This window comes from Artemia franciscana, chromosome 7 (genome assembly GCF_032884065.1).
Source record: "Artemia franciscana chromosome 7, ASM3288406v1, whole genome shotgun sequence".
Classification (NCBI taxonomy): domain Eukaryota; kingdom Metazoa; phylum Arthropoda; class Branchiopoda; order Anostraca; family Artemiidae; genus Artemia; species Artemia franciscana.
This window is the reverse complement of record NC_088869.1, coordinates 1036126-1180304: the sequence shown is the minus strand read 5'-3', so window position 1 is coordinate 1180304 and position 144179 is coordinate 1036126. Positions and strand designations below refer to the sequence as shown.

Here is a 144179-nt window from a genome sequence, read left to right as displayed (position 1 = left end):
CGTCGCACCAGGGATTAATCAGATGATTAGACAGGTGGTGAAAGAGTGCAAATGTAAGATATGGAAGGGAGATTCCCTTCACACAAACCATTTAGCCTCCCACCAGAAGGGTAACCTGGCTATGGTAAATCACAATTCTCCTCCTCCTACTCCTAAATTAGGCTCGTCAGGGCTAAAATATATTTCTCCCGAAAACCTCTCCAACCCCAAAAAACATTTACCCTCCCGTCAGGAGGGGAATGGGGCTATGGTAGGCCGTAATCTTCCTCCTGCATCTATTCCAGACCTGTCAAGACCTAGGTACAATCCGCCCAAACAACCCTCTCGTGGGAATATCCAAACTCGTGAACAGATGAAGGGGCCCTTCCATCCACCCTCGAATTTCCTCCAGATGACGACGTCGCAGCCATCCGCCCTCAACCGTGCAGTTACCCCATTATCGAGTCGTCCAACAGGCACCAGGGATAGTCGCTATTCAATCCTGCCCGGGCCTCCCTCGGCAACCACCGTTGTCCCCCATTCTCTAACAGGGTCTATTCCTTACCATGATTCTCGCCAAAGGGTTCCATACTCTTATCCCTCATATTCGGGTATGCCAACAGCCCCCCATGCTCTCCAAAGTAACCTCCAAGCCCCGCCTAAGAAAAATGATCGTGGTAGAGGTCATTTACCCCGATACTAGTGTTAGGTATTCCATCTTCCTCGAGCTGCGTTTCTTCTTTACATTCACACGAGACACTAAAAGATAATTTCGTAAATTTCTTTGGCCATCAAGAGATCCTAGATTTGTTTTGGTCGAGGAGGGAATTGAACATCTAAATTTAATCCCAGAAATACAGGTGACTCAATATCAGATGCCCTTCTATAGTATTTATTCCTCGGCTAAGCAGAGACCCTAGTCCTATTGGTATGGTCATCAAGAAGCCTTTTCTTTATTGAAGAGAGGAAGAAACGGGAAGACCGCGACAGGAAGGCTCATAAATATTTTTCATTTTTTGGGTTATTCTTGTATAGCGTGGTTGAGCGGACAGTTGAATTATTAAGCCACATTGTAGTTTTGATCATTCAAGTTCTGGGGCGAAATATTTATTCTGTCCACATAGCTGGTAGGACCTTTTTCAACATTGCTAAATTAGGTGGCTCTCATAGTTTCTTTGGAAAATAGGTTTTCTGCAAAACCACGCTAGTAAAGACAATCCCTTATCTTCTCCCCCTTTTGTATCAGTTATCATAAAGACCAATAAACTAGATTAAAAAGTTATTTTTTTTTCTCCCAGTTTCTTAGGAAGTAACTAGAGTCCACTTGAAGCACGCTGTACTGCAGTTAAGAAATTTCTATTTTTAAGTGCAATGGTGCTCTCAAGTTTAAGCAGGATTTTAGGAATTTTAAAGGGGTTGAGGTCAGTTAGGGAATTTCTATTTTTAAGTGCGACGGTACTCTCGAGTTTAAGCAAGATTTTAGGAATTTTAATGGGGTTGAGGTCTATATATCTCGCCCCATACTCCCAACACTAGTGTAAAAGTGCAACGAAAGATTGAAGTAAAGGTAAATAATACGCCATTCGACTTTACAGTCCCTATCAGAGGTGTTGATCTCTGTTTCATGGCAATTAAGCATGGAAGTGCATCGGGGATTTGGGGCTAGCCACCCTGTGCTTTTGTATACCGTTCGAGTTAACCTTTCTCAGATTTCTTCAGGTTACCCTTTTAAAGATGGGTCGACTCTGGCTTGGCTAATAGAGTTACACCACTGACCTTGAAAATTCAGTAAGTAAAAATCCAACATGAAAATCTATAAGCACGCTTGGGATAGTTTTTTTTTTAAGATACCCTCTTCTTCCTTTATAAAATTCCCTAGCCGTCTCATTAGATAGATAGGTAGACCTCTTCAATAAAAAAATTAAACAAAAAAAAAAATCGATCATCGTACATGTAATGAGCAGGTAAATATTTGACAGGTAAGAATACATGACAGGTAAATATTTGCTGGACCAGTGTTGATAGTTACGGGAGTTTGCTTGGAAGAACCGTAGATGAGAAACTCAGTTTTTGAGGATTTGAGACCAGAGCCAACGGCATTTTGGAGAGCTTGGAGATCATTCAGAGTAAATACTGGCATCTAGGGTGTAGGACAGAAATATGATGGGAAAAAGGAATGTCTCATTTGCTTCCCTGTTCAACGTTCTTTGCAAATATGATAGTCACTGCTATTGTAATTGAACCCCATCCCATAATTAAGCATGACACTTTGTCGCTAAAAATGGACTGATTTCTTTTTCAAGTGTAATGATTTTCTTTTTCAATAAATAATGAAAACCAGAAATCAAAAATGTATTTTTTTCTGAAGGCATAAAACGAGTGACATTTTTTTAGCTGACTCAGACAGCATGAGAAGTAGTCAGGGGATTAAAGTATCATCTAACTGATAAATCGAATAGAATTCCAGTGTTACTATAATCACGAAGATGGTATCATCACAGGCAACTGAAAGACTAGCTATAAGGTTTGCAGGAACATCACCATACAGTTGAAGAAAACAGAAGGCACTTATTATAGAATAAAAAGAAAGTTCAAGTCAAATAATGACTTATTAACAGAACTGTTTGTTTCAAGTATAAGGTTGTTTTGAAAAGGTTTTTTCTAAGTTTGTCATACAACTTAGAAGGCGTTATCACAAAAGAAGAAAAGGACGCGTTGACTGAATAAAGCAATAGAACAAAATTTTTTAGAATCGATACATTAAAAAATAGTTTAAGTTTTCTAAGAATTCTAAGATTCCTTGATGTCTTCATTTTAGTTAGACCTAATAGGATGCCTGAAGGATATATATATATATATATATATATATATATATATATATATGTATATAGTATATATATATATATATATATATATATATATATATATATATATATATATATATATATATTATATATATATATATATATATATATATATATACAGTCTTCCTTTTCTCCTTCTGTCTCTCTTTTTTTTTGTGTGTTTGTGCTGTTGCATTGGTGATTTCTCTTTTCATGATATATATATATATATATATATATATATATATATATATATATATATATATATATATATATTATATATATATATATATATATATATATTTGAAATTACATCTAGAAGAACCAATTAGAAGAATTGCACAATTTCCTTAAAAAAAGGGCCAAAATACAGATGAATTAAAACTATGAGATAGACGGTTGGCTTAGTACTTAGACGCTATGTGTGTAGTCTAATAGCTTTAAAGGCTATGTGGTAGAATGGTGGCAAGTTTATCCCTAAAGATAGATGCAATTGTGCACTTATATATTTTTCTTTGGGAACTGGAACAATAATAGAAAATATATTTACTTTAGTGATTTGAATAAGTAGTGCCTAGAGGTATAGAAATTTTTAATATCTTTGGGGGGAAGGTGACAGCTCCTAGTCTTGCAAGGTTTGGTTCATTGAGCTTAAACTTTCTGATCAATGGAGAATTTCAATGCCAAGGTGGAAAAGAAGCAAATATTGAGCTAACCAGAAGAAAATGGACCAGACCTTCAGAGTCAGTTTTAGTGAACACCTTCCAAAATGGATCAATAAACAAGATGCGAGGGAGGACTACAACATTTAAATTAATGTCTAGCTAATAGTAGGCGTGTGAAATGTAACTTTGCTGCAATAATGGATACATAAGAAGCAGATATAAGCCGTGTGATATGGTCTATGACCATGGATCGGGTGCGGCGTAGCGAGGAGCCAATGGAAAGACTTAGATATACGAGGCGGTCAACGGCTCTAACAGTGATATCGCCAAGTGCTATAAAGGACGATGGCTCAACTTTCATCAACTTAAAAGCACTATTTCTGACTTATCAGGATTGAAACTAAGGCCAAATTTAAAGGTACTCCTGTTGAAGTGTGACAAATATCTCATTCATTCTTTGGAAGGTATGGCTGTGATTTAAAACGTCATCTGCCTGGCAAACTTGAGACATATTCAAAGTAAATAGGAATCGGAGATGTAGGGCACTGGTCTTGAGCATCCAACATACAGTTATTGAAAACATAGGAGAAAAAGCTGCTCCTTAACATGCACCTTTCAAGACAGGAATGGGTTTCCTATGTGGAACAGGGGATATATTTCTATTCAGAAGTAGCTTCAGGCAAATACATAATCGAGTTATGTATTCACCTGAAACTACTTCCGGATAAAATTTTGAATCACCGAGAAACTATGCTGATATTTGGCTGTTTTGAGGATTATTACTGGGTGGATAGCTAGACATTCTTCTGAGCATTCGACATAAATCACTGCATTGGCTATACCTATGAGAGCATCCGCACAACCTATTCCATGCTTGAACCCGAACTGGTTAGGGGGAGTGTAACATGTTTGATCTCGACCAGATCGGAAAAAGAAGCTCGAAGACGTTTGAAAAGGAAGTCACTAACATAATAAGTCAAAATGGTGACTATTCTGGGATCGGCTTTCCTTTTAGGGAATTGGGATAAGGTTTCCAATCCAAAAACAAGAGGGTAGAATTCGCTGTGTAAAAACCATCTATATTAAAAACACCAAGTATTGAACTAACGCCTCTCCACCAAATTTCGAATATAAATTACAGATGTGGTCTATGACAGTGGATGATTTAGGCTTTAAGTGTCTGATGACGTCTTCAATCGATGCTGCGCTAACAAGGAATTCTCCATTGGGACTAGTAGCGAGATCTTTATCCAACTCACTTTCATAAAATAATTCAAGGTGTTGATAAGGGGTAGCAGAAAGGACTCATAGCTGGCATACTATTCCTTATCAGGAATTTCAACCACAGAGAAACATAAGGGAGACCTGTCTTTGTTTGAGATAATTCTAAAAAGTGTATTTTTATCGTTTTTAGCACGTCAGAAACTGGCGTTTAATAGGTTTCTACGATGAAGAGTGAAAGCCTTAGAAAAATTTCTTTTGTAAACAGACGAACAAGAATCACGGCACCAGTCGATGAACGGTCGCAATCTTTGCAAAGATGGTCAAAATTTTGCTCCGGGGCACGAAGCTGCAAGATAAATTCATATGAGGGCATATAAGGGCATGAATCCCGATGCATGCCAACTCTTTGCTGTTGAGGCCAGGTCAGAATGATTGTAGGAATGTGATAATATGAAGACGATATTGATGAAAAGATGTAGTGTGAAAGGTCATGTAAAAGGCAACTGCTAATTTATCTTGCTCAAACTGCCATAAGTATAATTGACATGATTGGGAACCTCCAAATGCAGAATTTTGACTTAAACTAATTTCCTTATCGCCTCTTCAAAGTAGGTTCCTTGCCTCTTCAAATAACCTCCTGAGAATGCATGGAAGAGATTGCCCCTTTATTTTAAGCACATTATGATCACGTATAAGGGGAGTAAATTTTGTTTCTAAGTTGAATCACAGCTGTTCAGAGGAATTTGCTGCTATAGCATATGCGCTGGTCATCCATAAAAATCACTGTTGGGCGCACATGAAGGCGGGGCCAAAGAGAAGAGTTTATACCATGAATCTGACGTAAAGATTTGTTTTTTAAGTTGCAAATACTAATGTATAACAACCTGTGTCTGTCAACGCTTCTCCAGAATCATGTATTTCGTGTTCAACTTCTGTAAGGGGATTTGAATTATTTTTGCCAGACATTCTTTTTTGTCCTCTTTGCGTTTCACATGAGTTTAGAATAAGGTTTTGAGACATATTGAATTTTCGAATTAGTTTGTTTGATTAGAAACAAATTCTATCTGTAAAAAAAATGTCTAGGAAATGCTATTGAATGTGCCCTTAGGGACTCTTTTATGCATCTGGTAGCATATGCCTCAAACGTCTGCGGATGTTGCATGCTCCATTTGATCTTAGAATTTTCACCTAGATTGTGTTTTTTTGACCATTTCAAGCAGTAAGACAAAGTAAGTATGAAAATGTCCAACAGGTAAGACAAGTAAAGCGAGGTATAAAAGCTTCCACAGATGAATTGAAAGATATCAAAATAATTCAAAGGAAATACGACTGAGTACAAATGGAGACAATATGACGAAAATTCGTATAAAACTTACTGGTAATAACTGTTGATAAAACTGGTAATTAAACTTAACTGGTAAAACTGATGTGACTGTGTAGTTGAGAATGGGGGAGAGAAGCAAGTCAAGATGGTAGACTGTGGTTAACTCCCGCAAGATTTTTTTCCCAAATAAAGATGATACGTCTTTGAATTTCTATATTTGGGCCAGAAATTAAGGGTTTGAGGCTTTGTCCATCTTTTCTAAGCAAAATATCCTTGCAATAGGTTTGAATCCTGTTTTGCTTTGCTTAATCACAGATGTTTGAGGGAAAAGGCCAATGTTATAAACTACGGCCAATGTAAAGTAAATCACTGTACGTAAAGCCCGAGCGGAAGAAAAACCTCTTGAATTCCGACACAAACCCTTCTTTTACTAGATGACCTTGCTACACCTAGAGACTCCTCCTCTTGACTCCTCCTTTGAATTCAAAATTTTCATGAATTTCTAGGCACGTTTATTCAAACTATAAAGTTAAATTATTTTATTATTATTACATTATGGCCCCTGGTAGAACCTTAGATGCAAAAAGTTTCACACTTTGCTAAATTTTTTCAGTAGTAGGTTCTGCTTGTTACGGAGTTAGAGGCTCAAACTTGAATGAATCCTCTTGACTCCTCCTTTGAATTCAAAATTTTCATGAATTTCTAGGCACGTTTATTCAAACTATAAAGTTAAATTATTTTATTATTATTACATTATGGCCCCTGGAAGAACCTTAGATGCAAAAAGTTTCACACTTTGCTAAATTTTTTCAGTAGTAGATTCTGCTTGTTACGGAGTTAGATGCTCAAACTTGAATGAATCCTCTTGACTCCTCCTTTGAATTCAAAATTGTCATGAATTTCTAGGCACTTTTATTCAAACTACAAAGTAAAATTAGTTTATTATTATTACATTATGGCCCCTGGTAGAACCTTAGATGCAAAAAGTTTCACACTTTGCTAAATTTTTTCAGTAGTAGATTCTGCTTGTTACGGAGTTAGATGCTCAAACTTGAATGAATCCTCTTGACTCCTCCTTTGAATTCAAAATTCTCATGAATTTCTAGGCACGTTTATTCAAACTATAAAGTTGAATTATTTTATTATTATTACATTATGGCCCCTGGAAGAACCTTAGATGCAAAAAGTTTCACACTTTGCTAAATTTTTTCAGTAGTAGATTCTGCTTGTTACGGAGTTAGATGCTCAAACTTGAATGAATCCTCTTGACTCCTCCTTTGAATTCAAAATTGTCATGAATTTCTAGGCACTTTTATTCAAACTACAAAGTAAAATTAGTTTATTATTATTACATTATGGCCCCTGGTAGAACCTTAGATGCAAAAAGTTTCACACTTTGCTAAATTTTTTCAGTAGTAGATTCTGCTTGTTACGGAGTTAGATGCTCAAACTTGAATGAATCCTCTTGACTCCTCCTTTGAATTCAAAATTGTCATGAATTTCTAGGCACTTTTATTCAAACTATTAAGTAAAATTAGTTTATTATTATTACATTATGGCCCCTGGAAGGACCTTAGATGCAAAAAGTTTCACACTTTGCTAAATTTTTTCAGTAGTAGATTCTGCTTGTTACGGAGTTAGATGCTCAAACTTGAATGAATCCTCTTGACTCCTCCTTTGAATTCAAAATTTTCATGAATTTCTAGGCACGTTTATTCAAACTATAAAATTAAATTATTTTATTATTATTATCATTAGGGCCCCTGGAAGGACCTTAGATGCAAAAAGTTTCACACTTTGTTAAATTTTTTCAGTAGTAGGCTCTGCTTGTTACGGAGTTAGAGGCTCAAACTTGAATGAATCCTCTTGACTCCGCCTTTTGCTAAAAGACCTTGCTACATCTAAAGCAGGGACGTATGAATATAGCCTCCTCCTTTGAATTCAAAATTTTCATGAATTTCTAGGCACCTTTATTCAAACTATAAAGTAAAATTATTTTATTATTATTATTAGGGCCCCTGGAAGAACCTTAGATGTAGAAAGTTTCACATTTTGTTAATTTTGTTCCCTAGTAGGCTCTATTTGTTATGGAGTTAGAGGCTCAAACTTGAATGTAAAGATTTGCGTGATCCGAAGCTACTCGTGATACTACGGAAGATGTGAAATTGAAATTATGCAGCTTATTCTATGTAATATCTGTCAAAGGGTTAAATCGAATGCTTTAGTACGGATACCCATGTAGTACAGTTCTACCATAGATTACTAGGATTTTATGGTAAACAGAACAGGAGAATTTATTTTAAATTTGTAATATTTGGCATCACACTATAAAACTAGAAAACTATTTGAAGCTAATCCATGGAATATTAACTCCTAGGAGAATGCTAATGATTTTTATTTTCAAGCTTTTCTTTAATTTTAAGCTTTTTTGAATTTTACAACTTTTTTGGATTTTTTGCTTTTTTCAATTTTTCGAATTATATTATTTTGACTTTTTGATTTTATTGTTTGAATTTAATGTTCGACTTTTCAAAACGTCTAGTCATATAGACGTATATACACTTCCAGCTTATAAAACATAACCTTCAGCGTTTTCAGTCTCCCAAACAAGTAAAAATCCGATGAGGAAATTGGTCGCTGTGTTTTTATACTATGCCAATATTTCAATGCTGTAGGGATATTCTAAAGACGACAAGATTGTGTCTGACCGTGAATTCTCTCATTATTATGATTCACAATCCTAAATTTAATCTGCCGTAGTGACTTTTCATGGTTTTTGTCCTCGAAACATTTCTAATCCTCCACTTTTAGAACATAAAACACGTTTTTTCAGATCAACATGATAATAGGTGTCTTTTTTTCATCATTCCTTCATTTTTGAGAGCTGTTTTCCAAAGCCTTTTTGTTCTTTCTTAAAACCCGAAAGAGTACCGTGACCCCTTGGCTTAACTTATAGTTTTATCCCTTATGCTGTAGGGTTTCAATTTAGATATAGGATTCAATCTCCCCCAAAAAGGGAGATATTTTGATGGAAATCATGCAGTAAAATCTAGCATGCATGCGAAAGATTTAAACCCAACACAAAACGCGAAATGTCTCATTTTTCTCAATTTTTATTATAAAGTGAATGAATACCTAGATGGTTTACATATATATATATATATATATATATATATATATATATATATATATATATATATATATATATATATATATCACTAATTTAGGAAAACACTATATTATTCACTAATTTAGGAAAACAGTCTTCCTTTTCTCCTTCTATCTCTCTCTTTTTTTTTCTTTTTTTTTTTTTTTTTTTTTTTTTTTGTGTTTGTGCTGTTACATTGGTGATTTCTCTTTTCATGATATATATATATATGTATATATATATATATATATATATATATATATATATATATATATATATATTTCTTTATTTAAAAAAATTACTTAATATGCATCTAGAAAGCGACAAATGGCTAATAAGACCGTCTAAAACTATGGTGAATGTTGACTGGCAAAGAAAACGATTTAAAAATGGGCTACAATTCTTCTGCGATAATTAATTTACTCCAGTAAACTGGCATTGGTGATTGAGTCTTAGTTATCTAAACGCAATATTTGAATCATGAAGTGTAAAAATATAATTTGTATCCAGAATACTACTGAATATCAGAAGGCTCTGCCAAAAAAAAAGCTGATGCAATCTAGAAGGAAATACGTTGAAATCTGAAGTAGAACTTCTTGAAATTTCAGTGCACCCTTTGGTAGCTATATCTTTTGGGGCGTTATATATGACGAGGTTTTTAAAGAGATTTTTGGTTTTGAGTATTATATTTGATAAATTATCTACCATTCAAAAACAGGAATAAGGTGTTTGAATAAAAAAAAGGGCTGGTCGGTGGAGACTCTTCTTCTTAGGAGTTGAGGATATGGCACATATCTAGTGGGGTGCAAGAAGCTTTCTCATTTAAGACGTAATTTCTTGTGGCACATATCTGAAAGCTCATGGGGATCCTGGAGACAGCTTTAAAAAGGATAATTGTTCAGGTTTGCAAATATATTAATCAAGTGTTAAAAAAAAGTTATTTAAGTTTGTGATTTTTCTTTTTTTTGTGTTATTGTTTTCTGGGAAGATATGTTTTTTTTATGTTGTGATACTAATATATATACTATGGAGAACTGTGCTTTTTGACCTTATTCGGCTTACAATAAATGTATTTCTAATACGCAAGACTTTCGAAAATACTATTTATACCAAATAATGATAAATGGTAATAAGCTTACCTATGCTATGGATATCAGGAAGAGATTTGAATTTGAACCTCATGATAGGCACATCATCAACACGATGCATGCATTATGACCGGCACAGGTCCCTTTGAAATTATCGTTTAAACAAAATCAAGACTTGATATCCATAGCTTGGGTAAGCTTATTACCATCTACCATTACTATGTATAAAAGTCAGGTTGGCCTCAGAGAATATATTAGCATTTATATCGTTAATTAACTGATTTTAAAAAATAATAATAATAGTGAAATTCGCAGGTTGCTCTAAAGCCATAAAAGTAATATTTTGAATTTGTTGTTAAAAAACACTAGCCGTAAATATTTTTCAAAATCAGCATTGATCTGCTTTCCCAGTCTGGCTAATTCTTACTAGTGGCAAGGGTTAGTGGCAAATATTAGTCTGTTTTCTCAGTCCTAGATGCAAGGCCGATAAAAAAGTAAAAAAAAAAATGGTAAAGAATAGGGCATTAGACTTTACAGTTCTCACTGGGAGCGCTGATCTCCGTTTCTTGACCATTCAGCCAGGAAGTGCAATGGCGGGTTGGGGGTCAACCATCCTGTGCTTTCGCACACCCTTCCTGTTTACCTTCCCCAGAGTTCTCCAGGTACCCATTTAGAGCTGGGTCGACTATGCAAGGTCGATGCGGGTCGATGACTGGAAATCTGGTGATATTCACGACTAGCGGAAAGCTACTTCACCGATTTTCACAAGATGGCAAGAATTATCTTGCCAGCTCAATGAAGTAGCTTTCCACTAGTCGTGAATATCATCATATTTGCGATCATCGGCCCGCATTGACCTTGCATCTAGGGTTGAGAAAAGGGACTAACATTTGAGTATTTTCGTAGATGCCAGAAGATGATGGAGACGAAGATGATGGGGAATTGAGTATAAATTCCAGTGTCAGAGATGTATTCAAACAAATTTCTGGAGAGGACTCTGAAGTTGATTGGCAGGAGTTGCAACAAGCGTTAGATATTGTCATGAAGCAGGGTAGGCTGTTTATAAGAATAATTAGTTTGTAATATTCATTGGCAGTAGAGATTTGTGCGATATTCTTAGAAGTCTGCTATTAATAGTGACTAATATCATTGTTTCGAAATAATTATTTTCACTTATTTATTCTAGTCATTGTTTTTTCTTTAATCATTTTTTTGCTTATTGATGTTATAATCTCTGTAATCCTTTTTTCTCTGTTTTTTTTTTCTATTTAACATAAGATTGTTATTCTCATTCCCCTGAAAAATTATGGAAAATGTAATGGAGTCAAATCTTCCAACATAAATTAACGGTCAATATATACGGGACTCCAATAACTGACATGAGGACAAAGTGAACATACTCCTCAATTCCTTCTTTATATTCTCCTTAGATATACTAATGAATTTACTCGCAAACGTGAGCCCCCTTTCCTCATTGTCCCATATATAGCCTTAATAATGAGTCTCATGGTTCTTCTCAGCGCAGTCATATGTTATAGCTCCTGTATTAAACCCGTCATCTTTTTGGCCTGTAATTTATCTCCGTGTGTAATTGAGTGCGTAATTTATCAAAATATTATTTGAAATGATTTTAAGAAATGTATAATAATGGAAGGAAACATCATAATCTGATCAATAAAAACACCTTGCATATTATAAAGTAAGAATGTCATTGTTTTAGCTATTTTTAGTTTTTAGATTCTCCACGGGCTATATGTGAGACATCAGGGGTAAAGCTGTATTTGCGAGTGAATTGATTATTATATTTGAAAGTGGTATTAAAAAAACAATCGAGTATAGTATTCACCTTCTCCTTATGTCAGTTATGGATTCTCGTATATGTTGACCGAATTAACACTAGAGGGGGTACACTCTAGGATCCTACTTTTGTGCCCTTCAGTCCTTGAAAATCCATTTATGATTTTGAATCCAGCAAGGTTTGAACTATGTTTGACGAGGTGTATGATCCCTATACTTGCAAACATTTTCTAAATTTTATCTCTTAAAGTTACCAAGCTACAGACTGCTGATCACAAAAAAAAGTTTTTTCTCCGCACCGCAGTCATATTTTCCCAGGGATGGTTTGAACCCCACCTCTCTAGGGTTTCACCTTTTTTCATCCAATGGGATTACCAGCTTTTGATCCCCTGAAAACTTGTCTGACTCGTAAAAAGTGACAAAACACATTTAAACATGTTTTGAATGCGATTTGTAAAGTTTTATTTGTACCCCCTCTCAACTAACATACCCCTCCCCCGGTGGAACGAAAATCCTGGTTATGACCTTGCATTTGGCATTCTATAAATTAACACTATATAACTTATGATCTAACCATAAATATAGTACCATGAATAATCATTATCTATAAATTAATTATTATCTATTTATATTATCTACGAATTGACTGTGACCTAGTATGAATTAATTGTGGATGTGACACTGTGAATTAACACTTTTGATAGATTCTGATGTACTCTCCGTAATTTGAGGATGGAATTTTTTGGAACTTTCATAAATCTTTGAATTTTTATAAATTCAATCACCCATGAACCCATGCAAGCTTTGTCTTTTGAAAATTCTTCACTCCAATATTTTAGCTAATTTTTTTTACGGATTTTTTAATCCCTAAATAATAAAATATAATAAAGTAAAATTAAAGAATATAACAAAAGTACAAATTTCTTTATAAGTAAAATAAAAAAATACAGATTTTTTCTTTGTCTATTTTTTTACTATAATTTTTTTGTCTATATTTTTTGATATATTCTATTTTTTGATAGACACTTTTGATAGACTCGGATGTACTCTCCGTAATTTGAGGATGGAATTTTTCGGAATTTTCATAAATCTTTGAATTTTTATCAATTCAATCACCCACGAACCCGAGCAAGCTTCTTCTTATGAAAACTCTTTACTTCAATATTTTAGCTATTTTCAATAACAAATACAATTTTGCTCTCACTCACTTCCGTGAAGGGAGGAAGTGAGGACTAGTTATGGTCCTGTTAGGTCCTAATTTTTTTCTCATTTGCCCAAGTAAGAAACAATTTGCCGTGAAACGTGTCATTAATTTGGCATGTGCCCTATTTTGTTGAATAGTCTTAGAATATGATTCCTTCTATATGACCAATTGTTTGTTCTTTTTAATGTTATCTTTTCTTCTTCTTCTTGTTGTAGTATAAGAATTTGGGATTAATAGATTGAGAATATCAGGTCATTTTTCCATAAGAGCTGTAACCAGCTCCAGCTCTCCGTTTGCAAATAAAAAAAAAAAATAAAGAAAAAAAGTGCTTTAAAGTATAGTCGCCATAAGAAACTGGGCTTGTTTGCACATTGAAAATATCACCTCATTTCTTAAGCATTTGATTGTTTAGCTGCATTATTCAGTGTTAAGGTTGGTCTTTGCCATTGTTTATATTCATATCTAAGAACGAAAGCAAAATACAAAAAGCAAAACCAAAGAAGTATCAAGTATCAAGAAGCTCTTTTTTTATCTACTCTATATAGCTTTTAAGAAAAACTTCGTAGTTACTACAGGTTGTGCAATGCCACTAATTAGAATATAGTTAAATGGAACAGTAGCTTCTGTTCTCCGTTTGCACATTAAAAAAGAAAGAAAAAAGGGCTTTAAAGTATAGTCACCATAAGAAACTGGGCTTGATAGATTGAGAATATTAGGTCATTTTGTTATATCCCTTTCGTGTTTTGTTGAAATAACTTTCTTTTTTTCTGGATTTGTCCTGCTGGTCAACTTACAGGAGACAGTGGTAAGAAAGCTTTTGCATGTACAAGTAATACCTCACACATGAGGTGGAGGTTCATATCTTATTTCGATTCTGCTTACAACCATAATTCAAATCTTGGCTTTCTTTCTTTGACTGATAAGAAATTACAAAACGAAATTAAATCTTTTCGTTGCTTCAAAAACTGAGCATGAAGGTTTATTTATTGCTATAGCTTTTAGCTTCTTCTAAAGAGCTGAACTTACTTTATAATGAAGCATTGTGAATAAAAATCTTGTCCAAGTTCTAAGTTTAGTCGGCAAGTGTAAAAAGAAGATGATAATGCTGGAAGTAATTTCATATAATTCTTAAACCTATATAGTTATATAATTTATATAATTCGTAGATCATATAATTTCGTAAACTTGAGGAAAAAACTTTTTATAAGTGGAGTGCTTCTTCTTTGCAACATTTTTTGTTTTAATAACTATATTTATTTTTACAATCTTTAACCTTTTAAAATTAAGGCTGAAAGTAAATCCATCTTATTGAAAAGTAACGTGAATTCCATTTGTAAATTCAAATTTATGGAAAAGTCTATTGCAACTGCTGGACTTCCTACTTATTGGTGTTATTCATATAGAATCCAACCAGTTCCCCTTTAACCCGTTGGGACTGCTCAAAAGTAGAACAATAGAAAATTGGCCTTAATTCACTTAGGCTCTGTGGCACCGAAACCGCTTTTTATGGAGGAGGGGGAGGGGGTTCAAACCACCCAAGATTCAAAATTTGTAAAATACATGCGAAGAGCAAAATCCTCCTTGGGTGGGGAGAGGGGGTTAAAGTCAGATTTTCTTTAGTTTTTATCCCTAGATAGTTTTTATCTACTCCCCTTCTATGTAATGAAAAAGTAGCTGATTCTAGTCATAGCTGTGATATGGCAAATTTTATTGGTTGGCCAAAGATTACTTGAAAATGCAAATTTTTATTATTTTCATTTTTAAAAATACCTCTTTTCGGTTTTGTCATTGAAAGAACTTGAAAAAAAAAATTGTGCCTTACACTAGATTATGGTAAATAAATTCTAAAAAATACATTGAAGTAAAAAATCTAGCTCCCTCTTTCAGTAAACCTTGAAGAATACTATATGGCCTCTACCCTTTCCTTTATCATCTTCTTTCTAGATTCTTTGTCGCCTAACCGTTGGATTCTTACGTGGAGGTACAAACATTTCTAAGCTTAATTTTAATCTATGAAAAAGCTTGTCTTAATTGCCAAAATATTAATGATAAGGATACCCCAATCTTGGGGTAATAATGCGATATGGCAAATAGTGCTGAAGTGGAGCAGTACTCTCATTTTCCACTTCATCTTAGAATTGAAGCAACACCCGGTTACAGGCTCGGCATGGCTGTTCATTGGGAAGGAGAGGGAGGCGTGGTATCTCCGTATCCTCTTATTCGTGAATTAAGATAAGCAGATCAGTCTACACTTTGTGAATAGGTTTTTAAGTGTTTGCCTAATTTACTGCAAAATTACGACAAAATATCTTTATGCTGCTCAGTAAAGTTTAGAGAAAACGAAGTGACCATATTTAAAACTTTACATATTTATGTATGAAACGCTTTAAAAGTATCGATTAAATATTTTTCACTTTCTGCCTTCTTCATTATTTTCATTGTCTAATAGCCATTTCTCATGAGAGTTGTTTTTCATAGCTGTATAAGGGGGGGGGGGGTGTATTAGACCAACTGATTAGGAGTCTGTATTTGTTATGAGCACAAAAACTCATCTAGCTAAGATCTGACAGTGTCTAATATATCTGCCTAAAGCAGCTTGCTAATCTACCTTTGTAGCTTATCCCATCTGTTTAGAGGAGCACCAAATCAAATAATGAAAGTATGGTGACGAAACCTATCATTGATTGGAGTTGAACCCACTAGTTAGGGAAATATACGGCTATGATAGCTCAGGCCGAATTTAATGTAGCCAGCACTTCAATGTAATTTTGCCGTTCGTAATACTAATGAATTAGCGTAAACTTATTAGACAAAACCAGAGTTGTCACTGAAATTACCAATATATAATTCATAAAGAAAGAAAACGATCAATAATGGGGTTTTTAAAGGCCAAATGAAACTACTAAAGAAAACACAGAAAGTGAATATTTCAAGAGAACAACCGCCTCTCTTCTTCAGCGCGATCAAGGAAAAAAACAAAAACCCAAAAAACAAGTGCAGATAGTGCAAACAGAACCAATGAAAAAAACCGCCAAAAAATTAATTAAAATTCAACCAAAAATCAAAAGAATTAAAATCAAATACCTAACAAACAGTAAAGTGATTTATTCGCCAATATCCGCGATTTGAACAAAATCCAAACAAATATGAACTGCCAGTGACGGATACTAACGAACAACTGAGAAATAAAAGAAAAAATTCATTCACTCAAACAATCGAAGCAGCAAATGAATAAATTGGAGAACTAGGTCTCCTGATTTCTGATTTTAACCATTGCACTTCTTGCAGATACCCTTTGAGACCTAAGTGGTTGATGATGTAGTTGATTATGTGATATAATTCATTTAAGAATTATCTTTAGGATTGGAAGAAAATGCCAAAGTATTAGTAATATATATACTTAATTCATTTTTTGATGGTAATGTACACTGTATATACTTTTTCGAAGAAAGCCCAGGACTAAAATACCAAGATTTTGAGAAAAATCCTAAAGAGTGGCAACGTTGGACAGGACACGTTATCGGCAAATTGTAAGACAATTGTAAACAATGGATATGCAACACGCTTAAACACTTTCTATGCGTTTAAACGTAATTGTAACAATTGTAAACAATGGATATGCAACACGCTTAAACACTTTCTATGCGTTTAAACGTAATTGTAACAATTGTAAACAATGGATATGCAACACGCTTAAACACTTTCTATGCGTTTAAACGTAAGCACAAAACACTTTTAATTAAACACTTAGAAATTTGAATCTTTCGTCCTTTTCTTTCTTTTAGACTCTTTTACTTTACTAATCTTTCTAATGTCTTATGTTTTGTAGAGTTTGACAATCGAAGCAGCAAATGAATAAGTTGGAGAACTAGGTCTCCTGATTTCTGATTTTAACCATTGCACTTCTTGCAGATACCCTTTGAGACCTAAGGGGTTGATGATGTAGTTGATTATGATATATAATTCGTTTAAGAATTATCTTTAGGATTGGAAGAAAATGCCAAAATATTAGTAATATATATACTTAATTTATTTTTTGATGATAATGTACACTGTATATACTTTTTCGAAGAATTCAAGCCCAGGACTAAAATACCAAGATTTTGAGAAAAATCCTAAAGAGTGGCAACGTTGGACAAGACACGTTATCGACAAATTGTAAGACCATGGATATGCAACACGCTTAAACACTTTCTATGCGTTTAAACGTAAGCACAAAACACTTTTAATTAAACACTTAGAAATTTGAATCTTTTGTCCTTTTCTTTCTTTTAGACTCTTTTACTTTACTAATCTTTCTAATGTCTTATGTTTTGTAGAGTTTGACTTTGAAGGCTTTAGTAAGGATACTTGTCGCAGCATGATTGCCATGTTGGATGTGGATCACTCTGGCCGACTGGGTTACGAAGAGTTTAGGAAGCTTTGGTCGAATATTGTAACACTGAAGGTATATATTATAATATCTTTTTTTATTGCCAGTTTAAATACGAGCGGGTAATTTACTTAACTGCTATGACCTATTCACTCCCCCCCCCCCAAAAAAAAAAAATTGAAGTAAGGCTTATGGCATCTGTGCGAGTTTGATATTCTGAGTACATTAGAGAAGTTCTTAAACCACGTGGGCTATGGGCTAAAACTCAAAGTAAGGCTTATGGCCCTTGTCAGAGTTTTGGTATATTAAATACGTTCTGAGACCAAAAAGGGTATATAAATAGACCAAAAAGGGTTCATTTTCTAGGAAGAAGTGTAATTAATACCGTTTCTCTGTATGGTTAATCGATAGTTCCAAAACTAATGAGTACAGTGATTTTTGGAAATTACAGCTGTAGGAATTACATGTTGCAAATTACAGCAAATTACAGCTGTAGCTGTTTGCAACTTTTGCTGCAAATTGCAGCTATAGGCTTGCAGTAAAAATACATATTACGGTCATATTTTAGGATAAAGGGTTAAAGCTTCTTAAAAGGGGTTAAAGCCTCTTAAAGGTCATACTTAGGGTAAAGCTTCTCGTAAGAATTCTCCTTTCCTACAAAGAAAAGGCACTGTAAATTCATAATTTAAGCTTTATTTAGACCAGAGGCTCTCAAATTATGGGGGGCAATCCTCCGGGGCTCGTCAAGGACATATAGGGGGAGGGGTGTAAATTTAAAAAATCGACATTGTATTGGTAGGACAGAAAAAGATTTGGGAAATTCGCGTAATAATAATCGCGTCCTCTATAGTGTATACAATTCGGTATATTTATGCATCATATACATGAAGTGACAATTAACACGAGACATTATTTATAAAAGGATTGTTGTTTTATCGATAAATCACTATTAAATTTATTCTTATTATGACTTACTATTAATACTTTAGGGGACGCACGTCTAGGGTTAACCAAGGGGAGGGGGGCACGGTCTGAAAAGTTTAAGGTCCTCTGGTCTAGAGCATATGCTTAAGAGCAGTGCAGTAAGTCTACCAAGAATCAATTGAGGAATTTGGCTGTGTGCCGCAATTAAATAAACGATTTGGGGACTTCGTAATTTGCAAAGTCCGCAAAGTAATTTGCAACGATTTTTGATTTACGAATTACTTAGAAGTTATTTTTTTCAATTTCAAGATTCATTTCAATTTTTTTTTCCAGCTGGATTTGTAGCTTCTTTTTTAAGGAAATTTTAGTTTTGCTAATGGATCTGCCTAGAAGTTTATGCAGACCATATTAATACAGGTTACTGCATAAAGCTATTTTTATCTAATGCTCTGATAGCGATTTCATAACGCTTAATATATTTAATAGTGGTGTTAATTCACAGGAATAGAAAAGGGGGTAAAAATTTATTTTCAAAGTGCAGGGGGGAGGAGTCAGTTTTGTTTTTTGCATTTTTTCCAATGAGAATCTTTTTTTAAAAATCTTGCAATGAAGGGTGCAATGCTAAGATTAAAAAAAACAGATTTTTATGAATTTTTATTTTTAGATTTTTTATTTTTATGGATTATATATATGGGCAGCTTATTCGCAGAGGAAGTCCGGAGTAGCTTTTGCCAGATAAGTGCAACTGTATTTGTGACCTTAAAAAGTATGGGCTGTTTGGTGTTTTTTTGCTTTGTGCAGTTTCATTTTTGGTTGGAGGATGGGTGTGTCCCGCTGTATAGGCATAAGGCAGCTTTGTGCTGCTGTAAGTTGTTAGTAGTAATAGTAGTAGCATCATTTATGAAATCTATTTGTAATTTTTAGTTTATTTAAAAAAAATTTCAATATTTAGTGGTTGGTCTCTTCATACGGAAACATGTTAACAAAACAATTTTTAGTTCATAACATGCAGACAATTTTGAGTCAACTGATTTTCTTGGTCGCTTTCAATTTCATTCACATTTTGTTAACTTTTTCCTTTGTTTTATAAATACATTATTTCCCTTTGTTCTTTTTGTCTCGAGCATTTGTATTTTAAACATTGATGATCAAGCGTCTTCTTTATTTTCATGCCACCAACGTGGTGTTTCTATAGTGTTTGTTGATTTGAAAACTATAAATTGCGTTACCTTTGGGTGCACTGATGTAATTTCACGCAAAAATCTTCTTTTTTGTGTGAACCAACAGATTTTCTCTGTTATTGTATCAAGTTTATGCGTCACAGCTGTCCAATGTTCAATTAATATTTGACAAAATTAAATAAAGTTCATATCCTTTAAATCCTAGATCTTAATCTTTAGCGCCTGGAGAAATATTCTAAGGGAAATGAACATACAAGATAAGAATTATATTTTAAATTAAATATAGCTAACCTAGGCTTATATAATTTAGCCCCTTAAATATTGCTCTTGGCTTCTAGAACCTGATTTCGCCTATTCCCATGCATTTGCTGTTTAAATATATCATAATATTTTTTTTAAGATACGAATATTATGTTTCTCATGTAGTATATGTTGATTATGTAGTTTATGTAGTTATGTAGTGTATTCTTATGTATTTTTAAATATCTCATAATATGTCTTGTGCATCAACGGCTGCATTGAACCGTTTCTGTATGAACGTTTTTGGGACTTTCCTGTGTCTGCTATCCGTGCGTCGTTTTGTCTTAAAAAATTTGTATCAGTGGGAAACAAGGGTTACTGTATTAAACGTTACAAACGGCGATTTTAAACAAAATTGTTGAAAGTTTTAGATGTTCCTTTCATAACATGAAAACATAGATGGCGTTATACCATCGATGTTTAAATAGGAATGCACAATAATAGGACTATTTCAACGCAGCCATTGGACCGTTGTGACGCATCTACTTGCAGCAAAAAACGGAGGTCCAACGCAGCCGTTGGACCGTTGTGACGCATCTACTTGCAGCAAAAAACGGAGGTCCAACGCAGCCGTTGGACCGTTGTGACGCATATACTTGCAGCAGAAAACGGAGGTCCAACGCAGCCGTTGGACCGTTGTGACGCATCTACTTGCAGCAAAAAACGGAGATCCAACGCAGCCTTTGGACCGTTGTGACGCATCTACTTGCAGCAAAAAACGGAGGTCCAACGCAGCCTTTGAACCGTTGTGACGCATCTACTTGCAGCAAAAACGGAGGTCCAACGCAGCCGTTGGACCGTTGTGACGCATCTACTTGCAGCAAAAAACGGAGTTCCAACGCAGCCTTTGTACCGTTGTGACGCATCTACTTGCAGCAAAAACGGAGGTCCAACGCAGCCGTCGGACCGTTGTGACGCATCTACTTGCAGCAAAAAACGGAGGTCCAACGCAGCCTTTGGACCGTTGTGACGCATCTGCTTGCAGCAAAAACGGAGGTCCAACGCAGCCGTTGGACCGTTGTGACGCATCTACTTGCAGCAAAAAACGGAGGTCCAACGGAGCCGTTGGACCGTTGTGACGCATCTACTTGCAGTAAGAAACGGAGGTCCAACGCAGCTGTTGGACCGTTGTGACGCATATACTTGCAGCAAGAAACGGAGGTCCAACGCAGCCTTTGGACCGTTGTGACGCATCTACTTGCAGCAAAAACGGAGGTCCAACGCAGCCGTTGGACCGTTGTGACGCATCTACTTGCAGCAAAAAACGGAGGTCCAACGCAGCCGTTGGACCGTTGTGACGCATCTATTTGCAGTAAGAAACGGAGGTCCAACGCAGCTGTTGGACCGTTGTGACGCATATACTTGCAGCAAGAAACGGAGGTCCAACGCAGCCATTGGACCGTTATGACGCATCTACTTGTAGCAAAAAACGGAGGCCGAACGCAGCCGTTGGACCGTTGTGACGCATATACTTGCAGCAGAAAACGGAGGTCCAACCCAGCCGTTGGACCGTTGTGACGCATCTACTTGCAGCAAAAAACGGAGGTCCAACGCAGCCTTTGGACCGTTGTGACGCATCTACTTGCAGCAAAAACGGAGGTTCAACGCAGCCGTTGGACCGTTGTGACGCATCTACTTGCAGCAAAAAACGGAGGTCCAACGCAGCCGTTGGATCGTTGTGACGCATCTACTTGCAGTAAGAAACGGAGGTCCAACGCAGCTGTTGGACCGTTGTGACGCATATACTTGCAGCAAGAAACGGAGGTCCAACGCAGCCATTGGACCGTTATGACGCATCTACTTGTAGCAAAAAATGGAGGTCCAACGCAGCCGTTGGACCGTTGTGACGCATATACTTGCAGCAGAAAACGGAGGTCCAACGCAGCCGTTGGACCGTTGTGACGCATCTACTTGCAGCAAAAAACGGAGGTCCAACGCAGCCGTTGGACCGTTGTGACGCATCTATTTGCAGTAAGAAACGGAGGTCCAACGCAGCTGTTGGACCGTTGTGACGCATATACTTGCAGCAAGAAACGGAGGTCCAACGCAGCCATTGGACGTTATGACGCATCTACTTGTAGCAAAAAACGGAGGTCCAACGCAGCCGTTGGACCGTTGTGACGCATATACTTGCAGCAGAAAACGGAGGTCCAACGCAGCCGTTGGACCGTTGTGACGCATCTACTTGCAGCAAAAAACGGAGGTCCAACGCAGCCTTTGGACCGTTGTGACGCATCTACTTGCAGCAAAAACGGAGGTCCAACGCAGCCGTTGGACCGTTGTGACGCATCTACTTGCAGTAAGAAACGGAGGTCCAACGCAGCTCTTGGACTGTTGTGACGCATATACTTGCAGCAAGAAACGGAGGTCCAACGCAGCCATTGGACGTTATGACGCATCTACTTGTAGCAAAAAACGGAGGTCCAACGCAGCCGTTGGACCGTTGTGACGCATATACTTGCAGCAGAAAACGGAGGTCCAACGCAGCCGTTGGACCGTTGTGACGCATCTACTTGCAGCAAAAAACGGAGGTCCAACGCAGCCTTTGGACCGTTGTGACGCATCTACTTGCAGCAAAAACGGAGGTCCAACGCAGCCGTTGGACCGTTGTGACGCATCTACTTGCAGTAAGAAACGGAGGTCCAACGCAGCTGTTGGACCGTTGTGACGCATATACTTGCAGCAAGAAACGGAGGTCCAACGCAGCCATTGGACCGTTGTGACGCATATACTTGCAGCAAGAAACGGAGGTCCAACGCAGCCATTGGACCGTTGTGACGCATCTACTTGCAGCAAAAAATGGAGGTCCAACGCAGCCGTTGGACCGTTGTGACGCGTCTACTTGCAGCAGAAAACGGAGGTCCAACGCAGCCGTTGGACCGTTGTGACGCATCTACTTGCAGCAAAAAACGGAGGTCCAACGCAGCCGTTGGACCGTTGTGACGCATATACTTGCAGCAAAAAACGGAGGAAAATGGATGGATCGCGCAAAAACGGCCGTTTATTCGGGAAATCGCATCAGTGGGAATCCATTGTAAAAGAAACAGAATGTCTTGCGGTGACGCAGCGGCTTTCATCGCATTGGGTTTCCTCCGGTGACGCAGTGGGTAATACGAGACCCCGAGTTAGAACTCAGCTGTAATAACAAACGGAAGTGTCGACGCAAGGATTAATCAAGAAGTGTCGTTAATCCAATATATACATACACAGAAACAAGTAAAAATTATATATTTAGATAAGAAAAAATAGTCAAATTTAAATGAGGATGGTAGCGACCCAGAAAATTTGTTGACTTGCTACAACTTGTGTGCTTATTATGAAGTTAGAATTGTTTAACGTGTTTCATTAAGATGTGATCAACCACTAAATATTTAACAAATTTTTAAACTTTTTCTTTGGTTTCACAACAGACTATCATTTTAATATAAAATTAATTAAATGGCTACTTAATTTCTATATAAAATTAAACGTCGAACACCTAGTCACTTCACCTCTGAAAAGAGAGTAAATCTAAAGAAACCTTTTCATTAAAACACGCTAGAAAAACTATCGAAAAACTGTCGCTTTCCTATTAATAAATAACACTGTAAGTTGAACTTGTTGTAGCTGCTCAATTGCAGGAAAAGTCAAGAATAGTTTTCTTGACTTTTAAATTAGCCTTTAAAGCTAATACTGGGGAAATCCTCACTGTAGCAACCACAGAGTTCTAATCAAAACTAATTAAAGGGTAAATAAATGCTTGCGAGCATATAAACTCTAACATGGAATATTTTTTTGCATTTTTTTAAGTCGTACGTTATTTAAGATAATAATAACTAATTTTTATGTTTCATACATTTTTTTAACTTTGAAATTGGATCGACAAACCTCTTATTTTTAAATTAATGTGGGTGTTTGAGAAAATGTAACGAATCTGAAATCTTGATGATGAAATGAAATAAATAATGGTGAAATGAAATGTAAGACATGAAATAAAGATGATAAGGGAGAGCAGACCTTCAAACAGGGCCAACTTAGGATATTAGGTGTTATTTAATTGATGTTAAAGATTTTAATGATGTAAATTGACGGTTAATATATTTAATATAGCCCTAAGACATGTTCAGTGAAATAGAACACAAACTCTCACATGCGTGAATCCTTGCATCACTTCTGTTTTAAAGGTGTCACTTTCGTACAGTTTTCTATCGATAGAAGAGATCTAAAGGATAAAGATTAATATTCTTAAGAAGAAAAAGATAGGATTTAAATTACAAGGTACTGGCTACACAAGTTTCATCACAAAAACAAAATCATCTTATTTTTAGTGTCTCATTTGTGTTTCAGAGCATTTTCGGGGCACAACTTTCGGGATATTTTCAAAAACGTAGGGCGCCAGAAAATTTTGCCCCGTCTACTCTATTGAGCTTTCATGGGCATAGGTAGGGCTTTATGTTAGAGAAGGGGGTAAATTTATCTTCTTCTGACAGAACTTGGCCATGCATCAACTTTTGAATATATTTCTAGTGACTAATTGGTTTTCTTGGGGACTTACCCCTTTCAATCTGTGAAAATATGAAGTAAAGAATTCAAGTCAAAATTTGTTTTTAATTCAATTCCCTAGCAAGATCTGAAATTGATGTCCCTCAGTTCTTTTCTTTCAGTCAAGCTAAGTCCTTTTCGTTTCTTTCCAGTCTCTTTTTTCAATCAGTCAGGTCCCCCCCTAATTCGTTATGGAGGAAAAGAAGTCGAAGATGAATGATCTTATAACAAATTGCTGACAGATGCATCACTTGAGGGTATGAAATCTATTCTCCATTGACTTTGAAGTAATCAGTTGAGATCTTCTTTTGCCTCTTAATGAAACCCCCTTTAAATTTCAGGGTATTTTCAAAGAATACGATGCAGACGAATCTGGTACTCTGTCCACTATGGAGCTTCGCTCGGCTTTGGCTGCTGCTGGTTATAGAGTGAATTTTAAAATTTTGAACGCTCTTGTTCTTCGATATGGCAACAAGCAAGGATCCCTCTCTTTTGATGACTACCTAATGTGTGCTATCAAATTAAAAAATATGATTGGTAAGTAATAAATTTACGATCAGGGGTGCCAATTAACAAAAATAGGGGGGAGGGTAATTTTGTCCCCATTTTTAAATGAAGATACAAAGACGATATTTCAAAATTCAGGAGAAAGGGGGGCAATTGCTTCTCTATCCCCCTCCCTCCCCTTCCCTCAACAAGTGCCCCCGCCTATGGTATGCTAATTCCCAAATCTGTGGTGGGTGCACAAGTAAGTAAGCATTCAACTGGTTACTGACATTTTTGCTAAGGAGTAGCCTATAAGCATGGAGTATAGGGGTATGGGAAACTTATAAAAGGGGGTTCCTATGTTTCTCCTCATAAAAAAAGGACCAGAGCCATCTAGCTTTACTCATCAAAATCATACAGCCATCAGAAATTACGGGAATGGGGGAGGGAATAGCAAATTTTTTATGAAGATAAAAATCTAGATTTTCAAAGTCTAGAGAGGGAGGAGGGGTATTTTTAATGAAAACACAAAAAGTATTTTTCAAGATTTAGGAGGAAGGTGGCAATTGCCTCTCTAGCCCCGTGCCCCCACTAGTGGGCACCCCTGTCTGTGTTAAACAATAACAAAGATTATACTGCCTTTCCATTATACAAATAACAAAAGGCAATATAACGAGGAATTGTTTTAAGACAGTGAAATTTAGAAGAAACTAAATGAATATTTCAGCTTTATATCTAAAAGCCTTCTTCAGCTAAAAAATAAATATAAAGTTTAACTCTATAAAATACATTAGAATTAAGACTTTGAAACTGTCCCAACATCATGATTCAAAGCAAGTTCAACTACGACTGGCAATTCATTCAGATTAAAAAAGATCAGGATTTTATTTTAATATTTAATTTGCTGAAGAAGAATTTTAGACATAAAGCCGAAACAGTCATTTAGTTTTGTCTATCTTTTTCTTTGTCTTAAAATAATTCCTCGTTATATTAAAAAGAATTTCATGTTTGATTCAAAGAAATTCTAGGTTTGATTCAATGAAATTTTGACATTCTTTTATTTATTTATTTTTTTTATTTGCTCAGTCAAAAATCTAGGAGAGAGGGGCAAAAATAAGAAAGCATACAAGCTGGCCACTGACGTTTTTGTTAAGGGGTTGGGGTATGGGTATTTACGGGTAATATATGGGTATATATTAGCATTCAAGCTAATAATGGGGAGTACTTATGTAGGTCTTAGCAAAAAAAAACAAAAAACAAAGCCATCCAGCTTTACCCAGAAAATGCATGTAGTCACTTATTGAAAAAAAAAAACTTAAAAAAAAAACTTAAAAAAAATTGTTTTGGCATTCTGACCATGGTTTGCGGTGTGCAGGTCCTGATCTCCTGATTCAATGTCTTTGGCTGGGAGCGCAATGCGTTGCTGGAGGGAAATCATCTGACGCTTCCGATGTTTTCCTCCAGATTTCTCCAGGTAACCATATAGAGCTGGGTCGACTCTTAGTCACGCCATTGACCCCTGTTTCAATCCAAATACCCAACAACACCAGAACTAGAACCCCTGACTGGAGGTACAGTTTTGTCAAAATCCTGCGTGGGACTGGGGGACAAAGTTGGAGCAGATTTTCCCAAATCAGGTGAAAATGACAGTGAAAAATGAGAAATGTACCACATAGTACCGTAAAAGCAAAGTTATATTAAAGAAAATTGACCCATTTTTCTGGATGTTTGAATTAAGTAGGCTTATCTTAGTTTTGACAAGATTTTTTGAAAAAACTAAATTTTAGTTTGTGATGGAGACAAAATGGGGTCCGAGGGGGGAGTTGCCCCCGTGTACCTTGGGAAATTACGCCTCTGCCCCTGACTCCAAGATTTTCAAGTCTGGAGCTGTAACCACCCGACTAAAACAACTTATTGAAAGCTAAATGCAGATATTTGTTAAAACAATTTGATGAATCTATTATGTACATTTGCTTTGCATTGGGAAAGAGAAGCCAAGGGCTACAATTTTGTGAAAAGGATACTAGTAAAGTGCATTTGTTAAAATTATGCTAAAGAACATAGCTTAAACTGTTTGATAATACAGAGAGAAATCTAAATAAAAGAATATGTGTAATTTAAAAAAAAACGAGGTTTATCCAAAAACATTTTGATGTAGTCAATTTTTGAAACCTTAATGGAAAGACACAACGAAATTAAAGAAGACACAACGAAATTAAAGAAGACAAAACAAGAAAATGTAGAAAAAACGGGGAAAATCACAGAGAAATAAGCGGAAATAATAATAGCTATAAGACTAATAATAATAGTTATAAGCTCAACTATCGAAATAAGTATAAAAGAGTACAGATTAAAGTTAACCAGACAGTGAAAAAAGACAAAAACAAAAACTAAAGTAGAAGAAAAACTTCTACTTTAAAACTAAAGTTCTTAGCAACACTGAAAAGGCAACCGAAAAAAAATTATATTTAATGGCATTCCTAATTCTGAGTTGGGGCTTTGTTTCATATGATTCTTTTGTGTAAAAATAGGAGATTATGTTTCGAAACTCACATAGTCTTAAAACTGAACTATTTGAAAAACATCTTATTTTGCAGTGGATATTCCATTAATTTGCTGGAATCTATTATTGGTAAAAGATTCGAAAAGGTAGAAAAAGATACATCAGCACCACAATGTTCAACTGACAGCATCTCTTAGTGGGCATTAAAGACAATTTCACTGTTTCAATCTGACTGAACAACACAGAGAGAATTATAAAAAGTGACCTTATTGTTACTTTTAAAAATTGAAACGGAGAACAAAGTTTTTTAACTGTTTAAAAGGTTTTTTTTTAATCCCCTGCTCTTGTGGTTGTGGACCACCAGCAATTAGAGAGAGGTTGTTAGTGCGCAAATCTTTAATCGAAAAAGCCATGACATTAATGAAAAGTAGGCTGTCCCCGGGTAGAAGGCTGAGAGATTATAATAGAAATTTAAAGGAGCTTGCAACTTCTTGATACGGTGTTAAGACTGAATCTTAAAAGGGATGGTGTGCACGGGTTTTGGCCTCAGACGGCTTAGTATTGTAGTGAGTTGTTTGTAGCAGTAGTTCGATCAACATACCTTTTTTCATCTTTCTCCACTGAAGACGGTTAAGTGAAGGTGTCGACCAAAATTTTGGCATTTTTCTTTCTTGTTTTCAGTAGCTTTGACGTTGCCTTATTTTTCTTCATCCTCCAAGGTTTTCTTGTTTTTAGAAATTTATACAGTTGAACTAACATTTTCGATATTAAAAAATTTGAAAATTCTAATTTTCTTAAAACCAAATTCAATTCAAGTAAGATGTTAACTTTTCTATCTGTCCTGGAAAGCCCTTCACTTTCAGTGGCGATATTTGCTTTTAATTCCGGGTGCGTCCGTCTTAAAGTGTCTAAAATCCGTTTGTATGCATTCTCTTATAATATTATTATTTGCTTTTGACCCTATCTGGTCAGTTTCACCGTAAAGTGCAAGGGAAGACACAGCTTAGATAATCCAGGAATGATTAACATTTTATCACTCTTGTTGAATTTAATGTTGAATTTTGAATTTAATGGTGCAATTTTTTTTATAAAGACCACTCTCCTTTCTGGGGATTTTTCCTATTTTTAAAAAAACTACCAATTTTCTCAGGCTTCTAATTTTTCGTGGGTTATAGTCCAAATATAGTTTGAAAAATCTATCGGGGTTCTCACTCATACATCAATGCAGAATTTGTTTTGGAATGGGAGGTGGTTCCAAAACAAAGCAAGTGATAGTGTAGAAATATATAAGAAATTTCAAGGCAAAGAGTATAAAAAGAGATTTGTGGGGAAACAAATCAAAAGCGCATTATCAACTAAAATGCCAAATAAGCGGAAAATTTACAAGAAGTAGTTCAGAGCGCCAAAATTGTATATTTTGTTTGAAACTGAGGTTATATTTATGCTGATATTGTTTTCTTTTCGTATATAATATTTCTACTCAAGTTTCTCAAGTACTTTCATCCCAACAGAGAATTTGTGAACCTTGTTCTTTTCGGAATGTTATAGGACAGCTCTATGGCATCTGTCCTGGAAGGACTACTGCGGATCGGGGGTGAAACAAACGCAGGGAGCATCGAAACATTGACCTAGTTTGACATGACCCACTCTGGTTGTCCACTTGTTTGGTTATCCTGGTTGTCTTGACTAGTGTCCACTCTGAACTGGACTAATCAATGAGGAAAAACAACGAGACAAACCAACGACAAAAAACTGCAAAAAATAATACATCATATTACTGAAATAAAACACAACTATTCTTCCCTGGATTTCTTATTAAAGAAATAACGTTGACATGGCGCTCAAACCTACCGCCAACTCACGTTCATTCGAGACAATACTAACTTTATAATACCAATTATCAGGCTACAGTGGGCAGGTAATGTAGAAAGACAATGCCCAAACAATTACAAAATAATAAAAATAATAAATACAAGACACATCCTTCACGAAAATAAATTTTAATTTTTGAAGTATTGAATAAATAACGTTTGGAGCCGAGATCTAGTGCCAGTAAGTGACAAAGTTACATCTATAGATGCAACCTAGACCAAATCAAAGGAACCATATGCCGCACTGTAAATCTTGACCTGAAATCTTTTATAGATATAAAATTATTTAACTGGATATTTCGAACACATATACAGTTTCCATCATCAGCAGTAAAACTTGCTGATGATGAACACTGTATATGTGTTCGAAATATCCAGTTAAATAATTTTATATCTATTCACTGTCAGTAAAAAGGTTTCATCCCTATTTTGAACTGTTTTACTTTCGTCCTGCAATCTTGGTTCAGATCTTAGTGGAGCCTTATTATAACTTGTATTTTACTTATACTATCATGTAGGTATCCGCTGTAATTCCTTCTTTTCAAAATTAAATTAAATACAATGGCGTAGAGTTCTCCTTCTCTTCAAAATCAATTTAATTACTATGGGCTAGAGTTCGTTGTTTACCACAAACTAGCTACCACTGCACCCCAACTAAATATTTATCATTACCGCGGGCGACCCTAATTCAACCTCTATATAAAATATTTAAGTTACTATGGGATAGAGTTTGTTCTTTATTATAATTCAAGTGAAAAATATAACCCCCGAAACTTTTATCCCAATGCAAAATTTTCTAAGTAAAAAATTCATTCCTAGGAGACCCCCCCCCCTGAATAATATTGGTAAAATTCCCAGAAACAAACATTCGATTTGTACAATGGACAAATTTCATAGCTTGTGGACCTTCATCCGGGGATCTGGGAAAGAAGAGACGGGGGAGGGGGTCCTTTCATTCCCAGAGACATAATTATTGGATCTTTCAACAAAACTGAATAAAATAGCAATCTCGAAGTTTTGATTAGACGACTTCGGAATAAATTGGATGTGACAGGGGGCTGAGTTGGCCTCCATTTTCTTTGGCCACTTAAAAAGTACTCTAGGTTCGATGCAATCACCTCTAGGAGGAGCAAAGGAAGCCGGGTCACCTCTTTTGTAAGTTTGTTACCACGAACTTTTTCAAGATTCTTGATCTTTCTTTTGGAATAAAATGCAAAACACAATTTCTTAGAAAGTAGCTTGAAAGCTATACAGCCCATTTGATGCAATTTTCAATATTATTCCTTGGCTTTACGGGGATATTTATCCCTTTTTCGGAAATCAAGGAAAATTTCTTAAGGACTGTAACTTTGGATGAGAGACAATGAACCTAATAAATGTTTTATGTGTGGAATCAGCATAAAAAGTGGATTCATCTGATGTATTTATAATTATCGAAATTGGGCAAAAGCAGTTCAACACTATTTTTAAATTTGCTATTAAGCTTCCATGGTTTTTCAATGTTCTATTGTCTTTCCTTTGTTTTCCTCATAATTAGTTTTTACTCCCTGATTACCCACCTCACTTACTGGCACCCTTAAAGTAATTAATAACTTTAAACAAACGTTTCCTGTTCCTAATGTCTCTTTCAAGGCCGGGAGGGAAATGGGGTAAAGCCTCTTCCTCCCTAAATACTGCCTTGACCTCATTTCTTTGTTTCCTAAACCCCATTTCAAAGTGATGCTGAATAGGAGGCCATACAAAAAATATGTCGAAATCAGATAATAGCCGTAAGTCAATTTTCCAAGCAATCGTTCCAGAATTTTGCCAGTGTGAATGCACACTACTTTTGATAGGAAGACTTACAAGCCCTTTTCTTTTTTATACCCACCCAACTGAAAGAAACCACTTGGTACCAAAGGATAGGTTTTACTAGAATCAAGGAAAATGAATGAAAATCGTTCCCATCTCTCCCCCTTCTTTTATAGAATACACTAGCTGTTGGGGTGGCGCCTCAATTTTCGGTAAAATCGACAATCCCCTCAATAAAGATCTCAGTTTGACCTTCACTTCAATTTTTTTTTCGGTCTTGTTCAATAAAAACCCAAAAATTTATTGTGACCCAACATTTTTTGGGTTTTCAATGAGAACCTAAAAAATTATATGTTAATACAAACACATTAATTAAAATAATTTCCTTGCGACACGAAGGATTGAACCTGCCACCCATTGATCAGGATCCACAGATTTATCCCCTACGCCATCGCAAGGTACTATGAATAATATTTCTTTTATAACTTAATAAATTTGCTGTAATCAGTAATTTACTTTGTATAATCAGAGACATGAAATATAAGTTACAAATAGTTAAAGCAAAGAACGCATAGTAAAGCCTATAATGGCTTATTATTACTTGGATACTAAAAGTTTGTAATAAAACCTTAATTTCCTTAAAACAAGCATTATGTGTTTATAATTAACAAAAACAGATTACCTAAATTGACGTTCGAATTTGAGACCTTAGAATCACAAGACCTATGCTCTACTGACAGAGCCACCAATGTTTGTATATTATGAAAGAATAAGCGCTTTGAGACAATATCGAAAAAGAGTTACTTACATAAAGTACCGATATAGTTTATTAAAAAGGGGCCTATACTAGTTTCATTGGATATAGCTGAAAACATAGTAAAGTACAAACCATGGTACACATTAACTAAGGTTAAGATGATAAAATTATCTTTTAAATGGAAGTTGGCTGTCTAACTTTTTGAGGTTCGTCTATTTTTATACCAAATATGAAAAAGCCATAAGCTTTTTTCTGTTTGCATTTTTTACATAAAGGCTTGACATAGTTCATTCTTATTAGTTTAAAATAGATTCAAGCCAAGGGACAGTTAGTTTCCTATATAGGGATATTGGACAAGGCGTTTCTACTAGAATACCCTATTTTTAGATACATTGAAATGCCCCTGTGACAACGGGGATAGAACTTCAGTACTCGCTGTTAACGGGCGTGGCTTTCACCATTCCGCTGTCGCAGGGTATAGAATACCCTTTTTTGATCTTACTCTAGTTGTAAGAGTTGTGCCCTATTTTGTCTGTTACTATGGGTCGTGATCATCTTTTACTTGGTTGCAAGCTACCACTGCTACCCGGATTATTGTCATCCTTATGTAAATGATTTTTCTCATCGACAATGAGTTTGTTTTTCCTCGTTGTATAGAATAAACTAAAAATATCTGATTGAGGAGGTTTATGTTAAAGAACGAACTATACCCAATAGTATTAGATAAAGAATTGATTAAAAAATTATAAATAGGAATTATTTAAGTTTCATTGGTAACATGACTGCAGAGATAGCTGAAACCTGGTAAAGAAAAAACCATGGTACATATTGGACTTAGTTAACTGATTTATTCTCTGTAGTTTGTCTCTTGTGATAGTTAAGAGTGACATTAGGATATAAAACAAACAAATTATTACTTACTCTGCCTTCACATGGTTCCTTACAAGCAGGATTTACAATGTGCAGCTTTATCGACTACGATATTACAAGGTATTATAGGCAATATAAGTTTTGTAACTTTATTAATTTATTAATTTGATTTGTCAATTTAATTAATTTAAAATTAACTAATTTGGTTTACGTACATATTTTAACGAGGATGAAAGTGAATATGAACATAACTTTTATAACTTTTTTTGGCTATGTTCAGTGAAAACCTGAAAATTCATTTTGAAATTACGATCAAAAAGGTTGCTTGCGAAACACGGGACTAAACCTGCCATCTGTCGATTACGATGTGCAGCTTTTTCCATTACATTATCGCAAGGAATTATTGGCAATATTTCTTTCACAACTTTATTAATTTACTTTTATGAGTGAAATTTCAATGGCTTACGTACTGATGCCTTTTTTATCTGATGTCTTGAACTCTACGTGCTGACGATTTGTTCGGGGTGACATGTATTCAATATGAAACGGAGAATTGTACATGTCAAAGATACATACTTTGTGGTTTTCTTGGAGCAATTCAGTTGCAACATAGCAAAATATACACAGCAAGAACAAATAAGAAACCTTGAGAATAGTAAGCTTAGGCCTAAAAAAATAGAATACTGGGTGAAAAAATGCTCATGATATTCCTCTTGAATAGACGGTCATTTCACACTACATTTTATTCTGATATCAGACCGATATGAACAGTTACATAAACAATGCACTACTTGATTAAAAAAAAAATAATTAAACACTGGTCATATTTCTCCCAGTTGAGATTAGCGTCTTTTTTTTATCTTTACCCAGATATTTGCACCCTTTTGTTTAAGACGAGTCATTAACGTATCACCTCTTTCATGTAGCTCTTTCCCTTCATTTGGTCGACTGCTGCAAAGGTTGTTTAGCACTGGTGGTAGGTCTGTTGCAATACTACCCCGGATCTTTTAAGCTCCGAAACAGATTTAAAAATGCTTTGGATCTCAAGTTCACTACGTAATGAGATGAGGACAGGTCTTGCTTTGGGCCTTTTACACAAAGTAATCCCTCTTGCGCGTTTATCAGAAATATGGTAAAATTTTGTCATAGGAACACTATCAGCTGCTAGGCTTAGTGTTTAGTGTTTATCAGAAAGACGGTAACATTTTGTCATGGAAATACTATCAGCTGCTAGGCTTAGTGTTTACTGTTTATCAGAAAGACGGTAACATTTTGTCATGGAAATACTATCAGCTGCTAGGCTTAGTGTTTAGTGTTTATCAGAAAGACGGTAACATTTTGTCATGGAAATACTATCAGCTGCTAGGCTTAGTGTTTACTGTTTATCAGAAAGACGGTAACATTTTGTCATGGAAATACTATCAGCTGCTAGGCTTAGTGTTTAGTGTTTATCAGAAAGACGGTAACATTTTGTCATGGAAATACTATCAGCTGCTAGGCTTATTGTTTTTTCTAAAGATTTTCAACATTAGACTTGGCGTTTTGACCTGGACGTTCGGACGGTAAAGCATGAAAAATTACGTTTAATTGTGTCTCTTTAACTTCAAAGTCTAGTAACGTTTTTTCAAGCTCATCACAGGAAGCTGTTGGAAAAATCTAATCATTCTTAAGGGATGTAATTTTACTCCCGTGCGAGGAAGAGTGGGTTTTCAGTATAGCGTTCATATAGTCAAGTTTCTTTCAAAGTTCAGACCGAGACCGGAGGATTGAGTCTAGCTGTAAATTCAAACTTTCTGTAAAGGTATCAAAACTCAATTGTGTCACAGTCGCAACGTTTCTCACAATAAAAATTGCCCTGATCCGCCTTCATTAAATTAGAACTCCATTTGGTTCTTTTCTCTGTTAGTCAGTTAATAACAGCGCTTTTTATCGAAACTAATTTTTCTTTGCATTAGATGGCGCTAAAACGAAAAATTGTAGGTTTTCTGCTTTAACCATAGAAACTGGCTCCAAAAAAATCAGCTTCAAATTGCTACACAGTCTATTGAAAATGTTTAAGAATCTAGGTGTCTTTTATGTCACCCATGATTAATTTCTGGTACATTTAAAATCACTAAAGATTTTCGATATTTTTAAGTGTTCACAGTGAAAAAGATGATAGATAGATAGAGGCGAAAATCTTGAAATTCTTGATAATTTGTGGTTGGCTTGAAGCCCCCCCCCCCTCTATTCTGCGTGTGTGCCTAATCACAACGTATCCATAACTTAAATATTTTTGTTCAACTACCTTTAAATACTATCGTGTTATTTTGTATATTTACGTATATAGCTAAACATAAACTGTATTGTATTGTATCAGATTAACGATGCTTCTTGACTACTAAGGTCCCTGCGTCGGCCCTGCAGTGCATTCCTGCAGCGTGATTCGATCTCTGGGTCTCGTATTACCAAGCTAAGGTCAAATCCACTGCGCCACCACAGGACTAAACAAAACAGGAAGACATGATTTTGATAGATTTGAATTACTTCACTTCTTTTTGTATAGACAGTGGAAGAAACATGAATTGAAGTTATTGTTATGGTGTTCAGTTTTGGTGAATTGTTCAGTGTTTCAGCGTTGAGCAAATCACTATTTGTTTAACCCAAGCAAAGCGATTTTGATTGGTTTAAACCATCAACAATCCAGTTCCCTCATACTGACAGCAATCATAAATGAACTTGAAAAGCTCATTACAAACTTGATTCTCAATTTATTCTTGTCTTTATTTCAGAGTTGTATCAGCAAAAAGACCCGATGAACACTAGACGCGCAACGTTCACATTGGATGAATGGGTCGAGAAGACACTTTATTCGTAAAGGAAATATATTTGACCTTGTATTTTTTTCTAGTTCATTTGACTTTAACTCAGTGTTCTTAATCCCAGTGATTTTCTTTTAAACCCTATTCAAGTTTATTTTAATTTGTACTAATGTTTGTCTGGTCTGTCTTAGAAAAACGCCCTACTTAGAGATAACAACCCTTTTCAGTTTTTTCCAGTTTCTATTGTATTTTTTTATTTTATTTTTTTATTTAACCCAGTTATCTGACTGCCAGTTTTATTTTTCTTGTTTTTTTTCTTGACTGAGTGCATTCAAATGGGACTGCCATAGTTGAACTGCCATGCAAGTCTATCTGGTGGTCTTTCGTGTGAGTTTGTATCATGTAAGCCGTTTCATGTAAGTCCGTCAGGTGGCCCATGTAAGCTTTCAGGCGGCATATGTAATTCTGTCAGGTGGTCAATGTAAGTCTATAAGGTGACCCATGAAAGTCTATAATGTAGCCCATATAGTCGGTCATGTTGCCATGTAAATCCATAAGGTGGTTTTATGCCTCTTTCTCTGAGGATCTGATTTTTTATTTTTTCCCTGAGATTCAGAATTATCAATGGACCAAAAAACTTTATAAACCGGTTTATAAAACTGGCTTTAAAAAACTTGTTAAACTGGTATAAAACTGGTTTATGAAACTTTTTTATAAACCGGTTTATAAAACTGTCTAATTGAAACTATGGAATAATAATATTTACAATGTAAGACTTTCATCCGAAGCCATAGCTTTTTTTTCGAGCAAGATGCACTCACAGTCCCTCGCAGGTTTAAACTCACATCCTAAACTGTCAGTGGAATAGTAGGCCTTGTTTTTAAGAATCTAATGTAGTTCTCGTCAATAGATTGTCATTATAAAATTTATATATGAATTTGACTACAAAGGTCAGTAAATGCATTGTGAGACACGAAATGAGTTTAGATTTCAGGTTGATAAAAATACATAACTGGGGTTGTTTTTTGGCCACCAATGAGAAATAACGAGCAATTCATTTGAGCTATGTTTTCAAATCTTAAATACGACGTGTATTCTGCCCAGAAAGAATCTACGTATATATACTGCCTTTTATAATTTATTTAAGAATTAACGACGCTTCTTGACTACTAAGGTCCCTACGTCGGCCCTGCAGTGCATTCCTGCAGCGTGATTCGATCTCTAGGTCCCGTATTACCAAGCTAATGTCAAATACACTGCGCCACCACAGGACAACCTTTTATAATTTCACTTGATATCTGTCATCTTTAAAAGGATTGTTTTGAAGAATCGTTTTGATGTAGCTTAACGTAATTGTCATGACGCTAGTTTTACTTGAAAAGCATACGTTTTATTGAGCAATCATTTCTGACCGTTCCAGCCACTGTTGTCAGTTGCATGGTCTAAAGTTGCGCCGCCTAAAAGTGAAAATACGCCAGAAGCTCCACTTTCTAGTGAAAATGCGCAGAGTAAATGATTTTCCTCCTAAGAAAATGCGCCAATTCTAAAAATTCAATGCACAACCGCCTTAAAATAGTGCCGAAATGGCGCAAATGCGCCCCATCTGGCCAATCTAGTTTCAGCCTCACCGGAGACTGTTACTAGTTTTTAGTATTGCTGATTTTTTCTAAGTTATGTTAATTAATTTCTATGGAAAAAACATATCAGGAATAATGGGGATGAAATTAGAATGGACGTTTGTTGATGAAAATAGGCATTAAGTCTTCTTCGATAATTACCTAAGTTTCCCTTCTTTTCTTCCTCTTTTTTACATTCGATCTTGTTGTCTACTTTTTCCTTTTTCCAATAATGACACACCTCTGTTTTATTCAGTTGTAAAATGTTAATGAATGCACAAAGAAAGGGTGGTGTTTTACCAAATAATTTCTTAGTGAACACTGTTTCCCTGTTTATAAGGAGCTGTTCACTGTTTCGCTGTTTACCAAGGGCCATCTAAAAGTCTCTGTGAAAACTGGAGAAACTCATATACTTTATCTAAAAGAGGGCATTTTTAGTAGTAAAGAATTTTAAGTAGTAGGTTCTTGAAAACTCAACCCTCCTGCCCCGGAACTTATAGCTGTGATTTTCAATTTTATATTTCAGTCATACAGTGAATTCTGGTCCATTTAAATTAAATCATAGAGGATTAATTATAGTTTTTAAAAATATGCACGTCATTCTAGTATATTTAGCTGAAAGAGTACGCAAAACTTATAAGAGAGGAAAACACTAATGTTGAAGAGAATGACCACCAACGGCATCTAGTATTTGGCTTTTTTTTTACCGTAGGTGCCCGCATGATTGTTCTTTCTGGTATTTTAAAGTTGTAGGCCTACCAGCTTAAAGTCAACTCGCCTACTTAGCCTGCCAATATTTTTCCGAGAAAGTTCCGGTCTTCTTTGCGTAGACTATATGTGTAGACGCCGTCGGTGGCGCTAGTGGTTTTTTATCCCATTTTACAATATATAATCACCGAAAATCCATCACTTATAATAAGTTTCCTATTCGTTTTGATATAGCTTTAAAAAGATGTGCTATTTGACGGAAAGCTATCTATATCTATTATTCTACCTACCCAGACGGCTTTAGAAAGACAAGGCAGGGTAAAAAGATATATATATTTGTAAATATTACCGTAATAAAAGTAGTATTTATTTATTTGGTAAAAATAATGAATTATTATATGAAAACATCATAAAGTGACGGAGGGGGCATCTCATCGAAGTCATAGGTTGAATCCTTTGATTGGAGGCTCAATAGACGGATGGAGTAATTAAGCTAGGAAAAGGATTAGTGGCGGGGATAAGGACTGGGAGGTGAAAGTATAAGAATGGTGAATTTAAGGGACGATAAAATATAGGTGATGTAGTGCCTTGTATCTATATATCAGGTATAATATGTTCAACAATATATGCTGGCTGCCATAAAATGCGTAACGAATAAATGAAAATCTAAATCTCACAGAATTATGTACTTTTGTGTGTTTCTTCTTCTAGGGGGGGGGGGGGCATATGACGAATACTATGTTCGTCTCCCTTGAGCGAACAATGATATACAAAGCAATGATTCCATATAGATTCATGTATTTTGAAAATGAATAAAGAATGCCATCTAATGTTGTATCGCATAATCACAAGTCTGCCTATATTTGTTTAATAACAAAACAAAAGTACAATTTAGGGCATTGCTAGCATACTACGTACTGAAAATGTTAAAGATGTTTTAACCTGTTTTTTTATTCATCTGGATAACTCTATTCTGTCTGCAGCACTTGACTGTAGCGTTAGCGTTTAACGATGCAGCACTTGTAGCTTGATTTTTATTTGAAATATATTAAGGTGCTGAGGATCCATTTTCGATCTTTCTCCGAAATGCTATTTATTTTTTCTACAGATGTCATTACTTCTATTTTTTTTTTTTTTAGTGGTCTTATAATTTGTTGCACGGAATAAACTTATTTCTGTCTCTTCCGATGCTCTGGTACAAGGGATCACTGATGTCAATCTTTTCTAGAAAGTGAATTTTTATTTACGCAACAAATTCAGCCACAGATACTGATGTTCAGCGACAAATCTATACATGGAATAAAATCTATTTCTGTTAATTACAAAATTTAAATTAAAGATTTTTAGTCTAAAGCACTATCATTTATTAATTTATATGGAAAGCAGTAGTAATTTTATTACCAGTCACTTTTTTTCGCCAATCAATTTTGTTGCCAAGTTATCTTCGATTGTCTGTATTAACTTGTACCAAAAGCTGCGAAATTTTGTCGCCTAACAAACTTTTTTCGCTGATCGATGTTGCCACCATCTTAGTATTAAGTGCCTGCGCTAATTTATAGTAAATGCTTCCAAATTTTAACAGAACATTATGCTTTGGAAATTCTGGCAGCATGGAAATTTGGAAATTCTCTTGCTAGTTGCCATAGGGATTTTGAGAAATCTTGTGGGAGTCTTTGTAAGGACTAGTATCTGTGTTGGTAGCAATGTCTGCACTAAGATAGATTCGGATTAGGTTTGAACGTAATGTTACCTTTCTTGTTTTTACCCTCCAGCACCAGCACCTTCTCCAGGTGCTGGTGAAGTCCCTCTCCAGCACCATTTGTATGTTAAAAATTGCTCTTAAAAATTAGCAAATGATTCTCACAAAAATTAGAAATGCTCATATTAGCTGATTTTTGCTTGTAATCAGAGAATTGAATGTCTACTTTGATTATTTAGAATTACTATGCTTCTTTTTACAATTGTTATAAGACATTTCTTTACAATAAATTGTTTAAAATGTATAGAGAAAGAGTAGTGCTGGTTTCTGTTGATCAAGCCGTTCCCATGTTAACAATTAGAATTGCTTATTCAGAAATATATAATACGAACTGACGTAGTTATTCCTGTTAGCCCTTTCACTCTGCCTTTTGTTTCTAGCCCGTTGTCTATATTATTGTTAATATTTATTTATAGACTTTTAATCAAATTCTTTTCTCGAGCTGTCTCCACGTTAATAGTTAGAATAGCTTCTTCAGAAATGCATGTTACGAATTGACTTACTTATTTTTGTTAGCCCTCTCACTTTTTTTCAATATTTTGTCCAATTTTTTTTTTAGCCCTTTCTTCGGACCTCCGAATCGTTTGATTGTAGCTTCTCTTCTACTGAGGTCTGATTATTGTTAGCGTTTATTTGTGGAATTTGATAAAAAAAAATCTTTTACTTTTTCCCAACCTGTCTTCACATTTATGGTTAGAAAAGTTTCTTCAGAAATACATGTTACGATTTCACTTAATTACCCTGGTTGCCCTCTTTTACATCAATCTTTTTTTTATATCAATCTGCTCTTCATATTCAGCTTGTTATCTGTGCTTCCGAATTATTTAATCGTAGCTACTCTTTTTTTACCGAGGTCTGATTATTGTTAATGTTTATTTGTAGACTTTTAATCAAAATAAAGTCGTAAATAACCATATTTTCCATTTAAATTAAGTTTGTTAGGTAAAACAGCGTAAGGGAAGTTTTGCTTCTCGCCATTTAAATCTTCCAAATAAATAAATAAGTGCCAGAAGCTAGTTAGGAGTGTTGGTTCTAGGCCTGGGCAGGGGGGGGGGTGAGCAGCTCCCCCCATTTTCCCGACATTTGACATTAAATACATGTCATTTTATATGTAAAATACTTGATTGGTTCATAAAAATTTAGGGTGAGCCCCTCCCAGCGTATTCAGATTATGCTTGACTAAACAGGTAAGCACACCTACCCCTTTGAAGCACCCTTGAGGGCTATTTGACGCTACTTCTAGGCTATTTAGTAAAAAACAACCCAGAAGTAGCGTCAAATTACAATTACACTAGCGTCAAACATTTTAATTAAAATATTCATTCATAACATAAAAATAACATAAATAATAACAACATAAAAATAGCCTAGAAGTAGCGTCAAATCATAATTAAATTAGCATCAAATATTTTAATTGAAATATTCATTCAAGGTTAGGCACTGTCCAAATACCAGGGGTATGACGCTACTTCTAGGCCACGTTTGACGCTACTTCTAGGTTATTTGGTAAAAATAGCATAATACTGTTAAAATTAAGAAAACACACTCAAAGGATTACGGTCTTCAATTTGGTTTTCAACATCTAAAAATTAGTGCAACGCAAGCCAGGCAGAAATTTATATTATTGATTATTTTTACCAGCGCTTGTTTTACTATGTTGACTAATTTGCCACGCGAAAAATTTTAATTTTTATTAAAGAAAGCTTTACTGAGCAAAAATCTTCCCAAAATTGAGCATAAACACCAAAATTGACAAAAATATATTAGCCATATAATGAATGCTTAACAGCCTTTTATGAACGAACTTTACCAAGTACTTATAAGATAAATCGAAGCAGTTTCTATCCTCGAATAAAGGATGTTAAAAACCTGGCTGCTTTCCAAGGGGGGGGGGGCACCCACTTGGTAATCATAAGATTAATGCAAATTTAAATAAAAACTATACCGAATCACGCTCTACCCTGTCCCAGAGGTGGAAGGGTGGGAGGGGGGTGGGTCAAAACCCAATTAGATTAGTCACAATGTCGGCCACAGACTTTTTAAGACTGCCATTAGCCCGTAGATGTAATAGTAAATAATTAACCCGTATTTATTAGCTAGCAGTAACAGTTTTAGAAACTGGGGAGCAAGGCGTACATTAATTACTATTTGCAAACCTTATTGATTATGTTATTGTAAACAGAAGACTAGCAGGATCAATACAAGATACTAGGGTGTATAGGAGTGCCGTTATTGACGTTAAAAGTAAAGATCACCATCTAGTAGTGTCTAAGGTTAATTTAAAGCTGAAATTTCGGAAGGGTAACTCCCTCCCGGAAAGTTATGATGTTGGTAGACTTCAGGATGAAAATTTGAGAAAAAAAATTCCAGGAACAGTTGAGTACTAAACTTGAGAGTTTAAAATTTGACAATGTGGAAGATGGATGGAATAAAATCAGAAAAACAATTTGTGAAGTTGCTGATGGTGTCCTAGGGAAGAGTGCTAAGACGGCAACTAGGAATATTAGTGAAAAAGCTTTAGGTTTAATATAGAGTAGAAGGAGTTTGTATAAGAATTATCTGAGTGATAGGTCGTATGAAAACAAAAGGAATGTAAAGAAAGTGGAGAAAGCATTAAAATATGAACTAAGGAGATGTGAAGTGGAGGCGATGGATAAAATTGCTGAGGATCTGGAAGATGCGGCTAGGCGGCATAATAGTAAAATATTATACTGGCATGTTAATAAATTGAAAGAGAGTAGCCAATCCGGACTAGTCCCAGTTAAAGATAGAAATGGGGCCACAATTAGTGATAAGGAAAAAGTTAAAGAAAGATGGGTGGAACATTTTGAGAATGTGCTAAACCGAGATACAGTTGCAGGAAAAGATATAGATGAAAATGAAAAAGTTTGTAATACCTTGGATGTGAAGGAAGATTTGTTTAGTGAGGAAGAATTAGCGACAGTACTAATAGGATTAAAAAATAATAAGGCCCCAGGTGCTGATAGTATGATTAATGAGTTTCTTAAATATGGTGGCTCTGAGGTTAGGAATAAGCTACTGAAGATTATGAACATGATTTTTGAAAAAGGGGAAGTACCCAATGCTTTTAGGAAAACCTTAATTAAACCACTGTATAAGAAAGGTGACAAGAGTGAGTGTCGTAATTATCGAGGCATTAGTCTGATCTCTGTAGGTAGCAAATTACTGAGTAATATGATACTTTTTAGACTGAGACATGCTGTAGACAAAGTTTTAAGGGAAGAACAATGCGGTTTTAGAAAAGGTAGAGGATGTGTCGACCATGTTTTCACTCTTAGGTTAATAATTGAGTAGTCCCTTTGTTGTCAAACACCTTTGGTCCTCAGTTTTATCGATTATGAGCAAGCTTTCGATTCTGTTGATAGAACAGCGTTAACAAAGGTCTTGTCGTTATATTGTATACCTGAAAAATACGTTAAAGTGATTTGCGCTATGTACGAGAATAATACTGCTGCCGTTAAGGTAGGAAATGAGGTTAGCAACTGGTTTTGTATTAAATCAGGAGTTAATCAGGGTTGTGTTCTATCCCCCTTTATATGGATCATTTTGATGGACTTTGTCTTAAGGAGCACAGGAAAGGCAATTGGACACAAATGGGGAATCAAATGGAATCAAATGGGGAGAAAGAACGCTCCTAGACTTAGATTATGCTGATGATTTAAGCATATTAGATGAAAGTGTGAGCAAAATGAATGAATTTTGAGAGGTTTTACGAGTTCAGGGTGCTAAAATAGGCTTGAAAAATAATGTTAAGAAGACTAAGTCACTAAGGCTAGGAATAAGTGAAGATGAACAGGTGACACTAGGTAACGAAAAGATTGATCAGGTTGGGAGCTTCAGTTACCTTGGTAGTATTATTAGTAAAGATGGTGGGAGCAGTGAAGATGTTAAAAGCGGAATAGCCAAGGCCCAGTGTGTTTTCTCACAGTTAAAAAAAGTTTGGAAGAATAGAAAGATAAGTCTACAAACCAGGATTAGAATATTGGAAGCTACAGTGATGACAGTGGTCAAATATGGCTCTGAAGCATGGGCACTCCGAAAAGCAGATGAAAATTTACTAGATGTTTTCCAGAGAAATTGCCTACGGATTGTTCTGGGTACCCGGCTGACTGACCGTATTTCAAACAGTAAGATTGTACGAAAAGTGTGGTTCAATCCTGCTTTCTGGGGCTATAATGAAAGAAAGGTTGAGATGGCTAGGCCACGTTCTACGGATGAAGGATGACAGATTACCGAAGATTGTCCTTTTTGGCCAACCGTCTGGGGCTACACGGAAAGCAGGTCGTCCTTGTCTGGGTTGGGAGGATGTCATAAATAAAGATTTAAGGGAAATGGGAACTTCCTGGGACGGTGTAAAGAGGGAGGCTTTAAATAGATTAGGTTGGAGGAGGAGCGTGCGTAGCTGTGTTGGCCTCAGGCGGCTTGGTGCTGCAGTGAGTTATTAGTAGTAGTAGTAGTAGTAGTAGTTGTGTTACAAAAATTGTTCTTAAAGAATTGGGACAAAAAGTCGAACTTTAATGTAAATAGCGGGGAATTGAGGAAGGGGCATCCCCCCTGATATAAGGAATAATTTATTTGCTCTGAAAAAATAAGTTCAAGTTAGAACAAAATGGCCAGGTAAAAATAAGAAGAAAAAGAGAATCAAACACGTTTATATAGAGTACTAGCTGTTGGAGTGGCGCTTCGCGCCCCCCCCCCCCCAAGCCCCCCGCGCGCGTAAGTCGTTACGCGCCATATTAGTTACGCGCCATTGTAGTTGTGTCCATGTGTCCCACCTGTGAATATAGATAGATTTATATATGTGTTTGAAACTACGTAAAAATTGCGAATATACAACATTTTTGGCTTTCCCACTACTGGGAGCTTTCCGTTTCCAATTGCCAGCAATTGATCTGAAAATGTTTGACCAGAGTCATCGTTTTGCAATCGGACACGCATATTTGTAGTTAATTTTAATATTTTTACGTGTGCCCATAAATTAGAATTTTTCAGGCAAGCATTCATTTCGTCTGCAGGAGTTAAACTACGTAAAAATTGCAAATATACAACATTCTTGGCTTTTCCATTGTCTGTGCATATACAAAGCCGTATGTACTAATAATGACGTCATATGCAAACGCTCTTTTTACAAACAAACAAACATGGATACACACAACTCGTTTTTATATAGATAGATAGATAGATAGATACAATACAAATTAACTGCGTAAAACTTGCGAATATACAACATTCTTCGCTGTCCAATTGTCGCTGCATGTGTCCCGGTATCCCAGTCTGTAATTTCTCTTTGAGTGTCCCGGTCGTTATTTATATTCCCTCTGTCCCGGTCGTCATTTGTGTCCCGGTCTGTAATTTCTCTTTGAGTGTTTTTTCTTTTTAGTATTTTTTAGTTTTTTACATTTTTTCTTTTTTCAGTTTTCTTTTTCTTCTTTATTTTTCAGCTTCACTATGAAATACATATCGCCGAACCTTTGTTTTTTTAACTAAAATCTGGTAGGCATTGATGACCTTATCCAAGTCAAAATCCCAAACCCAATCATCATCGCTATCATTTTCAGTTTTGATATGTTTTGACTCTCGCTGTCCAGGTGGATCTTCATCTAACTGCACGGTTTTGCGTTCTTTAGCCTCAAGCCTGTTTCCTTGCTGTTCTTTTGATTCCTCGGCACGCTTTCTTTTCTGACTTTCTCTATCAGCAGCAAGTTTTTTGGCATAGACTCTTTGAGCATCTTCATCGGCTTTTGCCATTGTAAGTTCATCAGTCATTTTAAACTTAAACATTAATAGATTTCTACGTGAACATACATGTCTTTAATATCTTTAATGACGTCACCGTCATAGCAAAAATGACGACAACTAACTTCATGACGTCAGTCGACACAGAAACATGACGTCACCTGACAGACACACAGACAGACAACTTATTTTTATATATATATATAGATTCAAAATTGAATCAGAATTGAAAAGTTCTAAATGATACCCTTCCTCTTTTGAAACATAGGATCAAGCTAAAACAAAATAGCCAACAACAAAAAGGAAAAAGGACGTTGTCAAAATTATGAGGAAGACAAAGCCGAAGTTGAAAAACCAACACTATTTCTTGAAGTTCCTGGATAGACAATAAAATAATGTATTCTTCCAAAACCCACAATTAAAATAAAGACTTCATTGACTGAACCGGTTTTGAATTTGATTTCGAGCCAGATTCAGTCGGCAGGAATGCACGTTTCACCTTTATCGTGGAGGAGGGCGTCCCCACGCCCTTTTATCCCCAAATATATTCGGTAAAAATTTTAAGGTAGCTATTTTGTTAAAATAGTTCAAAGATCATATAACAAACCAGGCACGTACGCAGGAATTTTTTTCGGGGGGGGGGGCAAAACCTTCGAAACAGCAGATATAAAGAAGCACTTTTTTTTATTTAGTAGCTAAATAAATGCAAAAAGCACGTACATCAGAAAATACAGATTAACTTTAATCTGTAGTATTGTAGAGGATGGGGGGGGAAGACTGAAGCCTCAAAAGTACGTTTTAGGCTCAGGTTATGTTCATAGCGATTCAGAACCAGTGATTAATCTATTATATCCCACTGAAATGGACATTTTAGGGTCAGCATTGCAATATGGGTGCTGTGGGGGGTAGTTCTTCTATTGCGAAAAACGTCGATTTTAATGAAAAATGATAGTTTCCAAAATTGATCCATTGAAAGCTGTACTTTATCCTGAAAAGGGGGGATAAACACCCTAATATCAAGGATAATTCTATTTTGCTTTGGAAAGCAAACTCTCTTTACGAAAAAAAATAACAGTACAATCGCTAATTACTTCAAAGAGGGTAAAAAGTTAGACAGAAAATGAGCTAATAATTGGGCAATGACTTGACCGGATAATTGTATGCTGTAAAATCCAAAAAAAGGGCTTCACACCTGTATCTAGATTCTTAATAAATGTCCTACTTTTGCCAGAAATCCCAAGAAACCATGGGGAAATTAAACATTTCAAAAAAAATTTTTTTTTTTTTTTTTTTTTTTGGGGGGGGGGGGGTGGTCCCGAAGGCCCCCCCCTGCGTACGTGTCAGAACAAAACTCCAAGGTCGAAACAACCCCCCAAGGCCCGGGGGCAGTCGTTGTAAGTTATGCACTGGGGGCATATATGGTTCTTGTGGAAGGAATGCTCGTATAAACTTCAGAGAGGGCTCATTCGATTGAAAAATGAAAGTTAAAAGTAAACTAAAGAATGAAAAGGGATCCGAGGGCAACTAGCACTCCCAAGCCATTTTTCCCCAAACCCACCCGATAAAATTTTTAGACAGCCATTTTGTCAAAAATAGTTCAAAGTTTAAATAGCAAAAACCCCGGTGTCCGATGTCACAACCCCCAAGGGCTCTGGTTTAGGTATTGTAAGTTATGTCCTGGGGGCAAATATGGTTCTTATAGAAGGAAAGTTCGTAAAAACTGCAGAGAGGGCTCATTTGATTGGATATTAAAAGTTTTATTTTACTTTTTCATAGTCAAAAGAGCTCGGAGGGCAACTAGAGATCGGAAGCATAATATAACAGGTTCTTCCAAAACCCTCAATTAAAATAAAGACTTCGTCGATTCAGCCAGTTTAAATTTGGTTTTGAGCTAGATTCACTCAGGAGGAGCGCACATTTTATTTTTCATGTACGATTGGGCTTTCAAATAATTGATGATTTATGCGTACGCTTCTCCGAAGGTTATAGGCCTATACACCCAATTGACGCTCGATGCGTCATGACACTCTATGCCACGTTGCTTAGCGTTTTATTTGTGCTAATATCCAGAAATCAATCCATGATTCTAAGTTTTAGTAAGACGTTTTACTTAACCGATTCAAGAAAATAGGAGGAATTTTCTCGTTCAAAACTAATGTTGAACTTATTCAGAACTAATCGTTCAGAAGAATTTTATATAGGAATTCTGACGAATTCCTCCCGTGTAAAATTTCTCCTGAAAAAATCATCCCCTGGAAACTTCCCTCCCCATGGAAAATCCCACCAGCAGAAAATTAGCTCTACCCACCAGAAAATGAACGCATAACAAATACTATACATGAACAACTGGCAAATTTTGTAACTTAAAGACCTTTCCCCAGGGACTATGTGTGTGTGGGGGGAAGAGAGGCTCGTGGGGGAGGGGGTCATGAAATGTCTAAAGGCACAGTTATTTGGCCTTTCAACTATGCTGAACAAAATAACTATCTCAAAATTTAATAGGACGATTTTGAGAAAAAAGGGGCATGGGAGGGGACCTAGTTGCCGTCCAATTTCTTGGTCACTTAAAAGGGCCAATAGAACTTTTAATTTTCGTAGGAATGTGCCCACTCCAGACATTCTAGGACGACTTGGTCAATACAATCACCTCTGAAAAAACAAAACAAAAACGCATCCGTGATCTTTCTTCTGGCAGAAAACACAAAATTCCAGATATATATATATATATATATATATATATATATATATATATATATATATATATATATATATATATATATATATATATATATATATATATACATATATATATATATATATATATATATATATATATATATATATATATATATATATATATATATATTTCTTTTAACAAGCATATGTATATAAATAAAATGAAGGTCATAATACACAAGTCAAAGCTTATCAAATAGTTTTTATTTCACAAACGGCACACATAATGCATAAACCCAAATTATTTTGAAATAAACAGTTTTTCTTCGCAAAACTTCCACTTATTCTGTTCAATACCAGCCATATTTTTAATTTGAACCATTTACCTACATTTCAGCCATCAGATTTCACTATTCTCAATTTCCTGCCTTACTTAGATTACTAACAGTCATCTTTTTAGCTTCTGTTTAATTGGCGTTCATCCTCAGAGAATCTCGCCTTCTTTGTTAATCGTGTATCGGACACTTTACCCTTCTTAAGTATACCAGGAGGAGTGTCACTCCTTGGGGATCTAGATACATTCCTGGCTGAACAAGTTTCATTTCCAGATCCCATGCATGGGAATTGACATTCATTCTCTGATAGTCTTAAGTTTTTTGGAGATTGTACATGAAGAACTTCACTTTTGAGTATCATTCCTTGGGTATCTGGAGACATCATTTGATATTTCAAAGCATCAACGATTCTGAACTGCGTTTGACTATTATTATCTCTGCTTTCCAATTGTTTATTCTTCCAATAACTCATTCTTTTCCACTCTGTTACTTTAACCACTAGATCCCTAATAACATATCTAATATTGTCGTCTTTGTGGCTCAACAAACTTACCGCCTTATCGTACCACCATTCACTACTATATTCAACAAGTTTATCTCCATTAAATTTAAACAAGTAATCAAGTAATTTTGCTGCTTTGTATATATGGCGCGAGTTGCCTAAATCTCCTAGTCTGGTCTTGATTACATTCATAACTTGAAGCATTTTAAAATTGTCAAGTGTAAGTCTTGCCAATTCGGTCATCATTTCTGGTGCTGGATCATTCATATCGCTGCATGTAGCTTCCCTTGCTAATATCTCCACATAGCTATAACCTGCTAATATATTTTTCATGGTTCTTTTTATTAATTTTCTACCTTTGGGGACGCTTAGTAGATAACGAATTCTCTGAACAGACATTTCAAGAAACTGATTTTTAATAAAGTTGTTTTCACTTACGAACTAACTTCTGATATGGAAGTGATTTAAGACTTAGGTTCTTTTTATACTGATATATGATGTCAGATAGCATATGACGTCATACTGTTTTAATCTAATTAGTATGCCAAAGAAATATTCAGAATGGTATTCTTCTATGCTTTGCCATGACGCCATTTGCAGTACAATTGACAATTTATGACGAGTGTGAATCTACATAACATACTTTCGAAAGACACTAAGACCAGTGATGATAAATCCTGACGGAGCTAAATACGTTTTGTATTGCTTCCATCCCCTCATTGGTCCCTGACTCATTGTTACAACTACCGTTGGTACCATCACTTCATAGGCGAAGGTAAAATTCAAACTTAGGTTTCAATTTCATGCTTTGCTTTCGCACGAAAAATCATTTTTTGTTTTATATGTGATATTGATTAGGAATTTAAGTTTTAATACGATTCAAGTATAATTTAATGCTAATTACTTCAATATAAATTAACTTTTCCATTTAGTTAAGTTTAAATTTGATATTATTATAATTTAACGCAATCCAAGCTCTGCAATTTCAGCTTTGTGAGTCTGAGCTAACCCAAAATACGAGCTAACCCCTATCCAGTATAGAAATGACACGGACTTTCGTGAATCACATTAACCAAAATTTGATGGTTAAATGAAGAGTCTTATTTCTTGCTAAAAACTAGTTCGACAAAAAATTGCCAAAGACCTTTTGTTTGAAATCCAGAAAAACATAATTTTTTCGTTCAGAATGCAGAGCTGGTCGCGGAACTAATGCATTTCAAGACTGTCGTTACTCCTGTCAGTGTAATTAAACTGGGAATAGTGGACGTTTTTCACAGAAAAAAGATTATTCAGGAAATGTGCAAGTTATTCTTTATTCAAAGATATAACATAAATTAAAAAACGTAACAAAAATGTACTGTTTTTAGGACCGTACCGTAATGTCTTTTGCTAGTTCAAAGTTGTCATCAATATTCTCTCAAATTTTACCTTAATAGTATTGGTATCAAGTAGTTGTAGCATTGTATTATTAGTTAGTAACAGTAGCGCGAGCAGTATTAATAGCGGTAGTAGCATATACATCTTGCCTTTTGGTCAGTTGAGCATCTCTTTCATAATGCCCCTGAAGCTCCACCTTGACACCATAGGCCGTTTCAAAAATACTGCTGAATTGCGTTTTTAACCCCCTTTTCATCTTAATACTCAAAGCATTACAAGTTATTGCAATTAAAGTAGTAGTTGTGGTTAAGTAGCAGTAGTAGTATTAACAAAATTAGCAGTGGTAGCAGAGGCGCCATTTGGACCAAATCTTGGGGTGGGCATGAACTCCATCTTGCCCCCCCCCCCCCGACTCACTTCGTGTCGCGTAATCATCTAGGAAATGGGCATTTGACAGAACTCGAGAATTTTATTATGTATCTTACCTACTTTCAAAGTTTACAATGATTAATAGCAAATAGCGTAATTACTTCAAGGGTCGTCAAGTAATTACGCTCTTTGGTTAATAGGCGTGCAGTAATTTCAAATCAATTGGGCAGAATGGATTATGTTGGACATAATGGACGGCAAAGGGCCCTTTGTGGTGGAAGCTTGGGCCCCCTGGTTAATCTGGGGTAGCCACCCCTGACCCCCCCAAATGGCGCCTCTGAGTGGTAGTAGTTACATGCATATATCAACTTTTTGTCAATTGATCTTCTCTTTTCAGTGTTCTCTGAAAGTTCCAACTTAATACCATAATCTGTTCTTACGATACGCCCTTTTGACAATCAGCATGCATATAATGTGTTTTGATTAGGTTCAAATTCCCCCTCAATATTCTGTCAAATTTTCGCCTTCATACACGTAGCCTTAATTGTACTAGTATCATAGTAGTAGTAGGAATAGTGGTAAAAGTAAAAATATATTATTAGGAGTAGTAGTAACAGTAGTAGCAGCAGTATTAATAGCAGTAGTAGCAGGTACATTTTACCTTTTGGTCAACTGAACATCTCATTCAGGATGCCCCTGAAGTTTCCTCTTGATACAATACGCCGTTTCAAAAATATTGCTGATAGTCCAATCAACAATTTCAAATCAGATTAGCCCCATCTGAGGTTTACAACAATCCATTCCATAAAAACCTTACATGCCCCCAGGACATAACTTGCAACTCTACCCAAGGACTCTGGGGGGGGGGTGGCTCTGTCAACCCTTAAGGCATTGTTATATGCTCTTTGGACTATTTTGAACAAAATGGCTATCAATCAGATGCTTTTGGTGAAGTGAGGTAGCCTGGGACGGGTAGGCTAGAATGTTGCATAAGTATTATGACAAATTCCTCCAGTATAAAATTTCTCCTGAAAAATTCAAACCCTGGAAACTTCCCTCCCCATTGAAAATCTCACTAATAGAGAATCCCCCCCACCCGAAAATGTATGCATACTTCCAAGTAACAAATACTATAGGTAAACAATGGGTAAATTTTAAAGACCTTTAACTTAAAGACTGTGTATGTGAGTCTGTGGGGGGTCATGATATGTCTAAATACAGTTATTTGGCCTTTCAACTATGCTGAACAAAATAACTCTCACAATCTTGATCAGACGATTTTGAGAAAAAAGGGCAAGGGAGGGGACCTAGTTGCCTTCCAATTTATTGGTCACGAAAGAAGGACACTAGAACTTCTAATTTCCGTATGAATGAGCCCTATTTGATATTCTAGGACCACTCATTCGATACAATCACCTCTGTAAAAATACGCATCCGTGATCTTTCTTCTGGCGGAAAAGACAAAATTCTGTATATATAATATATATATATATTATATATATATATATATATATATATATATATATATATATATATATATATATATATATATATATATATATAAGAGGTTGAAATAAATACTTAAATTTTCCTTCGCAAAAATTTCCACTTATTCGGTTCAATACCATTCATTTTCTTAACTGGAAGCATTTACCTACATTTCAGCCTTCAGATTTTAGTCTTCTTTTTAGTCCCTTTTTAATTGGAGTTAATCCTTAGAGAATCTCGCCTTCTCTGTTTATCGTCTATCGGACACTTTACCCTTCTTAAGTATACCAGGAGGAGTGTCACTCCTTGGGGATCTAGATACATTCCTGGCTGAACAAGTTTCATTTTAAGATTCCATGCATGGAAATTGACATTCATCCTCTGATAGTCTTATGTTTTTTGGTGACTGTGCATGGGAAACTTCACTTTTGAGTATCATTCCTTGGGTATCAGGAGACAACTTTTGATATTTTATGGCATCAACGTTTCTGAACAGAGTTTGACTATCATTGTTTGTGCCTTCCTATTGTTTATTCTTCCAATAACTCATTCTTTTCCAGTCCTTTACTTTCAGGAATAGATCCCTAATAGTATATCTAATGTTGTCGTCTTTGTAGCTCAATAACAGTTTCTTATAGACCCTGTGATTTGAGCCAGCCATTATAAAGCAGGCAATTAGCTTAGCCCTTTGGTTAACTTAGGTGACGACCTGCCCCGGTCACCTTGTACCCTAACCGCTGTGCCAACCTGTTTATAATATTTAATAAGAGACTAATTATTTTTGATTTATGGGATAAATAAGGACTGAAAGAAAAATACATTAATTAGGCAAACAATGGACCAAGCGTAGGTGACAGGCTTTTACCTACATCAATGCTGCCACGGTGCAATTGCTCTTTTTTCTCTTTCTATATTCTTTTTCTCTTCTCTTTCGGTATTCTCTTTCTATATGGAAAGATTCAGGTTTCCGAACAATATTGTGATAATATTGTGTTTAATATCTTTATAGAAACCAATACTTTTGGAGGCAATGGGTCTTTGGGGCCAGAGCTACGACTCAGTTGTTTGCATCCTCCTGTTAAGTTAACAATGAATGGTCAATGATGAGGACAGTGTTGTAAACCACATTGGTTCGCCATGAAAAAGAATGAAGAATCAAAGAAAAGAAAAAAAAATTAGGGTTTTATAAGACCAACGAAAATATTGTGTGAACATTAAACTTTATCTGACCCGACTATCATGACTTAACCCCCAGAAACTCACACTAAAAAAAAGAAGAACTAAAACAGAATAAATTGAAAAAAAATTCAATAGGACACTAATATTTTAAATACGATTTTTGCTCCTAAACAAGCGGGCAATAGGAAAATGTTTATGAGGTGTATATTGCCCACTTTTTCAGGTTCAAAAACCGTACATCTAACGGATTTTCCTTATTCTCGACCCGGTTTCTGGCAAGTCAGTATGGATGAAGCCATGAAAATAACCTTGGTAGAGTGGTCTCGGAGTAAAAGTATTGAAATTTGAAAATAAGTATGATAACGATTTATTCGCAGTAAGTTCAGAGATATCTTAATTGTTTTAAGTTGAAGCCAAAGTTGCACCAACACCTAAAATTGCATATCACCATGACTAATACCATAGGGTGGCTTCACCAGCGACTGTCAACAACAAGACTGAGATTTTGCGAACCACCACCCACTGTCATGATGACATTAAACACAGCCTGAATGAACTAGAAGCAAAAAAAATGTCCCAACATGCCTGCTGATAAATCTTAATAATTCAAAAAGTATGTTAAATGGAATTGCAACGACCCTAGCTGAATATGTCCAGCACCAGGGTAACGAGAACAGAGAATTAAAACGTCTTGGCAGCATAATAACGTAGGATGAGCATTGTTACGGAGAAGTCATGCAGCACATAGCATTTACGGGTAGTAAGCAACGGGTAGTTGCCTTTCTTAGCAAAGATTCATAAACTACTCCCAGAAGCTGAAACTCAGGCAATCTAGGAGTGACTTACTCTCTATACTTGTATAAAGATGTGAATCTTTCAAAAGATTGCGAAAAAACAATTCTTCATCCACGAGAAAATTTGCTTACGCAGAGTACTTATGATGCACAAAAAAAGTCCCCATTATTCTTTCTTCTGTATTTGTATTACCAACAGGGTTATGACTACTCAGATAAGGGCAGGTAAGGAAAAACCACTAGTAATATCAGAACGAGGATACGGATGTACTAAGGACATATGATCCACACCTGACTCGCACACGATGCATGGTATTGCACTCGACCCGGCCTTCAAAGGATGAGTAGGTCGTAGTGGGTCGATCCTTGGAGAACAAGTTTTAGATCTACACTGAACAAGCTTCGGTCCAGGGTACTAGATCGTCCAAATGGAGGTTTACCATCACTACCCTGCGCACCTCTAGGTATAAGGGGACCAGATCTAAGTAAGAATATTTTCAGCTTAATTAAAAGAAGGTTTACGAAAAAGATTTAGTTTAAGAAGCCCAAGTCTACAAGTCGTATATGAAATAGTTAAATACGACGCTAAATATATTGTGGCTTCGTTTAATGTTAATATTTAAATACAACGTTCAATATATTAATAGTTAAATATGGCGTGGTCACGTTCACCGGATGGATAAGCCGCGACTGCCAAAAGTTATTTTCGAAAGAAATAGGGACCTCCTGCAACTTTAAAATCAAGCAGATGACCGATATCCACAGACAGCTAATCCATCCACGTGTAATGAAGATGGCCCCAACGTGACCCATGAGGAAGTCCAAGAATAAAGACAAAATCAAGTAAGTCATAGTAGAAGCCATAAAGTCTTAAAGCTAACATATTCAAACATTCTATTTTTGATGATGTGCATGTGTTTTAGAAATTTCTTATAAACCAAATAGGGAAGACAATCCGTTTCCGTGCATGCTTTCTTTTATATGCTGAAGGAAGCAGTGGCGCCAAGAGAATTTTTACAGGAATTCAGACAGTTTCCTTTTCTTTGGAACAACGCAATTGTTTCTTCCCTGTGCAGAGATAAGTGAATTAAACTGAGTTTCAGCATAAGATGGGACACTGGATTCTTTTTAGGTTTTAATAGTATTTTCAGTGTTTATTCACTTAACTTTGATCAATAAAATTAAAAACATGACACTTAAAGAAAAAAGAACACAGAATTATCGCGACAAAAAAAAAAAAAAATCTTCCAGACCCATTTACCATGTTTTTTCTAGAAATGCACACATAAAACGATGTTAGCCAAAAACAAAACTTTAAACAAATTCCATAAACATTTAAAGTCCCTGATTTTACTAAAATAAAGTCATTCAATATCCGACATTTGAAAATTTGGCAGGCAAAAATGTGCTATTTCCAGATATTTTTTTTTCACTTTTCTCTTATGACACATATGTGCTGGTGGGAAATTTAAAATAGCCCAGTTGACAATGGAAGAGCACCAGTTAAAGTAATCCTGTTAAAAACTTAAATTCACTTTTAATAAAGAATCAAATTGCAGTCAAAAACACATAGAGGGTTACTAAGCCTAGTCACTATTCTTGGGGGAGGATGAACATTCACTCCCCCTTCCCTCCCAGGATAAATATCACTGGTGAATTAGAAAAATCAACAAGTCTTTTAATTCGGTTGTGGGTTAGAGGGACCCAGCTGTTCTACCGGGTGGTGACCCTTTCTCTGGCTTAGGGGGACTATCCTGATCTGAGTTTAACTCCAATTCCTGTAACTTCTTCCATAACTCCTCTCGCTCTTTCTCTTTTTTCTTTTCCCTGAAACGAAAGATCGAAATTATAACAACATAGTCAGCTAAAAAAGGGAAAAGGCCATAGTTAAATTTCGAAAGAGGACAAAGTCAATTTTCCAAAACAAGCACTTGTGTCCTGGATACTACTACTACTACTACTAATAACTCACTGCAGCACCACGCCACCTGAGGCCAACACAGCTACGCACTCTCCTCCTTCAAACTAATCTACTCAACCTAATCTAATCCCATTTCCTTTAAATCTGTCTTTATGACATCCTCCCAACCCAGACGAGGACGACCTGCCTTCCGTGTAGCCCCAGACGGTTGGCCAAAAAGGACAATCTTTGGCAATCTGGAATCCTTCATCCTCAGAACATGGCCTAGCCATCTCAACCTTTCTTTCATTATAGCCCTAGAAAGCTGGATTGAACCACATTTTTTGTACAACATACTGTTTGAAATACGGTCAGTCAGCCGGATACCCAGAACAATCCGTAGGCAATTTCTCTGGAAAACATGCGTGTCGTTCCAAAACCCAGAATTAAAACAAGGGATTAGGCAAAAGTATAAAAATTGAAAAGCCATAACTAACACCCTTTCTTTTCTTTCCATGCTACATATGTTCTAGTTAAAACAGGCCAGTTAAAAAAGGACCCATATGTATTTATGTAGTGGAGTCAAAAATTGAATGAGAATTGATAAGCTATGCTTGAGTCCCTTTCTCCTTTTTCCCCTGAAACATAGAATGAAGTTAAAACAGAAAAGCCAACAAAAAAAGAACAAAGCAATTGTCAAAATTATGAAGAAGACAAAGTTAACTTTCAAAAACAAACACTTTATTTCCTGAGTTACCTGGATAAATTTTTAAATAATGCGTTCCTTCAAAACCCAGAATTAAAAATGACTTCGACTGAAATTTAAATTATCTACTAGACTAGATCAAAAATTTATCAGAATATAAAAACTATAATTGACACTTTCTCTATTTTCGTTTACATGAAAAAAAGAAAGAAAAAAGACATACATTTATGTAGAGGACAAAGTCAACTTTATATAAATTAGACAAATAAGATAAAAATTAAATAAAAACGAAGAGCTATCATTGAAACTCTTTCTTCTTTTTTAAACAATATTTCAATAATGATAAATGGTTTTATTAGACAATAAAAAAAAAACAATAAAAAAATACTGGATATTCTGAACATCTATATAGTGACCATCATGAGGAGATATACTGTTTTTCACTCTCTAATAAAACGATTTATCCCTATTTGAATTGTTCTGTATCGTCATGTAATGGCAGTGTAGTCTTCAAAAATGTCTATTTTTCCTCTTTTTTTTCCTCCGAAGCAAAAGTTTTGGTTACTTATTCCATATATGAGGGAGCGGGAACGTGCTCAAAAGTTTAACTAGAATCAGAAGCTTTCTTGAAAGTACTTTAAAATTCCACATATGAATACTTTAGCACTCAAAACCTATAATAAAATTCTTCAGTATGCGAGTGGGGTTACGCCCTCCTCCACTCTTCACGCTAATTTTTTTAGTACTTTTAAAAAAGTTTCTGATTCTAGCCCTTATGTTCTGATTCCTAATCAGAACAAGTTTCAGAAACCAAAGTTTAAAGAAGTTTGATTCCAAGTTTCTGATTCCAGCCCATGAAACACAGCCCTTGTGTTTCAGGAATGCGTCATGACACTCTATGCCGCGTTGCTTAGCGTTTTATTTGTACTTATATCTAGAAATCAATTCATGATTAAAGTTTTAGTAAGACGTTTTACTTAGCCGATTCAAGAAAATGGGAGGCATTTTCTCGTTCAGAATTAATGTTTGAATGACAAATGTTGCTTTTTTCTATTGTTTGCTCAAATCTTCAATACCTCACTTTTTACGCTTAACCTTTTAAGTACTTTCAAAAAAAGCTTCTTCTAATTGTTCTAACTAACCGAACATAGTGTTTCACGAGTCGTTCTTAAAGGATTAGGGCGAACGCCATATTTTAGCGTAAAAAGCAAGGTGTTGAGGAGGAGCAACCCCTCATATACGGAGCAATTTCTGTTCATTTTAAGTTTTGATCTTGCTCCTTAATTTAAGTTGAAAAAAAAACATTTATTTACTCCTGATCGTCTTTTAAACAATGCCAGAAAATCTGGCTACACTCCCACGGAAAAATTCCTCTTCCCCACGAATTTATTCTGTAGACAATTCAATCCCAGTGAAAATTTACCCCGGACAATTACCCTTAAAATCTCCACTCGTAAGATTGAGTCGGCAAGAAGAAAGCAAGACATAAAAAGAATTTAGCATAGGAATTCTGACAAATTCCTCCAGTTTATGCATATATATCCAGTGTGATATAGATTTAGAATTTAAGTTTTAATACGATTCAAGTATAATTTAATACTATTTACTTTAATGCAATTCAAGCTCTGTAATTTGAGCTTTGTGAGTCCGAGCTAACCCATATCCAGAATAAAAAATGACACGGACTTTCATGAATGATATTAACCAGAATTTGCTTGGAAGCTGGACATCAACATTTATCTCTAGATCTTTTTTTCTTCTTTCTTTTCTGAACGATTTTCGATCGTAAAAAAAAAAAAAAAAAAAAAAAAAAAAAAAAAAAAAAAAAAAAAAAAAAAAAAAAAACTTGATCTCACAATCGATTAGTAGCTAGGGAACAAGACCGTATCCAGTGGGGGTGGGGGTACCGAGTTTGAGCCCCCACCCCAAAAATTTTTCTCGCCCGTAAAAACGTAACAAAATGCAGAGAAACGAATTTTTGAAGCATTTTTCAAAGCTTTCTTTTAAAAACTTAAAAAAAAATTACAACAAATAACGCGTTGCAGCTAAAGGCAGAATAAAAATTTACACAAAAACAAGGGCTTTGACTGAAATTTAAATTACCTAGTGGCCAAGTTAAAATTATTCAGAAATTGAAAACTAATACCTAATAAATGATCATATACATTATCATGAATCAAGCAAAACCTGCAATGTGGTTGCACAATTTACAAATGCTTGAAAGTGCTTATAAGTCTTGGTTCGTGATGGGGACACCCGTGTATAAACCGTGAATAATACCCGTGTGCTATTTCTCTAAACTAGTGGTGGCCAGAGCCATCTAGAGATGGCAGACTATGGGTCATTCTAAGATTTCCTTCTGCAGAACTTGAAAGCCCAAATTTAGATGATCCCGCCATGTATTTCCTTCAACACCCTGCTCTCCAAAGTTTGAAAAAGTACTCACCAGGGTAGGAAACAAAAAAGAACTCATTTTTTCAAAATTAGTTGTATTTAAAAAGCCTTTAGCCTACTCTTATTTTAGTAAATTTTAATTGCATTAGCCTAGCTTATTCGTAAGATGATTATATAAGAAGGTGATTTCATTCAGTAAAAATTACTATTAAATTATTATAGAAACCCCTTAGCCGAAGTCATCCAGGGGGCGGGGTGGGGGGGGGAACTCCAACCTCCATAAGGACACACAGAAAATTTTTGTTAGGTTTTGCATGTGCATGGAGCCCATGCCAGGCAAAACCAGTAAAACCACTAGTCCTACTTTTTCTTTGAACTTCCTTGTCATATCACCACTAGGCTATAATTAAATAAAAAAAAAAACAAGGTTTTCACCTGAAAGTAAGAAGCAACATTGAAAATCAAAACGAACAGAAATTATTCAGTATGTGAAGGGGTTGCCCCCTTTCAATACCTTGCTCTTCAAGCTAAATTTTAGCACTTTTTAAAAAGCTTCCTAATCTAATTAAATGTCCCTTATGTGTCAGGAGATGTTCTTAAAAATTGGGACAAACAGTCAAAATTTAGCGTAAAAAGCAAAATATTGAGGATGGGGGCAACTCATTAATATACAGAATAATTTCTGTTTGTTTCGAGTTTTAATGTTGCTCCTTAATTTTCGATAAAAAAAAACTTTTTTTTTTTAAATTCTGTGTCGTTGTTCAAATAATGCAGGTAAATCTGCCTCTTAAAAATAGAGCCGAAATAATCTTCAGGTTTAAACAATTCCACTGTCTTAGGTAAATTCAATGTTTTTTTTTTTACTTGAAGTTTTTTGTTTTGTTTTTTTTAATAGGTATCGTATAAACATGCACCAAATTTCTGGGTCAAGTGATGGCCAAGGCCGTACAAAAGGGATGGGGGAAGAAGAGGGCTGAAATAGCTCTCCAGCGAGTGTTCGAGAAAAAAATTATCGTATGTTTTACTAAAGTAGCGAATCCACGCCAACCATAATTTGTTAAATGTATCTGGATTTGATGATTTTGAAGGAATCAACACAAACTTAGCAATTCTACTGGATGTTGGTGAAACGATTACACAGGCATTTGGGTCAGTGAGTGTATTGGGATTTCGCTTCAGGAATGTACCAGAACTATCCTCAAGATATATACCAAAATTCAGTTCAGAAAATGTAATAAAGTTTTTACTAAGGAATCTTTTGAACTTTGTTTTGAAAGCCTACCAAAACTTGGGAAAGAGAAACTGCTGATTTTTTTAAGAGGATCTTAGAAAAAGTTTTGCTTAATGAGTCTACAAGAGTGCAACAAAGGGAATATACTAAGTAACAACTTACTAGGAGCCTGATCAGGGAATCTACTCTAGTTTTACCAGTATATATATAATATATATATATATATATATATATATATATATATTGTTCTAAATTTGTTTTTTCATAGGTATGTATTTGGGGGTGATACCTAGCACGGGGATACCGTAGGGAATTTATGGCAGGCATGCCACTTGCCTGGGTAGGGAATTTAAAGTTCCGAAACCCTATAGGCACACACCCCATAGGTGTGTATATATATATATATCACGAAAAGAGAAATCACCAATGCAACAGCACAAACACAAAAAAAAAAGAAAAAAAAAAGAGAGAGACAGAAGGAGAAAAGGAAGACTGTTTTCCTAAATTGTCTGTAATATATATATATATGCATCAAGTACCTCGTAGAAACCAAGGTATCCGGGAGAAACATATTTAAAAACTCCTTAATGGTGATTAGAATGAAGCAATAAGAGGGTACAAACGGTTTAGCCTTAGCCGACCATGGTAAGTACATATGAATATTTTCTTTAAAGATGTCACTAAGAAAAACTTTCGGTAGAATCTCAAGGAATGCTGAAAGCCCCAGTGGTAACAAGTCCCTCCCACACATGAGACAAAAATACGAAAATATCAGTGCCTTAAACTTACCACACAACTTTTGTGGTGACCTTTTTTTAAAGCACAGCTAGATCTTTTTGGGGAAGCTCGTCAAATTCACGTAATTACACCAACACTGGGGGGAGGGGGGCTTCAGATCAGTCACTGAATTGATTAATTTTTTTCTGAAACGAGCCAATTAGATCCTTAAACCCAGAGGCAAGAGGAGAGGAGGCGATCATAGAAATGAGACCATAGAGGGTCCAATAAGATCCTTGGATCCAAAAGGGAGGGGGAGAGGAAGCTGAATAGGCAAACAAAGACAAACGCATGAAGATTTAACAAAATAAAGGTCAATAAAGCAAAATTTAAAGCTCAAACTTCGACTCCTTTCTGTGCTCATGTATGGACGCGAGACATGAGTATTGACTAACAATTTGAAAAACGAATACAAGGTGTCGAAAATAATAGACTTCGGCAGATTCTGGGTATCCACTAGTCTCAGAGGATTATGAACACCTTCATACATGAAAAAAAAAAAACAAAGCAAGCATAAATAGTCGAGAGAATACAAAGTAGTTGATGGCGGTATTGGAGCCATATGGTCCGTATGGGCGATGCCAGGCTCCCTCGTACTGTTTGGTGCTGGGTTCCTCCCAACATTAGAGGATGTGGACGGATAAAAATGTCACTTGGCCGACGCCTAGAGAGAAAGGCTACACTTGCAGGCACACTTTTGCTTCGCATGTGTCCGCAGGCTCTTCAGAGATCGTCGTGGAGGGGCACCGTTGTCGCCTTATGCGCCACCCGGCGTGGGAGGAATCAAGTTTATGGCTTTGAGAATCAAAAATAAATAAAAAAAAAACGTAAAAACTTACTTTTGTCTATCGGCTTTATAAGTAGCTGTCAATTCATCAAAGAGTTTGGCATTCATTTCCATAAAAGTTTTAAGGACATTATATACAAGTGCGACGATTGTCTGATTCCAATGCTCTTTGCTTATTCTGTACAGTGCAGGAAATAATATTGGCATTATTACAGCATTATTCTCTTCAATTAACGACATTATATACTCATTATTCCAGAAATATAATGCTCTTTCGGCAACCTAGAAAAGTAAAGGACTGACATTAAGCAAAATCCTTAGACCCAAAACTATCAAGGAAGGCCGTATTCAGGATTGTGTCGAGGGAGGAGGGGGTTGGGGGGTTACAAAAATTTCGTAAAACACAACAATAATTTTTTTTGGCTACCTTTTTTTCAAGACGGACAAAATTAGGAGGGGGATGAAATCAGTTAAACTCCCTCCCCCTCCCTTAGATCCAACCATGCAGTCAATAAATGCTTATTAAAGTCTCAAATAACAACGCTTTAAAGCGATAACACTAGATACACAAAAAAAAATGAAAAAAACAAATCTTGACCATTTACACTAAACGGCAACACCGCTTACATTGAACCAACATTTCTAAATATTTTTCACAGAATTCAATGAGGGGAGGGAGAGCTCGTTAAAAAAAATCACAGAGGGGCTTCACCTCCCATGAAGCTATTCACAACAAATCAGACACAGACATGCCTAAAAGGAAAGAAAAGCAAGAAGCTCATTACTTAACATGACAATATACGTTCAACATGGCCCACCGGCGTGTGTACATGTCCCGTGAGGTGCAAACTTTCCCCCAGTGATGGGTTAAATTGCATGGTTAGGGAACACAATCAGGGGAGGATCCGCTATAAGAGAACAACTGCAACAGGGTGTAAATTAACAATTCTTCAGGGCTTGGTCTGCTTTGGCGGGCATTTTCGGTCTGGAAAAACCTCTTCTTAGCTGAATTATCTACAACGGGTTGTCTCCACACAGCAGCATAATATTTGTAGGCATTAATATATACTGAGTCGGAGGTAATAGGCTTGGGACTGTCTATGCAGGATTTCAACTCTTGTTGATAGAAGAGCATTACCAAGTGCTGAAAACCATGTTATGACCAAGACGGACCCAGGATTGTAAAGTCCATTCATTCTGGAGGTCCCCGTCATGCACGGTATCGGGGACTATTGCTTATCCTGAATATGAAGATAAGAACTTGGGATTATACGACGTTAAAAAATAACAATCGTATCGACATTTTGACTGACGAATTCAGACCAATCGAACTGGGCTTATTAGGAGTTTCGGGAACTCATATCCCAGGGATAGTAAGCATGAAATTCGTTGATACAGAATTTATTTACTCAGACAGGAAGGATGGGGTACATGGACAGGAAGTAGTCTTTGACTTAAGGCTCCTGCCACATGGGGTGCGGCGTAGAGAGCTTCGCAACTTGACTTCTCCAGGCGGACCGGTCTGCTGCTAAATGAGACGCGCTGCTATGAGACAGCAATGTTGGCCATCACCAAGAATTTGTCGAGGCTGTCTTTCCACCTTGTCCGAGGTCTGCCCCTCGGGCGAGACCAGCCATGGGCTTTTGGGTCGAAGTCGTACACTATTCGGGCTGGCGTTGATGTCGGCATTCGTAGGAGGTGTCCGAACCATCTGAGAGACCTCTGCGCTATCTGGACGGAGAATGGCACCTGGGAGGTGAGAGTAAGCAACCTTGCGTTGCTTACAAAATCATCCCACCGGAATCCCTCGATCCGGCGAAGCTGTTTCGTCTGACAGACGTCTATCATTTTAAGGATGGTTGATTTGAGGGGCCAGGTTTCCGCCGCGTAGAGCAGGACGGAACTTACGGATGCGTTATAGATTCGCATTTTCGTACGCCTTGAGATGTGCGGCATTCTCCATAGACTGTTAAGTCTACCGACGATGGAAGAGGCTTTCGATATTCGGCTGCATACCTCTTCGTCTACGGAGCCATCATTGGACAGCACAGAGCCGAGGTAAGTGAAGTTTTTAACGACTTCAACAAGTGTTCCGCAGACAGTTATGGTATCAGGGTGCGAGACTGGACCTGGGGGTTCAATTGCCATAATCTTAGTTTTGAGCCAGTTGATTTTCAGCCCCACTTTTGCTGCCTCTTCCTTCAGGACTTCCAGAGCGTCGGTCAGCTGGTCGATTGAGTCGGCAACGAGAGCAAGATCGTCTGCGAAGTCCGCATCCGTCAGAATGCGATCTCCAAACTGCAGACCAAAGGGCAGGCGATTTGTAGTTCTTGTCATCACATAGTCTATCACACAATTGAACAATTCCGGGGCGGCGGCACACCCTTGGCGAACGCCAGTTTTGATATTGAATGTCGTGCTCCGTTTTCCGTTGACTTGGACGCAACTCTCGGTCTCTTCGTACAGCTTTTCAAAAAGCTTGCAGTATTTATCTGGTAGACCCGTCGATTTAAGTATTAGCCAAACAGAGTTGCGATCGACGGAGTCAAAAGCAGCTTTGAAGTCTACGAAGGCCACGTATGCGTTCCTCCTGAATTCTCTAGTTTTCTCAATTAACTGGCGCATAGTGAAGATTTGTTCGACAGTGGACCTCCCTGGCATAAATCCGGCCTGCTGAACTCTCCTTTTTCTTCGGAGGATACTCGTGCATCTGTCTAGCAGGGTCATGGCAAAGAGCTTTCCAGGGACTGAGAGAAGGGTTATACCTCTGTAATTAGAGCAGATGCTCTTGCTTCCCTTTCTCTTCCAAAGGGGCAGGATTATGCCAAGTCGCCAGTCCTTCGGGACCCATTCTGTGCGCCACACCACGGAAAACAACATTTGCAGCCAAAGTAACATCGCCGGTCCAGCATACTTCAGGAGCTCAGCGGATACTCCGCATACGCCTGCCGCTTTGTTATTCTTTAGACGTTTCAGAGCAGAGTGGATTTCTGCTGTCGTGAAGGTAATCTCTGGTTCGTTTGACGGCACTTCCTGAGTGCTGGCAGCTAGGCGTGCGAGTTCCTGGTCAGTCTGTGCTACAGCATCGGCATTGAGGAGACTTGAGAAGTGGTCTTTCCATCGACTGACCTGAGCGGCCTCGTCACTAAGTGGCTGGCCGTCCGCAGAGACAACAGATGCAACTGAGGGGGCTTTGTCGCTTGAGAGGTCACGGAGGTGCTTGTAGAGGCTCCCGACGTCCCCTTTCATGGCTGCGCCCTCCAGCTCGTTTGCCTTCCTTTCCACAAACAGTTTCTTGTCTCGCTGTATCAGCTTGTTGCGGACACCATTGAGGCGCCTGTAGGTCGGCATGTCGCCCAGAAGCCTTGCCTTGCGTCTCTGCTCAATGACGTCAAGCGTATCGAACTGAACCCACGCTTTCTTAGCACGCTTCGCCCTTCCAATATTTGCGGTCGCTGACTCCAGGACATTCTTCTTAAACGAGATCCATGCGTCCTCAGAACTTTCAGATGGCAGGAGTGCGTCGAAGCGGTTCGAGACATCAATGGCATACTTGGACCGTATCTCTTGATCGGAGAGACGAGAGACATCAATCTTGGTCGGTCTAGGTTGCGAGCGCTGGGCTTGGAGCCTCAGTCGCATATTAGCTACAACGAGGCGATGGTCAGTGTTACCAATCTCGGCTGACCTGTACGTCCTGCAGTTACTAATCGAGGATCTCCATCTCTGTGAGACAATGATATAGTCGATCATTTTTTTGGTACGGCCGTCGTTGCTGTACCATGTGTATTTGTGGATATCCTTCCTTGCGAACAGCGTGTTCGTAATGACAAGGTTATGCATGCTGCACAGTTGAAGGAGCCTTAGCCCATTGTCATTTAGAGGGTCCGGAATAACTGGTCCGATGACTTGCCGCCATAGGTCGTGGTTGTCGCTCACTGTTGCATTCATATCACCCAAAAGGATGACAATATCGTGGGGGGATATCATGGACAGTTCATTAGCCAGGGCAGAGTAGAAAGTTACTTTTGCTTCGTCGTCGGCTTCATTTGTCGGAGCATAGCAGACAAGGACTGTCATATTTCCTTGCTTATGACTCAGTCGAGCATTAGCTATTCTATCCGAGACGGGAGTAAATGACAGTAGACACTTTATGGACTTGTTATCAAGTACTAGTCCGACCCCATTTCTCCTAGTCGTTGTCTGTCCAGACCATAGAAGGTGGTATCCCTCACCTATGGGATCAGTCCCATTCCCGACTAGGTGGGTTTCTGTTATTCCAGCAATAGAGATGCGGAATCGCTTCAGTTCCATCGCCAGAAGCGTCTTTGCTCCGGGAAAGTTCAATGTCAATACATTCCAGGTGGCAATCCGGAGGCCACCATGGTCAAGGAGATTCAAACGCTGGTCATTTCTCAGTCCAGGGGCGAGCAAGGGTCGTGATGGGATAAAAGAAGATCGGTCATCCGAGGCAGTTGCTAAGCTATTCATTGCAATCGATTTCAGGTGGAGGGTTGCAGGCCCAACCGACCCTAGGCCTGGATTCTGATTAGAGCCAGGATTTACCTGGATACTGAGAATCCTGGGGTGGGCTCCACCCACCTCATGAGGTTGAGGCCACCCTGATCGGAGCGATTAGTTAGGGGAAACCCCATATCCAGAGGTACGTGGTCAACAGACATTGTCTGCATCATTCCGGACGAACTCCATCACCTCATGATGAATAAGGAGGCTGCCAAGTCTTGTTTAGACTAGGAAGGTATTAATAACAGAACATTAACCACTCATTTTATTACTAAAAAGTACAGGGTATCCGTTACAGTAGTACATGCCCCTGTAGAACCGACAGACGAGATGACTCAGATGAATTTTACTTTCAATTAAAGGAGAAAATAGGTAGGGTCTTAGGTGACAATATGGTGTTTTTGTTAGAAAATTTTAACGCCCAGGTCAGTAGGAATAGAGATAGACGGCATCCTAGTCTAGGTAAATTTAGTGTAGGAAAATAAAACAGCAATGGCTAAAAACTGCTACTATTTTTTAGATATAACAATCTAGTTATAGCTAATGCGGTGTTTGGTCATAAAATGGCGGATAACTTAATGTGGTATTTCACGTTATGGTAAGACAGCAAACCTTGTTGGTTAAGTTATTGTATACCTAAGACTGGGAGGATCAATACAAAATTCTAGGGTATAAATAACTGCTGTTATTGGTTTTAAAAGTAAAGATCACCATATAATAGCGTCTAGGGTTAATTTAAAGCTAAAATTTTGGAAGGGTAACTACCTCAAGGGAAGTCATGATGTTGGTAGGCTCCAGGATGAAAATTTGAGACACTTTCCAGGAAGAAAAGAATACTCAACTTGAGAGTTTAAAATTTGAAAATGTGGAAGATAGATGAAACAATTTTAGGAAAACAATTTTTAAAGTTGCTTATTTATTTAAAATAAGAATATGTTATTAAAATATGAACTAGTGAGGGATGAAGAGGAGGTCATGAGTAAAATTGCCGAGGATGTGGAAGATACAGCTAGACGGCTTAATAGTTAAATATTGTACTGGTAGGTTAATAAATTGAGAGGGAGTAGTCAATCCAGACTTGTCCCAGTTAAAGAAAGAAACGGTGCCGCAATTACTGATAAGGAAAGAGTTAAAGAGAGACGAGAAGAACATTTTGAGATGATGCTTAACCGAGATAGAGTTGCAGGAAAAGATATACAGGGAAAAGAAAAAGTTTGTGATACCTTGGATATGAAGAAAGATTTATTTTGTGAAGAAGAATTAGCGACAGTACTAAAAGGATTAAAAACTAATAACGTTCTGAGTGTTGATAGTGTGGTAAATGAGTTTCTTAAATATGGTGGCTCTGAGGTTAGAAATAAGCTACTGTAGATTATGATAGATGGATAGATAATTTTTATTTGCAACAATTAAATAAATAAATATGACAAACCAGTGCCCATGCCTGGTGGCATACTTTAGCACTGAAAATGTTACAATGTTACATACACTACGAAAATAAAAACTAGCATTGACTGTTACTTACATTAGCACTGACAAAATAAAAATAAATCAAGCCAAAGTAAATACAAGCCTACAGCATCAGCGTAAATATACAACAAAAAAAAAAAAAAAAAAAGAAAAAAAAAAGAAAAAAAAAAAAAAAAAAAAAAAAAAAATCCCCGCAACATATTAAACACAAAACACATAATCATTTGATATTTAATTAAATATTTGAAAACCTGTCATAACTTACATATAAATCCGTCATACCTTTACTCCTCGCACCCAATAATTTTGACAAATTTAAACTTTGCGATTATATTTTGCAACTTTTTAATAAATAGTAAATTCATTAATTCTGAAAAAAAAAATTCATCACTGCTTTGTTAATTTTTTTTTTATTATTTTAATAATTTTCAAAAATTATGTCATATAATTTTATTAAGTTATATTATTATATTAAAAAAATATGAATCATATGAATATGATTTTTGAAAAAGGGAAAGTATCGATTTTAGGAAAACCTTAATTAAACCACTGTATAAGAAAGGTGATAAGAGTGAGTGTGGTAATTATCGAGACATTAGTCTGGTCTATGTAGGTAGCAAACTATTTAGTAATGATACATTTTGAGACTGAGAGATATGTAGACAAAGTTATAAGAAAGGAACAGCGCAGTTTTAAAAAAAGATAGAGGGTGTGTCGACTAGATTTCTACTCTAAGGTTAATGAATAAGAAGTGCTTGAGTTGTCAAACACCTTTGGTCCTCATTTTTTTAAGATCATGAGAAAGCGTTCGATTACATATTACCCTTGTATGGTATACAAGGTAGATACATCGAGGTGATTAGTGCTATGTACGAGAATAACACTGCTTCGGTTAAGGTAGGAAATGAGGTTAGCAGCTGATTTCGTATTGAATCAAGAGTTAAGGATGGTTGGGTTTTATCCCCCTTTATATAGATCATGTTGATGGACTTTGTCTTAAGGAGCACAGGAAAGGGAATGGGAGACCAAGGAACCAAATAGAGGGGAAAACTCCACTGGACTTAATGATTCAAGCATCCCAGATGAAAGTGCGAGCAAAATGGATGAACTTTTAGAGGTTTTGCAAATTCAGGGTGCTAGAATAGGTTTAAATTAATGTTAAGAAGACTAAGTCACTAAGGCTAAGAATAAGCGAAGATGAAAAGGTGACGTTGGGTAAAGAAAAGACTGATCCGGTGGACAGTTTCACTTACCTTGGTAGTATGAATAGTAAAGACGGTGGGAGCAGTGAAGATATTCAAAGTAGAATAGCTAAGGCTCAGGGTGTTTTTCACAGTTAAAAAAAAGTTTGGAAGAATAGAAAAATAAGTTTGCAAAACAAGATTAGAATATAAGAAGTTACAGTGATGACAGCGATCAAATATGGCTCTAAAGCATGGGCACTCCAAAAAGCGGATGAAGACTTAATTAGGATGATGTCGTAAAGAAAGATTTAAAGGATATGGGGACTTCCTGGGAGGGTGCAGAGGCTTTGAACAGATTGGAATGGAGGAGGAGCTTTCGTGGCTGTGTTGGCCATAGGCGGCTTGGTGCTGCGGTGAGTTGTTAGTAATTAGTAGTAGTAGTTTTTTCTGAAGTCTATCAGTTCGAACTTTAATATATTCGAAATTTAAATATTTTTCTTTTCAAAGTCTTTCAGTTCGAACTCTAAAGATCTCAATATTTTAAAAAACCCTTTTCTTCAGTCTTTCATTTTTAACTCTATAAATCTCGATATTTTAAAAACTTGTCTTTCAGCGACTTTGTCGTGACGTGAAGTAGGGTTATAATTAAGTTTAAAATGTAATTTAGTATGGGTACTGATGGTATTTGCGGGGTGGCTCTTGATTTTAGTATATTGATGTTACAGATGCTATATTTGTCATTTATTTAAATAGTGAAATTGCATCATATGTCACATACAGGAAAAGCCCTCGACTTTTTCTTAGCGGGATATAGTAAAGGACGACTTCAAGATCAGTTATTCAAACATGACATCTTACACTATATATATCAGTTGTCGATTTTGTCTTTTCTGAATGAACTCCTTTTCCTTCTGTCACTTCTTCTTCTTCTTCTTTTCTTTTTTTGTTATTTGTTTCTCTTATCTCTTTTTCCGTTCAATCTTTTGTTTTCTTTTTCTTTCTATTTTTATCAGTGCTTGTTTTCGAATTTTATCTGCTTAACCGATTAATAGTTAATATAGGTAAGTTTTGTTTCGTTATTTTCCTACTTGACAGGCAATAGAGCCTTTTTGGGATCTCCGATTGTGTTATTGAGTTGTTTTGTTTTTGTTTGTTTGTTGTTTTTTTTTTTTTTTTTTTTTAATGATTGCATCTGTATCTATATTTCTGAATTCTTGTATGTTTCTGAATTTTTTTTTTGTTCACACTCCAAAATCCCAAGATGTTTAAATATTTTCCCTTCTGTCTTTCTGAAGTTTTTTAGCTCCTACTCTAAAAATATCGTGATTTTTAAATCTTTTCTATCTAGTCTTTTTAGTCTTTCAGTTCGTACTCTAAAAATATCAAATTTTTTAATTTTTCCTTTAGTCTTTCAGTTCAAACTCTAAAAATCTCGAAATCTACAAATATTTTATTTTTTTCAGTCTTTCTGAAGCCTTTCAGTTTGAACTCTAAATATCCCGATATTTCCAAAACTTTTCTTTTCAGTCATTCTGAAGTTTTTCAGTTGGTACTATAAAAATCTCAAGATTTTAAAATGTTTTTTCTTCTATCTTTCGGAAGTCTTTCAGTTCGAACTCTAAAAATCTAAAAATTTATAAATATTTTTTCTTCAGTCTTTCTGAGGACTTTCAGTTCGAACTCAAAAGATCCTGAGATTTTAGCATCTTTTTTCTTAAGTCGTTCCGAAGTATTTTACCTCGTACTCTAAAAATCTCGTGATTTTTAAATTTTTTCTATTTAGCCTTTCTGGTCTTTCAGTTCATACTCTTAAAATATCAAGATATATAAATCGTTTCTCTTCAGTCTTACAGATCATACTCTAAAAATTTCGAAACTTTTAAATCTTTTCTCTTCAGTCTTTCTGGAATTATTTCAGTCTTTCAGTTCGTACTCTAAATATCTTGAGATTTTTAAACCTTTTCTCTAAGTCATTTAGTTTGTACTTCAAAGTATTGGAATTGATTTTTTTTAAAAATCAGAACAACGCATGCGATTTGTCGTATGAGTTGAAATTATTCAACGCATCCGACATTGCAGCAAAACGGATGGTTTTGCGTCGTTTGTCGCGAGATTTGTGTCATTTGTCGCAAGGATTTTGTCGCAGGATTTTGCACGAAATCGCAGCAGGGGGAACTGTGTCTAACACTCAGTTGTATGTTCTTTCCCCCCATTACGATGCACTTTTTGACCTTTGCATAAGGTAGGGCTCCCACCCAATATGTCTAACCAGTCGTCAAAATACTGCAAAGTATTTCAATCACAACGTTTTCGCGGCAAAACAATAATTGGTGATCTTCTATAATACTTTCTATGAGTTACGAGTATATGAATTATGATTTTTATTTTCTATATATTTTGCTTGGTGGTCAATTGAGTTTTTGGCAGTTTCGGTGATAATACCAAAAACATTTCGTTTTCGAAAAACGCCGATTTCAAGAGGGAATAAGAGTATTGTATTTCCAATCTGTATTTATTGGTGAATAGAACTCTGAACTCTGAATGAAAACAAATAGTGGCAAATGATCCTAACGGGACCGTCTCTCTTACTCCCACTTGACCTCCCGCCCTCCACTGTACGAATTCTCTGATATTCCAAAAGACCAGATTTATGATCATAACCAGTGGGTATAACCGTTCACTTGTAGTCGTAATCATCATTAATATGATCTTGGATGTTAATAGAACTTTTTATCCAAATAAGAATTCACCCATTGCAAAATAATTCAACAGTCACCATTGGTAAAGATTAACTGCCGATGTATCTTACCAAGAGCAATTAAACTGCTTAAAATGATGAAAAGCTCTACCATTAATTCGTCATTAATGACCATCGTCATTAATGACGATGAAAAGCTCTACCGTCGTTGTAGCTTTCGAAGAATTTTTTTAAAGGAAAATAAACAAGATTTTTAATCTTGTCTTCAAAGACAAGACATTCAAAGACAAGATATTTTGCTGTACTCGGCAACCAGAGACCCCTCCCCTGAATCCACGACTCAACAATGGCTGACTGAATCAAAATAAGTTTTAGAATAGAGCAGTACTTAAAGGAGAAGAAGTACTTACTTGAAAGTGAGGACTAGACATACATTTTGCAATCTGTTTAAATAGAGGTTCTTGAATTTTAACAAATTGAGAAGGCTCTATCACATCCAGGATTTCTTCAACTTCCCCAAGGAACATGACCTGCACACAAAGTAAGAAAATTAGGTAAAATAAACAAGAAAACAAGACTTTCTGGACAATTTCCACAAAATTTACATTTAATGATTGTTCCTAATTTAATGTTAATATTTTTTCTTTGCTAACCCAAATGTTTAAAACAATAAAATATATAGTCTTAAATTCTTCCCTGAGAAAATACATATAAAATCAAAGAAAAAGGAAGCAAACTCCAAGTTTTTTTTCTACTATTAAAAGATATATGACCTAACAATACTAGAAATATCCCTTTACTGCCAATAGATATGATAAAAGGCATTTTTTTTTATTTTTGGAACACTAAACGTCCCCACTTATTAAATACTTTATCTTATTTATATTTATTGAGTTTTCACCTTAACCCATCAGATATGCAGAACTTTGGTTTGCTGTAAAAAAAAAAAAAAAAAAAAAAAAAAAAAAAAAAAAAAAAAAAAAAAAAAAAAAAAAAAAACAACAAAGAACGTTACTACGTCAAGTTATTTTCCTTAACTTACAGATACATTTTCACACGAGTACATTCTTTTTTATATAAAAACCTGTGGTAAAGCCTTGGTGGGAGGAATAATAATTTCCGTAGTATTATAAATAATAAGATAAAAAAAAAAAAAACAAAAAAAAAACAAACAGGAAACTTACAACAGTTGTGTTGAACCAAACCAGGGCTGAAGGGCAGTTATTCCTGGGTAAAATTATTAAAAACTCAATCTTTTGTCTAGCTTGCATCGTTATTTAGTTAATATTATACTTTGGTCTAAGTTAACGTTCAGTGTTTCTTTTCTTTTTTTTTATTACACCAAACTTCGTTTTACGTTTTAGATAGGTTTCAAGAGACTCGTTGGAACTGACCAAATCTTACGGTGTGTCTAAATAAATCGTACCCCCGCTCCACGTATTGCATTGATCACTAAAATAACTTAATTAGTTGATCAACCATGAATAATACTACATTATTTTACTGATTATAGTATTATCAATATTATTTATTCTTTATTTACTTACTTAGGTCCAAAGTCATCCTCATGGGACGTTGTTTAATAACTGGGTTATTCTGACGCTGTCGAACGTTTTGTACGAACGTTTTGTCGAACGCCCCGTCAACCGTTTTGTGCCCTGGTTTGTGAACAGAGGCCATTGAGATCCCACAAGGGCAATTTTTGGAAAACAGTTCGACTCCATTTGCTTTACGTGGAGCCATTTGATTACTGCTTCTTGATTCTGTTGAAAATTGTTTCAGCGGACTGGAGCCTTAGCTGTATTTCATTCATGATACAGTCGGTGTATTTGATTTTCACAATGCAGAGATGACATCTCATCTCGAATCCTAAAAGTTTTCTCGCGTCTGATGTTTCAAATCTCAATGTTTTGCATCCATAACCGTGTAGATGACAAGGCTATGAAATAGGCTCAGTTTCAGTTTGTTCAATGCATAACTCTTTTTTAAGAGGTTGCTTAGTCTTCGGAATTGCTAACAGGTACAATCAATCAATCAATCAATCTGTTTATTAAGAGAAAATAAATAAAAATTACAAAGCAAGTAATCGTTTTGCACTAGAGCTACGACAATTATCAAAGGAGAGCAGATAACCTAGGTACAATAACAGGACGTCATTCACAGTTCCCACTTATCTATTATTTTATTATGTTATGATATAATTCAATATCATTTGAAATTAAATAATACTATTTTGTCTTGTTACTTCAGTCCCCCATTTTGCATACAAGTCCAGTCAACATTGTCTGTCAGGATTCAACCCAGAAATCTCGATCATCCCTTAAGTTCTATGACTTACCTTAATTCTGACCCAAGATTGATGGATGGATGGATGGATGATAGACTATCTATCAACAAGGGAAAATGACATCATTTTTATACATTCCTGGAAAAGGCTTATGCCAGTTGTGCCTGTCTCTCACTCAGATTATCAACAGTCTTAGCCTTTTCTCCAAGTAGCCATGGATTGATGGCAACTGGATTTTAATTTAATTAATTCAAAGATCATGCTATACATTTGCAGTTTTTTTTTTTTAATAACCAATTGTATGTAAGGGCGCCCTCTATTTCTGTTCATCTTCGATCTGTTTCAATTTTTTAAATCATTTTTTTTACATCACCGACTCGCTATCGATGCTTTTGGTGTACTGCAACTTTTTTTATAGATAAATTACTTAGCAACTATCCCTGAAAATCAACAGGGTAAAATATTTCCCTCGTCAACTCTGATCACTCACTACTAGAATTCGGGTTGCTATTAATTGCTTTTCTTGCATTATTTGTTTGGCAATAAAAACTTCACATCTATTGTAGTAAGAAAAAGAGAACGAGAGAGAAAAAGAGTTAACTATTAGAATGTTTTCAGTTTAACAGAGCACTACTAGATTCATGTATTATCACCATACAGTGTTGTCAACTTTTGTGGTAAACAAAAGAAGAAAAAGTCTATTTTTCTCAAATTTATTTTATGTCTACTTAACAATAGAGTATATTAAGTAGTAGAAATACTTTAAACCTACCTCTTTTTGGGATGAGACTTTTGGCCAATACTTGAGGAGGCCTTTGATAACGGGTTCTGTTAGTGCAGCGTCCTTTTCTAAAAACTGTACAATACAATATGCCAAGTGAGGATGATACAAGCTTAAACACTTCACCTTGTGAAGAGGTAGAAGGACTTTAATTAAAAACTGTCGATGCTCCGATTTTAATGGCAGAGCGAAGCCGTTAATTATGCTGAAATAGAAATAAAGTAATCAGATTCAGGATTCAACTAAAAGTTTTTTCTCATAAAGGAATGGCGTTGTACCTGGATTCACAAAGGAAGGATGGAAGACTGCTAAAGAATATTTTGTACTAAAAAAATGTACTTAGGCTTAAAGCCTAGGGCTTTGTATTATCTTATATTGTATAATTGCATTATATTATGATATTATGAAGAGATGGTTGGGTACAGAGGGTTTCCGGGGAGTATCTTGTAAATAATAGTCTTACGAAAAAAAGCATGTGTCGTACCACAAAAAGAATTCAAGTTGAACGGTATTTTTCAAGCGTTCATTAGATTTTAAAGTATATTGCAGACACTCACCTAACAGTGTTTCAATACACGTGTTACACAATCACATTAACATAGTTCATACGATTTAGTTTACCAAATCATGGAGCTGGAATTGCCGAGGTCAAGTATATATATATAAAAAAAGCAGGAGAGCATATAATTTGAAAGAGAAAAGAAAATGTGATATATTTTTGATACTGATGTCATTTTTTCCTGAGTACTACTCTGACAAGTCACAGAGATTTTAACCTTAAAAAAAACATTTCAACTTTTAGATTCAAAGCTATAGCCCCACAGCAAAAACAGCAAAAGGTTGCTTTTTACTAGCGCACCGAAATATCTTATTGCTTGAAATGATCATTCATGACATACAAATTTTTGTCAAAGAAGTGATTGATTATTATGTATGAGGCAACAACTTGCGAGGCACAAACTAACAGCTATATTAAAAGCGGGTTAGAGCTTGAACTAAGGATCTGGCGCTTTGAAGGGGTGTGTCTAATTCCTTCTTTTTTTAATGAATTTTTAGATAGCTAAAAACCTTCAAAGATGAAGAAAAAACTAATATGGATGGAAAGATTAAACGACAGTTTTAAATAGCCTACTAGAATTTAAAATAGCATACAACGGTACATTTTCTTTCATTAGATTCTCTTCTCTTGTCTATTGGATTCAAAAAATAGTTCAGACAAATTAATCCCTTTAGAGAAAGCGTTAGGGCTCTCTATAAGGATATCGTAGGAACGCATAGATATTTAGTGAATGTTGCAGTCTGTAGAAAACCGGGGTACAAGCCCAAAAACTTTAACCTAGGCTAGCAGTTTGGCATAATTTCAGCATGAGGCTCATCAGAGGTATCCAAAAATTCATTATTTTTTTTCCCTATTTCCATCCCTAGACTACATACATGTGTCAAATCTTCGCTTCGAGGAATACACAGGTGACTTTGCTAGAATAATCCCTCAAGGAAGAGCATTGTAGGACCCTTCAGGTAAGTTAGATCAGCGTGTAGATTCTACAACTAGAGCCACCGCACTCCAGACATGGGTGCGACACTTCTTACTATGGCTGAAATTGGTTTTACGGTCGGATTAGTAAACAGCATGATCGTATTGTAGAAAAAAATTCAGATAAATGGTAATAACTGAGTGTGGAAAGAACTACTTTTCGAATGTATCAGTACATCGATACTATACTGCTGAGTATCGATTTTTTGGCATTGTGTCCAGTACTGGGCCACACTATATGTAATTTGGAGGGTGGTGAATTATTTATCAAATATAGTCAAAATAAAAAGTGGTTTAATTTTTTGGATAATGTTGGAGATGAACGTTGTTCCACCAAAGAATTAGAACACGCCAATAGACAATAGAAGCTTATACTTGTCGGAGGAACCCATGACAATACATAAATAAATTGTCAGGCTTTAATACAGAACATTCGGCCGTCTAATACAAATAAATTATAATAATAATGAGTTGCATGAAGAAATAAGAAGAGAAAAAATTGGAAATAAATGGACAAGAAAGGGACTGAGATGCATGTTAACAAACCACACGAAAGAACAAAATATAATTCAATTCAATAATTTATTCTAGCCAAACGAGTATAAAAAACAAAACGAAAGCAACAAAAAAAAATAATATAAATAAAAAAAAACAAGGAAAATACAGAAATAATAGCCAAGCCAAAATCATGAGGCTAAAACAGATTTGACCATTTTGGCAATGAAAGGCGTAAAAGAGGGTCACGAGCCTTAACAAGCTCATTATCTGATACAACAAGCACCCATGTAACAAACCCCCGAAACACAAATATTACTTGCATTTAATGGTTATAGAAGGAATCTTTTAAATATGTTTTAATAAGAGTCATTTATATTCCTATAATCATAACCAAGCCTGTTTCATAGTTTACAATTCTATTTTTACAAATTAAAGATAAGCCAGAACATGTCGACTCCATTCCAGTTACATCAAAAATTCGAACTATTACGTCTAAAATGAGAATGAAGAGAAGAACTAATGGACAATCTTGTCTTTTTTTTTTCTTTGCTTTGACTAGTTACAGGAGTTTATTTTTTTAAGTTTTTGTCCCCCTTCCCTTCGTAGATAAAAAGAAAAAATTAGGAAATTAGTCAATTTGTTTCAGAACAATTTAATTGCCATACTTTATTTTACATTCGACCCGGTGCAGTGTTAGCCCATAGCCACTATAATTACCAACAATTATGGGAGGGGCAGGAGGCACATACTTTTGATGAAACATATAAAGAAAAATTGACCTCTCCCTAGGTTTTGAAAAATACCTTTTTTAATATTCATAAAAAAATTAAAAAAATAATATTAAGAAAAATCAAAGAAACTATAGTACGAGAAGTGATTATCTACCCTGAAAATAGGACCGTATCCAGGATTTTTGTTCAGGGGAGAGGGGGAAGGAAGTTACACAAAAAATCTTCAAAAAACGCATCATGAATTTGTTTATATGCATTTTTGTTATGTTTTTACGAGTCAGGCAGATATTTCCTGGGGAGAGGGGGGGGGGGGGAATTAAAACCCTTCTCCTTCAGCCTTGTCTTCACATTAAGTCTCAGGTAAAGAGTATCAGAGGTTTTCGGAAATTCCAAACAAACCACTTTAGTCCAGACAAGGAATAGAAAACATTTTAATATTTTTTAACATTTTAATACAGTTTACTTTAGAATTATCGGATTACTAAAATTATTGCTATGCAGGGAAGGCATAGGGAGCACAAAAATTTCATCTGATTAATAAATTATTTTTATTTTAATTAAAAAAAAAGTTAATTAAATTTGAATTTAAGGAAACCTACGCTAAGACATGTTACTTGTAATCTTCTGAAGCAAGATTAAGCTCTTTTTTTATTGGAATCCATTACTTAACACATAAAGGGAAGGGATGGGGAGGGGTTAGCCATGGGTAGGATTTTTTAGATTTTTACTACTTTCTTTTGTGAGGAAGCTGATTTTTCTCTGTTACCACACAAACAACCTGCGTAAGGGGTTTCCTCTGAGAACCTTTTAAAGAGAGAAGCAGTGGGCTTTGATTTTATAGTCCAGTGGTGGATCACTATTTTATGATTTTTGAGACTTTTCAGAGCTTGTTAGAGTTCTGAAAAGTTTATTTCCCTATGAAATAAATTCCTATGAACGTGCGTGGGCTCGTTATCAGGCTGAAATTTATTTTCCTTTATGGTACTCACTAGAAAGACACCGTTGGTGCGTTGAGTTTAGCGTAAGTGCCAGTGGTTTATCGGCCTAATACAACATGACCTAACATAGCCTTCAAAAAAACTAATATTTTGAATTAAAGTATTTTTAAGCCTTTTCACATAAAAAGCTTTGTGGAATTTCTATATTCCTGCATAATAGAGTATTTCAAATGTAGGTACTCATCAACTATTATAGTTTATTTTGTGACTTTTATATATTTACTAGCTGGGTGAAACAACTAAAACGAAAATCTTAAAAAATCGCCGTTTTCATGTAACAATAGACCTAATATGGGCCCATGCAGCAAAACATATTGTCATTTTGATATCCCTGCTACTTCACTAGATTGTTCTAATAATTTTGTTTCGATTTATAATTAATTATAATATAAATCAAACACGTTTGATAACAAAGAGCTTAAGAAGGTGCAGCTTTCTTTTGAAGGTGCAGTTTCCTTTGAAGGTACGGTTTCCTTCGAAATCAATCGATTGTTATTGTTTGAATTCTCATGGACGCTAAGCGCTGTCAAATTTAATTAAACAGTTTCACTTATTTATTTTCACAGCTGAATGTGGCTATATTGACAAAATGTTATAACACCCTGAAAACCTCGTAATTTTGAAACAACCAAAATGAAAATCTTAGATAATCGCAGTTTTCTTGTAACAATATACCTAAAATGGGTCCAGGGGAAAATATGTTTTCATTTTGATATCCCTTGTACTTCACTAAATTGTTCTAATGATTTCCTTTTGGCCTATAATTAATTATAATATAAATCAAAGACGTTTGGTAACAAAGAGCTTTAGAAGGTGCAGCTTTCTTTTTAATGTGCAGTTTCCTTTAAAATCAATTGATTGTTAATGTTTGAATTCTCATGGACGCTAAGCGCTGTCAAATTTAACTAAACAATTTTGCTTGTTTATTTTCGCAGTTGAATGTGGCCATATTGACAAAATGTTATAATACGCTGAAAACCTCATAATTTAAAAAAAAAATGAAAATCTTAGAAAATCGCAGTTTTTATGCACCATTATACCTAAAATAGGTCCAGGAAAAAAAATGCGTTTTCATTTTGAAACCCTTGGTATACTTGAACGAATTGTATTAACCAAGTTGTAATTTTTTTTAATAAAAGGTAACGACTTGTATCCCCTCTTAATGTCTATATGAATATCGATTTTCAGGGAAGTTATCGGAGAACATAATTTTGAAACAACCAAATAGAAATTCTTGGAAAATCGGTTTTCATGTACTAATAGATCTAAAACGAGTCCAGAAAAAAAAAGTTTTTATTTTTTTTTGTCAACATATAACCATGTTGTTTTAATTTGTATTAATGAAAGGTAACGACTCGTATTCCTTCTTTATGTTTATACGAGCACTCAATTTTCGTAGTGTTAAATTAGAGGATACCCTGGAAAACATGGAAAAAATAGATTAATGTGTTAAATTAATTAATTAATTAATTAATTAACTAATTAATTAATTAATGTGTTAAATTAATTAATTAGTGTTAAATTAAATTAGCGCTGACTATACCTTAAAAAGAGACAAGAGAAATCTTACCTTCCAAGGATTTCGAGTAGTTCCCCAACACCATTAAAATGTTCCGTCTCATAAATAAATCGTAAAAATATGTTATTGATTTGTTTTCTAATAAACGCCCTGAGGCCCAAAAATTTTCCATAGATCCTATGTAATACTGTTTTCAAGTAATCTCGCTCTCTGGGATCCTCTGAGTCAAACAGCTCTAATAACTGAAAACAAAAAGAATCATGAAACAAAACCAAAAGATAAGAAAACATAATAATAAAAACAAAGAAGAAGAAAAACACATGAAAGCTGAAATGAAAAACCTGAAACATAAACAGACAATAATAACTATACAGATTGATTTATTAAAGAAAAGTAACTTTTACTTTGTGGACAAAGAAAGGGGTGTTAAATTGAACTTATACGGACCATTACGGAATTAGTGGACCTGGCCTCTGAACCTATAATGTATAAAATAATGTTCTAGAATTGTACGAAACGTAAAATGGTATGTTAAAGTGACTAGTGATATGTAAGAGAGTGATATTGTTGCTGTTAAGGGGATTTGATACCTTTAATAATCACCCTTTTCGTCCATTATAAACTTTTTTAGTTTGTATGGCCCAGCCATACAAGAAGATTAGAATACAAGAAGAATATAAAAGAAGAAGATGAAGAAGAAGAAGAAGAAAATTGTTAGAATTGATTATGCGGTCTTGCCATAACTTGTTGAGTTTGGATAATAGGTTCGGATAAACAACTGAAAAATAATAGCCGACACCTACTTTCCCAAAAAACTTATAAAAAACATTGAACATCTCTCATTCTTTGCCGGAGATAGGAATATGTAGTTTTTCATAATTAGAAAGTGTGAATTTTGTTTCTTGGAGCAAAATTTTCTTTTTAAAGTTAAGGGAAAGGACCCTCCCTAAAAATAAAAATAAAAAACGATTTTGAGGTTACTAGTATGCAATTTTCAAGGGGATACTACTACTGCTACTACTAATAATAACTCACTGCAGTACCAAGCCGCCTGAGGCCAACACAGCTACGCACGCTCCTCCTCCAACCTAATCTATTTAAAGCCTCCCTCTTTACACCCTCCCAGGAAGTTCCTATTTCCTTTAAATCTTTATTTATGACATCCTCCCAACCCAGACAAAGACGACCTGCTTTCCGTGTAGCCCCAGACGGTTGGCGAAAAAGGACAATCTTCGGTGATCTGTCATCCTTCATCCGTAGAACGTGGCCTAGCCATCTCAACCTTTCTTTCATTATAGCCCCAGAAAAAAGGATTGAACCACAATTTTCGTACAGCCTACTGTTTGAAATACGGTCAGTCAGCCGGGTACCCAGAACAATCCGTAGGCAATTTCTCTGGAAAACATCTAGTAAATTTTCATCTGCTTTTCGGAGCGCCCATGCTTCAGAGCCATATTTGACCACTGTCATCACTGTAGCTTTCAATATTCTAATCTTGGTTTGTAGACTTATCTTTCTATTCTTCCAAACTTTTTTTAACTGTGAAAAAAACCCCTGAGCCTTAGCTATTCTACTTTTAACATCTTCACTGCTCCCACCATCTTTACTAAAAATACTACCAAGGTAACTGAAGCTCCCAACCAGATCAATCTTTTTGTTACCTAATGTCACCTGTTCATCTTCACTTATTCCTAGCCTTTGTGACTTAGTCTTCTTAACATTAATTTTCAAGCCTATTTTAGCACCCTGAACTCGCAAAACCTTTAAAAATTCATTCATTTTGCTCACACTTTCATCTAATATGCTTAAATCATCAGCATAATCTAAGTCCAGGAGCGTTCTTCCTCCCCATTTGATTCCATGGTCTCCAATTGCCTTTCCTGTGCTCCTTAAGCTGAAGTCCATCAAAATGATCCATATAAAGGGGGAACACAACCCTGCTTAACTCCTGATTTAATACACAACCGGTTGCTAACCTCATTTCCTACCATAACCGCAGCAGTATTATTCTCGTACATAGCACAAATCACTTTCTCATAATCGATAAAACTGAGGACCAAAGGTGTTTGACAACGAAGGGACTTCTCAATTATTAACCTAAGAGTGAAAAAAAGGTCGACACATCCTCTACCTTTTCTAAAACCGCATTGTTCTTCCCTTAAAACTTTGTCTACACCATGTCTCAGTGTAAAAAGTATCATATTACTCAGTAATTTGCTACCTACAGAGACCAGACTAATGCCTCGATAATTACGACACTTACTCTTGTCACTTTTCTTATACAGTGGTTTGATTAAGGTTTTCCTAAGATCATTGGGTACTTCCCCTTTTTCAAAAATCATGTTCATAATCTTCAGTAGCTTATTCCTAACCTCAGAACCACCATATTTAAGAAACTCATTAATCATACTATCAGCACCTGGGGCCTTATTATTTATTAATCCTTTTAGTACTGTCCCTAATACGGAAGTACTGTCTTCCTCACTAAACAAATCTTCCTTCACATCCAAAGTATCACAAACTTTTTCATTTTCATCTATATCTTTTCTTGCAACTGTATCTTGGTTTAGCACATTCTCAAAATGTTCCGCTCATCTTTCTTTAACTTTTTCCTTATTACTAATTGTGGCCCCATTTCTATCTTTAACTGGGACTAGTCCGGATTGGCTATTCCCTTTCAATTTATTAACATGCCAGTATAATATTTTACTATTATGCCGTCTAGCCGCATCTTCCAGATCCTCTGCAATTTTATCCATGGCCTCCACTTCACATATCCTTAGTTCATATTTTAATGCTTTCTCCACTTTCTTTACATTCCTTTTGTTTTCATACGACCTATCACTCAGATAATTCTTATACAAACCCCTTCTACTCTCTATTAAACCTAAAGCTTTTTCACTAAGTTCTGGAACAATCTCAGGGAGGATTCTCTCCCTCTTTTGTGGAGTCATGTATATGTCGCAATAAGATAAAAAACCGTCACTTATCAAATATCTAGATTTTTGTTCAAGATGTAGTTGGTAAAATAATATTACCGTGTTTGCTTTTTTAAACATTGTGAATTTTTACTTGGTTTTCTAAAAATGTTCTAGAATACCTAATAGGAAAACTCTGAAAATCAACTCAAATTTAGCAGCTTTGGGAAATACCGGTGGTGCTACCCGCTTTGAAATGCCACGGTGGTGCTACCCGCTTTGAAATGCCACGGTGGTGCTACCCGCTTTGAAATGCCACGGTGGTGCTACCCGCTTTGAAATGCCACGGTGGTGCTACCCGCACGGTGGTGAAGAACCTCGGGATTGTTAAGGAAATTTGATACAGGAAATTAGGATACAGGGGAGGCCAAATTTCATTGTCTTTTTAGTCAAATTTCTTTGTCTTTTCAGTCAAATTCCATTGTCTTTTCAGTCAAATTTCATAGTCGAACCACAAATTCTCCATAGCTCTCTATTGTGGCTAGTCCCCTGGGAGATTTCAGCAAAGTCAGTTGTTGGTTCGGTAAGTTATCAGGATTTAAGCAACCTTAGGTTTTTATTCCTGTTTATATGCTTCATTTTCACGAATGTTGTTCCAAGCAGCATCACAAAGGCTATGGAAGAATATGGTATTAAATAGAATAGCAAATCTCTGCAAGATTAAAACTACGCAGATGATTTGAGTTTCCTAAATACATTATGGCTAAATGCCAAGAAGTTTTGAGTATTTTTAAATTATTTATTTGAGTTTATTGAGATCGATTCTTGTAGTCGTTCGTCCTCAGAACTTTGTTTCTTCTTGAACAGCTACTTGTCAAATGCTTAAATTGTATATTTTTTTATTTTTTTTAAATAAAGTTTAATCCAACTCCAAAAATTTATACATTTAATTAGACACCATTGCAAAATAAGATTTACAATTCCTTAAAAATAAAAAAATACAATTACTCAGAGTCAAGATATTCTGGGGAACTGTCAACTAGTAAAATAGCCAATCCTCTTTTAACTGAAATCGGATGACGTGGGTGTAAATTTAGATATCTGCCGCAATATGTAGGTTTTCTATATATTGACAAACCTCCCCAGTTTTCTATTTTTATTAGCAAAATATTGATAAAGAGTAGTCTATCATCTTCTTTAAATTTCACTAATATAAAATGAAACAAATTAAAATGAGCAACACAAAAGAAGAAAAAAATCACTTAGAAATATAAGTTAATTTACAATTTATTTAAAAGAAGAGCTGACTCATGTAGAATATTCCGGGCATTCAAGGGAAGTCGATCAGAATGACACGGCGAGTGATATAGAAATGTTGCCCGAATTACGAAAATGATGTAAGGATACGATTTTGAATTTTCCCCACCAATATTTCAAGAATGAATGTTCAACTAGAAGAAGAATTTGATGAAAAATTTATTTAATTTCTTAACAATGCATCGAGAAATGAGGGGTATATCTATTTGTTTTGAACAGAAAAACATTTAGTTTGTGTTTGAAAGGTTAAATAAGCGAAACACCTAAAAATACCAATTGGCTACACATTTTGCACTCCGAAATACATTCAGTTAAACACCAGTTAAACTTTAGCGTAGAGTGGACAATTACACAGGATAATTTATGATTATTTTGAGCTTTGATGTCACTTTTTATTTTTATTAGAATGAACTTTTTTTTGGTGAATCTCGATACCAATCTACATGTGTCCGAAGTGCGATATAAAACATAAGATTTTGCTAGCCAGCCTTCGAAATGTCTTCAGGTAAGCCTACACTTCTGTATATCACAACGAAAAAAAATCATCATCCTAGCTTTTACTGCTAGTTTACTACACATTTTTGTGAATCTTTATTTCACACAAGGTTTATGCAAGGCCGTATCCAAGAGGGGAGGGGGATTCAGGGCTTCTACTACTCTCTCCCCTGAAATTTTTGTTTTACTCGTAAAAACGTAACAAAAATACATATAAACAAATTCTTGATGTTTTTAAAGTTTTTGTTTTGTATAGCCCCCCCCCCCACAAAATCCAGGACATGCCTTAGGGTTTATGTCCCCTCTTAAAGTTTTGATATGTTTTTTTTTTCTGTTATCCAACGGTTTAAAGATTTCAACGAAAGACAGCAGTTTTTCCATCGTTCTGCAGCTGAAAATCAACTGTAGATTCCCCTACCTGTAGATTAAATTTTCATAAATTTGATACACATGGTTTTTAGATTGCACATGTGTTGGAATTCATTTAGAAAAGGACAAATTTCCTATGTTTTAAGAAAGTTTATATCCTTGTCCAAGAAAAATTTTAAGTAATACCACAATCCTGGCTCGATAAATGGATAGATCTTAAACTCACTTGTTTCAGAGGGAACAAACACCTTAAGGGGGAAATATTCTCCTTCAGGCTTACTACAATAACACACAAAAAAATACTTCCTTTTTATAAGACACTATCTAATCAATTTTATATTCACTTTCAATTTAGTTTCGTCTTCAGATTGTTTTTAGACGTTATGAATGCGCAATTGAAGGCTCCTGTCTTAGCTAGAGTACTAAAACTACTTAATTAACTTTAAGAACATTGAGCATCTTCAAAATCCTTGCTTTAACGGAAGGACCATGTTTTAACAACAATTCTATATAGAGCGGTTAAATGAATTATAATCATAATCATTCCTGTCGATGAGAATTATTAGATAAAGCCCCCCGCCTAGCTATAATAATTAACTATAACAATATTGAACTATGATATAATTAACAATGCTTAACTATACTTAATTAATAAAAATAACACTAATATAAATAATATAATATAAAACTAAGATTAATAATGCCTAAATAAATGAATAGCTTGAAAAAGTATGTAATGCACAAATAATTTAAATAAATACATAAGAAAATATAAGATAAATAATACTTAGTAAATTAAGATAATAAAATATTATCTTAGTAAAAATGAAATAGAAAAAATAATAATACTTAGTAAGTTAATGATACTTAAGTATAATAATACTTAACTACAATAATAAGAACTTCAAAACTCTTAGGAAAAACATGTTTTTTAAGTGGCCTGCCATAACTTTCAGCCTCCCGTATTTCTCTCAGTTAAGAATGTTTGATCAAAGCTTCCAAAGGAATTCCTAGCTTTTCACTTTTTTTCAAAAAACTGTGTTTTTTTGGTGTTTCAAACCGAGAGAGCAAAAAATGGAAATACCAAATGTGAAACAATTTTAACTTGTAAATTGAATCAGGAGAACAGTTGATGGTTTTTTGGCGAGACACAAAAAAACACAAAAAACTGTGTTTTTTTGGTGTTTCAAACCGAGAGAGCAAAAAATGGCAATACCAAATGTGAAACAATTTTAACTTGTAAATCGAATCAGGAGAACAGTTGATGGTTTTTTGGCGAGACACAAAAAAACTGTGTTTTTTTGGTGTTTCAAACCGAGAGAGCAAAAAATGGCAATACCAAATGTGAAACAATTTTAACTTGTAAATTGAATCAGGAGAACAGTTGATGGTTTTTTGGCGAGATACAAAATTAAACCACAGTTCCGAGAGGATGATTTGGCGAAGACTGACCCAAATACTAAAGAAAATGCAACCAGTAAATGAACATCCACCATTTCTTTCTTTCTGTCCCATTTTCGAAAGAATGCGCAAGATATGTTCTGTTTTCCTCGAGTAATTCGAACTGTATTTCGAAATTTGAAATAAGGAAGGAAAGAAAAATTCACAAAATATCGATACAGTAAAATAATAGCTGAAGAATATATAGGAAATAAAGCAGAAAAAAATAGTCATCAACTTACCTGTAATACGAATTTTTGATCGATAACCTTCTTTCCAATTGAGGGTTGAAAATCTGGTGACTCCAGAAACCGGAGAAAAAATTCATACACAAGCTGAAACAAAAACGAGGAGGAGTTAAGAATTCAACGATAACCCGCAAAATCATCCTTAGTGCGCATATCCAAGGTCAAAACAAAACAGGTGAAATACTTGGAGTACTTCCCCAACAGTACAATCTGATATTTCCACATAAATGTCACGTGTTATAGTGCGAGGCATGCTCCCATGAGAGCTGAGATGTAGAAGTTGCCTCAAGCTTTTACAAAATAATTTGAAGAAATAATATGGAAAGATAAAAATTTTAAGATAATTCAAATTAGATATAGTTCAGATTTTTTGCTTTGAATATTAATTGGATGAATTGAACTAGTCTAAGTAGATGAGGTGGTTGTACATCTGAGGAGGAAGGGAGAACAGAGAGGAGGGATTAACTGAATTTATTTATTGATGAGGCGTGTGTTTGGGTCAAAGAGTGAAGTGGGGGCTGCACTGCGTGTTAATGACGAGTCATTTATGTTCATGGGTCTCGACGTATATTTCATCACAGAATAATGTTTTTAAAGTTTATTTAATTTTGTATTAATTAAACCAAATTGGACCTTAATCCTTAAAACTGAGAAAAATGAACGTTTATTTCGTTTGATAAACCAGGATGAACTGAATTGGAAAGAGTTAGCAGGTTTAATTCTCACCAGTCGACACAACACAGACAATAACAACAATATAGACATGGATAACAGCAACAATGAATTATCCATTTCCCTCAAAATCATAATTTTTTTTATATAAAACACAAATCTAACTTTAGGGAAAGGATGGGGGGAGGGGGTAAACAAGTACGGCACATTTATGCATAATTTTTCAACCTCCTTCCCCCCTTGTTTGCAGATGCCTTGACTTCAGACAACTATGTAGTAGATAGAAACAGGATCTTTGCAGAAAGAGATGCATTTAGATGCATTTGCAGAGAGAAGCTGGCTAGAGCTTATCAAACAAATACCAAACTAAAAATACCTAAAACTGAAATGCTTTTCACCATTTAGAAAAAAAAGGTAAAGAATCCAGCATTGACCTTTACAGACCCTTCCGGCGATGCTGATCCCTGTTTCTCGGCCCTTGAGCCAGGAAGTGCAATGAGGGGCTAGGGGCCCCTCAGTACATGAAGTGCATACGCCCTTCATATTTACCTTCCCCAGATTTCTCCAGGTGCCCATTTAGAGCTAGGTCGACTCTGGCTGAGCTTACAGAGTTACGACACTGACCCCCGTCCCAAACTAAACAATTGAGTACACTAGGATTCGAACCTTCGCCCTCTCGGACAAAGGATACTAAATCCAGGGCACCTATCCATTCGGCTAGGACAGCGATAATTATAGTAGGTTCTTAATAATTTTTATCTACTCGCCTACTGCTGGCAGAATTGTAGGGCGGTGAGTGGAGCAAGATAAAGAAGGTACATGCATCCTCATTATAAAATTTAGCCACCAAAGCTTGAATTTTAAGATTCAAAACAAAGGCAGCTTGACGCAAGAAAAAAACAGTCTTCTAAATAATTTCCCGGGTTAGATGGACATTTAGTCTGAAAATATAAAAGTCAAAGTGCTTTGAATTATGAAACTGATAAAGCGGATCCCGTAAATAATACATTTCTGCGTAAAGAATGGTTAATTAGTAAAAAATTTAACATCCTTTACTTGTAATTTTTTAATAGCGTATTCGCAAATAAGTGTAAAGTATTTTTACCACCTTGCCCAACACAAAAATTGTGTCAAAATGTATGCGCTTGTAAAACACGTTTATCTTAGAAGAACAAAAATACATCAATTCCGTCTTCAGTCTAAATATTTTCCAGCGAAAACGGTAATGCACATCATAACTCAATCACTCCCCCCCCCCCATATTGTAACTATGTACAAAGGGGCAATTAAACTTTTTATCAGTTAGTTCTATTGATGAATTCTTCAAAAACTACCAGTATTAAACAGCAGTGCTTATTTGAAAATGAATAAAAAAATCTATTTAGAAATATTCCCATCAAAAGAGGATCAAACAAGAGAGTTTGACAAGCGTTGAAACTCAAGTCGGCTCCCAAGCAATACGCTAGCAACATCATCTAGTGTTACAGAGGAAAATCTTAACCGATTCCGCGTCTTGTTTTACTCTATACCGAAGGCAAAACAACTATAGCGCTTTTGGAGCTTCCCATCCGCGATAACTCAAAAGGTATTATTTGACAAAATAAAAAAGCTTTACAGAAACTTTATAGGGGAGTAGGGGAGCTTAAATATTTTAAATAAATTTTAAATAAAAAAGCTTTACAGAAACTTTATAGGGGAGTAGGAGAGTTTAAATATTTTAAATACATTTTAAATAAAAAAGCTTTACAGAAACTTTATAGGGGAGTAGGGGAGCTTAAATATTTTAAATATATTTTAAATAAAAAAAGCTTTACAGAAACTTTAGAAAGGGGTTGGGAGCTTAAATATTTTAAATAAAAAAGTTTTACAGAAACTTTATAGGGGATAGGGATATAGGGGAATAGAAAGCTGGAAAGGTAGTTTCGTTGTGTTTTTTAGTTGTTTTTTTTTAAAGTTTTGAAGTCAAAATTCGATTCAGAATTCAGAAAAAAATTAACAAAACACAAAAAAAACATTTACATATATGAATTGTTTACAATTATTATTACATGATTAAATAAAAATTATTTAGATTTTGTAAATATAAAAAATGTGTGCTGGGTTTTGATTGTAATTAAGCTCTAGTTCTTTTTCCCTACTTCAAATCATCTTGTTTGTTTCTTTTCTTTCTCTTGTTTCTTGTCTCTTGCTTCTTGTTTCTATTACTTAACAGAGGATCTCAACCATGTGTTTATCCTCACCTTTATGAGCTACGCTATTTATTGACGTTTGTGTTGACGTTTGTCTTACCGCTGCTAATCAATAAATTAATCCATTCAGTTAATTGCGCAGTTAATAGGTTCTTATAACTTTCTGTAATGTATAACATTAAGAAAAAAAAACTGAAGTTACTAATTATCTTCATTAAATTATTTTAATTTTCAGAGAAAGTAAATAAAAAAAACGACAATAGCTAGAACTCGTTTAGTTTGAGGATATAAGTTATCAGTCTAAGTTTTAAGGTAATGTATCAGTTCACCGATTGGCTTTAAATACTTGTAATTTATATTTACTGGTAATACTGGTAATTAATACTGGTAATATAAGGTAATGTATCAGTTCACCGATTGGATTTAAATACTTAATACTGGTAATGTATTATATACTGGTAATGTAAGGTCATGTATCAGTTCACCGATTTGCTTTAAATACTAGTAATGTAAGGTCACGTATCAGTTCACCGATTGGCTTTAAATACTTAATACCTCATTAATACTTAGTGCTTAAAATTGGCTTTAAATACTTAGCTCAACTTAAAGAGTTTACTAGAATTAAGGAAACATATTAAATTGTAAACTGCACAAATGATTTTGAATGAGGTGGGAGGATATCGTAAGGAAAGATTAAGAGAAATAAGAACTTCTTGGGAGGGTACAAAGAGGGAGGCTTAGAAAAGATAGGGATGGAGGAGGAGCGTGTATAGCTGTGCTGGCCTCAGGCGACTTGGTGCTGCAGAGTTGTTAGTAGTAGTATTAGTATATAAACGATACAATCATCTAATATTGAACTGTTCCAAAGCATAATTTCTCAATGTCACATACCACTGACCAATTCAGAACCCCAAAAGCTACCGATAACTAACGACCGGTTATCGACAAGCAATGATAAAAAAATAAAACAATAATATAGTGCTAGTAAATTATTACCTTTCTGGTAACAGGTACAATACCCCATAACAGTTTTTATAGGCCATTTTTACCAGTTGTTACGTTAATGGGGGAGGAATATGAATAGCTGTGCTGGCCTCAGGCGACTTGGCGCTGCAGTAAGTTGTTAGTAGTAGTAGTATATAAACGATACAATCACCTAATATTGAACTGTTCCAAAGCATAATTTTTCAGTGCCACATACCACTGACCAATTCAGAACCCCAAAAGCTGCCGATAACTAACGATGGGTTATCGACAAGAAATGATAAAAAAAACATTAAATATAGTGCTTGTAAATTATTACCTTTATGGTAACAAGTAGAATGCCCCATAACGGTTTTTAAAGGCCGTTTTTACCAGTTGTTACGTTTATCCCTTAATTCAGTTGACTAACGTTTTGAGGAGCGGCTAAAAAGAAAACAGTTGACATCTAAGCTTTTTTGCTCTAATTCCAATCCATCTTCACTCAATAATTTTTCGTTAAAATCACGTACTAAATGGCAATTCATGCATTAATCGAGATATTGAAGGGGTCACTGCTTCGCGGGAACACATTCTCATTTCAGAGCTGCAGTGGGTAAATTGTCCGATTTTATCAGCCCTATATTTACAGCTATAAACATGACCTTTAAGTCGCGCCAAGAAATTGTGAAGACTTCATGCTGACGTGACTTAGTTCTGTCGTTCGAATTTAGCTATATTTCACTAACACAACGAAGTGACACTTGCAGCCTTGGATGTTCCACCTTTTCACATCCTCTTCATAAAATTTAGCAGTTAGGGGACACTCCCTTTTGCCATTAACTTTGTTTTGGAGCGGAGACAACCCCCAACTCAGTAAGCAACAATCTAATTTAGCGAGACACACACAGAGACACAAACCCTAACCAGGTTCCCGAATAAAAACGGGCTTCCCTTCCGCCCTAGCCATGAGGTTCACGGTTTGCAATCAACACTTCGTGTCTCTTTCATTCGACGCTAGTCTTGTGCTACTATTTCAGGTTGGGCTTAGGACCGACTAACTGACCAATGTCCAACCACTGTTTACATGAAGCCTTCCCCACGTCAGGCCTCAAGGATCCCTCTCGAGCATATGTATGTGTATATATATGCTCTCTAAAAATGTCAAAATGGCAAAAAATACAACAAAAACAAAACAAGACAGAAACGAGACAAATGACACAGACCCCAACCAGGTACCCGAATAAAAATAAACACATGATTTTGGTCGCTAAATGTTTAATAAGAAGAGAATCACCCACTCCCTCCCCCTCAACCTTTTTGAGCTATGTTGATACACCACTGTATTTTAGTTTTAACAGACATCGTTGCAATTTAAGTAGCTTCCACGTCTTACGTCTTTTTAAAACAGGACATATATTTAAACTGTTTCTTTTTTATTCGAAAAAAACAGTTACTTTTTTAAGAACCTTTAGTAAATGAAAATCTGTAAAAAAAAACACGATTGTTCAATAGCATTAACACAAAAACAATGCCACAAACTATCAGATAATACGCAAATACAGATAAGCGTGCAGTGCGAGGTCCTGCATCTAGCTGCACAATTACTTTTTTCTTTTTTTTTGCAGTTTTTTTTTCAACTCAAACAGAACACACGAAGCAAACTGTGGGGCAACTCAAGCTTGCCATACACAGAAAGAACAAACACCCTGTGAAACCATTAGTGTAACTAGCAGAGAATTCTCATGATTCGGGTCCGAAGCCTAGAAATTTGGAAATGCATATTAAATTTGTATTTTTTTTATATAAAAAAAACTTCCTTCATGGTACGTCCTCCAAAATGTTTGTCAATGTGACAATCAAGTTTCTCAAAATCTCAAAATAGAGCAGGTTTCACTAATTTTGTTTCATCAACTGACGGAATTTGGGTTGTTTATGGTCATCTAATGGTGATATAATACGGCAGGATGATAACTGCTGATGAAGTTAGGCGGTTAGGTCAAAGACTATGAGGATTATTTTTTCAGAAAAAAAAATTATAAAAAAAAGTAAGTAATTCGGTCTCAAATCAGGCAGATTCGGCCAACAAAGTGGCTGGTGCCTCTCTGAAATATTTTCTAAATAAAAGCAGTTCCTCCCAGTTCTAGTTCTAGAAGAAACCTAGGTTACTTCTACAGATCAAGTTACAGAGATATAAGGTAGATATACAAATGAAGTTCCTAAACTGATTCAAGACATACATTTGGATTTTGGAAGCTTAGTACAATTTTAGTTTGAAAAAAAATAGCAATTTGTGTGCAATTAGCAATTGTTTAAATAGCGAAGTAGTGTTTGTTTACCATTTAATTATTTACTAAGTAGATGAGGATGCCATCTATTTTTCTTGGTTATTAAAACTAGCTAGCGCTACAAACAACTGGTATGGAATACAGATACACATGCCTAATTTGGCGTTTTACGAACAAACCGGAGAACATTTCAACAAAGCCAAGGAAAATAGATTTCTAATTGGCTGATCCATTTGGCATTTCGTCAATAAAACTTCAAGAAGAAACCCCACTTTATGACCTAAAACAACATAGGTACATGCTACCATCTAAGCTGTCTGTTTCTGGGGGGTTAATTGAGAGTACCGAAAAAAAAATGACTAAACCGCATATTTTAGATAACTTCTCATTTGATAATTCATGTCACCGTGCCTAAAAAACGACATATTTGAAATTTTGGACATTTTATACAAAAAAATAATAATAATAATAAACAAAAAACAACAACTAAACTTACCGGGGCATCTTCTTCGAAGAAATAAATGAGAAATCATTTATTAAATTAAATTTAGAATCATTTACATCAAAATTAAAGTGGAAAGCTCAATAGTGTTTATTATATCTCAATAGTATTATTATATTTAAATATATTATATTATATATAAATAATTATTATATAATAATTATATAATACAAATAATTATTATACAAATATATTATTATATTTGTAATATATTATATTACATTTATTAATGTAAAGCATTATAGTGTTTATTATATAGTTTGCTTTCTAAGCAAAAAAGGGAGAAATTCCTAGGTGGGATATGATAAAATTAAAGATAAAATTTAAAAATTTAAAATACACTTGAGAGATCATTGTCACTTAGCCGAAAATTTTAAAATATTTAATTATTTGGATATTGATGAAATGAGCTGTAAAAACGATTATGAATAAGACCTAACAAGGGCGTTGCAAAAATTCTCAGTTTTAAATTGTTAATTTTTGTTTATTTTTAACGATTATTCGTGTATTTTCATAATTCCAATCAAATTTCAAGGAATGATCACATATTTATTCTAATATTGACAAGCTGATAGCTGGGCTAAGAAAGTCATTTTGTTTTGGGACAAGAGGAGCTACATAAAGATTTGCTCGGAAATTGTCAGAAGAAACCACTTCATGATTGCCTTTGGTTACCCCCCGCCCACTAAATAAAGAAAATACGAAAAACATTTTTCGATTTTTTTTTATAAGACTCAAAATTACTTTCCAGACAGGTGATCCTCCCCCTCAAGTGAAATCCTGTGTACGGCCCTGCATTTAATGTACGCATTAAGTACTTCGATTGCGAATAGAATATCTTAAGCAGGAGTGTAATGCCACAAAAATACGAGGAGGATGGGCAAGGTCGTATCAGAGAGGGGGTGAGGGGGCTTGACCCCCATCAAAATGTTTGTCTGACTCGTAAAAACGTAACAAAAATAAATATGAACAAATTTGTGATGCGTTTTTTAAAGTTTTTTATAACATCTTCACCTCCTGAAAAAAATCCTCTTGCAGTCCCCATCCCATCCCGCCCGAAAAAAAATGCTGGATACGAACCTGGAAGGGTACTATATATGTAATTGTCAAAAAACTGTTTAATTTATAAATCAGCCTTTTTCAATGCATCTCGGCTATATATTTTTCACCAGGCAAAGGCCAAGGCCTAGATTCCCTTTGAATAGCGTCTCAATTGCGAAAAAAACCTATCCATGACGTTTGTGTCGTTTTTATCTGAAATCATGGAAGAGCAATGACCTAAAATTTCTTTTAATAACGTCACCTTCCAAAAGTCTTTCATGTTCGGGACTAAATAATCTTTTGAGAGGAGGGGAGAAAAACCCCCTCCTTGAGAGGAGGGGAGAACAGGTTAAGGACTGAACAGCTTCACAGGGTGTCTTTTCAAGATAGAGGAAAACATAGAAATGCCTTCAAATCTACAAAACTACAACGTCAGCTAGCGCAGTCCCGTATAAACATTGAATCCTCACATAAACTACCTGCAGATGAGGCCAAGAGGCTTCTAGTGTCGGGTCATCTTCCTCTGGGTCAAAATCTGGGTTGTCAGACGGGGGCAAGGTACGAAAAAGGTTGGTTGATATCTAAAACAAAAAGAAATAACAATTAGGAGTTGGGATCAGTAGTAGAGGGCACATATTTTCTGCGTGCCCTAGTAATCCTAAGGACCTTATGTGACTCCAATAAAGACGTTATGTAATTCTAATCTCAACGATAAGTAATTCTAGACGTTAGAGGGCACGGTATTACTATTTTTGCACCTTTTCAAAAGAAAAAAAAATAGAAAAAAAAAGAAAAAATTTATTTTTATTGTTGTCGTAAAACTATCAGAAAAATATGTACATTTCGACATAAGCATCTTTAACATCAATCAACAGTTAGATAAATATAAGTCGGTAATAAATAAAACCAGGAAGTATAGGAACTTATTTTGTTTCTACGAGTGATAGTCAAGCATCTTATATTTAACAAAGAATCTGCAAATGCAGCGCTCCTAATTGAAAAAAAAACTAAATTAAAATACATAATATATATATATAATATATATACTTTCCAATGAGGGAAAATTTCTAGCATTATTTATAAAAGATCGGAAATTAAATAAGAAAAACAATTTTTCGATTAAAATTAAGGAGCTATATCAAAACTTAAAAACAAACAGAAATTATTATGTGTGTGTGTGTATATAAGCTCATCTCAGCAGAAAGCCACCTGAGGCCAACCCAACAGTATAAATATGTGTTAGTTTCTTGGCTGTATTTACCTTGAGGACAGCCGTTCCTTGAGTCTCTTGCGACAAACTTGAGCATTGCTTTCCAAATTTAACAGGCGCAGCTTCATCCAGCGCACTTTCATAAGGCACACAATAGGTGCGTGATACAAGGTCACAATATAGACCACCAAGACAAGCGTGGCCTTCAACTATTTATGGAGATGGTGGCCTTCAACTACTTATGGACATAGTCTAAACCACTTGCTGGTTTTGTGAAGGGTATCACAATTCGCTAATTTGTGTTAAAGAATTAATTTGTCCCTGAACTGACAGTGGACCATGTTAGTAAAGCAAAGTTCATTTGAGCACGCACACAAATTTCTATTGGCTACCCAATGTTCAACGTACAGAGCTGAACCTGTATGAAAGTTACAAACCCCTCTCCCCTCCTGTGAGTTCCCTTTACATTAATTTCCAGACACAGCTCATGCCTTGGTATAAACCTAATCAAAAGAATCGGCTAACTATGTTGATTTCAAATATATTAAGTTTCATCAAGTTTAGTCTTACCCATTAACGGCTACGAGCCTGAAAAAAATTACACCATTTTCGAAAAAAGGGGAATAAACCCTTAAAAGTCGTAGAATCTCAATGAGGATCACACCGTCAGATTCAGAGCATCAAAAAACCCTACTATAGAGGTTTCAAGCTCTTATCCGCAAAATTGTGGAATTTTGTATTTTTTGCTAGAAGAAAGATCACCCCCCTTTTCCCCAAAATTGTCTAATCCAAATTTTTAGACGGCCATTTTGTTCATTCTAGTTGAAACGCCCAATAACTATGCCTTTGAATATAACATACCCCCCCTCAGAGCCCCGGGGGAAAAGTTAAAAAATTTGCCCCTCACTCTTTACGCTAAAATTTGAATTTTCGTCCCCAATCTTTAAGAACGACTCCTGAAACACAAGGGCCATTTTATCATAACAATAAAAAGCTTTTTTAAAAGTAATAAAAACTTAAGCGTAAAAAGTGAGATGTTGAGGAGGAGGCAACCCCCTTCATATACGTAATAATTTCTGTTCGTTGTAAGTTTTAATGTTGCTCATTACTTTCAGTTGAAAAACTCGTTTTTTTTATTTAATCAAGTAAAGGCCACTTTAAAGTGTTATTAAAAAACCCTTTAAAGTTTTTGAAAGTTAAAGTAACTTTATATATGGACAAAAACAATAAGACAGTCACAAGCACATATCATAAACAAAAGTAAATAATTCAACACAGTAAAGAGAATCATAGTAACCATAATATTTGAAATAATAGCAACGATAACGATATGAACTGTTAAAGGAAGCTTTATGCACAAGAAAATAAAAGCCCCTGAATTAAAGTGAATAGTGGGATAGTTAGAAGGTCATACAAATCAGATGATACAACACTTATGGCGTGCATGCATATAAAAAAGTAGTACCAAGATTCAATTAAACCACAAGAAATTTTAAGGAGCTTTGCAGTTTTTTGATTTTGCATTTTTTTTTGAAATTTTTGGTCATTTTTTTTTAAGTGTTTTTGGTCAAGGCAATTCTAATGGTATACTTTTTGTTTCGGTCAGACACTATTTTTAGAAGTTTCAAGCTTTTTTTTGGTTAACTGTGGGTCGTGTCATTTTTTACTAGGCTGCAGCTACCGCTGCAATCGTAGCTGCAGCCTACGATTCAATTAAACCACAAGAAATTTTAAGGAGCTAGAAATTTTGTAGTTTTGGTACCTAGCTATGAATAAAAACTTGCAGTTAACTTTGATTCTACCCTTTTTGATAAATTAGTTTGGGATATACTCAAATCGTTTCGGGACAAATCGCAGATTATAGCCTTTTCCCTATCAGCTCAAAAGTGTCCTATCTCAGCCTCAATACTTATATAAGGGGTTTATTCAAAAATAATAAAAAAAAACTGATAAATACGGAAAACTAACGAGTGCTCTTTTAATTTTTTTTATTTTTACTTTGACTACCTGAGATCATAACAGGGTTATCCTTCCCCAAAACCGAGAATCAACACAAAAAGTTAATGTCAATTTGAGGATGGCCCTCCTCCAATCTTGTTATGGAAAGTCCAATGGCGCGGTCAAAATTTTCCGATCTGTTATTCTTTCTGAGGTATGTCCTGGTATCTACAGGGTAAGACCAGATTTCCCTGGTTTTCAGCATCCAAAACCAAATCCAGACTGGAATTAGAAAGTTAATATCTATGCCCAGCAGAAGAAACTCTATTATCTTCATCTATTTCTCTCGGTCCAAAAATGAAAAAATTAATATTTGCCATTTTCTAGAAAACTTGAAAGATGTAGATACCATGTTTTGGCAGAGTACACCCGCCCACGCATTTTTTATGTTGAATAACTAGGACTCAATTGCATTCCAACAGTCTATGGATCGTTTATTACCTGTTCATTACTGTATCAATTCTAATCAAGGTCTGGAACTTTTATATCTAGCTAAATATGAAGCGATTTGTGGAATTTCTCCCAACACTTGTTTTGTATTGTTGTTGGCCAGTGCCAATAAGATAGGTGAATAGACTTCTTTTTGTATCGCCGATAGCAACTATTTTTTTTTTCTTGGCTTGAGGGTCTCTTTATCCCAAACTTCGTATATGTAATTTGTTAGCATATATTATAAATAAAAATTTATCTCTCGCTTTTTTATAAATGTTAAAGACCTTTTTTAGTGATTAATTATAATATTCTCACAATTTTTAGTTTGTCATTGGTCTGAACATAGAATCTGAAATATCTTGGGATATTGCAAATAGGACCTATATTCCGTAGGGATTAGGAGTCTATGTCTGATCCCTAACTATTTACTAAATTAATTTGTATTACTTCGATTCTCCTCAGAACTGAACTGAACTAGCATTCACACAGGCAAGCAAAACGAGAACATACCATAATATTTTCATTTTTATCAAGCATGGTCTCAGATCAAGCAAACTTGGAGAGAATCAACTGATTTGAGGAGGGATTTAGAAAAATGGATGGTTTCTTTAAGTAAGGGCTAGTTATCCCCCCCCCGTCCTCTGGGCAGGCTTACTCTTATTTGTGAAAATTTATGTTTATTTTAGGTTTCATGTATTCATACGTAGTATTATCTGTTATTTTGAAGTTCGAGTTGATTTTTCATTTCAGTTTCTGTTCGTTTTACTACTACCACTACTACTAACAGCTCGCCGCAGCACCAAGCAGTCTGGGGCCAACACAGCTACGTATGCTCCTACTCCATCCAAATCTATTCAAAGCTTTTTTCTTTGCAGCCTCCCAAGAGGTTCCCATTTCCCTTAAATCTTTCTTTACGACATCCTTCCACCCCAACCGCGAACTACCTGCTTTCCGTTTAGCCTTAGACGGTTGGCCGAAAAGGACATTTTTCGCCAATCTGTTATCTTTCATCCGCAGAACATGCCCTAGCCATCTCAACCTTTTTCTCAATTATAATCCTAGGAAGCGAGATTGAACCACACTTTTCGTACAGCTTACTGCTAGCAATATGGTCAGTCAGCTGGGTAACTAAAAGACTCCATAAACAATCTCTGGAAAACATCTAGCAAATCTTTGCCCGTTGTTCGTAGCGCCCATGCTTCAGAACCATATTTGACCACTGTCATCACTTTAACTTCCAATATCCTATGCTTGGTTTGCAGACGTACCTTTCTATTCTTTCCAACTTTTTGCAACTGCGAAAAAACACCATGAGCCTTGGCTATTCAACTTTTAACATCTTCACTGCTCCCACCGTCTTTACTAATAATACTACCAAGGTAAGTGAAGCTGTCCACTTGATCAATCTTTTTGTTGCCTAACGTCATCTTTTCATCTTCACTTATCAAGCATCTAGGATGCTTAAATCATCAGCATAATCTGAATTGAGGAAAGCCTTTCTTCCCCATTTGATTCCGCGTTTTCCGATCGCCTTTTATGTGCTCCTTCAGACTAAGTTAATCAAAATGATTCATATAAAGGGGGATAGAACACAGCCCTGCTTGACTCTTAATTTAATACGAAATCAGCTTCTAACTTCATTTCCTTCTCATACATAGAACTAATCACTTTCATGTATTTGTCTGGTATACTATACAAGGATGAAGCCTTCGCTAAAGCTCTTCTATCAACAGAATCGAACTCTTGCTCATGATCTATAAGGCTGAGGTTTCATTTATTTATTCATGGTATTTTATGTTTTCTTTTAGTTTGACTTATGCAACTCTATAACTGCTCGTTCTAGGTTTGAATCACTTACAACTTTCCTTTAGAAAAAAAATCAACCATTTTTGATATCATAATAGTAAAAAGTCCATATATAAGCCCCGATTTTTTGTGCATGCATGTAGGTACATGCCCAATGTGGGTTTCATTCTATTTGTGGATGTGAAGTATTAAGGATTTAAACAATGAAATCGTTGGCTGTGTGAAACACGGTGAATAATGGCTAATAAATGTGTTCAAGAGTGAATTTTACTATATTAAAGTGCTGGGATATGGATACCCCGTACCCCGTACCCCGGCCATAACCATATAAAATCTCCAGGGTATGGACTTTGTATAAATTGAGAAGTATTGCAGACAACCCGCATTGAATGATCTTTATTAAATAGATGTTGTTCCCATTTTGTGAACCGATGGCCTTCGGTTGGAACAATTATTTCATTTTCCAAAATATACAAGCCAAAATATGTCAAGAACTGAAATAAGGAGTCTTCAAAATCCAGGAAAAATGCAAACCTTAGAATAATGATGATAAAATTAATAGTACTTCTTATTCAGCTCGAGCAAACAAGGATAAAAAGTATTGGTTATTGGACAAGCAAAAAAGGCAACTTCCGCCATTTTCATGGTTGCAGTATTCACTGCAACCTAGTAAAGAATGAACTCTAGCACATAATCATTGAAAACCTGAAAACACTTCTAAAAAAAAGAAAAAAAACTGTCAAGTGAGGAAGAATCGTCATTTGAAGCTGATCCAATGGTAACTGCAATTTATTTTTGCAATTTGTTTTTGCAATTTATTGCAAAAACAAATTTGCGTTAAAGCTTCAAAAAATGGCCTGAAATCCCCATAAATGATGACGGATCGAATAGGAAACTGTATCATTGGAATATACATAGCTGAAAACTTCATATATATGAATTATATGTGTCCCCCTTTTTTCTTTTCTTTTTCGCCGCTAGTGGGGCACTGAAAAATCATAGAGATGTTGGTAATCTAGTAAACTACGAAAGCTGATGCCAATGATCAATGAATATCCGCTTTTGAGAGGTTGAATCAGCTCTGGCCTGGGCATCTTGGTCAATGCCGCCTAGGAGTGAATGCCGATGTAACCTCGTATCAGCAGGTTGAGTAGCATGCCTGTACACAGGACAGATGAGGGGTAGACATATTCAGCTGCAATTGCTGGATTGATCTGAATCGATTAAGTGCAGATGCCTAAATGAGCATATTTCATTCCCCAAGTGTCTATGAGCCTTCAGATAAATATAGAAGCGGGAATGAGAAAGGGGGCGGATAAGAACTAATTTCTCATTTCCCTTCATTCACACTAAGCATGAATAATGGTGCTGCGGGGTGATACTTCCCTTATTGTTGCAGTTTCCTATTTTAGATGTATTGATCTGCCTAAAACTGAACTTTCACTGCAAGACTCTCCAGTCTGTTACTGAAATGTTTGATGGAACGTTGATGGCTGTTTTCTGTTAGCATATAAATTCACTTTCTTCAAGAGCTTTGTCGTATTGCCCCCCCCCCCCCTCCATTGTTCAACCGTCAAGACAAACAACAAGGCTCACTTCTGTTAGGCTCACTGTTGGAACTGTATCGTTCTATTTTGTTGGCTTACTGCTGGTTTAACCTTTACTACAACATCTTTTTTAACAAGAAACTGCTACCTCGCTGTTTTCTGTCGCCAACAATTTTTAGTAGGGCGCGGGAACCCCGGCTTCAATAAAATGTAAATATTTTCAGTCAATGTGAGACTTTTCTTTTTATAATCTATAAAGATAAAAGAAAGTCAAAATTAAAAATAATAATTTCGAAACTTCAGAAATTTTAAGCTCTCAATGGCAAAATTACATTAAACTTAGAACGTTCAAAATTCACTTTTTTCGTTTTGAAATTAAAGGAATGATGAAACACATGGCGAAACTACTATTCAAAACAAGTCCCTTTTTTAGACTTCTTAGTGCATGTGTTTATGTCTGAAATTATCCACTTGAGAAGGACACCTGTTTTTCGAACCACAATAAAGTTGCAAGTAGGCTGTCTGTTTGTTTGTTTCAGCATTTCGGTTATTTTTACAACGTGACATCCAATTGTCATTTTATTTGTACACGAATAGTAAAATAGGAGTGGGTAGTTCAATTTCTGCCTCAACCTATTTAAAGTATTAGAAAACAATAGCTACTTCACAATTGTTAGAGAGAAAGATCTAGGAAGATTTTTTTACCAGGAAAGTGTCATTGCTATGAATCGAATTTTGCTACATTCCGTATTTTGTATGTATTTCTTTCCTCTTAAGAAGGGGTTAAGTACATGCTCTTGCCCTCCACAGTGGGCATTTGAAATCTATTTAGCACTTTGAAAAAAAAAAAGTTTATACAAAAATCACAACCCCTCTTTTTTAAATTGTATCTTCTTTCTATTTAAAAAAATACTACAATAAAGACAGATAGAAAGCCAGTGCGCTTAAACTCGCCACCCCGTCTGAATTATTTCGTACCAATCACTTTTCAACGACCCAAAGTTAAATCGATTAAGTCCATATTGCAACTTCTTTTTGAGATTTTAGCGTCAAAACATGGATTGACGAACCATTATACATACATTGAATTTAACAGGATCTGAAACACGCTCTCAGCGTTTGCACGAATCAGCCAGCCGTTGGGACGTTCAAAAACAAACGCTATCCCTATAGACGTTTGTTCAAAAACAAACGCTATCCCTATAAACGCTTGTTCAAAAACAAACGCTATCCCTGTAAACGTTTGTTCAAAAACAAACGCTATCCCTATAAACGTTTGTTCAAAAACAAACGCTATCCCTATAAACGTTTGTTCAAAAACAAACGCTATCCCTATAAACGTTTGTTCAAAAACAAACGCTATTCCTATAAACATTTGTTCAAAAACAAACGCTATCCCTATAAATGTTTGTTCAAAAACAAACGCTATCCCCTGCCTAGCTTGTCATTTTGGGGATTATTAAAGTGGGTGATTGGACTTTTTTTTATTTTTTGTGTTCATATTTTTTTTTCTCCCCTGTTCTTTCCCGGCCATGGAGCCTTATGGGGGAGATTATGTTGAAGTAGTTTTTTTTTTGTTTATGGAACTTATTGTTAAATAAAGAACTCAGAGAAACTCAGAACTCAGACTCAGAAAAATAGGGGTTAAGCGGCTTTCCCACCATGTATCCACGCTAAGTGGTTAAACTACGTTACGATAAGTAGAACCTTTCATACCAAACAATGCTTTCACACTAGACTGCGGTAAAATTCCATTGAACCGTCAGGATCATCATCTAAAGTCATCATAATCATCATACGACAGCTATTTTGATATTAAAAATAAAGAATGGAGTTGGATAATCAAACTCTTATGATTAACGTATGACTATTGTAGAGGGATCTCTTGTTATGTCTTGTTATTACTATTTAATCAAAGTTTATTAACTTATTGACAATAGTTAAGAAATATAGGTAGGGAACTAGCATAGCTTTGCGCTTCTGTCTTGGCCTGGGGTGGACAAGGCCATACGAGAACACACACTGGTGAAAAACTATATGAATCTGAAGTTTGCAAACGAAATTTTATCAGAACCCCGTCTCCCCAAATTACAGCCTGGTATTATGTAATTTCAGACTACAGGCAGCATATTTTTCACAAGTTCCCTTCGGTACTTTAAAAATAAATTATATTCCAAAACCTATTAACTGCTCATCTGAAAGTTTCTTTTTTTGCTAATAATGATAATAATCTACTCGTTCCTTCTGTATATACAAGAAAAATACACACTAGAAGAGTCTATTAAATAAAAACAAAAAAAAAACCCTTCATAAGAAAAAAACGCAAAAAAGCACCCAAAACAGTAAGAAGATTTACTGCTGCACCGATAGCAATAAAAAGAGCTCTATATTTATATTTTAACACGCCCAAAAAAAAACCTTTAGGTTGGTCATATAATGCTTACATTATAGGTTGGTAAATCAACATTACATCAGATCAGTTACAAAATCGGATCGAAATCTTTTCGATCTTTTCGAATTCGGATCGAATCTATTCGGATCGAATCTTTTCGGATCGAAATCGAAATCTTTCGTTTCACAGTATAAGGCCAAGAGACATAGGTGTTTCTAGTCCATGTTTGAATCTGGAGCAAATACTTGCAAATTCAAATTTCAAATTCGCGGTGTTCCGTCGCGAAGAAAATATCGCCAGACAAGAGTCAGAAAAAATGCATAAAGCGCAAAGAGTGGATTTTAAAGCCGACCTTTCTTTTTTTTTCAAATTAACTCTTGATCTTTGCAATTGACCCAAGTTTTACTCAGTTTATGCATCAGAGAAGTAATTTTGAGTATTCTTGCAGTTTTAAGATATCATAGTAAAAGGGAAGCAGGGATTATGCGGCACCGACCTGAGTAGTGGCATTAGCAGATTATTCGGGCCCAATCAGCTTTCAAAGGGGTCACAGAGTCCCATTTCGTTTAATCTAGTATGACCAGCATCTACAGTAAATTGTAAAACCCAAAAGTCGTCTGACATAAGGAGACAGGGCCAGATCTAGGGGGACTAGAGGTAGGTAAGCACCCTAGGCGGCATGTCCGGGAGTCGGCAAAAGAAGCACATTTTGGGGCAAAATGGGCAATTTTTACAGTATTGATAGTGTGGCCGGAGCAGAAAAGTCTACACTTGCCCCCCCCCCCCGAGAAAAACCGAACTCCTGTTATGTATGGAGAATATCTTCAAAATTAGGAAAGGTGACTTTCCATAACGTGACATAAACTTGCATAACGGAAAATTCAATGCAGAGCTCAAATCTACTAGAGACGGCCAACGCTATCGACAACATTTGCTCCGTAAGACAACATAACATAGTCTTAAACTACGCTAGTCAAAGATTCTACAGCATACCGTGAAAGCAACATTAATAACCAAAAATTAACATAAACATCCCAGCCGCTGAATACCAAATACAGTCTAAGTTGAATAAACCTTATCAACATTTAACATGAGCAGAAACCAGAAATCCTGGAGATGTGTTCCGCCAGATGATTGGCTCTCGGAACACTAGAATCGATACCCGAAATAGGATTCGTTTTGCTCAGAGCTCTATTTATGAATTTAGCCCTCCCAGCTACTGAACCACTCCTACTTAATTTCCTATTCTTTCATAAATAACCTGCACGTAAATACTAATCTGAATTAATCTATTTTTCAATCCTATTGCTTTAATGAGGTTAAAAAGAAAAGCCAATTTCATCATTCTAAGATAGAACGGATGCCAAATTCTCAAAGAAAGAAACGGATTTCACAAAAAGAAAAAAAAAAATCCCATCACTTTTACTGACGACTTCCATACCAATTAAGCTATTTCGACAGCCATAAACATATCTGAAGAGCACTAGTGGGAGAATTTTTCCCCTAAGTGAATCATGGAAAATAGTGGTAAAATAAACAAGATATTTGGCGAATCTTTCATAAGCAAACTTGTTGAAACAAAATTACATATACTAATGGCCCGGCCAAAAGAGGCCAATTTAGGAGGGGCGGCCGTCTCATCTGTACATGCCTAGTTTGATTAAACTTTCATTTTCATCTTAATTACGTAGCGTCCTTGGACTTCTTTTGGTATAGTAGACTAAACCTCAGCACAGATAAAAAAAAAAAAAACTAGACAAATGGCTAAGAGGTCAATTCAGGGGAGAGGGTGTTTCTTTGAAATTTCCGTCCGGAGGAAATTCTTCTGGGTAAATGTTTACATATTCACATAATTTAGCAAGGAAGAAAGTGAATAAATACTTTGGTACCTTTTTTTACGTTCTTTCCAAATTCAATAATCTCCTCAGGGGCAACCTCCATTTTGAGCCCTTAAAGAAGCTTAAAATAGCCCTAGGGCACCAAAAATTTTAAAATGTGTTTCTAAAAAACAGTCTAGTGAGAAGATATTGCCATTTGCAACTGATTCAGGAATGGTAATTATTATATACATTAGTTTTAATTTATAATCTTATTTTGAAAACATATTTGCAGGAATTTTTACAAAGAACCTCAAACCTTTTAAAAGGAGTTACCACAAAAAAAAATTACACCATTGGAATAACCATTGTTGAAAAGCTTGAATAGGAAATCTAAAGCCCTCATATTGAATAACACGGAAAATCCCATTTTTGTATGGGTAGCACTCTTTCTCTTTTTTCTTTGTTGCTAACAGGGCATTAGAACATCGCAGTGGCTTAAGGCCTTGTTTAAAAGCCAGTTTTTATATCTAATCTTTCAATCTATATCATTGTCTCTGAAAACTATAGACATAGTGATAACTTTTGGGGCCCCATTAACAGACTTTGTAAAGTACCAAGCAACGCAAAAACAAAATCTGATTGTTTCAACTGCTTAAGTAGAAACTTACACAACAATATTAACAAGGGGGTTATCCAAGGGACTTTAGGGGGGGTTTAACCCCCCCCCCCCCCATAATGTTTATCCAACTCGTAAAGATTTAACAAAAATATGTATAAACAAATTTTTGATTCGTTTTTTTAATTGTAATCTTCCCCTCAACCCCCCTGGATGCGACCCTGCATATAAATCTTAAGAAGTTTAAAAATCAGTAAATTATTTTTTACTGGAGAATACCTCCATATACACTTACGCAGTTTTGGTGGTGGTGCTAGCATAATAGAAAAAAAAATGGAGAAAAATCGAACAAAATCGGATTAAACATATGATACTAAGCAGATCAATAAAGTATAGCTTTCCATTGAAGGTTTATTTGTCTTTGGAATCAAAAGATTGTTAATGTTTGAATTTTTACGTACGCAAAGCGTTGCCAAATTTAACTGGTTAGTTTCGCTTGTTTATTTTCATGGTTCAACATGGCAACACTGACACAAATGTGGTGCTCCTGCAGAAATTTCCATAATTTTGAAAGCAAAAACAAAATCTTAAAAAATCACAGTTTTCTAACAGGAATAGACCTAAGGTGAGTCTAGGGCTCAATAAAAGTTTTATTTTGATATCCCTGATACTTAAAAAAAAACCTATCCTTTTATCTCCATTCTATGATCCCCTTCCCTGGGACTTTTTTGTAAATAAATCTAGGCAGAAAGTTCAAAAAAAGGAGAATATGTAATGACACTGAATGAATGACAATGTCACAACAAAATCCATGTTTAAACCGTTAGGGTTATCATTGTAGACCAGAGAGCAGTGCTTTTTGATTGGTCAACAAAAATAATGAAAAGATTTATCAATCACAAGGGCCTAAGGTCTCCTGTAACCATTGATAATTATAGTGATCGAGCCCGTAACATAACGTTGAGAAAAACAGTTGTGCAGTCCAAAAGAGAAAAACAAAACGCTTTTTCTTGAATTTTTATCTGCAAAAAATATTTGAGAGAGGAATGACCAGTACTCTCCCTAAATAACAGTTATCCTTAATTATTTCTATCTCTAAGTGTATTGCTGATCTAATACGATCGATTGCTAAACCCAAATTTACCAAATATTCCATGGTATTTGGTAAGGAAAGTGAAACGTCAAGAGTTTTTAAGGGAAAAAACATAAAAAAATAAAAAGTAATAAATAATTAAGTTTTTAGTTAATATACGCTATTGAGTATATTAATACACAGCTAATCACAAACATTTAAATTCGAGCCATACGTAACCTGAACTCCACCCCAGTTAAAACTGGGCGAAACGCGATACCATTTATGGCAATGATACTCTAACCTTTTCAAGGGGTTTTCAAACTCCATTTGGAAAAAGGTAAAACAAGGTGAAATAATAATTATCACATAAGCCATGCTTAGCTAATCGAATAGAAACGTTTTTTATAATCATCACCGGAAATTATTTATCTTATTCGCAGCCGTAAGTACACCGCTGATGTAGCCCCCTGTTCTAAGGGATGCATGCGAGTTCAAGCTTTCCTCGACTCAAATCTCAGTTTATATTTGAGACTCGACACAATACCTACATATATGGCGAGGTAAGCGAGCAGCAAAGAGTGTTAGTTACACCCCAATACGTCGACCGCAGCTCAATTTTTTTCATCACAAGAATCATATCATTGAAAAGACGTTGCACCGTATCGATTGACATTCTGACGCACGTGTCTTGCGCCATCTATTTTATTTTCTTAATAAGGTATGATAACTTCTTTTTTTTTTACCAAACTTGTAAGTTAGAGTTATTTTAAGTTTCAGAACAGGACATTACAAGAATAAGAGAGTTTACAAGAATAAAATACATTCAGTGGACTTACTTGATACCCAATCGATAATATTTTCAGCAAACTCCTTTAGACAGAACATAATCTACTCAATTACTCAATCTTTGAAGAGTCAACTCCATACTTGTCATTATTTCCCGCAAATAATGAGCCTAATTATCTTTTAAAAGCATAGTCCCTTGGAAAAAAGGAGAAAACATTTCGGCTAAGAAAAAAGAACAATTACTTTCGCGCAAGGCCGAATCCAGAGGGGTGGGAATTTGACACTCTCCTAAAAAATTTTGCCCCCCCCCCGAACAAATATCCTTGCTTTATTGTAATTCCATGGTAAAAAGAATTGTGCTTTAATTTGATTGGTCTAGTGATTGGTCAATTTCATTGGTCATAGGTCTGTGGCGTATTTTCGCAAGCCGATCACATTAATCTTTATTTCTAGAGTGAAAATTACACAGCCGTTTAAAAACTTTATTGGTAGGGGGGACCAATGCCAAAATTCTAAAAAGAACCAAAAGCTAGGAGTCATACAATTTTTTCACAAATAGTCCTCGGGGCTGTATTCAAGATTGTTCGTTCGAAAGTGAAATACAAAAAAAGATAACAAATTATCAAGGTTTCTGTGTGCAAAAAATTGGAGGGAAAAATGGTTTAAACTGGGTACCTCCAGGACCACGACCCCCCCCCCCTGTTTCTCTGCGTTTTAGCAAGAGTATTATATAAGCTATGAATCTAATTTGGCAAATTTTAAACCAGTAAAAAGAACAATCAATTATGAGTCACACGGTTCATTACCAGTAGTCTCTCTGTTTTTCTGTATTTTTAGTAAGAACATTACATATTTAGTGTACATTTAAAAAAATACACTAAGAAAGTCAAAAATAACTTACACATCGAATAATTTCCGGGTAGGTTGGTTCAGTAATAACTCCTCTGGCAGTGGCAATATGGTCGACAAGTTCACTCAAGGCTGCTCTCTTAATTTCCTTCCCCTTTAAATCGGCAACCGGGTCCAGGAAGTCAAATCCCAAACAACATTGACGCAACTTTCGAATAAACAGTTCTTCCTGTTCTTGTGGATTAGCATCTACTAAATAAATTACGATACAATAAATGAAAAGAGAAAACAATTCTTACTAAGTAAAATAAATGGACAGAATAGATGTACGGTCTTATAAATAGACTTTAAAGCAAATCTTATTTATTGTTATAATATCGCTGGTTGTTTGGTTTGGAACGGGGGTCAATGGTACGATTCTGTAAGCTCAGCAGAGTCGACCCCACTCTAAATGGGTACCTGGAGAAATCTGGTGGGGGGAACATGGGAAGTGTCAGATGATTTGCCCACAGCTACGCATTGCACTCCCGGCTAAAGGCAGTGAGTCAGGAGAATGATGAAAGCGCAACGCAGACCATTGATCAGAAAGCGAAATTTTTTTTTTAGGTTTTTTTTTACCAGTCGAATGGAAATATATTTTGTTCTTAAATGAAAGTAAGGATTTCGAAATAAAAATATTTTTGCCCCCTTAGGCTTATCTTGGGTCTATTCATGTCTGACAACTGCAACTTTCTGTTAGCTATTACAAAATTATAGCGTTTTTAGGGTAGCACCACAAATTCGTCAGAGTTACCACGTTGAACCATGAAAGTAAATAAGCGAAACTTATAAATTATTTTTGAAAATGTTTTCCGTCCGTAAAAATTCAAACATTAATATGCTTTTGATTCACAAGACAACCAAATCTTCACAGAAAGCAACACATTATTAAGCTGTTTGTTGTCGTGTGTTTTAGCTTGTTTTTTTCTAATCTTTTACCCTCATTTATATATCAAATTTGGCACAACCTACTACCAAAAACTGCATATAGATGCCCTTTTCAGTAAAAATTGAATTTCCGATTTTTGCTAAATTTTTAAGATAGAATGTATATGGTTGTTTATGTTTATACTTAAGCGATTCCAGCACTCAGATTTCATTTTCATTGTCCTTGGTACTTGAAATCATTCGAACATTTTAATTCATAATTTATTACCACAAGTTATTAATAATTTATTAACATAATTTATTATTTATAATTAATTTAAGTGTAATTTTAATCAATAATACATGATTTATATTACATTTTAATTTTAATTATTTACATTTTAATTCTTTACAAAGGCACTATGCACAACCTAAACATTTTTAAAATGAAAATTGCCGTATTAACTCAAATGTTATTTCCAAAATAAATACGGAAATCCGTTATATAAAAAAAAACAATAAGCAGAGAGACTCGAGCCCTCGGCCTGAGTTAATTCAATTATAATTTTATAATTATAATTTATAATTCATTTAATTATAATTTTAATTAAGAATGTATAATTTACCATTACATATTATAATTAATTATTAAAAATTTTAATTGTTAAATGATAATATTTAAATGATAATATTTAAAATGATAATTGCTGTATCAATTCAAATATTGTTTCAGAAACAAATCTCTTCAATGAATTCATGTCAGGCAAGAATGATATTTAAAAAAAAAACGAAAATCCATTTATATATATATAATCAATAATCAGAGAGACTTGAGCCCTTGACCTATGCTATAATTGACAGGTATCTTAGCAATGAAGTCAATGTGGCTCGCCAAGCTCAACTATATAAAAATATATAAACTATTAACAACTAAATAAAATAAAAAAACAGAATTAATAGTACGTATCTCTTATACCCAACACACTCAAGAAGTTAAGTTAATCCTAATGAAATATACCTTGTATGATGGAAATAAAACACTTTAGTAACAAAATTATGGAAATTGCAACAGAGAATTATGGAAATCAGGCCCCGCAGAACGCATTATAATAATTGGTTTCTAACCTAACCAAACCAAAATACCAACTAAATTATTTAATTAAAATATACCTTGATTACGAAGGGTCAAATACAGCGAGGCTGCATGCAAAATGTAACCTAATCTAACCAAAACACAAACTAAAATCTTCGCTTTTTCTCACCTATTTCTTTTGATTTTTCAATTATTATATCCTTTCTTTTCTTTATTTCGCGCGTCAATATAATTAAACTTTCAATAGTTCAAAACCACGGAATGGACTGAGACCCCCCATCCCTCTCACACACGTCTTCATATTAAACTTTCGATTACATGTTACAGTTAGCCTTTTTTTTCATTTTAAACAACTGATTTGGGCTGTACATTTGCACATTACGAGGGGAGGGGTTATGGGTCAAATATAGCGGGGCTTCATGCAAAATTTAACCTAATCTAACCAAAACACAAACTAAAATCTTCGTTTTTTCTCACCTATTTATTTCTCATATGGCATGAGCTCTAGCAAAATTCTAAGAATCAATAGATTAATTTAAAAGGAAAATCAGAGGCTTAAAGCCGGTCGGGATTTAAAATAAGAGCTCCGAGACACGAAGACCTTCTAAATATCACATTTCATCAAGATCTGATCACCCGTTCGTAAGTTACAAATACCTCTTTTTTTCCGAATTACCAAAATAGGCCCCCTAAACTCCCCCAAAGAGAGAGGATCCCGTGCAGTTATGTCAATCACGTATCTAGGACTTGTGCTTATTCTTCCCACCACATTTCATCCCGATCTTCCCACTTTAAGCGTTTTCCAAGATTTCCGGTCCCCCCCAATAACACTGGGTCCGGTCAGGATTTAAAATATGTGAGTTACGAGGTCCTTCTAAATATCAATTTCATTAAGATCTGATCATTCCTTCGCAAGTTAAAAATACCTCATTTTTTCTAATTTTTCAGAATCAACCCTCCCCCTCCCCCAACTCTCCCAAAGAGAGCAGCGGTTCAGGTTATGTCAATCATGTATCTAGGACTTGTGCTTATTTTCCCTCCAAGTTTTATTCTGATCCCTCCACTCTAAGTGTTTTCCAAGATTTCAGGTTCCCCCCTCTGACTCCCCCCAAAGTCATCGGATTTGGTCAGGATTTAAAATTAGGGCTTTGAGACACGATTTCCATCTAAACATCAGGTTTCATTAAGATCCGATCACTCGTTCGTAAGTTAAAAATATCTAATTTTTTCTAATTTTTCCGAATTAACCGTCCTCCCACTCCCACCCCCCTTCAGAGGGTCAAATCGGGGAAACGACTATTTCTAATATAACCTGCTCTGGCCCCTGATAAGCCAGCCAAATTTCATCGTCCTAGCTTATCTGGAAGAGCCCAAAGTAGCAAAACCAGGACAGACAGACAGACGGACGGACCGACAGAAATAGCGATCTCTATATGTCACTTGGTAAATACCAAGTGACATAAAAACTATATTTTTCATATATTCGATTACTAGATGATGAATGTCGTCATAATCGTAGGTTAGAACCATATATGACGTCATGACACCTATAAGTTATAGTTAAATAAGTCCTATCGGTACCTTTATGCCGTTGAGTATGTTAGTGTAATCAATGTTACCTAGGGAAGGACTTAGGGAGTAAAAAGGACACCACCACCCCACAGCCTCCCTATTATATGTCTACTAAAAATGATCCTGGGAATCAAGAGAGATTAGATTACCCCCCCCCCTAAAAAAAAAAAAAAAAAAAAAACGATTCATTATTTTTCTAAAGGTTCGTAATAACTAGAACATGTCGAACAAAGTATCTAAATAGAAGAGTGGCGTCACTCACGGTACCTATAAGTTATAGTTGAATAAGTCCTATAGGCACCTTTCTGTCGTTGAGTATGTCAGTGTAATTAATGTTACCTAAGAAAGAATTTCGAGAGTAAAAGGGACACCATCACCCCACAACCCCCCTATTATATGCATAATAAAAAAAATAATCTAGGGTATCAAGAGAGATTAGATTACCATCACCCCTCCCCTCAAAAAAAAACGATTATTTATTTTTCTTAAGATTTGTGGGGTCTTGTATAACTAGAATATGTCAAACAAAGTATCTAAATAGAACAATGGCGTCGATCACGGTGCCTAGAAGTTACAATTGATAAGTTTAATAGACACCTTTCTGCCGTTGGGAATGTCAGTTTAATCAATGTTACCCAGAAAAGAATTTCGGGAATAAAAGGGGCCGCATCACCCCACATCCCCCTTATTATAGGTGTAATCAAAAATAATCCTGGAAATCAAAGAGATTAGATTACTCCCCCCCCCCAAAAAAAAAAGATTCTTTATGTTTTTGAAGGCTCGTGGGGTCAAAAAAAATTGACATTAGTACGTGTTTGTTGAGGCTCCACGCACACTTACACAAGGATACGCCGGCTAATGCACAATTACATAGACTAATGTACATAATTTTACCGAGCCTCAAATGAACCAATTTTGTTAAATGAATGTTGTTAATTTAAATTTCAAAATAAATTTATATTTTAACTCTTAAGTATGAATAAAGTTCGTCTTTAGGAAGGAATGTTTATCATCGAGCGACGTTAGTTCCTCTCAAAAGATGTTATTACAATTGTATTAAAATAGAACAGTAAGCTTGATCACAAAAAAGAAAGCTCAACACTGGTTACAAGAAAGCTCATTGGATTCAATTTATCAAATACGAGGATGTGTATTTGTCCTAGTTTTTTTATTAATCCTAGAGATTGAATTTCAATGATATTGAAATAGCACATTAAGCTTGATCACAAAAAAGAAAGCTCAACACTGGTTACAAGAAAGATCATTGGATCCAGTTTATCAAATACGAGGATGTGTATTTGTCCTAGTTTTTTTATTAATCCTAGAGATTGAATTTCAATGATATTGAAATAGCACATTAAGCTTGATCACAAAAAAGAAAGCTCAACACTGGTTACAAGAAAGCTCATTGGATCCAGTTTATCAAATACGAGGATGTGTATTTGTCCTAGTTTTTTTATTAATCCTAGAGATTGAATTTCAATGATATTGAAATAGCACATTAAGCTTGATCACAAATAGAAAGCTCAACACTGGTTACAAGAAAGCTCATTGGATCCAGTTTATCAAATACGAGGATGTGTATTTGTCCTAGTTTTTTTATTAATCCTAGAGATTGAATTTCAATGATATTGAAATAGCACATTAAGCTTGATCACAAAAAAGAAAGCTCAACACTGGTTACAAGAAAGCTCATTGGATCCAGTTTATCAAATACGAGGATGTGTATTTGTCCTAGTTTTTTTATTAATCCTAGAGATTGAATTTCAATGATATTGAAATAGCACATTAAGCTTGATCACAAAAAAGAAAGCTCAACACTGGTTACAAGAAAGCTCATTGGATCCAGTTTATCAAATACGAGGATGTGTATTTGTCCTAGTTTTTTTATTAATCCTAGAGATTGAATTTCAATGATATTGAAATAGCACATTAAGCTTGATCACAAATAGAAAGCTCAACACTGGTTACAAGAAAGCTCATTGGATCCAGTTTATCAAATACGAGGATGTGTATTTGTCCTAGTTTTTTGATTAATCCTAGAGATTGAATTTCAATGATATTGAAATAGCACATTAAGCTTGATCACAAAAAAGAAAGCTCAACACTGGTTACAAGAAAGATCATTGGATCCAGTTTTCCTAGTTTTTTTATTAATCCTAGAGATTGAATTTCAATGATATTGAAATAGCACATTAAGCTTGATCACAAAAAAGAAAGCTCAACACTGGTTACAAGAAAACTCATTGGATCCAGTTTATCAAATACGAGGATGTGTATTTGTCCTAGTTTTTTTTATTAATCCTAGAGATTGAATTTCAATGATATTGAAATAGCACATTAAGCTTGATCACAAAAAAGAAAGCTCAACACTGGTTACAAGAAAGATCATTGGATCCAGTTTATCAAATACGAGGATGTGTGTTTGTCCTAGTTTTTTTATTAATCCTAGAGATTGAATTTCAATGATACTGAAATAGCACATTAAGCTTGATCACAAATAGAAAGCTCAACACTGGTTACAAGAAAGCTCATTGGATCCAGTTTATCAAATACGAGGATGTGTATTTGTCCTTGGTTTTTTGATTAATCCTAGAGATTGAATTTCAATGATATTGAAATAGCACATTAAGCTTGATCACAAAAAAGAAAGCTCAACACTGGTTACAAGAAAGCTCATTGGATCCAGTTTATCAAATACGAGGATGTGTATTTGTCCTAGTTTTTTTATTAATCCTAGAGATTGAATTTCAATGATATTGAAATAGCACATTAAGCTTGATCACAAATAGAAAGCTCAACACTGGTTACAAGAAAGCTCATTGGATCCAGTTTATCAAATACGAGGATGTGTATTTGTCCTAGTTTTTTTTATTAATCCTAGAGATTGAATTTCAATGATATTGAAATAGCACATTAAGCTTGATCACAAAAAAGAAAGCTCAACACTGGTTACAAGAAAGATCATTGAATCCAGTTTATCAAATACGAGGATGTGTATTTGTCCTAGTTTTTTTTATTAATCCTAGAGATTGAATTTCAATGATATTGAAATAGCACATTAAGCTTGATCACAAAAAAGAAAGCTCAACACTGGTTACAAGAAAGATCATTGGATCCAGTTTATCAAATACGAGGATGTGTATTTGTCCTAGTTTTTTTATTAATCCTAGAGATTGAATTTCAATGATATTGAAATAGCACATTAAGCTTGATCACAAAAAAGAAAGCTCAACACTGGTTACAAGAAAGATCATTGGATCCAGTTTATCAAATACGAGGATGTGTATTTGTCCTAGTTTTTTTTATTAATCCTAGAGATTGAATTTCAATGATATTGAAATAGCACATTAAGCTTGATCACAAAAAAGAAAGCTCAACACTGGTTACAAGAAAGCTCATTGGATCCAGTTTATCAAATACGAGGATGTGTATTTGTCCTAGTTTTTTTTATTAATCCTAGAGATTGAATTTCAATGATATTGAAATAGCACATTAAGCTTGATCACAAAAAAGAAAGCTCAACACTGGTTACAAGAAAGATCATTGGATCCAGTTTATCAAATACGAGGATGTGTATTTGTCCCAGTTTTTTGATTAATCCTAGAGATTGAATTTCAATGATATTGAAATAGCACATTAAGCTTGATCACAAAAAAGAAAGCTCAACACTGGTTAGAAGAAAGTTCATTGGATTCAATTTATCAAATAGGAGGATGTGCAATATTTGTCCTAATTTTAATTAATCCAAGAGACGTTTTTCAATAATGTTGAAATAGCACAGTAAGCTTGATCACAAAAAGAAAGCTCATTGAATCCAATTAATCAAATAGGGGGATGCATAATATTTGTCCTAGTTTTAATTAATCCTAGAGATGTTATTTCAATGACATTGAAATAGCACAGAAAGCTTGATCACAAAAAAAGAAAGCTCAACATTGGTTACAAGAAAGCTCATTAGATCCAGTTTATCTAATAGGAGGATCTGTAATATTTCAAGAAAGACTGAGGGTATTGAATTGAAACTTTTAAAACATATTGTGCATGGATATTGAAAATTGGTTGGAGGGCCACCAGCCGCCTCCTATGCTTTTTAATTGCAATCCCTTCAAAATATTGGATTAGAATTTTGAAAAAGATCTACTTTTAAATGCTCAGAAGCTCAAACAACTATGACTATGGGGATGGCATCAATCCCACAGTTCATTGGTAATTTAGTAATTTGAAAAAAAAAAGAAAATTAAACTAAAAAATTAAATTAAAAAAATAAACTTAAAAATTTAAAGTAATTAAAAAAGTCATTCAGTAATTTAAAATCGACAAGCTATCTTCACTTGATGGTTTTTCGGCCCTTGGGCCACGTTCGTCGTTTTGCACCTCATAATGGAAGAAAACGCCACTTTGCTGATGCACAATCTTTTTCACTCCTCAAATAGGCAAAAGAAATTTCAATTTACTTTCTAATGAAGCGTCTCCCGATATTCTACAACCATCGGTTCGATACAATCGCCCTTATGGAAAAAAGAAGAAAATAATAAAAAAAAATCCGTTATCATCCTTATCAGAAAAATTCCGAAATTCCACACATTTGTAAAAAGGGCTGAAACTTCTGCAACAGGATTCTTTGACATTTTAAATTTTACTGTCAATTTTCACCAAGATCATTCGGCTTTTCAAAAATTGGGCAAATGTTCTCTGGCTCGTAATTTCAAACTTTGTGGAATTTTTATATTTGGAATCGCCATAAAAATCGAACTTAAGTGGCGTATATATTGTTTCAGAACTCCATAGTTTAGAATTTTGGTTACTAATAATAAGAGTCGCTCCTTGCTTAGAGTTCGTTACTACGAACTCTTTGAAACAAAACATAAAAATCAGACCCTTGATAAACCTTAATTTTTATTATAGAAACTAAAGCGAAGATGGCTTACGCTTAATTCAATTACAGCACATGATTAAATTTTGAAACGTCATTGTAAAAACAAAGAAAGACCTTTCTAACAAACTAGGTACAAACTTACCAACAACGACAAAATTCTCATGCCTATCATACAAGTTTGTAAATAAAACCGGTTTTGAGTATTTAATGAAATCGGTTCATCATACCTAATTAAGACGTGTTTTATTAGTACTCTAAAATCATCCCTAATTGAGGTTATGACTTTTCTATTCCAGAATAAGACCGATTTAACGTAAAGGCATTTAGAGATTTTCATAATTTAAGAGCAGAGGAAATGATTGTTTTTTCAAGCTTGTCACGTCAAGAGTTTTTGTCTTAGGAATTTAAATAAGAACAGAATCGTTAAAAATTAATATATTCAGCGAAATAGTCTGGCTTCAGTAAACATTCTCTTATTGAGCTTCATTTGCTTTAGTTAAATCTTCGAATCAATATGCCACCCACTTCCCGTGCTCAAACTGAGCTAGACTCTAGCATTTATTTCGACTTCCAATGCAATAACAAACGGTGGATCAACGGACCTTTCAATGGACCTTTGGATCAACCTCGCCCTCATCCCAGATAATAGTATATTAGTTCATCATGTTGCATCTTATTTGAACTGGAGTCCTAAAAGAACTTTCAACTTCTATAACTGCAGCAAGCACCAATCCCACCATCAGGTTTATAGCCAAAAAATACGAGTGTCACGCCTTGTATGAACCTTGTATGATTGAACGTAAAAAGCTGGTCCATACCTGCACCACAACCTCTACATCCATAACTGCAGCAAGCCCCACCCCCAACCCCATCATCAGGTTTATAGCCAAAAAATACGAGTGTCACACCTTGTATGAACCTTTATGATTGAAAGTAAAAAGCTGGTCCATACCTGCACCACAACCCCTCCATCCATAACTGCAGCAAGCCCCGCCCCCAACCCCACCATCAGGTTTATAGCCAAAAAATACGAGTGTCACACCTTGTATGAGCCTTATATGATTGAACGTAAAAAGCTGGTCCATACCTGCACCACAACCCTTCCATCCATAACTGCAGCAAGCCCCATCCCCAACCCCACCATCAGGTTTATAGCCAAAAAATACGAGTGTCAAACCTTGTATGGACTAGAATCATTCCTCCTACCCTCCACTGTCGACTTTTTAATATAAATGTAAGTATGCAGTCACTTTTTGAATGGAATCAAGCAAGTTTTACATTTGTGTGATTGGACGTAAAAAGCTGGTCCATAGCTGCACCACAACAACTTCATCCATAAATATATTTCTTGAGGACTGATAGTATATAAAAGAACATTTTACTTGATGATTTGAATAATTGTAGCCAAGAAATACAGAAAAAATTTAAGATTTTGAGGATATGAGAATATATGTGACGAATGTTCGCAGCATAGAACCACTGAATTCTCTTTTTATGAAGCCCTCCTAAAATGTCATATCTACCTATTTTTGAACGTGACAAGATTCACAATTCCCAAAAAGAATTCTCGACAAACTTAGGTTCAATGTTATGTGTGCATACAGGGGAGATAGAAGAGTCCCCCACACAACATCCATCAAAAAGAAGTAAAACATTGGGGCCCCAAAATACACTGTTCTCATATTTAAAACCCGTAAAATTCTAGTAAATTGACTTCTTGCTATCTCGGAAAGGGTTTAGGTTAGGAAAATGAAACTTTTAGGGATGGGTCTACAGGCTAAAGTATGTCCCGGGAAGGTATTTTAAAGTACCCACCTCCACTCCTTCTCCCTCTAGAGCGCCCTGAAATTTGCCAACATGACAGGTATATACCTATTGAAATTTTGACAAAACAACATTTTACCTTAATTTTCAGTTACTATTTGCTTTTTCTCTGCCTTTAGTTCTGAAAATACAATTCCTGTTATTTGAGTAGAATTTTGAGCCATATCAATGCTTTTTTTTCAACATTTAGGAAATGTATTTGCATATCTTTAAAACTTTATAAAATGGAATTGAGCAAAGTTATGAAGCTGAAAACAGTTTTGTTGTACTTCAATAAAGCAGAAGATCTATTTTGCAAGGTTTCACGTTTATAACACACATATTTTTAAAGGTCACCAAAGGTCAGGGCCCTCTAGAGGGAGAAGGAGTGGAGGTAGTTGTTTCAAAATACCTTCCCGGGACATCCTTTAATCTGTAGATTCATCCCTGAAAGTTTCATTTTCCTAACCTAAACCCTTTCTGAGATAGCAAGAAGTCAATTAACTAGAATTTTACCTTTTAAACCTCAACCCAAAAGGATAACTTATGATATCCCCTCAAAGGCACTAATCTCTGAATACTGGATATTAAATGTATTATTATATTCCACCGGCTTAATCCATTTCTGAGCTTTCAAAGTCCTGCAAACCTGTAGTCCCCTTGAGTTGATAACAGCCGATCCAATCTCCGCTGCCTCTTCCCCCACTCCTTGTCAAGGTGGTATGTTAAGCACTGGATGGACGGAACACTATCAGTTGAGTCTTTCAATCAATTGTATTTGACGCGGTTTCTATTGAGATCTTAGCTTTGTCAGCTTCTTGGAGTGTCCCCTTGTGTACTGATAACTGGGGCTATGACAGACGTTAAAGATGACAGAGTTCCTTCTCGAAGTTGATGAGTCAACAAGCGTCTGTAGACTAGAGTAGGTAGCTAAGTTATTTGAGACGGTCTTCATGTGATTTTAATTTCAGAACTGTCATGCAACTATTCGCTTGTCTCTGAATATTTTCGAATCCTGTGATATCAAACAGTTCGTGGTAACGAACTGTAGTAAGGAGCGACCCGGCTCAATAGTAACCAAAACTCTAAAAAATGGAATTTTGATACCAATAGCTACATCAAAAGAATCGCATTTTAATGCTGGTTTTAAATATATAAGTTTCATCAAGTTTAGTCTTACCCATCAAAAGTTACGAGCCTGAGAAAATTTGCGTTATTTTAGAAAATAGGGGGAAACGCCCCCTAAAAGTCATAGAATCTTAACGAAAATCACACCATCAGATTCAGCGTATCAGAGAACCCTACTGTAGAAGTTTCGAGCTCCTATCTACAAAAATGTGGAATTTTGCATTTTTTGCCAGAAGGCAGATCACGGATGCGTGTTTATTTGTTTTTTTGTTTTTTTGTTTTTTTTTTTTTCCCCAGGGGTGATCGTATCGACCCAGTTGTCCTAGAATGTTGCAAGAGGGCTCATTCTAACGGAAATGAAAAGTTCTAGTGCCCTTTTTAAGTGACCAAAAAAATTGGAGGGCACCTAGGCCCCCTCCCACGCTAATTATTTTCCCAAAGTCTACGGATCAAAATTCTGAGATAGCCATTTTATTCAGCGTAGTCGAAAAACCTTATAACTATGTCTTTGGGGACGACTTACTCCCCCACAGTCCCCGTGGGAGGGGCAACAAGTTACAAACTTTGACCTGTGCTTACATATAGTAATGGTTATTGGGAAGTATACAGGCGTTTTCAGGATGATTTTTTTGGTTTTGGGGAGGGGTTGAGAAGAGGGGGATATGCTGGGGGAACTTTCCTTCGAGAATTCGTAATGGGAGAAGAAAATTTCCATGAAGGGAGAGCAGGATTTACTAGCATTATTAAAAAAAAAAAAACAATTAAAAAATAAAAGTGAAAAAGCTTTTTCAGCTGGAAGTAAGGAACAGCAATAAAACTTAAAACAAACAGAAATTATTACCCATATGAGGGGCTCACCTCCTTCTAATACCTCGCTCTTTACGCTAAAGTATTTTCGGTAATTTCAACTACTTATTCTACGGCTTTTGTGATTCAGGGGGTCATTCTTAATGAATTGGGATAAAATTTAAGCTTTAGTGTAAAGAGCGAGGTACTGACGATGGGGCGAATCCCCTCATATATGTAATAAAAACATGAGAATACAAAAGTTCTTTACGTAAGCTAATTTATAAGTTACGTAAATCTTTTACCAATAAAAAGATTCGTAAAAAATTAAAAGTTCTAGTTGCCTTTTTAATTAACCAAAAAATCGGGGGGCAACTAGGCTTCGTCCCCCACTCTTTTTTTCTCAAAATCATTCGATCAAAATTATGAGAAAAACATTGAGCCAAAAAAAAAATATGCAAATTTCGTTTTGATCATTCCTCTGCGGAGAGCCAAAATCAAAACATGCATTGATTCAAAAACGTTCAGAAATTAAATAAAAAAAACAAGTTTTTTCAACTGAAAGTAAGGAGTGACATCAAAACTTAAAACGTACAGAAATTACTTCGTATATGAAAGAGGCTGCTTCCTCATCAACGCCCCGCTCTTTACGCTAAAGTTTTTTACTGTTTTAGAAAGAAGAATTGAGAGAAAGAGTCAAACTTTAGCGTAAAGAGCGGGGCGTTGATGAGGAAGCAGCCTCTTTCATATACGAAGTAATTTCTGTGCGTTTTAAGTTTTGATGTCACTCCTTACTTTCAGTTGAAAAAACTTGTTTTTTTTATTTAATACTCGCTAAGGCTCAAATCTGTGTATACCTATGATTAAAGGTATTATTATATCTACTGAAAAAAATGTTGAGCTTGAAGTTCACCTAGTAATCGATACTGACTACAATAGCATCATGAAAAGCATAACTAACTAGCAAATTGCTCTAATTAACCTGTTACTTCACGACCACATAGAGCATAATTTTATTGGAATTGTTCGGGGGAGATAGGGGGGGCAACAATATTTTCAATTATCAAGTTTCTGCGTGCAAAAATTTGTTTACATGTATTTTTGTTAGTTTTGTACGACTCAGGCATAAATTCAGAGGGGATGGGTCGGATAGCCATCGCCCCAGATCCGGCCCTGGTCCATCTTTTACTCTGTTTTTTAATAAGAGTGTCATAAATGCTCTGTATCTCTTATGCCAAATTTTAAGCCCAAAAAAAAACGAAAAGTTAAATTCGACCTGATTGTTTCTCCTGCAACATTCATATAAATAAGAATTAGACCGAACCCATCTATAGATTCCATTCCAAAACAAAAATGTCTAAACAATTTTTTTTCAAAATATGCGATGCTATGTCATAGAAATGAATAGTTTCACAGAATAAAATCACTTAATTAGCAAAGGAGACTTTTTTAAGATACTACACATACTTCAAATAGCAATAATTAAGACCACTCATTTTTTACCTTGCTGAATGTTTCGAAATTTATGTAGAACAATGTCCATGATAAACTAGATGTAATTACAGCAATACAAATTTGTGATAGTTTCTAGTCTTGTTTTGCTTTTATTTGATTTACATCATTCAATCAAATGAAAAATTGATAATTAAATCTAATGAGAGGAATGTGAGTACTGTTAAGGCACTCGCTGTAATTTTTTTTTCTCTGAAGAAGACGGGCCAAATATCTAAGATATTAGGTCAAAATTATTAAAAATAAGTAGTTTTTATGGAAAAAATCTCAGCTTGTTAAGACAAAAACCCTTATATTTATTTTTGCTCAACAAAAGTTAAATATCACTAGCATATATGCTTAAATGGATCTAAAAACATGCACTGAATCCAAGGTCTAATTTAACCACACTATTTAGGCTTCAAAATCTGAGTTTGGTGGTGAAGTTCGTAGAAGCCCTATCCTTTCTATTATAATGTGGCTAATATTTGTATAATGGAAGTGTAACTTCTTCATTTAATGTAGCATTCAAAAGTAAAGCCTATAACTCATTAAAGTTAAAGCCAAACTTACTGGTTCTACGTCCTCATGTCCTCGAAGATCAAGACCAGTGTCAGAAGTCTGACACTCTCAGCTTGTTAGAACAAAAATCTCAGCTTGTTAGAAAAAAAAATCTCCGCTTATTAGAACAAAAATCCTTATATTTATTTTTGCTAAAACAAAAAGTTAAATATCACCAGCATATATTCTTAAAACGGATCTACAAAAGTGTACTGAACCTAAGCTCTAACTTAACCAAACTATTTAGGCTCCAAAATCTGAGTTTGGTGGTAAAGTTCATAAAAACCTTGTCCTTTCTATTATGAGGTGGCTAATATTTGTATCATGGAAGTGCAACCATGTAGCTCTGATCTAGTCAAACTATTTAGGCTTCAAAAGGCGGTGAAGTTCTTTTGGCGATGAAGTTCATAATAACATTTTCCTTTCTATTATCATGTTGCTAATATTTGTGTAATGGAAGTGTAACTTCTTTATTCAATATAGCATTAAAAATTGCAGCCTCTAACTCATTAAAGTTAAAGCCAACCATACTCATTCTACGTCCTCATGTCCCTGAAGATCAAGACCAATGTCAGACGTCTTAATGTTCTGATAATTTTAACCTCAACCGAACTTTGGACAAAATTCCTGAGACTTTTCAAAACGGAATACTTAAAATATGGTGTTGAATTCGAAGCTGAAAAGTCTGAGGTAGTGCTTTATAACCGGAAATGCTCAGTTTCTGATGATATTGAACTTAGAAATCCAAATATCCATCCGTCTGACCTAATTGTTTATCTTGACATTCCAATTGGAATACAATTTATCTCCTAAGAGGACAAATCAAACACCACATTTCAGCTTCATATGCTTCCATAGTCTTTTCTAAGCTTCGTTGCAACTGCCATTATTTGTCAACGCTGTACAACCCTGTTCCTCTCTCCCACAGCCTCAGCATTGTACCCTTCTGGAAGATCCTTAAACACATTGATAAAATCCGGTACACTTTCTTCGGTTTCGCGAGATACCAATTGTGATAACTAATTTGGATCTCTTGATCACATCACTCTTCTGTTCAAAACAGGTTTAACAGAAAGGAAGCTGTTCAAACTACAGAAGAAGAAAAAAACAGACCAATACATGGGAAATATACAATTTGGACTATATATTTGCACATTAGGGAGGACTGAGGGCATAGTAGAGCAAAGCGATGTAGGAATTATATAAGTAAGTATTTTAGGGTTGTTTTTTTTAAACTTGTTTTCAGATTTTTATAGTGTTTTCTTCTCAATAGTCCCTAATTATAGTAATCAATAGTAATTAATCAGCCTCGATAGTGATTCATACAAAAATGATTTTTTTTTTAAATTAAGTCTCTAAACCATAGTTAGCTGAAGGGCGCAAGTCCTGTCCATGACCCACCAAAATATTGCCACGCCCCACTGATGGGGCCTGTGCCCACTTTGGGAATCAGGGTGCTAGATCCTTTGGCTCTTTATATTAACTTTTTGGTAAGAATTGGCCACTAGTGGCTTGCAAGTCAAGGCTGTTGGTGGAAAGTATATTTAGCTAGTGGTTTGTATCACCAAATTCGAAGTAGGCCATCACAGCTTTTAAACAAACTGCTAATACTAGGCTATGAAACAAATTTTTTTCCGACTGTATGGCTGGCCTATGACACTCCCTTAGCTGGAATACAGTCGTGTTCCCTAGTACTTAAGCCTTTAAGTCATCTGTCAACAGAGACTGGTGCAGCAAGCCATGCTGCACAGTTTGGGATGCACCTGATGAGCCAAGCAACCATCATCACTGACTGGCACCTGCAAAGTTTCGTCCTTATTGCTTGCAAGTGCAATTTAATGTAAATCTCACTATTCTCCCTATCATGACGATTAAATTATAGCCATGAAAATCCTGCAAAACCATAATCCAGATAATCCATAAACCATCACTATTGCCAATTTCGTTGAAATAAGTTGATCACAGCAATGGAAACAAAGTCTAATTTTCTTGTTCAGTATCAACACTATAAAGCAATTGGCTTGTCTATTTGTTTACTATGAATCCTTAACAAATAGATCAACTGGGCTGAAACTTGGCAGGAGGGGGGAGTGGAAGGGTGCAGTTTTTTGGCACTTTTACTCACAAATTATACTCAATTCGTCTACATTATTCAATAGTGAAGGGATTATCATGTTGGTTTACCTTCAGTAAGTGTTAAGTTGGAAACTGGATGGAACCACTTTTTGACTTTGCTTTTGTACCAAGAAACATTAGGAAGTACAACGTCAAGATGGGGTAAGGGGAGTTTGCTGCCGAGGGGGTTAATTGGTTGCACAATAATATCAGGATGCACTAAAAATTATGGAAAAGACGCAAAAATACATGTAATAGGCCATTATAAAGATTTCCAAGCCCATAAAATGACAAAAGCTTGATGAAAATGAAATTTATTAGACTATAAAGATGATTAACTACTTACCTTTTAATGGAGGAAGAGGTTGGAGATCAGCCTCTGTTCCTGTAACATATCTTGAGGATCCTTGACTCTTCTTCTGTTTCTTCTTTGAAGCTCGTTTGGCAAATGGATCTATTTTGTCCACAAACCCCCCAGTGGACATCATTAAACTGTTCTTAACTTTCTCCATTTTGGGGTCCTTGGGATCCACTTTTGATTATTTTTAGAAACACTTAACACAATTCAAATTATATATTTATGGAACTTGATTGATATGATTTGATAATTTGGTGGTTATCATCCCACTTCTCTCTGAAATACGAAAAAGTAAGAAGATTAAGTAACCCAAAATAAACATAAAAAAGTTAGTAGCATTTAGTCTGGTAGATGGTAAAATTGGGTCATTTAACTATTTGACCATTGCTTCACACACCCCACAAAGCTATATTTTACTAGTGTGAATGAATTGTGCATCTGATATAACTGAATGTGAGTGGAAGATCTTCAGTACATAGGTGGCCATGTATTAAAAAGCTGTTATAAAGTTATGCATCCCTGTATCACATTTAACCCAATATACACATTTTTTGGGGCTGGAAAACTGAAACACAATGTGCTTTTATTATTGTGTTTACTATTATTCTTACATGTGTACACAGACAATATAACAATAATAAAGCAAATTTTCATTCGAAACTGCAATTCTACTATAATTAATCACTGAGGTCACTGAACTCAAGAACACTAACCAGGGGTAAACTATACCCCATAAAAAGTATTATCTGCAATATTTGGCAACCTCCTGCTTGATTTAGGAGTCAATACTCTATTTCATCTTACAACTAGTTCATAATGGCTTGGATCCTATACTGCTCATTTTTTTAATCAACCAGTGAGGATAAGGGTTCATGGGTAAAACCTGCACAAAAACAGAGTATACTGAATGAATCAGCCAAATATGGCACAAAAACTGCAACATTATGTGATGTAGAAAGGAGATAGAACGCATGGTTGATTCATGCCCATACCTGAGAAAAGAACTAATACTGTCAGAGTTCCCTTGGCTGATAAATTTCCAGAAGATCTTCCAAACCCTTTGCACATCAACAACCAGAACAAAGGCTGGACAACTCGTTTACAATTATTATTTTAGTAGAAAAGCTTTTGAAACCACTGTGCCATCTCACTGTTACAATATGCTGTTACTGTGCATCCTCACTGTGTCAATTGTTCCAAGATGTGCATGCATTATGAGTCTGTAGAATATAACTAAGTTAATCTGCAAACCAAAGCAGAATTGTAAACTCGTAAATAAAAAGGTAATAGGTAATATATTGACGTGAAGACAGCTAATTACAGTATTTCACAGTTGGAGAGCTCCAAATCCAGCCCCAAACCTGTGCTCTTAAAGAAGAAGAAGCAAATATTGATGGGTTGGTCAATATCAAATCAATATCAATTCATGGAGAATGAACAACAGCAACAGCAACGCTTAAAGAAATTTATAATAAAAGTTCTTGTGATATTTACCCAGATTTATCAGCAGTCAGTTGAACCAATCTTATACCAAACCATCTTCTAGACAACACTATAGTGTTTTTTTGTGGATGGTGAAGTCCTCCCTTTGAACGAGTGGCAGACAGTCTGGTTTTATATTATCAATTTTTCCCTTCTTTTTTTTTGATTGTATTAAAGCTTATTCCAATAGGCAATGCATAGAACACCACCTAAAAAAATCCCCCCTGACCCTACCCCAAGTACCACTGAAAACATTCAACCCCTTGGCTGGTCAAGTCAACTTTCTCAAAGCTCACATGAGGGGTCATTGAATAATACAATGGTGGAAGTCGGGGCGTATGTCACAATACAGGATGAGACTGAAAATGAATTTCAGGAGGTCCTATCAAGAAACTCAAAAAAAAGGAAAAAGATTTCACCAATCAAAAATAATACCCCTTCCCATAATCCAACATTCCCCTCACAAAACCTTGGAATTTACTTAAAAATCACTCCAGATACCCCCTTTGAGATAAAAAAGGTAGCTCTTTTGAGGGTTGCAATCTTTAAAATGTTAAAATCAATGTTTTCATTAAACATTAACCGTGATGGATCTCTGCTAATAGCCCTTCAAGATTCTAAATCAGCAGACATATTACAGAATTCAAAATCTCTTCTTAACATACCAATAAAATCTGTTCTCTGGTCCCCAAACCAAAACCCAACTAAAATAGTAGTGTATAACATCCCTCCAGAAATTCCTATTCAGGATCTAAAAGAAGGACTCTCTGACAGAACTGGTAACCCAATCCCAGTAGCTGATGTAACCCAATTGGGTAAACCAGATGCCAATGGCCAAAAGTTAAGCAAGTCTTTCTTATTCACACTAAGAGAAGAAAATAATAACCTGGATCAGATATTCCTATTTGGACAAAGGAAACCCCACAAGCCCTACAAGCCAAAACCTATCCAATGCCAAAAATGTCTAAGACTAGGACACACAAAAAACACATGCAGTGAAACATTACATGAATGCAATTCTTGTAAAAACTCCCACCCCACTGGAATGATAAATTGTAAAAACAATCAGCCAAAATGTATCAACTGCAATGGTCCCCACGATTCTACTAATAAAACTTTATGCCCTGTATATAAAAAACGAGCACTAACACTCCAAATAGCAACAGAAAAAAACATACCTTACCCTTTTGCAGCAATGGAAGCAAATGCAGCTCAATCACACCTGACCAAAAACTTTATGAAACCACCCAACCCTCTCACCCACAGACCAACCATTCTACCAAAAGCATCAAGCACCCCCAATAAGACTCCTTCCTCAAAGCAACCAAGCTCACATTCCTATAAGAGAGGTTCACCCTGGACAAACCTTCCAGCCTCTACAAGTAATGATAGAATATCAGAATGGCCACCTCTCCCGAGTAGAAATGAATCAGAAGTATTAACGGGTATTAATCAAATTATCAACAAAAAGCCAGATGAATATCCAAATGAATTAACACCTAACATGTGCCTATTTATACTAAATTCTAATGCAGTACAGTCAATGAACCTAAAACAACCACAAAAAGCAAAAATAATAAGCGAATTGGCAAAGTTGTACCTACCCAATCACATGCATATCCAAGCAAAAAAAGATCTTGCTCTGCTCCTAGAAAAGCTAAAGATTGATACACAGCAAAATGAAAATTAAAACAACAAAGCAGCATATTTCAATACTTCAGTGGAATGTAAGATCACTTTCAGAAAATAAGTTAAATGAACTTTTATCTTTTATGAATAAAAATTCCATTGATATTGCTTGCCTTCAAGAAACCCATTTGACTAATAACCAACAAACAAAGTTTCCAGGATATACTATCCTGAGAAAGGATAGGTCTTCTCAGAGAAAAGGAGGTGGCGTAGCTATAATTTTAAATAATAATATTAAATTTTGCGGTATTAATTTCCCAGATTTTTCAAATGATGTTGATGTTATTGGCATCAATGTTTGGATAAATAATACAAAAACATACATATTAAGTCTTTATAACCCCAATGGCCAGACTACAGATGCCATGGATTTTTTCACTTATATTACTAATTCTAATATGCTAAAAAACATAATCATCTGCGGGGATTTTAATGCCCACAGTCTTCTGTGGGGGGATAAGCCAGCAAATAAAGCTGGTAAGCTCATTGAAAGATTGATTTCAAATAATGCCGATTTAGCAATTGCTACCCCTCCTAATCTAAATACATATTTTAACCCCAAAAGTGGTAAATTTTCAACTATTGACCTACAAATTGTTTCAATAAATATACTAAATAAAATTTATATTAAGAAAATTGAAAATCTATGCACTGACCATTTTGCAATAGTATCCTCTTTAAATGAACCAGCCAACATTCTCCCACATATCCCTAAATATGTCAACACCAAAGCAAATTGGACCATGTTTAGAAATAAGCTTAATGAAGAAGTCCTAAGTTTAACCCAGAAATCTCATACCTCAGTTGTAACTGCTGACACGTGTGCTGAAGCTATGACATCAATATTAACAAATGCAGCTAATCAAGCTATCCCCAGAACTTCACCTAGGAAAACCATCCCTAAACACACCCCTAAAGCATGGTGGACAAAAGATTGCCAAATTATGTGGAGAATAAAAAATGCAACTAGGAGAGCATACCTAAGAAAACCATCCCCTGACACATATTTAAGTAAATTACAAGCAGAGGCTAACCTCAAGAGAACAATAACTAATGCCAAATATAATTATTGGAATAATTTTGCAAATAATCTTTCCAGAGAAACATCTGAGCCAAGAATACATAGACTTATAAGCAAAATCTGTGGGAAAAAAACATCCTCCAACCCTCTTATGTATGAACTAATACATGAGAATTCCCACTATGATAACGACACTGATAAGGCAAAATTATTTGCCTCCCTTTTCTCAAAGAAGCTAACATCAAAAAACCAAAATATCACCACACAAATCATGACAAATCCTATTTACCAGCCCCGACCAGGTTCAGAATATATAAACCATCCCTTCTCGATACATGAATTGAATAATGCAATTCAGCATATCAAGGCCAATGCTACAAGTAGCTATGATAATATACACCCTATATGGATAAAGAATCTTTCCCCTTTGTACAAACAGGAGCTCCTAAATTGCTATAACCATGCATGGGCTACATCCACATTCCCTAATATCTGGAAATGTTCATCTCTTATACCAATTTTAAAGAAAAATAAACCTAAACATGACCCTCAGTCATATAGACCCATAATGATTACCCCAGTGCTGGGAAAATTAATGGAGAAAATGATTTACCATCGGCTGCTTTGGTTTGTTGAGAAGAATAATCTGATACCTCATACTCAAACTGGCTTCAGGAAACACCACTCATCAACAGATGCTTTCATAGTGTTAACAAATGCAATAAATGAATCCCTATCAAAAATAATGTCTTAACTGCTGCATTCCTAGATTTTGAAGGAGCTTATGATAATGTTGACCACCAGATTCTATTAGTTAAACTTACAAACCTTGGACTACCCCCCAAACTTGTATCCTTCATAAAATCCTTTATAGAAAACCGAAGTTTCATTGTTTGTGTAGGTTCAGCCTCTTCACCCAAAACTCCAATAACCAAAGGCCTTCCACAGGGTGCAGTCCTGAGCTGCCTCCTATTTTCACTTTTTCTGTGGGACATGAACCTCCCACATACCAATCTACAGTACGCTGACGATCTGGTATTATGGGCAACTGGCAATACCTTCGAGATTACGCATTCAAAGTTGCAAAATGCACTTTTCCAATTTGAAAAGTTCTCCCAAAAGTCCATTTTACCTACTGCACCCACAAAGTCAAAAATTATCCAATTCCACCATAAGCGAAATCATTATGATGCTAGGCTAACATTAAATGGAATACTTATCCCAGAGGACAATCAAATTAATTACCTAGGGCTCATACTTGACCAAAAACTAAATTTCCACCTCCACATCACAAATACAATAAAAAAGTGCTATAGAAAAACAAGAATAATTAAAAGGCTACTAGCCACACCTTGGGGCTGTAATGAGAAAACACTAATCCAATTTTATAAATCATATATAAGGCCCCATATTGATTATGGCCTCATAGTGTATGGTGCTTGTGCTAAGACCCACATGCAAAAAATCGAAACGACACAAAATGATATAATTCGTCTTATATTTGGTCTTAGGAAACCAACAAAAACTAAGTTTCTGCTTACTGAGAGTGGACTATCACCAATAAATGAAAGAAGAAGATCTCTACTAATTAAGTACCTTACAAAAATTGAAGCCAATGATTCTCATACCCTGCATAACTGGTTAAGAAATCCATCTATGTTTAGAGGCGTTGCAAATGAATATGCAAATATCCAGAAGAAGTTCCCAGTGCCAGTAAAATCTATTGCACCCACATTCCCCCAAACCCCCCCTTGGAGTTGGTCAACCCCCATAATAAAGACTGACTTCTCAAAGTGGACCAAAGAACTTACCCCCATTTCTTTTATTCAGAAAAAATTTGCCGAACTAAATAATGTTGCTTATAAAAATTATTTCCAAATTTTTGTAGATGGGTCCAAAATGAATGAGAAAGTGGCAAGCGGAGCTTTCTTCCCAACCCATAATATCGCTTTAGGAGAGAGATTACAAGATAATTCATCTGTAATGTCTGCCGAGCTAAACGCCATAATCATGGCACTAGATTTCCTCATGGTTAATGAATATATGAAAGTTAATATTAAAAATATTATAATATATTCTGATTCTTTGTCAAGCCTAGAGCTTCTTTCGTCAGCTTCTCAAAATAAGATGGATATTGACACATTTCTTTGTCTTAGGATTATTGATATTTTTGCTACAAAAGGTATTTTAACTCATATACAGTATATTCCAAGCCACTCAGGTATAATAGGTAACCATAAGGCAGATGAAATAGCCAAAAATGCTTTAAATATTGACCAGCCAAGTGGGAGACCAATCCCCATTAGAGATATTTACCGCTGGAGATTTACAGAGGTACTGATAATTAATAAGAATCCTACCCCATCACCTTTCCCAAGTAAGCACCTTTCCAAGATTTATCATAGGATTCGGTCAGGTTCAAATGGGCTAAATTTTCAGGCATTTTCATATCAGATTCCTAATTCAAGTGGCGAAGTTCCCTCGTCCCCCCTTTGCAGGTCATGTAATCTTAAGAATGAAACAATAGATCACTGCCTATTTGAATGTAATATGCTGACGTCTGCACAGTATACCCTGCGACGTAAAATGTTAGAATGCTTCAAACACCACAAAATTCCACCAACAGCCAAGAGTCTTGCTGACCATACTCTCCCGCAGAGCACAGAGATCAATATATACTCTCTTATAATTCAACTGCTGGTATCAAAAGATATACTTCAAGAAATCTGAGCAGATACAAATCATACAAGACAAACCAGCTCCATAGCTCTGTCGATCTCACAGAGTGAGCCAAAAGGAAAAGGGCTAAATAGTATCAACTGAAAAGCCCGTCTGCTGAATAAGAAGAAGAAGATCAAATCAAGTTAGTCAAATCAAGCAGGAGGTTGCCAAATATTCCAGATAATACTTTTTATGGGGTATAATTTACCCCTGGTTAGTGTTCTTGAGATTCCGCCAAAATTTAGTACAATACCTGTTACTAAACTTTGCTGTAGATATCTGGTTCTCAGTGCTTCATTAATCTGGGGCAGCCAAACTGTAGAAGAAGAGTTGGAAGAAGAACTTCCCCTCAATTGAGTGGGTTGATGGTCTTGGTCATGTAGCATCTAGTAATGGAAATTCGACATTTGTGTCCTGTCTATCTGATAAATTCTATCATGAAATGGATAACGAGTGAACAAGGCATTGTGGTGACCAGGATCCTATATTGTTTGATCTTGTAATTTTGAGCAATTTAGATTTCCTCATCAGAAATGAATTTGTTCCTCCAGCTGGCAACAGCAATGACTCAGTCATCCTTTCTATGTTATCCTTGAATAGTTGTCTACAACCTAATCTTTGTCCTCAAACTTTTATTGACTGTCAAGCAATACAGAAGAAATTAGCCTCAATAAATTGGTCAGAATCAATAATTTCTGATATCAACACACCATGGACAAATGTTAAGGAAGCCCTCCTATCAATCAGGACAAAGCACTCCTCTGCCATCAACCAAAACCAGTCAAAACACTTCCATTCCTCACAAAGGATGCAAAGAAAATCATGAACAGGAGACCCAGAGGCAGGAAAAGTTAAAAACAAAGAAAACACTGGAAAATTATCAGAGGTATGCAAAAACTCAAAACCTTGTCTCCAGTGAAGCTACAAAACTGAAGTCTGATCAAGGGAAACCCCAAATCCTTCTGGAGATATGTTTCTACTAAAAATCTGAATCAGCACAACATTCCTGACCTACAACATAACAACATAATCCACTGATTGCCAGTAGATAAGGCTAATGTGTTGGATACCAAGTTTGGCTCTGCTTTCATGATCCAATCTTGCCCAACTATTCCTGCAGCACCGTCAGATTCACTATGTGATCCAATGCCAGAATTGTCAATTACAGAAGAAATGGTCTTAACTAGCCTTTCTATTAACAAATCCAAAGGATCAAATGGGATACAGCCAAGGCTCTCAGTTCTCCAATGTGTATACTCTTCCAGCTGTCCCTACAAAATGGAGAACTACTGTCAGATTGGAAAACATCCTATGTCATACTAATCCACAAAAATGATGCCAAAGATCATGCAGAAAATTACTGTCCCATCAGAATCACTTCTGTAGTTGTACAGGTGCTCAAGAGATTTGTCAACAGTGCTCTATTTCAGCACTTTAAAGCTAACAACATTCTCACTTTCACCCTACATGGCTTCACAATCCATTGGTACTGACCTAATACAAACATATGAGTATGTCAAATCATTATTGGATAAGCATTTTTCCTGTTGACATAACGCTCCTGGACCTCTCTTTGATAGGGTTTGTCATTGAAATCCTTATCACAGAACTAAAATCAGCAGTTGTTGATGATGTTATCACCTAGTAGATACAGAGTGTCCTTCCAGAAAGAACACAAGTTGTAAATGTTCACCTTCTCTCCCTACCAAAGACAAACATGAGGACTCTCCTCATGTCTTGAACAAAGCTGTTCAAATCCACCATTAACACCAAGGTCTGATTTTTTCAGCCAGCAAGTGGTGAATAATTGGACCAACTAAGCCAAGAGACAATCTCTGCAACCTTGCCTGAGGAATTCAAAACAAGGCTCAACAAGAAATAGGAGGCCAAACCATGAAGATTCCAGTGGGAAAACCCCTCCCAGGCCTAACTAACATAACCCTCTTGGAAGGTGATATGGCTTGTCATACCCAACCATCTTGCACACACTCAATCTGAAGTTGCTGTTGTGTAGTGGTGCCAACTCTAGATTACTGGAGAATGGTTCTTGAACCATAACCTACCATGTGACTACTGTTACAGAGTGGGCTTACATTGCATCTCTCCAGCACGCTCTAGTCCTGATGGTTTGTTGCTTGACCTTAACACAGAAACTGGATGTATTGCAACTAATTTGCTAGGAAATGTGAATTAAGGTAGTAACTGGATGCAAAAATAACATGTATTTTCTAGCATTTTGGTCATTATATTTTTTACACATGTGATAGATCTCAATGGCCACAAAAATATACAAACAGGCTGCATACAGCCTGCAGGTTGGCCATTACCGCTCACGCATACACTGCCTTAAAGGAAAGGCTAAATAATGTCTTTATCTTCTTTGTGCTCATACATTTAGATTGCTCAAGTGCAGGGGCTCTTTCAAACACAAACCCTTGCAAAACATCCATATTCTTCCAATTGTAAATAGTACCTCCCTATTTTCTGCCCCATTGATTGTCATCAGCCTCCCCCAATTCTTAAGTGGTAATATAGTATATGTGCATGGAACTCTTTTAAATATAGAAACTCACAGAATGGCGAAATTCTTTCATTTGCTTATTTTCTTAGTTTTAGACCAACTCTCAAAAATTAATTATGTGGGTTGAGATAGGCATTATTCTAACTTTTTAGGTAGTTCAAAAATCTGATTTTTAACCTTAAAATACATTTTTTTAAATAAATAGTTACAGTAATCTATATATATAAAAATAAGTTGTCTGTGTGTTGAGTGACGTCATGTTTGTGTGTCGACTGACGTCATGTTTCTTGACTGATGAAGCGCCCCCAACACCTAGTAGGGAATATAAATGATGACTGGAACACTCAAAGAGAAAACGACTGGGACACAAGGAATGTTTGATTAGCAATCACCATCAACAAAGCACCAGGACACAAATGACGACCAGGACACAGGGAATATAAATGACGACCAGGAAACTCAAAGAGAAATTACAGACCGGGACACAAGTACACAAATGATGACCAGGACAAAAATGGCAACTGGGACACTGGGAATATAAATGACAACTGTGACACTCAAAGAGAAATTACAGACTGGGACACAAATGACAACTGGGACACAGGGAAATAACAACAACAGGGACGCCAGGGGTACAGGGGGATATATAAATGACAACGGGGACACAGGGAATGTTCAATTAGCAATCACCATCAACAAAGCTCAAGGGCAATCATTAGAATAATGAGGTATAGATCTGAATACAGATTGTTTTTCCCATGGACAATTATATGTTGCATGTTCAAGAGTCGGTAAACCTGACAATCTATTTATATGCACAGACAATGGGACAGCCAAGAATGTTGTATATTTGCAAGTTTTATGTAGTTAAATATATATATATATATATATATATATATATATATATATATATATATATATATATATACATATATATATATATATATATATATATATATATATATACATATATATATATATATATATATATATATATATATATATATATATATATATATATATATATATCTATCTATATTCACAGGTGGGACACAGGGACACAACTACAATGGCTGTTCCCATGGACAATTATATGTTGCATGTTCAAGAGTCGGTAAACCTGACAATCTATTTATATGCACAGACAATGGGACAGCCAAGAATGTTGTATATTTGCAAGTTTTATGTAGTTAAATATATATATATATATATATATATATATATATATATATATATATATATACATATATATATATATATATATATATATATATATACATATATATATATATATATATATATATATATATACATATATATATATATATATATATATATATATATCTATCTATATTCACAGGTGGGACACAGGGACACAACTACAATGGCGTGTAACAACTTACGCGCGCGGGGGGCTTGGGGGGGGGGGGCTTGGGGGGGGGGGGGGGGGCGCAAAGCGCCACCACCAAATAGGTGTTGGGGTGGCACAAAGCGCCACCCCAACAGCTAGTATATAATAAGAAGATGTTTGTCTAAGACATCTCTTTGAATAAGAGATGTTTGTTTAGGTTTTACTTAATTATTTATTAGAACTTCTGATTGTTGTAGGATTCATTTATTCATATACAGTAGTATCTGTTATCTATAACCTATGTTTGATGTGATTATTCGTTATATTTTTTGTTTATTGTTGGTTTCATTTATTCTAGAGTGGTAATCCTTCAGGACAAGGGCTAGAGTCCTCTTGTAGCTATTCCTTTGGCTCAAGGAGAAAGTTAAGCATATATTTCTTTTCAACTTGTTGATGTTTATGAGATACAAATTTTATTCAAAATATTTGTCTGATAGTTGGTGCTGTCAGTATTAGGGATATTACCCTAACATTGGTCTAAAATTCATTAAGGCTATTTGATACTTTAAGGATCATTCTATATTGTCCATTAAAAGCTTTTCTAGTTTGTGTGGCCAAACTATTCATAACTGTTGGGCAGTCTTGCCATAACTTGTATAGTTTTGATAAGAAATTCAAATAAATGACAGAAAACTAGAAGCTGGCACTCATTTTCCTGAAAATCTTAGAGGATTTAACATTTAACTTCTCCCAGTTTGTGCCAGAGACAGAGATGTTTAGGTTTAATGAAACTTACATCATTATAAACTTTTTTATTGAATAAAGCAGAATTTTCGTTTTGAAGTTTAGGAAAGGACAGTTCCTAAAAGCATTCAGGTGTGGGGATGAATTAATGGCATATAAATTGATCTGTAACCAAGACATCATCCTAAGCATATTTCAGATGGACAGTTTTTCAAGAACAAGAGGGCACCCCCTGAAACTTGCTAATACTAGGCTTTGAAACAAATTTTTTCTAACCATGTGATTGGCCTATGGAATTCCCTTAGTCAGAATACAGTCATGTCTCCTAGTACTGATGCCTTCAAGTCAGCTGTTAACACAGATTATTGTAGAAAGTCATGGTGCAGAGTTTGGGATGTGCCCTATGAGCTGAGTCGCCATCAGCAGGACCTATATCTACAGGATTTGTCCTTATTCCTGGAAATGGGTAAAATTCTAGTTTAGCTACTTTTTGCTATCTCAGAAAGGGGTTGGGTTAGGAAAATGAAACTTTCAGTTACAAATCTAGGGCCAAAATATACTCTGGGAAGGTAAAACCTTCTTTTTTGTAAAATTCTAGTTTAGTGACTTTTGGCTATCTTGGAAAGGGGTTAGGTTAGGAAAATGAAACTTTTGGGGATTTCTATAGGCTAAAGTATATCCCAGGAAGGTATTTTGAAGTACCCATCTCCACTCCTTCTCCCTCTAGAAGGCTCTGAAATTTGCCTACATGACAGATATTGAAATTTTGGACCTACACTAGAGTACACACTACACTACCTAGACTACAGGACCTATTGAAATTTTGAAAAAACAACACTTTACCTTAATTTTCAGTTACCAGTTGCTTTTTCTCTGCCTTTAGTTCTGAAAATACAATTCCTTTTATTTGAATAAAATTCTGATCTATATCAGTTTTTTTTCAAAATTTAGGAAATGTATTTGCATATCTTTAAATTACCTTAAATTACAGCTTGGAGTGATATAAGGATTGAGCAAGTTGTGAAGCTGAAAACAATTTTGTTGTCCTTCATTCAAGCAGAAGATCTATTTTGCAAGGTTTCACTTTTATAACAAACATATTTTTAAAGGTCATCAAATCTCAGGACCCTCTAGAGGGAGTAGAGGTAGGTACTTCAAAATACCTTCCCATGACATACTTTAGCATTTAGACCCATCCTTGACAGTTTTGGTAAAATTCTAGTTAATTGACTTCTTGCTATCTCAGAAAGGGTTTAGGGTAGGAAAATGAAACTTTCAGGGATGAGTCTACAGGCTAAAGTATGTCCTGGGAAGGTATTTTGAAGTACCCATCTCTGCTCCTTCTCCCTCTAGAGGGCCATGAAATTTGCCTACATGACAGGTCTATACCTATTGAAATTTTGACAAAACAACATTTTACCTTAATTTTCAGTTACTAGTTGCTTTTTCTCTGCCTTTAGTTCTGAAAATACAATTCCTGTTATTTGAGTAGAATTTTGAGCCATATCAAGGTTTTTTTTTTCAAAATTTAGGAAATGTATTTGCATATCTTTAAAACCTTATAAAATGGGATTGAGCAAAGTTATGAAGCTGAAAACGATTTTGTTGTACTATAATTAAAACAGAAGATCTATTTTGCAAGGTTTCACTTTTATAACTTACATATTTTTAAAGGTAATCAAAGGTTGGGGCCCTCTAGAGGGAGAAAGAGTGGAGGTAGGTACTTCAAAATATCTTCCCAGGACATGCTATAGCCTGTAGACCCATCCCTGAAAGTTTCATTTTCCTAACCTAAACCCTTTCCAAAATAGCAAGAAGTCAATTAACTAGAATTTTACCAAAGTTTCATTTTCCTAGCCTAGCCCCTTTCTGAGATAGCCAAAAGTTACTAAACTAGAATTTTACCCAATGTTGTTTTTTTTTTTTTTTAACTTAAAAAATTAATTTGCAGAACTTTGAAACCTCCTATATTGGGATTGAGCAAACTTGTGAAGCTGAAAGCAGTTGTGTTGTACTTCATTTAAGCAGAAGATGTATTTTATGAGGTTTTACTTTTATAACACAGATTTTTAAATGTCATCAAAGGTCACTGCCCTCTTGAGAGAGAAGGAGAGGAGGTAGGTATGTCCACATAATTTCTCAGGGCATACTTATGTCTGTAAATTCATCCCTGATAATTTCAGTTTCCTAATCTTACTCCTTTCCATGATAGCAAAAAGCAGCTAAACTAGGCAATTGTGCCTGAGGCAACAATGAGAATTCAGGCAACTGTGGTTTCACTTACCCTGGCAATTATGATTTAAGATAATTTAAAGTAACTCTAAAAGTAAGCTATGAATTCTAAAATTGGTAATTTTTTTTAACAATTCTATTATATGTTCCCTTCTCAACAGCTTCTATTCTAGGCTCTTATCAACACTTTTTTTCATAATAGATGTCCAAGATTAAGCACTGGTCAAGTCTTGGGAGATCTTGAAAGAGCAAAATGGTAGCTTGATAAGATCTTCATAGGGTATATTTCAGCTGCTAGATGCAGTAAAATTCTAGTTAATTGACTTCTTGCTATATTGGAAAGGGTTTAGGTTAGGAAAATGAAACTTTCAGGGATGGGTCTACAGGCTAAAGTGTGTCCTGGGAAGGTATTTTAAAGTACCCACCTCCACCCCTTCTCCCTCTAGAGGGCCCTGAAATTTGCCTACATGACAGGTCTATACCTATTGAAATTTTGACAAAACAACATTTTACCTTAATTTTCAGTTACTAGTTGCTTTCTCTGCTAATAGTTCTGAAAAAACAATTCTTGGTATTTGAGTAGAATTTTGAGCCATATAAATGTTTTTTTTCAAAATTTAATAAATGTATTTGTATATCTTTAAAACCTTATAAAATGGAATTGAGCAAAGTTATGAAGCTGAAAACAATTTTGTTGTACTTCAATTAATCAGAAGATCTATTTTACAGGTTTTTACTTTTATAACACATATATTTTTAAAGGTCATCAAAGGTCAGGGCCCTCTAAAGGGAGAAGGAGTGGAGGTAGATGCTTCAAAATACCTTCCTGGGACATACTTCAGTCTATAGTTTCATCCCTGAAAGTTTCATTTTCCTAACCTAAACCCTTTCTGAGATAACAAGAAGTCAATTAACTAGAATTTTACCTTCATTCCTGATAGCTTTATTCACCCAACTCAGACACTTTTCAAAATAAAAGAAGCCCCTTAATGAGTACTTAGCCTATTAAGGCTAGGCAATACCTATTGACAAAGTGTAGGATAGTCTAGATAGACATTGATTAACCTGTCATTTTGATCTGCTAGGGAAGTTTTGCATTTGAAATAAATATTTGACTAGTTTTGACAAGCGAAAGACAGCATAGGTCCAGTCAATAAAAAGATGATTAGCATAAGCCACAGATTGATCTGCCAGGTTGACAACCAATAGCCTAAAGCCTGACATCAGATGGTATAGCATTTAGGTACTTTTTTCCAAACAACATATATATGTTCTGAAGTGCAAATTGTGAAAGTTGACTTTCTTCACTCACCATAAGTGAATCAATCTAGTTTTAAGTTTGGTACATAAATTCGATCAAAAGCAAAACAAGGTTTTTCCTCTTTTCTTTAAGAACGTGCTTAATTTGTGCTATTTTCTGTCAAACATTCCAAGATGGCGTTTGGACTAAATAGCTTTTTTGCACCACAATAACTTATATATAAAAAAAAATGATGGTAACGAGTACAAATGAGCCTAAATACGGAAAGTATGGACAATAAAGAATTAACTAATCGCTATTTATTTTTAATAATAGTATTTTAATAAACAGTGTCAACTTTGACAAAATTTCACTTTTCACAACAACGTAGCGTATTTTTCTACTTTTTAGAGTTTGATATATTTTTTTTTTAATTACCTAATTCCCAATTTTATAAGAAAGAGTCTATTTCTTTGTTTTCACTCCCACTATATAAATTTACTATTCGGTCGATGACTGCCTCAATATTTATGTGAACGTATAAAGATGCATGTAGGTGTGTGCTTCAAACTAATTATATGAGTCAAAATACTCCTTAGAACACAAATAATTGTGTTTGTTATTTTTGTATTTGATAGGTATTAACTAGTTATTTAAATTCTCAGGGTTTCAAGCTGTGGTAGATTTCTGATTATTATTTTTTTTTTTTTTATCTTGAAATTTTCAGATATTCAATTCAAATGTTTAAATATCGATATTTCAGTTAAGCATAAAGATAAAAATTTGAAATTTGGCTCAGATTTAGCATTAAGTAAGAGAATTGCTGGGTAAAAATTTTGATTTATAGACAGCTAATCGTGGAAGTATAATTGGATTGCATGGATCATAATAGGTGTAAAAATCCTCAGCGGTATATATAGCAGTTTAAACAATTTTATGGACAAACATATGCAACCCGTATACGAAAACATTACTATATTTCGTGATTGGTTGGTATTGAGAAGGTGAGAGATTCAGACGTAATATTGTATTTGCATTTCGTTTCCATGGTGAACTCTAGTGGTGTGAATTTCCACTTTTTTAACATTTCATTAAATGTTTTTAAAAAACGATGCAATTCCATTGATTCAAATTGGGAATTCCGAGACCCATCTATACCGGCTAGATAAAAATTAAATAAACACAAAATTATTTGCCTTTTTTATAAACAATTTTTCGAAAATCTATTTTTCTTAAATGATTATCCCGATCTCTGAAGGAGTATTTCGACACATATTAAGAGTATGCTTATATGAACCTTTATTAAAATTCAGATATTTCTAAAGAGTTTTGCCTTTACTTTAATGTCTTAGGATGAACAGAGGAGGTGATATGTCATATAATGGAGAGCTTTAATTACATGAAACTGGGCAGTAAAGTGGCCATTATTTACTCACCGAAATCCAAAACAAAAATTAAAAATATATTTGTACTTTACGTACATTTACTTTCTATTATTCAAATCCCACAAAAAAACAACGATATTGTAAAAACAACCCCGCTTCGTAATAAAACAAACCCAAATTTTATGACAGCCAAAAAAGTAATGATATCAATTTCTTCGCCTCTGTGCCATACCAAGACTTGAAAACAAATTTTTGACTGTAAAAAGTAGTTTAGATGTTAAGTTTTTCAGCCCCGTGAAATGTCATTTCGAAAGCCTAAAGTTAGAATTTTAAATTTCCCCTCCTTGTTATTACAAAATGAAGATTTTCACCTCACAGTTGGCTTTTTTTGTAATACGGAGAGACTCCCTTGATAAATAAAAATTTAGTTAAATACTTTTAGGCGGTATGCGTCACCAGTAAAATCTAACAGAGACCACACAAAGTAACTGAAGCCTTGTTTCAAACTTGTTTGCAAAAAGAAACGGCCTTAACAATTAAAAAGTTATTAATAACTCAACTATTAAACACCGACTACAAAAAATAACTTTCATCCTAACCAGAGCGAGCTGTCCCAATCCCGTATCTACCACTACCTTGGGGAGGGGGTCCGCACCCCCACCTGGATCCCCACCCCCACCTGGATGAAGTGCTAACCGATCCTATCTTCTAGGCTCAGCAGTGAAATTGAACCCAATTTTTCATGATTATAACAACAAGGGCTTGCATAACTATTACTGGAAATCCTCTCGAGGCTTTCAGTTACCGACCTCTAATGTTATCATATTCTCCATTCGGAAGATCAGGAGCGCCAACCCTCAAGAGCCAACACTTTGTCAGTATCCACGCTTGCTCTTGGTTTACACAAGCCTCATTTACCACCACCGTGACCTCCCCCGCCTTTATGCTACAGCTAAAACATAATATGGATAATAACTATAATCTCAAAAATTCATTTTTACAATATGGCCCACATACCCATTAAGACTTACACACAGATAGCTAAAAGTGTTTACAGATCCTAGCTTCTAGGCTCAGCAGTCAAATTGAATGCGATTTCTTCTTGATTACAAATACAAGGATTTGCATAATAATTATTGAAATCCTCTTGGAGCTTTCAGTTACCGCTCTGTAATGTTATCAAACAGTTCGTGATAACGAACTGTAGTAAGGAGCGATCCGGCTGAACAGTAACAGAAACTCTAAAAAACGGAATTTTGATATCAATAGTTACATAAAAAGAATCGTATTTAATGCTGATTTTAAATATATAAATCTCATCAAGTTTAGTTTTACCCATCAAAAGTTACGAGCCTGTGAAAATTCGCCTTATTTTAGAAAATAGGGGGAAACACTCCTATCTACAAGAATGTGGAATTTTGTATTTTTTGCCACAAGACGGATCACGGATATGTGTTTTTTTTCCGGGGATGATCGCATCGACCGAGTGGTCCTAGGATCTCGCTAGAGAGCTCATTCTGACGGAAATTAAAAATTATAGTGCCCTTTTTAAGTGACCAAGAAATTGGAGGGCACCTAGGCCCCCTCCCAAGCTCATTTTTTCCCAAAATAACCGGGATCAAAATTTTGAGATAGCCACTTTATTCAGCAAAGTCAAAAAACCTAATACCTATGTCTTTGGGGACGACTTACTCCCCCACAGTTCCCGTGGGAGGGGCTACAAGTTACTAACTTTGACCAGTGTTTACATATAGTAATGGTCATTGGGAAATGTATAGACGTTTTCAGGTGGATTTTTCTGGTTGGGTGGGGGGGGGGAGGTGTTAAGTGGGGGGAACTTTTTATTGAGGAATTTTTCATGGGGGAAGAGAGTTTCCATGAAGGGGGCGCAGGATTTTCTAGC

The 144179-nt window shown here is 35.4% G+C and overlaps 3 protein-coding genes across 15 annotated transcripts in view; 1 reads left to right on the top strand and 2 right to left on the bottom strand.

The window, feature by feature from the left end:
* Positions 1–40644, top strand: part of LOC136028706 (calpain-B-like) — a 182655-nt gene extending 142011 nt beyond the window's left edge. For 6 of the 10 annotated variants that reach the window (XM_065706565.1, XM_065706563.1, XM_065706562.1 and 3 more), the window contains one exon: positions 1–1261. This exon is cut by the window's left edge and continues 323 nt beyond it. In XM_065706565.1, coding sequence (XP_065562637.1) covers positions 1–682 — 682 coding nt within the window. In that variant the 3' untranslated portion in view covers positions 683–1261. Of the gene's footprint in view, positions 1262–11177; positions 11323–17591; positions 17720–24911; positions 25108–35619 lie in introns of those variants that run through there. The other 4 variants (XM_065706570.1, XM_065706568.1, XM_065706569.1 and 1 more) reach the window with 1 other exon arrangement.
* Positions 40645–48621: 7977 nt separating this feature from the next.
* LOC136028661 (epsin-2-like) lies at positions 48622–49335 on the bottom strand. Its single transcript, XM_065706486.1, has one exon. It carries the CDS (start codon positions 49333–49335, stop codon positions 48622–48624), a length of 714 nt encoding a protein of 237 aa, XP_065562558.1.
* Positions 49336–55726: 6391 nt separating this feature from the next.
* LOC136028703 (serine/threonine-protein phosphatase 2A 56 kDa regulatory subunit epsilon isoform-like) lies at positions 55727–141085 on the bottom strand. 4 transcript variants are annotated; one of them, XM_065706555.1, is made up of 10 exons: positions 140964–141085; positions 125879–126166; positions 109251–109450; positions 95138–95248; positions 87010–87102; positions 80280–80470; positions 74940–75153; positions 72291–72410; positions 62057–62286; positions 55727–56036 (listed from the first exon to the last, which is right to left on the bottom strand). In XM_065706555.1, the coding sequence occupies exons 2-10, from the start codon at positions 126042–126044 to the stop codon at positions 55904–55906; spliced, it is 1458 nt and encodes a 485-aa protein (XP_065562627.1). In that variant the 5' UTR covers positions 126045–126166; positions 140964–141085; the 3' UTR covers positions 55727–55903. The 4 variants fall into 4 exon arrangements, with proteins under 4 accessions (XP_065562627.1, XP_065562629.1, XP_065562628.1 ...); XM_065706557.1 differs by having other exon boundaries at positions 95147–95248; XM_065706556.1 differs by having other exon boundaries at positions 109251–109447.
* Positions 141086–144179: the final 3094 nt, after the last annotated feature.

What these genes read in the sequence shown, in the direction of transcription:
- LOC136028661 (XM_065706486.1), bottom strand. Translation starts at nt 49,335, where the DNA reads ATGAAAAATATATTAGCAGGTTATAGCTATGTGGAGATATTAGCAAGG.
- LOC136028703 (XM_065706555.1), bottom strand. Translation starts at nt 126,044, where the DNA reads ATGGAGAAAGTTAAGAACAGTTTAATGATGTCCACTGGGGGGTTTGTG. An exon ending in ATCAAAAATTCGTATTACAG is followed by an intron (nt 80,471 to 87,009) that starts GTAAGTTGATGA and finishes TTTTGTTTTCAG; the next exon opens with TTATTAGAGCTGTTTGACTC. An exon ending in CTACTCGAAATCCTTGGAAG is followed by an intron (nt 75,154 to 80,279) that starts GTAAGATTTCTC and finishes TTTCTATTTCAG; the next exon opens with CATAATTAACGGCTTCGCTC.